This window comes from Mustelus asterias, chromosome 30 (assembly GCF_964213995.1).
Source record: "Mustelus asterias chromosome 30, sMusAst1.hap1.1, whole genome shotgun sequence".
NCBI lineage: Eukaryota > Metazoa > Chordata > Chondrichthyes > Carcharhiniformes > Triakidae > Mustelus > Mustelus asterias.
The window spans coordinates 7,112,675-7,256,853 of record NC_135830.1 but is presented as its reverse complement, the minus strand read 5'-3'; the positions used below and the strand labels follow the sequence as shown (position 1 = coordinate 7,256,853).

General features: G+C 44.5%; 4 protein-coding genes, 1 non-coding gene and 3 pseudogenes across 8 annotated transcripts; 3 read left to right on the top strand and 5 right to left on the bottom strand.

The window, feature by feature from the left end:
* Positions 1 to 50,482: 50,482 nt before the first annotated feature.
* Positions 50,483 to 50,591, bottom strand: LOC144481072 (5S ribosomal RNA; annotated as a pseudogene).
* A 1,175-nt stretch (positions 50,592 to 51,766) lies between these two features.
* LOC144480649 (uncharacterized) lies at positions 51,767 to 57,219 on the top strand. 2 transcript variants are annotated; one of them, XM_078200248.1, is made up of 2 exons: positions 51,767 to 51,853; positions 53,791 to 57,219. In XM_078200248.1, the coding sequence occupies exon 2, from the start codon at positions 54,141 to 54,143 to the stop codon at positions 54,885 to 54,887; it is 747 nt and encodes a 248-aa protein (XP_078056374.1). In that variant the 5' UTR covers positions 51,767 to 51,853; positions 53,791 to 54,140; the 3' UTR covers positions 54,888 to 57,219. The 2 variants fall into 2 exon arrangements, 1 of the variants encoding a protein (XP_078056374.1); XR_013495708.1 differs by lacking the exon at positions 53,791 to 57,219 and adding an exon at positions 53,017 to 53,103 and having other exon boundaries at positions 51,774 to 51,853.
* Positions 57,220 to 58,700: 1,481 nt separating this feature from the next.
* LOC144480650 (uncharacterized) lies at positions 58,701 to 74,135 on the bottom strand. Of its 2 annotated transcripts, XR_013495709.1 has the most exons (3): positions 74,072 to 74,135; positions 61,625 to 62,806; positions 58,701 to 59,037 (listed from the first exon to the last, which is right to left on the bottom strand). XR_013495709.1 is itself a non-coding variant. In XM_078200249.1 (2 exons), exon 2 carries the CDS (start codon positions 62,576 to 62,578, stop codon positions 61,970 to 61,972), a length of 609 nt encoding a protein of 202 aa, XP_078056375.1. In that variant the 5' UTR covers positions 62,579 to 62,806; positions 74,072 to 74,135; the 3' UTR covers positions 61,478 to 61,969. The 2 variants fall into 2 exon arrangements, 1 of the variants encoding a protein (XP_078056375.1); XM_078200249.1 differs by lacking the exon at positions 58,701 to 59,037 and having other exon boundaries at positions 61,478 to 62,806.
* Positions 63,664 to 70,088, top strand: LOC144480648 (uncharacterized). The gene is made up of 2 exons (XM_078200247.1): positions 63,664 to 64,232; positions 67,610 to 70,088. Exon 2 carries the CDS (start codon positions 67,760 to 67,762, stop codon positions 68,669 to 68,671), a length of 912 nt encoding a protein of 303 aa, XP_078056373.1. The 5' UTR covers positions 63,664 to 64,232; positions 67,610 to 67,759; the 3' UTR covers positions 68,672 to 70,088.
* LOC144480651 (ER membrane protein complex subunit 4-like) lies at positions 74,122 to 79,734 on the bottom strand (annotated as a pseudogene). The gene is made up of 5 exons (XR_013495710.1): positions 79,582 to 79,734; positions 78,817 to 78,929; positions 78,458 to 78,610; positions 74,956 to 75,116; positions 74,122 to 74,208 (listed from the first exon to the last, which is right to left on the bottom strand). The product of XR_013495710.1 is annotated as an ER membrane protein complex subunit 4-like (transcript).
* A 446-nt stretch (positions 79,735 to 80,180) lies between these two features.
* On the bottom strand, positions 80,181 to 80,757 carry LOC144481059 (small ribosomal subunit protein uS15 pseudogene; annotated as a pseudogene).
* Positions 80,758 to 82,060: 1,303 nt separating this feature from the next.
* trnav-cac (transfer RNA valine (anticodon CAC)) lies at positions 82,061 to 82,133 on the top strand. The gene has a single exon. It is a non-coding gene; the product is annotated as a tRNA-Val (tRNA).
* Positions 82,134 to 113,421: 31,288 nt separating this feature from the next.
* LOC144480652 (uncharacterized) lies at positions 113,422 to 127,088 on the bottom strand. Its single transcript, XM_078200250.1, has 5 exons — positions 127,051 to 127,088; positions 118,440 to 118,754; positions 115,658 to 115,720; positions 115,109 to 115,219; positions 113,422 to 114,520 (listed from the first exon to the last, which is right to left on the bottom strand). Exons 2-4 carry the CDS (start codon positions 118,633 to 118,635, stop codon positions 115,110 to 115,112), a joined length of 369 nt encoding a protein of 122 aa, XP_078056376.1. The 5' UTR covers positions 118,636 to 118,754; positions 127,051 to 127,088; the 3' UTR covers positions 113,422 to 114,520; position 115,109.
* Between the last annotated feature and the right edge of the window lie 17,091 nt (positions 127,089 to 144,179).

Sequence of the window (144,179 nt, the reverse complement as noted above, 5' to 3'; positions counted from 1 at the left end):
TAAGAAATTTACTGATGACCATGAAAACATTGTCGGTTGTCGGGAAAATCCAACTTGACCACGAATATCCTTTAGGGATGGAAGTCTGCCTTCTTTACCTGGTCTTGCCTGCATGCGACTCAGGAACCATGGCAATGTGATTGACACTCAATTGCCCTCTGTCAAGGGTCATTAGGGATAGGCAACAAATGCTGGCCAGCCAGCGACGCCCATGTCCCATGAACTGAATGAAAAATATCATCGACAGTGATGGGAAGTAATGTGTGTAGCCACATGAATTCGGTGAGATCTTTCATAAGTACTTTGTGTCTGTATTCAACACTGAGAAGGCCATGATAGATGTTGAGGTCAGGGAGAGATGTGCGAACACTCTCGAGAATGCCAATATATCGAAGGAGGAAATGTTGAGAATCCTAAACTGCATTACGTTAGACAAGTCCGCTGGGCCGGATGGGATTTATCACGGTTTAAAGTAAAGTTTGAAGTTCATTTATTATTCACAAGTCGGCTTGCATTAGCAATGGAGTTTCTCTGAAAATCCCTTAGTCACCACACTCAGGTGCCTGTTTGGGTACATTGATGAAGAATTTCGCATGACCAGTGCACCTAACCAGCACATCGTTCGGACTATGAGAGGAAACCGGAGCACGCGGAGGAAACCCCGACAGATGTGGGGAGAACTTGCAAACTCCACACATGGCATACAACTTTGCCATAACGTTGAGAAAAACATATTTTATTCATTCCATTGGACGGACAATAAAACGAGAAAATAATGGCAATAATTATTGAAATAGATTATTTTATTGCCTTTGGATCGAGCTCAATGTCTTCATAAATGTAACTAATATTGATGATGATGTAATTATATCAATTTGTTTAATGACTGTAAATATCAAAAGTGGTGATGTAACCGAATGAAATTGTTCAATTAGTGCAGTTAACGTCAACGATGAGATAATCTAAGTGTGTCTCTGGGGGATTGGCAACACATATGAAAATGGGTGCATTGAATTTTGCACAGAACGCTTTCAGAATTCTCAAACGGACATCTCGACTGCTCACATAAAATGCATACCCCACCAAGAGGTCCTGCATATGCTGTTTTCTACACTGCACTTGCAGTCATCGCTGTTCCAGGTAAAGTGTTGACAATGTTTTTTGTTATCTCACTGAAAACTAAGCAATATGCAGAGGAATCATTTATTGTAGAAGGATTGACGTTGTACTATAGTCTGAGAAACAGTGGTTGAAGCCGTATGGGAAGCTATACTAAGATCTGAGCATTCATCCTCAGAAGCATATCTATTGCTGGAAGACGTGAATTGCATAGAAGCCAGTGGCTACCAGAGCTTAAATGATGAAATTCTGATGAATGCTTTCTTTAAACTGTTTAAAATTGTTGAAGATAACAACATATATAGTCATCAAGTTCGCTGCTGCGAAATTATTCAAGGGATTAGTTATGGTAGAGAGGGGCTGGCTATCAGAACACTGAGGATATAAGCAAGGTTAAAACAAAAACGCTCTGGAATTTTGACAGAATGAATAACTATTCCCAGGAATTGTCATCGATTTATGTGAATTAAAAATATCAACTTGAATCCAGGTTGATTTTGCGAGATGACATTCAAATGTACATAGTAATGAGGTTTCGATTGAAGCACTGGGAATAATAGTTATCAGAGAAGCGAATAAACAGCTTTCATTGGTTCAAGGTAATCGGCAGACTTTAGCGTGCGTGTGGTGGAGAAACATTTTATTTCGATTCTGACTGCAGGATTTGATAACATCCTTGCTGATCGGCAGTGGATCCTGAAAAGTCGGTTGCATTTAAAATAAGATGCGTATATGCCCTTGAATGGATATAAAGTAGAAAGCATTCAGACAATGACTCAGTAAGTCGTCTTCCCTCCTCACCACAATTCATTTCGGGCTCTATACAATGCTCAAATTTTCTTCGGTTACCTCCCTTTCCATTCTCAATTCCTTGGGCAGGAGCCCTTAGCCGGTTCGACTGATATTTTCACGTGCCGTCATTTTTTCTCCCACAACTTGCGCCCCACATTCTGATCTCCTACCTGCTGTTCATCCTTTCATTGAAAACTGTCAGCACGGCACTGGCCAGCTCAATTTTCCTGTCCCCTTCACCCACACTAAAATGTCTCCTTCTAGACTTCCTGCACTCGTCCTCGTAGATTCAAATTTGCCCTTGGGGTCGCAACTGCTGACAAGGCTGGCGGCGTTGTCCTCTTGTCTTCTGGCCTTTAACTGTTTTCGGCTGAGCACCCATGATTCAGTGAAGCCCAGTGCAAACTGGAGGAACAGCACCTCATCTTCCCTTTTGGCCGATCACAGATATTCTCTTTACCCCTCTCTGAATTCCAAAGGACGGCTACCTCCGTAACACTTTAATCCAGTTCTCCATGATGCCTAACTCCCGGAAGCTTTCCCACGCAACTTAATTTGCAAGACATTTTGTCTCACTAGCTTGTTCTCATGCTCACATGCCCTGCCTGGGCCTGCTGCCATGATCTAGTGAAGCCGAGTGCAAGCTGGAAGGACAGCACCGCATCATCCATTTACGCTTATTACATGCCTGAGGACTCGACATTGACTTTAACAAATTTAAACTGTCACTTTTCTCCTCCATCTTAAACCTCTCTTTTTGTTCAATGTCCCATACTTTTGTTGTCTCAGTACAAAAACCCTTAATTTCCCCATCCCTCTGCCACAGGCTGTCTGTCTTTTGTTTTCAATGTTCCTACAATGTGTTGCAATTTCTCCCATTTACAGTTTAATATCCAGCTCATTCGCCCTCTCTTTCATTCTGAGGAAAAGTCAAATGTTTTGGAAATATTAAATCAATGTTCTAGTCCTTCAGAGGCTGTCGGACCTATTGAGCTTTTCCAGAATTCTCTGCACTGTTTCAGATTCCCGCATCCGCATTTTATGTTTATTTCATTTTAATCGTCGTTATCCAGTGACACCTTCGAATGTCTCTCCATAATATATGGTTACTAACTGTTTCTATGGAATGACGTTTTTCTCTCTTTCTTACAGTTAATTTGGTGGCGATTGTGGTCATCTCACGAGGAGAGTGTGGTCTCTCCAGATGTATCTCACGATACCTAGTCTTCATGGCAGTGACAGATCTCCTGGTCATCATCACTGCTGTGATAATGAACCGTATTCCTGCAATTTATTTCCCAGGCAGTTTATTGTCTATTACTCCTGTCTGCAGTCTCAGCATTGCTCTAATATATTCAGCAAGGGACAGTTCTATATGGTTAACAGTCGCTTTCACTTTTGATCGATTTGTAGCAATATGTTGCCAGAAACTTAAAACAAGGTATTGCACCCAGAAAACAGCAGCGGTGGTTATTGGATCAGTTTGCACGTTGGGTGTTTTAATCAACATCCCCTGGTACTTTATGCATGAACCTATTTACGTAATTGGCAATATCCCCTGGTATTGCAAACAGAAGGGTATTCGTTATACTTCACAGTTATGGACAGCATTTGATTGGTTTGACCGCATTATAACTCCATGTCTCCCATTCTTTCTGATTCTTCTGTTCAATTTCCTCACTGTCAGACACATTCTAGCTGCAAGCAGATCACGGAAAAGACTCCATACCCAAGGCAGTGGAGAAAATAGGAATGACAAGGAGATGGAGAGCAGGAGAAAATCCATCATTTTACTATTTGCTATCTCGGGTAGTTTCATCCTATTGTGGATGACGTATGTTGTGGAGTTCTTTTGTCACCGATTTATGAAGACTTATAAAATAAATGGATTTAGTGACCCTAAGTTTATTTTTAAAGAAAGTGGAAACATGCTTCAGATGTTGAGCTGCTGCACAAACACGTTTATTTATGCAATAACGCAGAACAAATTTAGAGAGCAGTTGAAAAATATGCTGACAATTCGCTGAGTTATAATCGGGAATTTGTTTTAATAATGAAAACAATATATACTAAATCATTTCTGCATTATATATACAACGCTGAGTTGCTTTATTATTGGGGAATAAAGATTGTTTGCACAATGTCTTGTTTTTTAAAATCTGCTTTGTGGCAAGTTTATACCTTCCTGTACCAGACACACAAATACACATTCTTAAACCAAAGTCACAAACATCCCAATTTATTGACAGATAATCCTACACTGGTAGAGAGAGACATATCACAATTTGTTGACAGGTAATCCTATCGGTGTCAGGGATCCAAAAACCCCACCTTAATGACGAATGATATTCCTGCACCAGAATGACTACTGGACTAATTTCATACCGTTTGGAATTCCTACGTCACTGAGAAATATATCACAACCTACTGACAGTTGTTCATCCTGTACCTGAGGAAACAAGCGTTCCAATGTATTCCCAGTCGCCTTGCTGGACCAGAAAGAAAACCATTTAAATTTACTAACAGCTGAGCCTCTTGCCCAGGTGAACAGCCATTCCAATGTGCAGACAGGTAATCTCCTTGTGCCAGTCACCTAAATCTTCCAAGTTACTGTCAAACAAACTCACTGTGCCAATGAAGCAACCAAGTGACAGCTCCACTTGCTCTGCCAAGGACGACCACAACCATATTTTAATGGTAATCGCCTGTGGCAATCACAGAAACATGCAAATTTAATCGACAGATCAGCATCATAATCTCTGCAGTCATGTCCCATTCAATTATAAATGGCCGTGGAAATTAAAGAAAGACTTATCGGCAGCATAGTCTCAAAAACAGTTCCCGCTTCTCAATGATGGGTGAACCCAGCGCAACAGCGTAAATTTGTAGCTCTGAAGAAATTGACGCCATTTTAAGCCATTCGTGCTAAGATAATGGTCCAACTCTGCATTAGAGCACAGAACAGGCCCTTCGGCCCACTATGTTGTGCCGAGCTTTGTCTGAAACCCAGATCAAGCTATTTCCTCCCTATCATCCCGAAGAACTCCATGTGCCTATCCAATAGCTTCTTAAATGTTCCTAAAGTTTCTGACTCCACTATCCCTGCAGGCAGTCCATTCCACACCCCAACCACTCTCTGCGTAAAGAACCTATCTCGGACATCCTTCCTATATCTCCCACCATGAACCCTATAGTTATGCCCCCTAGTTACCGCTCCATTCACCCGAGGAAATAGTCTTTGAACGTTCACTCTATCTATCCCCCTCATCATCTTATAAAGCTCTATCAAGTCTCCTCTCAACCTCCTCCGCTCCAAAGAGAAAAGCCCAAGTTCCCTCAACCTTTCCTCATAAGACCTACCCTCCAAACCAGGCAGCATCCTGGTAAATCTCCCTTGCACTCTTTCCAGTGTCTCCACATCCTTCTTGTAGTGAGGTGACCAGAACTGCACACAATATTCCAAATGTGGTCTCACCAAGGTCCTGTACAGTTGCAGCATAACCCTACGGCTCTTAAACTCAAACCCCCTGTTAATGAACGCCAACAGACTATAGGCCTTCTTCACGGCTGTATCCACTTGAGTGGCAACCTTCAGAGATCTATGGATATGAACCCCAAGATCTCTCTGTTCCTCCACATTCTACAGAACCCTAACTTTGAACCTGTAATCCACATTTAAATTTGTCCTACCAAAATGAATCACCTCGCATTTGTCAGGGTTAAACTCCACTTTCCATTTTTCAGCCCAGCTCTGCATCCTATCTATATCTCTTTGCAGCCTACAACAGCCCTCCACCTCATCCACTACTCCACCAATCTTGGTGTCATCAGTAAATTTACTGATCCACCCTTCAGTCCCCTCCTCCAAGTCATTTATAAAAACTACAAATAGCAGAGGACCAAGCACTGATCCCTGTGGCACTCCAGTGGTAACTGGTTTCCAGTCCGAAATTTTTCCATCCACAACCACCCTCTGTCTTCTTTTAGATAGCCAGTTACCTATCCAATCGGCCAAACTTCCCTCTATCCCACACATCCTTACTTTCTTCATAAGCCGACCGTGGGGGACTTTATCAAACGCCTTACTAAAATCCATGTATATGACATCAACTGCACTACCTTCATCTACACACTTAGTTACCTCCTCAAAAAATTCTATCAAATTTGTGAGGCAAGACTTGCCCTTCACAAATCCGTGCTGACTATCCCGGATTAAGCTGCATCTTTCTAAATGATCGTAAATCCTATCCCTCAGGACCTTTTCCATCAACTTAACGACCACCGAAGTAAGACTAAGCGGCCTATAATTACCAGGGTCATTTCTATTCCCTTTCTTAAACAGAGGAACCACATTCGCCACTCTCCAGTCCTCTGGCACCACCCCCGTGGACAGTGAGGACGCAAAGATCAATGCCAAAGGCTCTGCTATCTCATCCCTTGCCTCCCAAAGAATCCTAGGATATTTTTCATCAGGCCCAGGGGACTTATTAACTTTCAGTTTATTCAAAATTGCTAGTACATCTTCCCTCCGAACATCTACTTCCTCCAGCCTATCAGCCTGTGACACCTTCTCTTCCTCAAAAACATGGCCCCTCTCCTTGGTGAACACCGAAGAAATGTATTCATTCATCACCTCTCCTATCTCTTCTGACTCCATGCACAAATTCCCACTGCCGTCCCTGACCGGCCCCAGCCTCACCCTGGTCATTCTTTTATTCCTCACATAAGAGTAAAAAGCCTTGGGGTTTTCCTTGATCCGACCCGCCAAGGACTTCTCATGCCCCCTCCTAGCTCTCCTAAGTCCCTTTTTCAGCTCATTTCTTGCTAACTTGTCACCCTCCATCGAGCCAACTGAACCTTATTTTCTCAACCTAACATACGTTTCCTTCTTCCTCTTGACAAGACATTCCACCTCTTTTGTGAACCATGGTTCCCTCACTCGGCCATTTCCTCCTATTGTATTGATCATTGGCTGAAAGTCTTTGGCACAAATAATCAGCTCGATGCACAATGTCGTTCAAGTCTTTTGTATATGGACAAGCATTGTTTCAGTATCTGAGTATACATTCCAAGCAAACTAGCCATGTCTCGACCTTGAACGTTCTAAAACCAATTTACTATTTTGCACCCACCCAATTGCAGCCCTCTTTAAAGAGACAGTAATAGGATTTCCATTGTTATGAATGCACATACAACTTCTGAAGTATTGTATGATTTCAATGTAAGCGTTTATGATATTTGCAAAATGAATCAATGAATGTTTGACAATGTCCAGTTAATTGTGTAATTTCATGCATTATTTGGGCGGCACGGTAGCACAGTGGTTAGCACTGCTGCTTCCCAGCTCCTGGGTTCGATTCCCAGCTTGGGTCACTGTCTGTGTGGAGTTTGCACATTCTCCTCGTGTCTGCGTGGGTTTCCTCCGGGTGCTCCGGTTTCTTCCCACAGTCCAAAGATGTGCAGGTTAGGTTGATTGGCCATGCTAAAAATTGCCCTTAGTGTCGTGGGATGTGTAGGTTAGAGGGATTAGTGGGTGGATATGGGGGTAGGGTCTGGGTGGGTTTGTGGTCGGTGCAGACTCGATGGGCCGAATGGCCTCTTTCTGTACTGTAGGGTTTCTATGATTTCTATTGATTAACTTTCTTTACCTTAAAAGGTATCTGCACTTCATACAGCCTTTATTTTTATATATTGACATGTGTTTTCCTCATTGCTGGAAATACGTGAACTTGAAGGCTTAGCCCCACGTTTTGCTCAATGAAATAATAGATGATGCAGTGAGATAAGTCGTGAAATGTACTAAAATACGTGCCGAGATAACCAACCATGCTTATTGATAATAATGAACATAATCCAGTAAATTATGACAAGAGAAGAGAATGCCACTATACATGGTGGTTTCAACTAATAAATAAATTATTCGTCTAAGTATGAAAACCTGATCCAGTGAAGCCATGAGAATTGTTGCGAGACAAGGTGCAATTGCGCATAATGCATATTTTCGTTTCATATTCTGACAAAGTGGGAACAGTTATAAACTTAAGATCTGGAACTGAGATTCCAGCGAGTTTCAGTCGAAAGTTTTCATTGCGTTACCAACATCACGTTTGTGAAACGATTGTACAAATCCAATTGAATCAATCCTTGGGCCAGATATAATCCAAGGATCTTCTTGGAAACACGCTGGGTCTCTTTCATAAATCTATGAGAAACAATATATTCTGCAGAGGCTCCAGACAGGTAGGAAAATTAAAATGTGTTTATTGATTCTTTTTCTTGAAGTATCTTTCAAAAGTATGTCAGGAAACTACAGTCTGCGAGTTACTGTAGAGTTCAGGGTATTGTTGTGGAAAGACATCGTGGTGGAAAAATTGTAGAGCATCTGGACAGAAGGAGATCTATAAATGTTAACCAAAATATGTCGGTGGAGCCAAGGTCTTTCTTACTTCATTCACTGGTCACTTTTGAGCATGAGACAAACGAAATCCATGGGAGCAGGACGTGATAGAGTTAGATTCAGAGAAGATAATTTCCTTGGTAGGAGAATGAAGAACCAGGGGACAGGCTCAGAAAAGTGTCCACGTTATTTAGGATTGAAATAAGGAAACATTTCTTACTAAAGGTAGCTAACGTGTGGAAATTGCGGTCAAAGAGGCTGTGGAGGTCAAGTTGCTGAGTTAAATCAAGAAATACGTAAACAATGCCTTAGATTTTAATGGCATCAATGGTATGGTGAGAAAGAAGGAACATGGCATTGAGATAGATAATCATCTGCAATGATATTGAATGGCAGACTAGGATCAGTGTGACAAATGGCTTTCTGGTGCTGCTAGTTTATTTGGTTCTATTAATGTGAATTCAATGGACTCACCCTCTCATCATAAGACAGCACCCTCATCCGATGGATCGAATGATCATTCACTCTGCTGTAAATATATTATTTCCTAAATCTGGAGATCCAAACTGCACACTGTATACCAGCTGCAGTCTTACGGAAACCCAGCACAATCACAGAAAGACTTATTTATTCCTTTAATGAGTTCAATCCAATCATTTTGCTATAAGGATAAACATGATGTTTGCTTTCCTCATTGCTTGCTGTATCTGCGAACTTGTAGATTTCTTTGGAAAGGAAAAAAATGCCTCTGGTTGTCATTTTCTTTTCCAAACTTAACACTATTTAAAATATTCTGTTTTTCATTTATTCTAACAAAATTTAGTTTTGTATTTTTTTCCATTTCGGAGACCATTCTTACAATGGAATTTAAAGAGATTTGTTGATGAAGAATACATAGTTGTTGCAGTATTTGAGAATAATTTTAGTGCCCTCTGCACATTTTGCTCTACCACTCATCTTAGTGTCATCTGCGAACATTGACACCCTACATTTGTTCCCCAAATCCAAATCATTCTATGTAAGTTGTAAATAATAGCAGTCCCAACACTGATCCGTTAGGCACATCACGATTCACTGATCGTCATCCAGAAAAACATCCATTTACCCCCACTATTTTCTTCCTTTTAATTAACCAATTCTCTATCCATGCTAATACATTCTCCATATCGTCATGGACCTTTATCTCAAGCATCACTTTGATACTATATCGAATGCCTTCTGGAAATTAAAACACACCACATCCACCGGTTCCCCATTGCAACCCACTCTCGCAATGTCCTCAAAAGATTCCAGTAACTTAGTTATACATGACCTGCCTTTCCTGAACCCATGCTATTTCTTCCCAATGGAGCAATTTATATTCAGACGACTCGCTATTTCTTCCCTGATGATAGATTCAAATATTTTCCCCACGACAGGAGTTAAGTTAACTGGCCTATTCTTACCCACCATTTGTCTACCTCATTTTCCAAACAGCGGTGTCAAATTTGCTGTTTTCCAATCTGCAGGAACCGCCCCAGTTTCCACCGAATTTGGTAAATTAACATCAGTGCATTTCTTCGTTGCCCCGCCATTTCTTCTATTACCCTGTGATGCATTTCATCAGGGTCAGGAGACTTGTGTGCCTGTAGTTAGCTTGCCCAACACTAGTTATTCAGCGATGATGATCGTTCCTAGGTCCTCACCTGACATTGCCTTCATGTCATCAATTTTTGGCATGTTAATTGTGTCTTCCACTGTGAGGACCGACACAAAATGCCTGATTAATGCCGCGGCCATTTCCTAATTTCTCATTATTAAATCTCCCTTCTCATCCTCTAAAGGACCAGTGTTTACCCGAGCCACTCTTTTTTGTTTTTTTATCTTTCGAAAACATTTGCTATCTGTTTTATATATATATATTCGTTCGCTCTCATGATGTATCTTCGTTTGATCTGTAGTTTTTTTTCGTGGCATAAGGAAGGACTGCAGAAAAAAGGTATAATCAGCTATGGATGTCTCAGGAAGTAAAGGAGCGGAACAAATTGAAAGGAAATGCATACGAAGTGGCAAAGATTAGTGGGAAACTAGAGGATTGGGACCTTTAAACAGTTCCAAATCTTCTAGTTTCCCACTAATCTTTGCCACTTTGTATACATTTATTTCCTTTATTTCCTGAGAGATCCACAGCTCATTATACCTTTTTTCTGCTTTCCTTCCTTATACTACTATATACTTTTGCTGAGCACTGTTAAAAAAATCACTTTGAAAGCCCTCCACTGTCCTTCAATTGTACCTATACAAAGTTTTTGCTCCCAGTCTACCATAACCAACTCGTCCCTCATCCTATTGTAGTATCCTTTGCTAAGCACAAGGTACGAGTATTGGATTTAGACTCTCATGCTCCACCTGTATTTTAATTTCAACCATACTGTCATCCCTTCTCCCGAGAGGATCCCTCACTGTAAGCTCATTAATTATTGGATAAAAACAATTTACCGTGGATGCTGGAATGTGAAACCAAATGCGAAAATGCTTGAAAATCTCAGCAGGTCTGGCTAGCGTCCATAAGGAGAGAAAAGATCTGACGTATCTAGTCCAGATAAACCTTTGTAAAAGTCAAGAGGCGTGGAAAGTAGGAGATATTTATACTGTAGGGTGAAGGAATGTAAGATGAGCCATTGCCACAAAAACAAGGGGGAAGGCTCCTTATGGCAGTCCATAAAGAGAATCGAATGTGTGAGTGGCCAAACAACAGAGAAGCTGAAATCAGGGAATAAGCTGTGGTAGATGAAGATGTGGACGGAGGGGGAAAATGGGTGGGAGAGAGATAAAATTGAGAACAAGGAGTGAAGGGGAACCAAAGGGGGAGAAGGGGTAGTGAAAGTGAGGATCATTGATAAATTAATTATTCCTCCCTCATTACACAGGACCAGATCTAGGATAGCTTGCTCCCACATAGGTTTCAGTACTTACTGTTCGCGGAAACTATCATGGATACATCCTATAAACTCCTCCTCAAGGAGGAGTTGATCGACCTGATTTGGCCAATCTACATGTAGATTAAATGACCCAACAAAAATGGCATGCCATTATTACATGGGTTATATGGATATAACTGAATTGACAGCCTGTTTATGGATCTCAAAGAAAGTGTGCATACTTCTATGAGGGGAGGTTCTACATGATATAGTCAATAAGAGCAAATGGTCGATTCTAATGTACTATTCGTAGCAGATTGTACGGTTTTTAACGGCTAATTAACATTAATATTTGATTCATTGGATATTTTGCTGCATTCACTAACTCCTCTCTGAATTTATTCTGAGTTCCAGCATAAATAAAGGGGTTGATGCAGGAGCTCGGTAACTGAAGCATGAATCCGCTTTCGTCAAGAACAGAATTTGATTCACTGAAGTTTGTACCTGAGCAGCAACTAACGTTTGCAATCCGCACATAGAGGAATGTTATAAGAACTAAAAAATATAACAGGATGAAACTACCCGATACGGCAAAGAGTAAAACAATGGATTTTCTCCGCTTCTCCATCTCTGGATCACTCTGATTCTCTCCATTGCTCTGGGTCCGGAGTCTCCTGCGCGATTTGTTGGCCGCTACTCTGTGCCTGACAGTCAGAGCATTGAGCAGTAAAATCAAAATGAATGGGAGACAAGGGGTTAAAATGTGGTGAATCCTGTCACATGCGGCCCATGCAGGTGACGTATAAAATATTAATTTGATGCTACAGAACCAGGGTGTGTTGTTAATTGTGTACAATGGTTCATAAATAAAATATAGAGAGGTATTTCTCAAACAGCTCAGGGTACAAACAATGCCTATCACACGGCCTGCTGCCTTCACGTTGCAATATGTTGGTTTCAGCTTCTGGCAACAAATTGCCACAAATCGATCGAAGGTGAAGGTTAACCAAACTGAACTGTCTATGACTGCATAGTTTATGACAGACCTGAAACTGCACACTGGCGTAATGATCAAGAAACTAACTGGGAAATACATTCCAGCAATCCGGTTTAATATCACAGTGGTAACCATGAGGAGCAAATCCGTCACCGCCATGGATAGCAGGTAGTAAGTGATACATCTGGAAAGTCCGCATTTCTCTCGGGACAGGATCACAATCACTGACAAGTTCGCTGTAACAAGGACACAGGTAGAGAAGCAATGAGAGAAAGTGGGAGGGTGAACTAACCGTTGACGGCTAGAACGAGAAATTCTCAAATAATTATCTATATCTGCAAACTTCTTGTAAATTTTATACATTTGCGCACGATAACAAGATAACAAGTGTTGCTGGCATTTGTTTCTGTTTTTAATGAAATAATTCGCATTTAAAATATGGCAAATAACATCGGCCAGTACCATAATACAATATAACATAGAACCATAGAACCATAGAAAATTACAGATCAGAAACAGGTCTTTTGGCCCTTCTTGTCTGTGCCGAACCATTTTATGCCTAGTCCCACTGACCTGCACTTGGACCATATCCCTCCACACCCCTCTCATCCATGAACCCGTCCAAGTTTTTCTTAAATGTTAAAAGTGACCCCGCATTTACCACTTTATCCGGCAGCTCATTCCACACTCCCACCACTCTCTGCGTGAAGAAGCCCCCCCTAATATCCCCTTTAAACTTTTCTCCTTTCACCCTTAACCCATGCCCTCTGGTTTTTTTCTCCCCGAGCCTCAGCGGAAAAAGCCTGCTTGCATTCATTCTATCTATACCCATCAAAATCTTATACACCTCTATCAAATCTCCCCTCAATCTTCTACGCTCCAGGGAATAAAGTCGCAACCTATTCAATCTCTCTCTGTAACTCAGCTTCTCAAGTTCCGGCAACATCCTTGTGAACCTTCTCTGCACTCTTTCAATCTTATTTACATCATTCCTGTAACTAGGTGACCAAAACTGTACACAATACTCCAAATTCGGCCTCACCAATGCCTTATATAACCTTACCATAACACTCCAACTTTTATACTCGATACTCCGATTTATAAAGGCCAATGTACCAAAGGCACTCTTTACGACCCTATCCACCTGTGACGTCACTTTTCGGGAACTCTGAACCTGTATTCTCAGATTCCTCTGTTCAACTGCACTCTTCAGAGTCCTACCATTTACCCTGTACGTTCTTCTTTGGTTTGTCCTTCCAAAGTGCAATATCTCACACTTGTCTGCGTTAAATTCCATTTGCCATTTTTCAGCCCATTTTTCTAGTTGGTCCAAATCCCTCTGCAAGCTTTGAAAACCTTCCTCACTGTCCACTACACCTCCAATCTTTGTATCATCAGCAAACTTGCTGATCCAATTTACCACATTATCATCCAGATCATTGATATAGATGACAAACAACAATGGACGCAACACCGATCCCTGCAGCACACCACTAGTCACAGGCCTCCACTCAGAGAAGCAATCCTCCACAACCACTCTCTGGCTTCTTCCATTGAGCCAGTGTCTTATCCAATTTACTACCTCCCCATGTATACCCAGCGACTGAACCTTCCTAACTAATCTCACATGAGGGACCTTGTCAAAGGCCTTGCTGAAATCCAGGTAAACAACATCCACCGCCTTCCCTTCATCCACTTTCCTGGTAACCTCCTCGAAAAACTCTAATAGATTGGTCAAACATGACCTACCACGCACAAAGCCATGTTGACTCTCCCTAATAAGTCCCTGTCTATCCAAATATTTGTGGATCCTATCCCTTATCACACCTTCCAATAACTTGCCCACCACCGACGTCAAACTTACTGGCCGATAATTTCCCGGTTTTCTTTTGGAACCTTTTTTAAACAACGGAACAACATGAGCCACACTCCAATCATCCGGCACCTCCCCCATGAATACTGACATTTTAAATATGTCTGCCAGGGCCCCTGCAAGTTCAACACTAGCTTCCCTCAAGGTCCGTGGGAATACCCTGTCCGGTCCTGGGGATTTATCCACTCTGATTTGCCTCAAGACAGCAAGCACCTCCTCCCCTTTAATCTGTAACGGTTCAATGGCCTCCCTACCAGTTTGCCCTATTTCCGTAGACTCCAATGCCCGTTTCCTCAGTAAATACGGATGCAAAAAACCCATTTAGTATCTCCATAAAAAACCCATTTAGTATCTCCATAAAACAGACCAGGAAAGCAAAATAAAACGATTGAACCAAATGTGGGAGAACTGGACATGAGAAAAAACAAACAACTTAAGCAATCGTAAGATGTACGCAAGGCAGTAGAAAAAGTGAAAAAAGTAAAGTATACTTATTAGTCACAAGCAGGCTTACATTCACACTGCGATGAAGGCACTGTGAAAATCCCCGTGTCGCCGTACTCCGGCGCCTCTACGGGTTCACTGAGGGAGAATTTAACATGGCCAATTCACGAAGCCTGCACACCTTTGGACTGGGGAAGGAACCCGGAGCACCCAAACGAAATCCACATAGAAACAGAGAGAAGGGGCAAATTCCGCACAAACAGTGAGCCAAGCCAGGAATCGAACCCGGGTTCCTGGCCCTGTGAGGAAGCAGTGCTAACCGATGTGCCACTATGCTAACAATAAGTATTGCAACCACTAATAATAAGAGTGTAAGCTAAGAAGAACGCAGGACAAAAATCACTTGGGAACTAAATTTATAATTCTGAAGTTTTTATCAAATTAATTACTTCAAAAAGCTACTTTTACTGTTGGACAATCTGGCAGCGAAAATGGTTGAAAATAGAAGAAATGAATGCAGAGAATGATTTCTGCCTGTGCAGAGGGTGCGTTGAGGACACAGAGATAACTTCTAGCTCTTCTTCAGAAGTCACCTCGGATTTCAGGTGTGGATGTGAACCAAGAAACCTCAAAGCAACAAATGTCTCATCTTTTGGAAAGAAGTGCCTCCTGCAACGCAACCCTCCTCAGTATTGTGCTCTGTCACAGGATAAATTATCAATTAGTTTAATATTGAAAGTTGAATTCATATACAATGAACTGGTACGGGAGATACCAAAGAAAAGGCAGCTAAACACATAAGGTTTTTACTTGGAATGTGGATTTTATTGCAAAACCATGATTTATTAAAGATCATTAATTTACCTTGAACCGGTAGCATTGAACCACCATCTTGTTCAATTAATTGGTATTTTAAGTGGCTTCAAAGGTTAATGTTCAGGACGATTACGCCTTCATCATTTAATTCTCTGTTGCTGATGATTAGAGTAATATACAAGTGATACTTCTTGAGGGAAGTTGGTGGTGGAGTGCTATTTTAACGGGACTAATAATCCACATGTGGCAAGTAATGCACGAGGGACATGGGTGTTAATCTCAACAAAACAAATGCGTCAAATCCGAAATGGTGTTAAACAGAATGTCCACCCAGCATCGCTAAGCACAGAAACGACAACCCAGATTTGCAAAATCCTCCGAAGTAACTCGTCAGGACTTATGACAAATTTGTTAATGCTACATTAGCCTGGCATGGTGATACTCGCGGAATAACGTGTTACAGATCAAGTCTCAGCCACCACCATTGCCCTTCCTGGATATATCCACTCCCACCATCATGATAGAGCCAAAAAATCATCAGCATCAACATGGCATCAAGTCAAGCATGAGGACGAAAACACCATACTAATTACGACGTACCATCCCCACTCTCCCGTCAGCTGGGTCAGGACTGTTTCATGACGAAGACTCTTGCCGGAAGCATTGAGGGTGGCAAAGGCTTGGAATGCACGCCGGAATGGGCACTTCAGAATCCGTCAGTAAGAATGGCTTGGTAGTACAATCACAGACCGAGATGGCCGGGTCCAAAATGACATAGCTTTAACAGTGACTGTGTCATGTGGTGAGGGAAGCAAAAGAGAGAAAAGCATGCCCGACCTCATCATCACCAACCTGCTGCCGCAGATATAAATGCTCATGACAACATAGGTAGGAGTCACCTCCACACAGTCCTGATGAAGAAGAAGACCTGTCTTCAGACTGACTATACACTGATTTTTTTTAATTGTTTGGCGCTACCACCGTGATAAATAGGACAGACTTCGACCAGATCGAGCAATTCAAGTCTGGGCACCCAGAAGATGCTGAGCGCCATCGGCATCAGAACTGCATCTAAACATAATCCAGAACTTCATGGCCAGCCAGTGAAAATGGGACCCTTCACCTATAAAAGGAAATTATTTGTATTTGCATTTCATTTCTTGCTATTTATTTCAAGTCGCTGACACTAATGATATTGGTTCACTCAAACTGCATTTTTAAAAAGTTATTTTAATCGTTGAAAATGAGTATTATTTAAGATGTATAAACAGACAAAAGTTTTATTTGTTTCAAATTTGTGAAAGTACCATTTAGAGTCATAGAGTCAGAGGGTTGAACTTTCCCTTTCAACCCACCACGGGAATCCAAGCGGATGAGGGGCGGACAATGGAAAGATCCGTTGACCTCAGGCGGGATTTATCAATTTTGCGATGAACGCGGCCAGAACATCCCACTCAAAGAACCCCTGCAGTGCAGGAGGACGCCGTTCGGCCTCTGGAGCCTGCACTGAATAAAGTTCCATGCATGTCCTATTCCCATAACCCCGTGAATTTACGTTGCGAACCCTCCTCAATTTAAGGGCAATTTAGCATGGCCAATCAACCTAACATACACATCATTGGACGATGGAAGAAAACCGCAGCACCCTGGAGGAAACCCATGTAGACACGGGGAGAACGTGCAAACTCCACACAAACAATGACCCAAGACAAGAATTGAACTTGGGCCTGTGAGGCAGCAGTGCTAAACATTGTGCTACCGTATCGCCCTACATCTGCTCTGTTTTATGACGTAACCTTTCAATATGTGTGTCATGCTTATAAGCGTTTGTGTGTTTTACTTTAGAATATGGTCAGAACTTCTTGAACCATAAGAACATAAGAACTAGGAAGAGGAGTAGGCCATCTGACCTCTCGAACCTGCTCCGCCATTCAATAAGATCAAGGCTGATCTTTTTCTGGACTCAGTTCCACTTACCCGCCCGCTCATCATAACCCTTAATTCCTTTAATGTTCAAAAATGTATCTATCCTTGCCTTAATAACATTCAATGAGGTAGCCTCAACTGCTTCACTGGGCAGGGAATTCCACAGATTCACAACCCTTTGTGTGAAGAAGTTCCTCCTCAACCCAGCCCTAAATCTGCTTCCCCTTATTTTGAGGCTATGCCCCCTAGTTCTAGCTTCACCCGCCAGTGGAAACAACTTCCCTGCTTCTATCTTATCTATTCCCTTCATAATCTTATATGTTTCCATAAGATCTCCCCTCATTCTTCTGAATTCCAATGAGTATAGCCCCAGTCTACTCAATGTCTCCTCATGAGCGAACCCTCTCAACTTCGGAATCAACCTGGTGAATCTCCTCTTCACCCCCTCCAGTGTCAATATATCCGTTCTCAAGTAAGGAGACCAAAACCGTACACAGTACTCCAGGTGTGGCCTCACCAGCACCTTATACAGCTGCAACATAAACTCACTGTTTTTAAACTCCATCCCTCTAGCAATGAAGGACACAATTCCGTTTGCCTTCTTAATTACCTGCTGCACCTGCAAACCAACTCCTTGAGATTCCTGCAGAAGGACACCCCTGTCCCTCTGCATAGCAACATGCTGCAATGTTTTGCAATTTAAATAATAATCCATTTTGCTGTTATTCCTACCAAATTGCATGACCTCACATTTACCAACATTGTACTTAATCTGCCAGACCCTTGCCCACTCACTGAGACTAACTATATCCCTTTGCAGACATTCAGCGTCCTCTGCACGCTTTGCTCTTCCACCCATCTTAGTGTCATCTGCGAATTTTGACCCTCTAGACTTGGTCCCCAACTCCAAATCATCTATGTAAATCGTAAACAATTTCGGCCCCAACACTGATCCCTGAGGCACATCACTAGTCACTGATCGCCAACCAGAAAAACACCCATTTACCCCCACTCTTTGCTTTCTGTTAGTAAACCAATCCTCTATCCGTGCTAATACATTACCTGTAGCATTATGCATCTTTATCTTATGTAGCAGCCTTTGGTGTGGCGCCTTGTCAAATGCCTTCTGGAAATCCAGGTGCACCACATCCACAGGTTCCCCATTGTCCACTGCACATGTAATGTTCTCAAAGAATTCCACCAAATTAGTCAAACATGACCTGCCCTTCATGAACCCAGGCTACGTCTTGGCAATGGGACAATTTATACCCAGATGTTTCGATATTTCTTCCTTGATGATAGATTCAGGCATTTTCCCTACTACAGAAGTTAAGCTAACCGGCCTATAGTTACCTGCCTTTTGTCTACGTCATTTTAAACAGTGGTGTCGCATTTGCTGCTTTCCAGTCTGCGGGAACCACCCCAGGGATGGTACCCTGGGATGCATTCCATCAGGACCAGGAGACTTGTCTACCTTTAGCCTCATTAACTTGCCCAACACTACTTCATTCGTGATAATGATAGTTTCTACGTTCTCACCTGCCATAGGCTTTCTGTCATCAATTTTTGGCATGTTATTTGTGTCTTCCACTGTGAAGACCGACACAAAATACCTGTCCAATGCCTCAGCCATTTTCTCATTTCCAGTAATTACATCCCCCTTCTCGTCCTCTGAAGGACCAATGTTTCCTTTCGCCACTCTTTTTCGTTTTATATATTTGTAGAAACTTTTGCTATCTGTTTTTATATTCTGAGCAAGTTTACTCTCTTTATCCAGCTTACTGTTCTTTATCGCTTTTTTCGTGGCTTTCTGCTGACCTTTAAAGATTTCCCAATCCTCTAGGTTCCCACTAATCTTTGCCACTTTGTATACATTTTCTTTCAATTTGATACCCTCCTTTATTTCCATAGATATCCATGGCTGATTTTCTCTTTTTCTACAGTCCTTCCTTATCACTGGTATATAGTTTTGCTGAGCACTGTGAAAGATCGTGTTTAAAGTCCTCCACTGTTCCTCAATTATCCCACCATAAAGTTTTTGCTCCCAGTCTACCTTACCCCTTTATAGTCTCCTTTGTTTAAGCACAAGACACTGGTATTGAATTTTACCTTCTCACGCTCCATCTGTATTTTAAATTCAACCATACTGTGATCGCTTCTTCCAAGAGGATCCCTAACTGCAAGATCATTAATTATTCCCGTCTGATTGCACAAGACGAGATCTAGGATAGCTTGCTACATACTGTTCAAGGAAGCTATTGCAGATACATTCTGTGAACTCCTCCTCAAGGCTGCCTTGACCAACCTGGTTTGACCAATTAATGTGGAGATTAAAATCCCCCATGATAATTGCTGCACCAGTTTTACATGCATCAGTTATTTCTTTCTTTATTTCTCGCCCCACCATGATGTCATTATTTGGTGGCCTAGAGATTGCGCCAATCAGTGACTTTTTCTCGTTACTATTTCTAATTTCCACCCAAATAGATTCAATCTTTTTTTCCATAGAACCTATATCATCTCTCACTACCGCCCTGATATCATCGTTAAATATCAGAGCTACACCACCTCCATTACCTTCCTGTTGGTCCCTCTGAACAGTTTGATACCCCTGGATATTCAACTCCCATCCTGCAACCTTGTCTCTGTAATGGCCACCAAATCATACTCGTTGCAATGATTTGTGCTGTTAACTCATTTACCTTGTTTCGAATGGTACGAGCATTCAGATAAACTGTCCTTATGCTAGTTTTTGTACCTTCTTTTTGAATTCTAACATTTTCATTAACAACATCTCCTGAGTTTTCCTTCCTTTTAACTTATTTCCTGATTTTTGTGGAGTTGGAACCTTCTCCCCACATTTTGTCCTTGTTCCCGCCTTCTCGGACTCCTTACAAAGGTTCCCATTCCCATGATTTGGATACCTGGATGAAATCGATCAAAGGAGAGTTCCGTTTTGGGACGTGGGAAATCACAATGTGTTTATCATTAGTATTCTTCTGCCTTGCTTACTTTAATTATAATTCTCATGTTTAACTGTTCAGTATGTTTCAATAAAGCTTTTGTATCAATTCATATCGAAATGTTTGTTTTGTTTCAATAAAGCATTACTAGAATTTTGTAGTTTAAAAGAGAATAATTATTAACAAATATAATGTTATAATTATAAAACATTGGTACCATGTTAACATCAAAGTGAACTTTTTACTTTAGTCACTGCACTGACATGCTTAATTGCCTCGTAACTTCAAGATTTTTTTCAAAATATATTTCTGCAGCAACAATCAATAAAATATCTGTACATTAACAAAACAAACCTGTTGACGCTAAACAAAGAGTTGAGGGATGGATAGGACGAAGGATAAGGAGGGGAGAGGTAAGAGAGGGGCAAGCGAGAAGAGGGATGTGGAAAAGCAGTGTGGGAAAGAGGAGGGGTGGGGGAAAAGGAGGGAAAAACAGGGAGAGGGAAAAGTTCGGAAGGGAAAAAGGATGGGAGAAAGAGAGGGAGAGGAAAAATGGGAGAGGGAAGGGTTTAGATTTCACACGTAGCGTGGCTCTTCCATCCCTGCATCAAAGTCTCAAAAAGAAAATCAGTTCAGAATCAAGTGAAAAGTCCGATACTCCAGCGGTGGGAGATCAGGACTCCAGATTTTCAAGCTGCACTGGATACTGAGTTCACATCAGCCCACAGGAGACTTGCATCTGTCACCTTAATGGATACGCTTTCCTGAAGCATTTGAACTCGCCGAGTTACACAAGGATCAACTTTGCATCAGGGAGACTCTTAAAATACACTTAAAATTGCTTAAAACACGTTGCAAATTCCAAACGCTGAAATTCATTCCAGAAGCTGACAACCACTTTGTTATCCAAGAACGAAAATTTTAATGGTATAAGTCAGTGCTTCCCAAACATTTTTCACTGGGCCGCACTTTCGGAATAAAGATTTGCTCACGCCACACCGAATTTTTTATTGATAAGAAATACATTCAAAAACAAAACAAAAACAACTCCTAGCAGTGCTTGATTCATAACATAGAACACAACTACTTTATAATATGATCATGGGACATCCAGAAAGTATAAAACAATGCAGCTGCATAAAAACATGATTCATTCCCAAAATATACTTATAGACGAGCCTCTTACATATATAAGCTTAAGTAAGTATATAAACTCAATGAGAGGTGTGGGCTTGTTTTTGTCGGCTAATCTCATTTATATTAGGTCTAATTTGAGACAAACAAATTCTCATCTCCTCATCAACACAAAGAAGCCTTTCTCTTTTCTGGTCTTTGATATTTGTCAGAGCTAAAAATCCCTGTTCACAACAATACGTCGTGGGGAACTGTAGAAGAATAGCTAATGCTCTTGAAGAGATGCGTGGATACTGTTACTGGTTGTATAACCAAAAAGAGTCCAGTGGCATACTCCCGTGTTTCATTTTCAAGGTGCGATCACTCGAAATGCAGGCCATTTCCTCCTCCTCATCCAATGTCAGACCTGAACAGCTGGAATTCGCAAAGCGGTCTCTAACAGAGTCGAATTTTTCTATAGACAACGATGGGAATCTTTTCTACCAGTGTTGCAAGATGTTCCTGCCTGAGGCCGTACAATTCATTGCTCGTTTTAAAAATTTTTACCAGTGGGAGCATTTCGAGGTTATGTTGCATTGATCTTCCGAGCCAGAGCTGAAGCTTTTTTCTGAATGCAGTTAGTTTGTCTGTAGTTGTGAGGATATTGTCATCGTGGCCTTGCATACTGGCATTGAGCACATTCAACCGGGAAGAGATATCGGCCAAATATGCCAGCTTTGCACACCAGTCATTGTCATCCAGTTGGTGGTACAATGGGTTCCCTTGTTGTTCCAAAAATTCTCTTAATTCGTTCTTCAGTTCCAACACCCGATTTAAAACTTTTCCGCGGGACATCCAGCAAACCTCTGAGTGCTGAATTAGGCATTGATGTTTTGATTCTATGTCTTTACAGAGTTGAGCAAATAACCGCGCCTTTAGTGGTTTTGCTTTGATGAAGTTCACAATGCGCACAGTCTGATCGAGAACCAACTTCAAATCAGCTACAAGGGTCTTGGTGATTAATGCCTCTCTGTGTAAAAAACAGTGAGTTGATATTACATCTGAATTTTTCTGTTTGATGAGTGCTGCCAAGCCTCTCACATTCCCTATCACACATGGTGCTCCATCCGTACAAATTCCAATACAAGAATCCCATGAAATCTCAACTTTTTCCAAATACTCAAGCAAGGTTTGGAAAATATCTTGTCCTCTGGTATGTTTTTCAACTTCCTTGCAAAATAGAAACTGTGTGATTATTTCGTCATTGTGAATGAATCTGATATAGGCAATCAACTGTGCTTTTCCACTAATGTCGGTCGATTCATCAACTTGAATGGCAAATTTAGAATTCTTCATACTTTCAGAAACACGCTTCTCAATATTAGCTGACATATCAACTATTCTTCTGCGAATTGTATTATCAGACAAAGGAATTTCCATAACTTCTCGCTCAGCATCATCACCAAACAAAGTTTTCACAATCAAGCTGCAGGCAGGCTGAATCAATTTTTCAGCGATTGTATGTGGTTTTGTCTATTGAGCAATCAATTCAGCCACTTGGTAAGATACAATCTGCATCTTATCTGAGACTGTCATTCATTTATCGAAATACTATTGTTGGCATTTCTGCTGTTCCAAAAGCCTTTCAAAATATTGAACATCCTTGTTTGCCAGATTTCCATGTTTTCACAACAGATGTCTTTTCATCTTGCTTGGGACCATATTGGAATTGGAAAGCTTCTCACCACCGATCAAACACATAGGCCGAGGTACGTTTTCAGCTCCAGTCCATGTGAAACCGAGACTCAGAAAGCTATCCATATATTGTTGACAAACTTTCTTTTTTGGAGGTTTGCTTGGGCCTGCTACTGGTGTAGAATTAAACGACTCTTCTTCAGCAATCTTTTCGAACGGCGATTCTGGATCACAACGTGGACTCGGATCGTCCTCAGCATCACTTGATGATCTTGCTCTCACTTTGGAAAAATATCTATCCATGTTTAAATGTATCCTTGATTGTCCTTGAATCTTCCCGCCACACTTGCCATCCTCTCTCGCCGCACCAGTGTGGCATGCCACACCTTTTGGGAACCACTTCTTTACAGTGACAGAGAATGAACAAACTCTCCGGAGGTCAATGAACATTGTGAGAGCTCGATTCAGGCTCGTTTTCAAGGTCACTGTCACAAACATATAAAACCCGTTCGTTGTCTGTTAAGTTTTTCTGGCCCAAATAATGTCTGATCAATAAACTCCGTTGCTGTGGTTAGGGGCTCCAGGAAATGACAGAACGAATGGGAAAGTTCGGCTCAAAATTGTAGGCAGGGATGAAAACTGGAATAAAGAACAAAAGGGGCTTCGGAACCCCAATACTTCAAACAACCATGGTTGATTGTGCTGCACACAAGCATGATCGACTGTAAGTCAGACAAGACTGGCCGGCTCCATTTCACAGACACAAGCCCGATCTTCTTCACGACCTCCCAGTGTAACAGGTATCCTTACTGTCCTATTTTCCACCTGTAAACATTAATCTCTCTATAATGTCAGCTCCTTACAATCGCACCCTCCCCCCCCCCCCCCCCCCCACCCCGCCCTCCGGAATCATTGTATCTACCAGCTTCGTTCCACGTTGGTCATTGTTTCAACACAAGGTAAAAGAACTGATAATCTCACGTTTTTAGCAATTTTGTTTCCTGCCAAACGATTTAAAGTTCAGCAAAAAATTTACCAGAAAATTTAACTATTTACCGCCACTATTTTATCAGAAGGCAAATCGTGCGCTGAACCTGACAATGAAGTTTGAACCTCTGTTAGTATTTCACCAACGCTCGAGTTGTCATTGTGCGCTCGCCTCCTTGGTTATAACACTGAGCTCTGCGTATATCAGTGTTTGACCAAACTCGGATTATTATTTCATTAGTCCCTGTATCTGTGAACATCACAATAATTTCAGCCTCTCTTCCATTCCTTAATTATTATTCCACTGGTCTGTGACCGTTGATTATTATACGAGACTCTGTCTCACTGCTTATTTTCCTGTTCCTGCTCCTCTCTCTGTTTACACTATGTGGGTCCTTTCTCAGTTGTCACTACATCAATCTATGTCTTTCTTTCAATTATGCCAACAGTATTCACTTCGTATTAAAAAGCGTCACTGGCTCCCCAGCATTTGAGGCACATCCCTCGTCGCCCTTGAACTTAGAGACTCGGTCCACCATTTCAGAGACCAGTTGAGAGTTATCCTACGGCTTTGGCTCTGGATTCAAATGCAGGCAAGGCCAGATAAGGACGGCAGATTTCCTTCCTTAAAGGACATTAGAGAACCAGATGTTTTTTTTCTTCCCGACAATCCCTTCATGGTAATCAATAGATTCTTAATTCCAGAAATGTTCTTATTGAATTCAAATTCTACCATCTGCCGTGGAGGGAGGGGAACCCGGTTCCGCAGAACGTTAGCCGAGTTTCTGGCTTAATATTCCAGCGATAATACCACTAGGTATCATCGCATCGCCGGAGCGCGTCATCCTTTCGAATTCGACTTGATTTTGCGACTGTTTATATTACCCTGGATACTGCCTTTCTTTATATTACACCAGATCGTGCCTCAGGTTGCATAAGCTAGACATGGTTTCTGTGCATATTACGCTAACTGAGCCCTTTCTCATTTATTGCATCATTAGAGAACATATCATTGAACATCGCATTGACCTTGTCTCTATTGCCACTATGCTGTTCAAAACCATGCGCAGGGATCAATTTTAGTGATCTTGTCATTCTTTATTTTGTACTAGGCCCGGCCTCAGTTTCGTTGCACCAGGGCATGACTATGTTTCGATTAAAATAGACGCTAAGTATTGCTTTCAACATGTGTTTGGGTTTATTGATGTAGGCCCCATTAAATGTTATTGTACGAGATTATATCTCTTTTTATGTTATATTACCCCAGACGCTGTTCACATCACACTTGATTTTGTCTCAGTTATTACTGCTCCCAAGCATGTATCTTTCAGCATTGTACTGACAGTGTCTCAGCTGCCACTGTGCATCGTATTATTTTTCCATGTCATTCCTCAGTTCCTATTTCACCTGACGATGGCTCTGTTTATCTTACACCAAACCATTCGTCAACTGTATCTGCATCAGAGTCTCTGATCTCTTGCATCTGGAGGCCCTTCCTGCATTTGTGGTTTGGCGGGACAAACAAACGGTTCTACAGTTTCCATCTGGGCAAGTATGGGATGTGATAGTCTGCAGCTCAGATATTCTGCCATATGTGTTAATATTCTTTCCAAATAATTCAGACTTACATTATTAAAATATTCAGGTAACATTGAAGAACTGAAAACTGAAACGCTTACCAATGAACATGAAATAATCTGGCACCGAAAATAAATAAGTAATTGAGAAGGTGGCAGAGTTATATGAGAATATCTACCATCAGCAGGGACATCTGAGAGAAATAAAAGGTATGGTTTATGGAGGGTGCTCGGCTGGATGGCTCGATCGTAGAATCCTAATAGTGCAGAAGGAGGCCTTTCGGACTATAATGTCTCCACAGACTCATACTCAGGCTTAAACCATAACCGCATTTACCCTGCCAATGCCCCATAAACTGGCCTACTGAGGGATAATTTAACATGGTCAAACAATCTAGCCTGCACATCCCTGGCCTGTGGGAGGAAACCGGGGCACCTGGAGGAAACCCAGAAAGACACCAGGAGAATGTGAAAACTCCACACAGACAGTCATTCAGGGCCGGAATGGAACATGGGTGCCTGGCACTGTTGAAGAGGCCGAGCCACTGTGTAGTAGTGCCACTGTGCCACCATGCCGTTCATCACAATTCTCAGCCAACGGTTCACCCACAAAAATAATGTAATCATCAATCTTATGGATGTTACAAATGAAAGACATGAAACATTGAGTTAATTTGTTTGTTTAGCGAAGTGTAACACAGGTGTATGTTGCAACGTTATTGTCCCCATGGAGTCTTCCAGTTAGAATAAATGAGGGAGGCTTTGAATGTGTCGCAGATCTAAGGAATAAGGCTTTTAGAAGTCCATTAGCACCTGATAGACAATGCATGCGCCAGCGAATGGGCCCTTCTTTGCTATTTTCTATCCCATTCTCGCTGTTATTGGTGGCCCTGGTAAGTAATAAATCCCAATAATGTTATTTAGTTTTGTGAATTTGAAGAATGTTCTTTTTTTCAGAATCAGGACTATCTTTCCAATATTCAGTGCTGAATATGTGTGAGGGACTTCAGCTGGATTCCTCTGTGCATCGTTGCCTTATATGATATAATAAAGTAAGTGGTCTCACAACACCAGCTTAAAGTCCAACAGGTTTATTTGGTAGCACGAGCTACCGGAGCGCTGCTCCTTCATCAGGTGACTCATCTCCACAACATTATATGATATTATACCGTGCTGTGGTGAATTACCGTGCATGCATTGAACTTCCTTTATGGGACATTTTGAGATAGTATTTTATTTATTATGCTGCACAATCATTGAAATACTGTTTATGAGATTGCTGACAAATGGACTGTAATATAATCAAGGTTGTATGAGCATTACTATGTTATATTGTTGAAAATTGTTTTTCATACAATTTTTTAAAATACAATCTAAATGCTTTTAGTGTTTTGTGGATTATTAGCATATCATAGTGTTGTAACTTACATTTTCGTGCACTCATTACAATATCGGAAAATGAGATATCACAGAGCAATCAGATTAATGAATTGTGATATAAAAATACATTCAGTGATACACGCATTAACAGTGCTAGTGCGATGGCTGGAAGGATGTAATAGTTAGAGTATCGTGAGTTCCCACCGTGCAGACATTTTTTAATGTGGTAATTCAATTAAATGCAGACATGTTCATAACACGTTACCACCATTGATATCACAGGATTCACAAGTTGACATTATTGGAGGTCTGCTGCGATCTCAAACTGTCGGATGTCACAGCGCCGGGATGGCGAGGCAGTGGACGTGTTTGAAAATTGAACAATGGGATTATTGAAAGACCATGAAAATCAGCATGAATTTGATTGATGGATGAATGGATCATACTGCGGTTAAGGCCATTAGCAGCAAATATTCTAACATGGAAACATGGAAAATATAAGCAGGAACTATTCGGCCCCGCGAGACTGATCCGTCATTCATTATGGTCATGGCTGATCGTCAAATTCAATATCCTGATCCCACCTACTCCCATATCGCTTAAGCCTTTTAGCCCCGAAAGCTATACCTAATTTCTTCTTGATCTGCATGAGTTTAAATGGGATTGCTAGCTCTGGGGATTGACTCAGTGGCCGGAAAACAGAGATTGGAGTGGAATTGATAGCAAAAACTCCTTGGTTGGTAATTCTTAATCCAGTGTTAAACGTTGAACTATTGCGAAAGGTTTCAGAAAAACTCGGAGTCTGGAGGTAACAAGGAAACGGATCAGAAAGAATACAGTATACATTATTTGAGTAAATTGCTGATGTCTGGGACACGCTCGGTAATATCCCTCTCTCTCATGATCTCTAACAGCGAATTTTTTGGCGATCATAACTTTATGCCGAGGACAGTGTGGACTCTCGCGGTGTATCACCTACTACCTGGTGGCGATATCGGTGACCGATTTCCTCGTCATCATCACAGCCATCATCCTCAACAGGATTGGGCGCATCTATTTTGGCGACAGTGTGCTTTTCACCAACCCCACGTGCGCGCTCACCATGATTCTAGCTTTTGCCACCATGGATGGCTCAGTCTGGCTGACAGTGGCCTTTACCTTCGACCGTTTCGTGGCCATCAGCTGTCAGAGCCTGAAGACTAGGTACTGCACAGAGAAAACTGCTTTGCTGGTTATAGGAATAGTGTGTGCCCTGAGCTGCGTCAAGAATATTCCTTTCTACTTTACCTTTCAGCCCTTGTTCATCCGGGACGGGGTGGCCTGGTTCTGCGACCTCAAGGCCAATTTCATTACCTCGCCCTTCTGGCAGGCATTTGACTGGCTGGATCACATCGTAACCCCTTTCCTCCCTTTCATTCTCATCCTGCTGCTCAACGCCCTCACAGTAAAACACATCTTAGCGGCCAGTAGAGCCCGCAGGAGTCTCCGGGGCTCCGAGAGTCAGGAAGACCCAGAGATGGCCAAACGCAAGCGGTCGATTGTCCTGCTCTTCACCGTCTCTTTCAGCTTCCTCCTCCTGTGGGCTCCTTATGTCGGATATTTCCTCTATGTGCAGTTTGTAGAAGAGAGCTACTTCAACAGCCTGGATTTCAGTGACCCAGAGTACATCATTCAGGAAACAACCAACATGCTCCAATTACTCAGTTCCTGCAACAATGTCTTCATCTATGCTATGGCCCAGACCAAGTTTCGGCAGGAGCTGATGAAGGTGCTGCAGTGGCCGGTCACTATGATCACTGTTTGCTTAAAACAGCAACAGAAGGAGTAAAACGACCACTCTTAATTTTGGTTCCAACAGAGTGGCACGCTCTCTCTCTCTCTCAACACCCCAATCTCTCTCTCTCTCACCTCCCCCCCCCTCCTCCGTCCCTCTCCTGTCGATCTATCTCTCATCAGCCTCGCCCTGTGTTGCTGCAGAATCAGAAATTCCTGTTTCCCATCTGCCACAACAGAGAAACTTAAAATCGAGCGCCGACAGTTTCTCCTTGCAATGCTGAACTATCAGAGGAACAGTCTTTCAGGCTGAGCTTCTAAAGCACTCCCTCTGTTCTCCCTCTGAGATATAATGTAAAATATTCCACTGTCGCTGTTTCCAAAAAAACGACTTTCTTTCCTTTCTTTTTTTCTTCCTTTCTTTTTTTCGTCCTTTCTTTTTTTCTTCCTTTTTTCTTCCTTTTTTCTTTCTTTTTTCTTTCTTCCTTTTTTCTTTCTTCCTTTCTTTCCTTCTTTCCATTTTCCTTTATTTTTCTCTCTGTCTCTTTCTTCCTTTCTCAGCACTCCTACTCGAGTCGGATGCCTACACCAGTGAAATGGTATCTGCACGAAGTTCCATCATGATGGTTAAAAGGACGTGTATAATCAAATGGGAAGTCTGTTTTGAATTGTGAGCTGTGACCTTTGTTAAGTTACCTGAGAGGAAGCTGGACAAAGTTGAATGCTAATTTTCAAGCGAGAATTGAATAAATACTGAAATAGGGCAGCATTCTGAAAAGAACAAGGGATCGTAACTGACTGGATAATTCTGCAAGAGACCCAGCACACACACCGTGACCAACCAATATCCTATATCTTTATGGCCAAAGTCAGTGGTATTCCGGACATCGGAACACCTCATCCATCTGGTGGATGAACTGTTCTTTTCTGAACAAATGCTGCAGCCAGTTCGTTCTGCGGATGATCCCCAACCTCATTCACATCGAAATAAAATATCGACCTGCTTACCAGTTGAATGTGGATGGGTGTGGGAGGTTTGGCACAAAGAAAAATAATTACATGGTCTAGTGTAAATTAAACAGTAACATGGAATGTTTAGTGTAATAGACACAATGCAATTTCTAGTGTGACATGAGCAGAACCAAAACGTGTCTTGACGTAATCACGGAACAGATTCTAATCCGCTGATATGAAATGTGGTTTTATGCAAGAGACAATCAATTAATACCAGACATATGAGCTAATATAATGGAGCATGTTCTCCTTCATTGATATCTGCGACAGAGTCCCACATTGTGTGAAGTGAGACACAATAAGTCAAATTATAACTGAATCTCGAGCTTGTGTAATCGAAACAAAGGGAAGGGCCCGGAATAATACTAGGTCATGAAGAAGCAGATGGTGCTTATTTGCTCACATTAAGAATTGTTTTTGATTTTGTTTTGTAAGAAGCTTCAATCTTTTTATGACACATGCATGCATGGGGTAGCACGGTGGCACAGTGTTCAGCACTGTTGCCACACAGCTTCAGGGCCCTGGGTCACTGTCAGTGGGGAGTTTGTACGTTCTCCCCGTGTCTGCGTGGGTTTCTTCCGGGGGCTCCGATTTCCTCCCACAGTCCAAAGATGAGCGGGTTAGGTGCATTGGCCATGCCAAATTGCCTGTTAGTTTCCCAGATGCATGGTTTAGAGGGATTGATGGTGTTACGGATATAAGCCTAGATGGGATTGTTTGTCGGTAAAGACTTTATGAGCCATATGGCCTTCTTGTGCACCATAGACTTTCTACGATTCTATGTATAATTTAGTGCACGAATGGGTATTTTTTAATATATAGACTTCAACATAAATATAATTTTCTCAGGATGTCCGAGAGAGCTTCTCATCCACTGAACTACTTTTCCTGTGTAGTCGACATTGTGATCCAAGAATTATTATTTCAGCGGATGGAGACTGGAATGACCATTTCTTTGTCAGAATGTTTTGTCCTTCTGACACTAAACCAAATAAGGAAATGTGGATGGTTTCAAATAATTGCAACTGGAATCCAATAATAACACTGAGTACCCAGTGTAGATAATGAATAAAGTTCAATCTGCAATGTTCCAATACACAACTCCAGGGCAGATATCGAAAGGAAACAGCGATAGCGTCAATCTCCCTCTCTGTGTTACCATCAAACACTTTCCACTGCTGCTATGGCACGGGTCAAAATACAGACCGCTCCTGGTTCTAGCAGGGCCATTTGTGTTCTATATTCTGAATAAATAAGCTTGCACATTCAAGTGTCAGAAATTGCGTACCGGCAAGATGGGCAGAATGGCCTTTCCTGCACTTCAGGATTCTATGAAACAAACACCGAGTAGAATTGGCTGAAATTATTCGAAGGAAGATGAGAATTATGCATTAATTAATGAGCAGAAATCATTGCCCTCTTAAATATTTGCCGGACGATCGGTTTTATAATTTTGAAGTCCAAGAAAAGTTGAGAAATGAGATTGAAAGTAAAGGTCTCCTCTTGTGTTGAGTGACATGCGCACTCAGCCTAACCATTCGACCCTGCAACAATACAGCGAAGTTGAACATTGCAGACAGACCGATTGGTTGACCTATGGTCTCAGCTGTTTCATATAGTGCAATGATTGTCACGTTCGTCTGCCGCGCGGATAGTCCACGGTTCGAAATTAGGCAGAAACATTCATCAAACTTTCCTATTTAGGATGAGGGAAGTTTTCATGATTTAAATTTGTTGCTGACATTATCCGAATCTCGATGTTACAACCATGTTATCTTTGCTCTGACTTTGTCCTCAAATGTTTTCAGCAAAATCAAAAAAGCGGTATTTTATAACGCAATGACAGGAAGGGAATGTTTATATTTTGAAATCGTGCACATATTAGCAATTCGTTCAGTCCACAACAGAATCTAATGGTTTTATAGATAAAGACTAACATAGTTAATCACCATCTGGAACATGAAGACAGAAACAAGTGAAACTGTAACTGAACAAGAGGGAATGACACATATTGCTCACAAGCATCTTTTTAAAATTGTTCATCATAATAAAGAACTAGGAAAAACCACACCGACAGATGAGGAAATCGAGACTGAGTGCGGATTTGCTGGATTTCCCAACAGATGAACGGGATTTAGGCACCAGAATGTTTCACACCCAGAATAAAGAGGGATCAAGTATAACGAACGGACAATTCTTAAATCTCTTCCCTTTAAAATATTTGACTTCGTTTAAAAGCTGACTGGCCAATCTGAAATAAGTACCATGGAATGTGTATTACCCCATGACTCGATTTATTTTGTTGGTCAGTCATGTTTGCAATTTCAACTTGCATATTCCAGAGATATTCAATTCAGAATGAGGACATATGTATCAAATAAATGTATTGACATTTTATATCGAACAACTAAACAAATATTGAGTAATCTGGATTGGTATTATTCGAAGGAAGGTGAAAATTATGCATCAATGATTGCGCAGAAATCATTGCTCCCTTAAATATTTGCCGGACCATCGCTTTTTAATTTTGAAGTTCAAGTTCTGTTGAGAAATCACGTTTAAAATAATAGTTTTCTTCTTGAATTAAGTGACATCGGCTCTCAATTTAACCATTAGAATATGCATCAACACAGTGCAGTTGAAAATTGCAGACAGGCCTTTTGGTTGTGCTGCGCAGTTTTCTGTTTCTATCGTGTGGTGTTTTTCACCATCGCCAAACACGCGAAAGATCTCCGGTTCGAAATTGGGCAGAAGCATCAAATATTTCTTGTTCAGTTTGAGGGACGTTTACAGGACTTAACTTTCTTTCTCAACCTTACCGGAATCTGGCATGTCCCAGAGATATATATTTACTCTGAGCTGGGCCTCAAAATCCATACATCGAATTCAGAAGTACTGAATTCACATGACGCAGTAAGAAGAGAAAGATGTTCCTATTTTGACACCGTGCACATATTAGCAACTCCTTCAGTCCACAACAGAGTTTATTGGATTTACAGACGTAGATAACAGAATTAATCACCGTCTGAAACATGTCTAATAGTAGTTTGTGCTCATAAAGCCAAACGCAAGTGATACTGTAACTGATATAGAGGGAATTATGAGAGATTTAACAGAGCCGTTTTTTAAAAAATCTGCATCCATATTAGAGAAATAGGAGAATACATTCAGGGAGACGAGGAAATCGCGACTCAGTGCGGATCTGCTGGCACTGCTCTTTTCTCAGATATTCCTTTGACTTCTGATCAAATTTGCAACTCATCAAAGATTCTATCACTTCGATAGTCGCTGTCCAGCTTTTGTTTTCATTAAAACTGGACCGAATACAACGCAGAATACTGCGGAAAACGGAAATCTGAAATGAAACCACAAAATTCTCAGTCATTTCAGTGGATCTGGCAGCATCTGTGGAAAGAAAAAAAGAGTTAATGTTTCGAGTTCTATGCACTGGTGGCCGGCGCGGGCACGATGGCCAGTGCGGGCACGACGGCCAAAGGGCCAAAGGGCCTCTTTCCGTGCTGTAAAACTCCGTGCCTCTATGAATCTTTTTGGAGTTGGCTAGCAGAAAGTAATCACGCCGGATGCACCAGAAACAAATCGCAATACTTGCCTTGATTCAAAGGAAACAACCAATGGCACGTCTTGGATTTGAACCCACAACAGTTACAGTGCCCTAAGCAAAAAACCTACCCCTGGACCAACGAGCCTGCACGTGGGGCGTTTTAAGCAAAATATAACTCAATGAGAATGAGAGAATAATTGACATGAGTTATAGGGAACTAGTTACACCGGGGCATCGGGAGGAAGACACGTGGGTCACAGTTAGGAGGAGTAAAGGTCAGAAGGGTAAAGTACCAGAGAGTATTCCAGTGGCTGTCTCTCATAATAGGAAGGGCTCGGCGACAGGTGTGAGAGGGGAGGGGAGTGAACAATTAGTGGAGGGGTCACCTGTGGTTGTCCCACTCCAAAACAAGTATATTGTTTTGGATAGTGTGGAGGAGGATGACTCTCCAGGGATAAGCCACAGTGACCAGGTCACTGGCACAGAGTCAGGCTCTGTGGCCCGGAAAGGAAAGAGAGGGGTTAGGAGAGCAATAGTGGTGGGGGATGCGTCGGTTAGAGGCACGGACAGGCGATTCTGTGGGTGCGAACGGGACTCCAGGATGGTAGTCTGCCTACCTGGTGCTGGGGGAATGGATGTCTCCAAGCGGATAGGAGGCATCTTAAAAGGGGAAGATAAATAAACGGATGTCATTGTACACACATTGGTGCAAATGACGTAGATAGGAAGAGCAGGGGGATCCTACGAGAGCAATTCAGGGAGTTGCGAAATAGACTAAAAAGTAGGGCCTCCAGGTTGGCCATCTCTGGGCTGCTCCCAATGCCTCGTGCCAGTGAGGCTAAGAATAGGGAGTTAGTACAATTGAATGCTTGGCGAAAGGACTGGTCCAGGAGGGGGGGCTTCATTTTCCTAGATCAATGGGAAGTTTTCAAGAGAGGATGGCACCTGTACAAGAAGGACGGGTCACAACTAAGTTGGAAGGGCACGAATATCCTGGCTGGAAGTTTTGCTAGTGCAGTTCGGGGGGGGGGGGGGGGGGTTTAAACTAGTATGGCAGGGGGGTGGGGATCAAAATATTAGGTCTACAAGTGTAGAGGCTGGGGACGGGCTTGGGGCTGGGACAAGGCTGGCAAAGAAGAAGAGCACTCTGGGGGAGGATGACCTCACTGGGCCTGGAGGTCTGGAGTGCTTATACTTCAATGCAAGGAGCGTAGCAGGTAAGACAGACGAACTTAGGGCCTTAATGCTCACGAGGAATTTGGATGTGGTTGCGGTGACAGAGACTTGGTTGAAAGAGGGACAGGACTGGCAGCTGAATATTCTGGGGTACAAGTGTTTTAGGCGAGACAGAGGAGGGGCCAAAAGAGGTGGGGGAGTAGCAGTATTAGTTGGAGAGCATATTACAGCGGTGCAGAGGGAGGACAATTCAGAGGGGTCGTGTAACGAGTCACTCTGGGTGGAGCTTAGAAACAGGAAGGGCGCAGTCACTATGTTAGGGGTATACTACAGGCCCCCCAACAGCCCGACGGAAGTGGAAGAATGGATATGTCAGGAGATACTGGATAGGTGCAGGAAAAATAGGGTTGTTGTCGTGGGAGACTTCAATTTCCCTGGTATAGACTGGAAATCGCTGAGAGCTGGGACTCTGAATGGGGAGGAATTTGTAAAATGCGTACAGGAGGGTTCTTTGGAACAACATGTAGATAGCCCGACTAGAGAGGGGGCTATACTGGACCTAGTACTGGGGAATGAGCCCGGTCAGGTCTTCAAAGTTTCGGAAGGGGAACATGTGGCAAATAGTGACCACAATTCTGTTAGCTTTAGGATAGTGATGGAAAAGGATGAGTGGTGTCCCAAGGGTAAGGTGTTGGATTGGGGGAAGGCTAACTTGAGTGAGATTAGGCAGAAATTGGCAGCTCTTGATTGGGAGAGGCTGTTTGAGGGTAAATCCACATCTGGCATGTGGGAGTCTTTTAAGGACCAGTTGTTAGGGCTACAGGACAGGCATGTGCCTGTAAAAAAGAAGGATAGGAAGGGTAGGATTCGAGAACCGTGGATAACCAGGGAAATTGAGGGACTGGTCAAAAAGAAAAGAGAGGCGTATGTTAGGTCCAGGCAGCAAAAATCGGAGGGAGCTCTGGAGGAGTACAAAGAAAGTAGGAAAGAACTCAAACGGGGAATTAGAAGGGCAAAATGGGGTCACGAAATGTCCTTGGCAGACAGGATTAAGGAGAATCCCAAGGCATTTTATTCATACGTTAGGAACAAAAGGGTTGTCAGGGAAAAAATCGGACCTCTCAGGGACAAAAGTGGGGAATTATGTTTGGAGCCCAAAGAAGTAGGGGAGATCCAAAATGAATACTTTGCGTCGGTATTCACAAAGGAGAGTGATGTGTTGACTGGGAGTGCCTCGGAGGGGAGTGTTGAACCGTTGGAGAAATCCTCCATTACAAGGGAGGAAGTGTTAGGTTTGTTAGAGAATATAAAGACTGACAAATCCCCAGGGCCTGATGGAATCTATCCAAGGCTGCTCAGGGAGACGAGAGATGAAATCACTGGGCCTCTGACGCAAATCTTTGTCTCGTCACTGGACGCAGGTGAGGTCCCAGAGGATTGGCGGATAGCTAATATGGTCCCGTTATTTAAGAAGGATAACCCAGGTAATTATAGGCCGGTGAGCTTGACGTCCGTGGTAGGGAAGTTGTTGGAGAAGATTCTTAGAGATAGGATGTATGCGCATTTAGAAAGGAATAAACTCATTAACGATAGTCAGCATGGTTTTGTGAGAGAGAGGTCATGCCTCACTAACCTGGTGGAGTTTTTTGAAGAAGTGACTAGAATGGTTGACGAGGGAAGGGCCGTGGATGTCGTCTATATGGACTTTAGTAAAGCGTTTGACAAAGTCCCTCATGGTAGGCTGGTGAAAAAGGTTGGATCTCATGGGATAAAGGGGGAGGTGGCTAGATGGGTGGAGAACTGGCTTGGTCGCAGAAGACAGAGGGTGGTAGTGGAAGGGTCTTTTTCCGGCTGGAGGCCTGTGACTAGTGATGTTCCGCAGGGCTCTGTATTGGGACCTCTGCTGTTTGTGATTTATATAAACGATCTGGAAGAAGGTGTAACTGGGGTGATCAGTAAGTTTGCGGACGACACAAAATTGGTAGGACTTGCAGATAGTGAGGAGCATTGTCAGAAGCTACAGAAGGATATAGATAGGCTGGAAATTTGGGCAAAGAAATGGCAGATGGAGTTCAATCCTGATAAATGGGAAGAGATGCATTTTGGTAGAAATAATGTCAGGAGGAGCTATACGATAAATGGCAGAACCATAAAGGGTGTAGATACGCAGAGGGACCTGGGTGTGCAAGTCCACAGATCCTTGAAGGTGACGTCACAGGTGGAGAAGGTGGTGAAGAAGGCATATGGCATGCTTGCCTTTTTAGGACGGGGCATAGAGTATAAAAGTTGGAGTCTGATGTTGCAGATGTATAGAACGTTGGTTCGGCCGCATTTGGAATACTGCGTCCAGTTCTGGTCGCCACACAAACAGAAGGACGTGGAGGCTTTGGAGAGAGTACAGAGGAGGTTTACCAGGATGTTGCCTGGTATGGAGTGGCTTAGTTTTGAGGAGAGATTGGGTAAACTGGGGTTGTTCTCCCTGGAAAGACGGAGGATGAGGGGAGACTTAATAGAGGTGTATAAAATTATGAAAGGCATAGATGGGGTGAACGGTGGGAAGCTTTTCCCCAGGCCGGTGGTGACGTTCACAAGGGGTCATAGGTTCAAGGTGAAGGGCGGGGGGGGGGGGGGTTTAACACAGATATCAGAAGGACATATTTTACACAGAGTTTGGTGGGGGCCTGGAATGCGCTGCCAGGCAAGGTGGTGGAGGCGGACACACTGGGAACGTTTAAGACTTATCTAGACAGCCATATGAACGGAGTGAGAATGGAGGGATACAAAAGAATGGTCTAGTTTGAACCAGGGAGGGGCACGGGCTTGGAGGGCCGAAGGGCCTGTTCCTGTGCTGTATTGTTCTTTGTTCTTTGTTCTTTTTTCAACTGATTTCATCCACGTAGCTCAGACATCTCTGGCCAAGCCGAAATTGTTGACAAAAACTCAGCACACAACATTTGTGGAATTAATACTGCATTAAAATGTCTGCCCAGTATTGCTATCTTGACTGTTTGGAGCCGGGCACTTTTGTGTATATGTCACCCACTACACTATAGGAAGAATGCCGATCGTGAAGCTGAACGAACGGTAATATCAAACTTTGGGGCGACGGAGGTTGAGGGGAGACCTGATAGAAGTCTACAAGATTATGAGAGGCATGGACAGAGTGGATAGTCAGAAGCTTTTTCCCAGGGTGGAAGAGTCAATTACTCGGGGCCATACGTTTAAGCTGCAAGGGGCAAGGTTTAAAGGAGATGTACAAGGCAGATTTTTTACACAGAGAGTGGTGGGTACCTGGAACTCGTTGCCGGGGGAAGGAGTGGAAGCGGGTATGATAGTGACTTTTAAGGGGCGTCTTGACTTTTACATGAATCGGATGGGAAGAGATTGGACTCCAATACTGACTCTCTGCAGAACAACCCATTCAGTCCCATTCCCTTTCTATACTCCCTTTCCCCTGCAGGTTTATTTCCTTCATGTGCCCATCTAATTTCTGAAATATATTAAAAGGAACAGTAAAGTAATATAGGACGGAGACGTGTCTGATGTTGTTTTTTCTTCATCCTTGGGACACGGGCATTGCAGGCTGGGCCAGCATTTATTGCCCATCCCTAATTGCCCTTGAACTGAATGGCTCGCTGGGCCATTTCAGAAGCTGGCTGAGAGTCAACCACATTGCTGTGGCTCTGGAGTCACATGTAGGCCAGACTGGGTAAGGACAGCAGATTTCCTTCCCTAAAGCACATCAATGAACCAGATGGGTTTTTTGGTCAATCGACAATGGTTTCATGGTCATCAGTAGATTCTTAATTCTAGATTTTTGTTTTTAAATTCAAATTCCACCATCTGCCGTGGCAGGATTCGAACCCGGGTCCCCAGAACATTAGCTAAGTTTCTGGATTAATAGTCCAGCGATAATACCACGAGGCTATCAGCTCCCCTGTTGTTATATGGTACAGATTAGATATATTATTTATAGCTCTGTAATAAAATACACTTATTATATCTGGCTGTGTAATTTTGGACTGCAGCTATATTACATATTTCCAACAATCTCTTCCCTCAGAGAATTGTTAGTATCTAGATTTCTCTTCCATAGGCACCAATGGAGGCATTGAATGGTTGACTTTAGCTTTCCCATGGGTGACTTTATCTTTCCAAATATTGATTGGAACCTTTATAGGTTGATTACTTCGGATGGGGCAGTTTTTGTCCAGTGTGTGCAGGAGGGTTTCCTGACACAATATGTGGATAGGCCGACAAGAGGTGGGGCCACATTGGATTTGGTACTGGGAAATGAACCAGGCCAAGTGTTAGATTTGGTTGTGGGAGAGCACTTTGGAGATAGTGACCACAATTCGGTGTCTTTCATTGTTACAATGGAGAGGGTTAGGGCCAAACGGCAGGGCAAGGTTTATAATTGGGGGAGGGGTAATTATGATGCGATTAGGCAACAATTGGGGAGCATAAAATGGGAACAGAAACTGTCAGGGAAAGGCACAAATGAAAAGTGGGGCTTGTTCAAGGAACAAATACAGCGTGTCCTTGATAGTTATGTCCCTGTCAGGCAGGGAGGAAATGGCCGAGTGGGGGAACCATGGTTCACAAAATAGGTTGAATGTCTCGTCAACAGGAAGAAGGAAGCGTATGTAAGGATGAGAAACATGGTTCAGTTGGATCGATTGAGGGTTAGAAGTTAGCAAGGAATGAGCTGAAAAACGGAGAGAAATTCTAAGCGGGTCGGATCAAGGAAAACCCTCAGGCTTTTTACTCTTACGTGAGGAATAAAAGAATGACCAGGGTGAGGTTAGGGCTGGTCAAGGACAGAAGTGGGAACTTGTGCATGGAGTCAGAAGAGATAGGAGAGGTGATGAATGAATACTTTTCTTCAGTGTTCACCAAGGAGAGGGGCCATGTTTTTGAGGATGAGAGTGTGATACAGGCTGATAGGCTGGAGGAGGTAGATGTTCTGAGGGAAAATGTATCAGCAATTTTGGAAAAAACTGAAGGTCGATAAGTCCCCTGGGCCAGATGAAATATCTCCTCGGATTCTTTGGGAGGCAAGGGATGAAATTGCAGAGCCTTTGGCTTTGATCTTTGGGTCCTCACTGTCCACAGGGATAGTGCCAGAGGACTGGAGAGTGGTGAATGTTGTTCCTCTGTTCAAGAAAGGAAATAAGAATGACCCTGGTAATTATAGGCCGGTTAGTCTTACTTCGGTGGTCGGTAAGATGATGGAAAAGGTCCTGAGGGATAGGATTTACGACCATTTAGAAAGATGCAGCTTAATCCGGGATAGTCAACTCGGATTCGTGAAGGGTAAGTCTTGCCTCACAAATTTGATTGAATTTTTTGAGGAGGTAACTAAGTGTGTCGATGAAGGTAGGGCAGTTGATGTCGTATATATCGATTTTAGTAAAGTGTTTGATAAGGTCCCCCATGGTCGGCTCATGAAGAAAGTGAGGAGGTGTGGGTTAGAGGGAAATTTGGCCGATTGGATAAGTAACTGGCTGTCTCATAGAAGAGAGAGGGTGGTGGTGGATGGTAAATTTTCAGACTGGAGACCAGTTACCAGCGATGTACCACAGGGATCAGTGCTGGGTCCTCTGTTATTTGTGATTTTTATAAATGACTTGGAGGAGGGGACTGAAGGTGGATCAGTAAATTTGCTGATGACACCAAGATTGGTGGAGTAGTGGATGAGGTGGAGGGCTGTTGTAGGCTGCAAAGAGACATTGATAAGTTGCAGAGCTGGGCCGAAAAATGGCAGATGGAGTTTAACACTGATAAGTGCGAGGTGATTCATTTTGGTAGGACAAATTTGAATGCGGATTACAGGTTCAACGGCAGGGTTCTGAGGAATGTGGAGGAACAGAGAGATCTTGGGGTTCATATCCACAGATCTCTGAAGGTTGCCACTCAAGTGGATAGAGCCGGGAAGAAGGCCTATAGTGTGTTAGCGTTTATTAACAGGGGGTTTGAGTTTAAGAGCCGTGGGGTTATGCTGCAACTGTACAGGACCTTGGTGAGAACACATTTGGAAAATTGTGTGCAGTTCTGGTCACCTCACTATAAGAAGGATGTGGAAGCACTGGAAAGAGTGCAAAGGAGATTTACCAGGATGCTCCCTGGGTTGGAGGGTCGGTCTTATGAGGAAAGGTTGAGGGAGCTAGGGCTTTTCTCTTTAGAGCGGAGGAGGTTGAGAGGCGTCATTATAGAGATATATAAGATGATGAGGGGGGGAGATAGGGTGGACGTTCAGAGACTATTTCCTCGGGTGGATGCAGCTGTTACGAGGGGGCATAACTATAAGGTTCATGGTGGGAGATATAGGAGGGATGTCCGAGGTAGGCTCTTTACTTAGAGAGTGGTTGGGGTGTGGAATGGACTGCATGCTGTGGTAGTGGAGTCAGACACTTTAGGATCATTCAAGCAGTTATTGGATATGCACATGGAGCACACCAGAATGATAGGGAGTGGGATAGCTTGATCTTGGTTTCGGACAAAGCTCGGCACAACATCTAGGGCCAAAGGGCCTGTACTGTGCTGTACTGTTCTATTTTCTATGTTCTATGAATATATTCAAGGATGAATTAGACAGTTTTTGAATGAAAAGGGAGTCAAGAATTATTGGGAACAGGCTGGAAAATGGAGAGAAAGCTCAGATGTAGAGGGATTTCTTCACTCAAGGATGTGGTGATGTTTTGGATTCTCTACCCCAGAGGACTATGGAACCTCAGTCATCAAGAATTTTCAAGCGAGGGATTGATAGGTTTCTAGATATTGAAGATATCGATGGATATGGGGGACAGTGTGGGGAAAATATTGCAGAGGTAGATCAACCAATAATCTCAATGAATGGTTGAGCAGACTCGATGGGCCGAATGCTGACTGCAGCTCCTATTTGTTATGATTTCTGTGCTGGACAGGAAGCAGTGAGCATGGATCTGTCAATCAGCCTCAATCAGCACCTTCAGGAGAATTGGGAGGGTGAATATTAGATACAGCAGAGTGAGAATGGAGGAGAGTGTGTGGGATGGAGATTCACAGCTTTTGGGGAATGAGAGAGGAAAGAATGTTTATTAGAATCATAGAATTGCTCCATCTTATCAACCGTCCCTGAGCTTTCGCAATGAATCCCACTTCTGAGGACACCCTTATCTCTGACTTGTCCGTACTGCTGGCAGTCTCACAAAGCAGCTGCCTGTGTGCTGATACGGGAGGCCCTGCTGGGCAAGTTTAATGCTCCATGACTGTGTCTTTAATGAATTTTCCATGAACTAGAAATGTAGATTTGAATTTCGATCATATTCTGAATTGCAATGTTTTTTTCTAAATTGACTTACAGGATATTAGACAAGGAGAAATCAGACAGAAATCTCCAACATCACATCGAGATCTGACAGAGTGACTCGACTTCTTGGGACCTGAATATCATCGGCCTTTGAATCTAGCAGGAGAAATGTTTGTTTGGCCGCTTAGCTTCAAAAGATTGTAAACATCGCTGTGACTAGAAATGCACTGAGATACACACACCCGAGTGAGAGTGTTCCAGTGCACTGAGTGTGGAAAGAGCTTTAACCAGTTACACAGCCTGAAAATACATCGCAGCATTCACAGCGGGGAGAGATTGTACCCGTGTTCTGTGTGAGATTTAACTGATTGTTTAACCTGGAGAGTCACAAGGACACCCGCACCATGGAGAAAACGTGCAAATGTGGGGACTGTGGGAAGGGATTCATATCCCCATCTCGGCGGGAAATTCATCAACGCAGTCACACTGGGGAGAGGCCGTTCACCTGCTCTGTGTGTGGGAAGGGATTCACTCAGTTATCCAGCCTGCAGACACACAGTCTCGCTCACACCAATGAGAGACCGTTTAAATGCTCTGACTGTGGGAGCGGATTCAAAAGCTCTCAGGTACTGATGATTCACCAGCGCATTCACACTGAGGAGAGACCGTTCAGCTGCTCTCACTGCACAAAGAGGTTTAGAACATCATACAACCTGCGGAAACACCAGCGAGTTCACACCGGGGAGAGACGATTCATCTGCTCAGTGTGTGGGAAGGGATTCACTCAGTTATCCAGCCTGCGGGAACACAATCTCACTCATACCAATGAGAGACCCTTTAAGTGCTGTGACTGTGGAAATGGTTTTAAAAGCTCTCAGGATCTGGTGTCCCACCAGCGCACTCACACTGAGGACAGACCGTTCAGCTGCTCTCACTGCTCAAAGTGGTTTAGAAAAGCATACAACCTGCGGATACACCAGCGAGTTCACAACGGGGAAAGGCCGTTCACCTGCTTGGTGTGTGGGAAGGGATTCACTCATTCATCCCACGTGCGCAGACACAATTTCACTCACACCAATGAGAGACCGTTTAAATGTTCTGACTGTGGGAGCGGATTCAAAAGCTCTGCAGAACTGGTGACTCATCAGCGAGTTCACACTGGGGAGAGACCATTCCCCTGCTCTGTGTGTGGGAAAGGATTAACTCATCATCCAGCCTTCAGAAACACAAAGCCACTCACTCCAAGGAGAGCCCCTTTAAATGCTCTGCCCGAGAGGCGGCTTCAAAAGCTGTCAGGAACTGATGATCCCCGAGCACATTCACACCGGGGAGAGGCCGTTCAGCTGCTCTCACTGTTCAAGGAGGTTTAGAATATCATCAACACTGCTGAAACACCAGCGAGTTCACACCGGGAGAAACCATTCACCTGCTCGGTGTGTGCGAAAGGATTTACTCAGTTATCCAGCCTGCCCAGACACAACATCATCACACCCAGGAGAGACCCTTTAAATGTGGGCGTGGCTTCAAAAGCTCTCGGGGACTCGTGTCCCACCAGTGAGTTCACACCAGGCAGAGGCTGGTCACCTGCTCTGACTGGGAAGGGATTCACTCAGTCAGCAAACTTGGTGAAACACCAGTGAGTTCACAAGTGATTACAGTTCTGGGATTATTCTTGTGAATCTTTCTTGCCCCTTCTCCAGTGCCTCTATTTCCTTTTTCTAAATGGAGATCACAAATAGAACATAGAACGGTACAGCACAGGAACAGACCCTTCAGCCCACGATGTTGTGTCGAACATGATGCCAAATTAAACTATTCCTTTCTGCCTGCCCTTGGTCCATATTCCTCTATTCCTTGCATATTCATGTGCTTATTTAAAACCCCCTTAAACGCCGCTATCGTATCTGCCTCCACCACCACTCCGAGCAGCGCATTCCAGACACCTACCACTCACTGTGTAAAAAAACTTACCTCTCGCGTCTCCTTTGAACTTTCCCCGTCTCACCTTAAGTGCAGGCTCCCTCGTGTTAGACATATCAACTCTGGGGGAAAAGATTCTATGTCTCTCATTTTATAGACTGCTATCAGGTCTCCCATCACCCTCCACCGCTATCGAGAAAACAACCCTCGTTTGTCAGTCGCTCACACCCTCCAATCCAGGCAGCATCCTGGGAAACCTCTTCTGCATCTTCATCAAAACCTCTCCATCCTTTCTGTAATGTGGTGACCAGAATTGAACTCAATATTCTAAGTGCGGCCCAAACAAAGTTTTATAAAGCTGCAACATGACATGCTGACTCTTGTACTCAATAAAGGCAAGCATGCCATATGCCTTCTTTACCGATAAATATTTGTGTGGCTAATTTCAGGAAGCTATGGACTTGAACCCCAACATCCCTCTGTACATTAACTGTATACTTATCCTTAATATTTGATCTCCCAAAGTGCAGCACCTCACACTTGCCCGGATTAAAATCCATCTGCCATTTCTCCGCTCATATCTGCAGCTTTTCCACATCCCACTGTATCCTTTGACAACCTTCTACACTATCTACAACTCCATCTAGTTTTGTGACGTCTGCAAGCTTACTCACCCACCCATCCACGTTTTCATCCAAGTCATTTCTATATATCACAAATAGCGCAGGTCCCAGTACGGATCCCTGCTAGTCTGACTTAACTGTCCCTCTGAAATGGCCGAGCAAGTCACTCCGTTCAAGGGCAATTAGGAGCTGAGCAACGTGTGCTGGGGCTTTGCCAGCAGTGTCCACATCCCAGGAAAGAATAAAGAATATTCTTTAGTCATGGACCTCCAGTCTGAAAAACACCCTCCACCTCTACTCTCTGACTTCTATGGGCAAGTCAATTCTGAATCCAAGCGGCCAAGTCACCGCGAATCCCATGCATCTTAATCTTCTGGATGCGCCGACCATGAGGGACCTTGTCGAAAGCCTCACTAAAATCCATGTACACAACATCCACTGCTCTACCCTCATCGATCACCTTCGTCACCCCCTCGATAAAATCAATCAAGTCAGTAAGATGTTGACGGTGCTCCCACTGCAGTCCCGTGATGAAAATATAGACTGGTTGGTGAAATGTAGATAACAGGTAGAATTGATATCTAATGAGGACTTTATACTTTAGAATTGAATGCAGGGCTCATTGTTACTAACGGGGAAAGAAGGGTTAAAACCCTTACCCAGAACCCTTTTCACACACACGTGGACATCTCTGAATCTGACGCACACCAAATGGAACGTTACACAAGGGGCTGGAATTCACTGGAATTTCTTAACAACCTTTCAATAGAAATGTCCTGGTACCGACTGTGACAAAGGACACAACAGACAGCAAGAACCAGGAGGAACCTTTAACCCAGAGAATGTTAATAACCTTGTTCAGGACACCGGTGCCAGGCACAGGAGGATCCCAGGAAAAACGGAACATTTCATTTCTGTCTGTTTCACAATTCTAAGTGACTGATTCTTTAACAAAGGAATGTTTAAAAACAGCATTGTGATATTCCAAGGTCAACTGTGTCTGGGAAAGGGGCACACTGATGTGTTTTTATTTTAAACAGGAGGATCCATTGAAAAGCAGTTCTGGACGGTACGAACACCTCCTGACCTACTTTCAATTCATTTCAAATCACCCATCACGTTCCGTGGAATATTCTTTATTCTTTCCTGGGATGTGGACACTGCTGGCAAAGCCCCAGCACACGTTGCTCATCTCCTAATTGCCCTTGAATGGATTGACTTGCTCGGCCAATTCAGAGAGGCAGTTAAGAGTCACCCACATCGCTGTGTGGGTCTGGATTCACATGTAGGCCAGACTGGGTAAGGATGGCAGATTTCCTTCCCGAATAGGGAGCATTAATAGGGTGAACTGGACAGGTTTTTACAACAATCAATGATAGTCTCGTAACGGTGACCATGAAACTAACTTTATATAATTCCAGATTGATTCACTGAATTCAAATCCTACCAGCTGCCTGTCCCCAGATCCTTTGCTGGGTCTCTGCATTACTCGGCGAGAGACATTCCCACTATCCCACCACCTTCCCCTGAATGGAATATTTCACACAACCCTTAGTTAAATGGGAAGGAGAAACGAGAGAGGTTTTGACCTTTCACAGAAATCAGGCAGTCTGCAGTTAGCCTGGAAGCCGTCAGCTGTGGGACCAGGAGCTGTGAACCAGCTGTGGGATGAGGAGCTGTGAACCAGCTGTGGGACTAGAAGCCCAGAGGGCCATGAGGAACCAGGGCTGTTCCTAATGTTTAAATCCCTCCACAAGAAGGCAGTGAAGCTCAGGCTTGGTCTGAGGAGTCCACAGTTTTGAGATCTTAGAGGAAAGTTAGAAGGTTGTTTAGTGGGAAACTAATGGAAGGACCTCATAAAATCTTGGAGAATAGCTGGAACACGGAGAATTAAAAGTGAATTCTGGGGAGCTTTGACGCACCTTCCATATGTTCACAGGAACAGAAGTGAATGAACCTTCAAGATATCATGAAGTATTAGGGAAACCTAGGGGAAGAAGTTAAAATGTAGAACTGAGTTTATAACATAAGTCTTTCTAAACTACAGTGTTAAGTTTGTAGTGTTGATTTTTAATTTTCTTTTGTTTCATATATCCAATAAAGTTTGTTTTCGGTTAAATGCATACAATCTTGTGGTATAATTCTTACAGTAAATTACCAGCTTTTTGAATTTCTCTTTAAACATTAACGGTCCCAACCAGGATCATAAAAATACACAGAAAATGTGTCAAACAAATCAAAGATCAAACAATATAATTTCCCTTACTTTGTATGGCTTTGCCAGCTCTGCCTTCAGTCCCTTTATTTTGGTTTAAAACACTGGTCTTAGACCCACACTTCTCCCCTTCAATTCTATCCTGTTGTCAGATATGGGTTTGGCTCCAATCTCAATTGTAATCCTGAAGTCAGTAACCCATTGGAATAAGTTGTGAAAGGAATCTGCAGCTCCTGACTAGTTACAGACCATTCCAGGTACAAGAATGTTGTCACAGAATTTATTAATTGTAATAAGTATAAAATCACAATATTTAAACACAGTGGATCAGTCCACTCACTCTGGAACACCAGCTCTCGGCTTCTGATTGACTGTAGCTGTCGGCTGTTCTGTTGACCAAAGTCTATCTTCTTACTTCATGTTGTGTTGTGTTGCGCACCGAGCTCCGGAAAATTGTCACTCATTAACCCTCGCTCACAACTATCTCTGTGCGGTATTCGCTCATTCAGCTTTGTCGCTCGTCTGCTGTGGTTCTGATTGGCCTCAGCAGCACATGATCAATCCCTGATTGATAAAATGGTGCATGATCAATGTTTGATTGGTCCCTGAAGGATATTGGTCATCTTGCTGATGTCACTTCTCATTAACTCATAGAAATCATCGAATCCCTACAGTGCAGAAGGAGGCCATTTGGCCCATCGAGTCTGCTCTGACCACAATCCCACCCAGGACCTATCCCCGTAACCCCACTTATTTACCCAACTAATTCCCCTGACACTAAGAGGCAATTTAACACAGCCATTCAATCTAGCCTGCACATCTTTGGAGTGTGGGAGGAAACCGGAGCACCTGAAGAAAACCCACGCAGACACGGGGAGAATGTGCAAACTCCACACAGTTGCTCAAGGCCGGAATTGAACCCGGGTTCCTGGTGTTGTGAGGCAGCAGTGCTAATCACTGTGTCACCGTGCTGCCCGGGTCACCTTGCTGATATCACTTCCCATTAACTCCTAACTGAGTTAATCCAGGATCTCAGTCACTTGCAGCAACATCCTTTTCTTTATTGCTTTTCTCTGCTGCTGTAGTAAGTTCAAAGCTTTTCCACTGAGATAACAAGGCAGCACAAGGTAATTTGTGTGTCTGCTTCCCTGTAATAAAAGGACGTGTGGTGTCACTTCCTAAAGATTGATGTTCGTCAGGCTCATCGACCTAACTGATACATCTGAGGTGTGATGTTTCATTTCTTAGTGACTGCCGACGCCTGAAGCAAGTTACTTAAAGACAAATAACTAAAAGTACAAGAGATACACAAACTTAAACTAATACAGCAATTACTACAGAACATAGAAAATCTACACAGAAAGGTGACAGGTGTGCTAAAGCTCAGGAAGCAACATACACATTATAAAATACCATTTTCTATTCATACATTAACATGTTCATAAGAAATAAAAGTTGCAGAAAATACATCACAACATCACCATGACTGAAGCCAATAATCAAACCCACACTAATCTGTGTGTATGTTGAAGGAAAGTGACTATTTCTCTTTAAGTTAAAAAGCGAATACAATTTAAGACAGCATTTCTCCAGAATTGACTTCCACAATTAAATTACAAGAAGCTTCACGTGTACCCTCTAATCCTGCCATCAAATGTGGATCATTTCAGTGGAAATGTGCTCTCCCAGGCTCAAAGATCATCAGCCACTGGAAGCAAAGTTGTGGGACCGGCCAGTCCAGCAGAAAGAAACTCTCCGACACTCCCACTTCACCTACTGTCAGAATGAACATGGTTCAGTCCTGGATGTGATTAACAGCGGCAATAACAGCAGAATCCAACCACTGTTATCATTTGTGAACTCGCTGGTGTCTCTGCAGGTTGCATAACAATGTGAATCCCTTCCCACACATGGAGCAGGTGAACGGTCTCTCCCCGGTGTGAACTCGCTGGTGTTTCATCACGGTTGCTGAATGTTTGAATCCCCTTCCACACACACAGCAGTTGAATGGCTTCTTCTCAGTGTGAACTCGCTGGTGTGTCAGCAGGTTTGATGAATCACTGAATCCTCTCCCACACTCAGAGCAGGTGAATGGCTTTTCCCCTATGTGGACCCGCTGGTGTGTCAGCAAGTGGGATGACTGAATGAATCCCTTTCCACAGTCAGAGCAATTGAACGGTCTGTCTCCAGTGTGAACTCGCTGGTGTGTCAGTAGTGTGGATGAATTACTGAATACTTTTCCGCAAACAGGGCAGGTGAATGGCTTCTCCCCAGTGTGAACTCGCTGGTGTGCCAGCAAATGGGATGATTGAATGAATCCCTTCCCACAGTCAGAGCAGGTGAATGGTCTCTCCCCACTGTGAATTCGCTGGTGTCTCCGCAGTGTGGCTAAATCACTAAATCCCTTCCCACACTCAGAACAGGCGAATGGCCTCTCCCCGGTGTGAACTCTCTGGTGTGTAAGCAGAAGGGAGAATTGACTAAATCCCTTCCCACAAAGAGAGCAGGTGAATGGTCTCTCCCCAGTGTGACTGCGTCGATGAGTTTCCAGCTTTGATGGGTAATTGAATCCCTTCCCACAGTCCCCACATTTCCACCGTTTCTCCATGGTGCGGGTGTCCTTGTGACTCTGCTGGTTTCACGATCTGCTGAAGCCTCGTCCACACACAGAACACAATTAATTTCTCTCCCTGATGTGAATGGTGCAATGTTTTTTCAGACTGTGTTAAAGCTCTTTCCACAGTCCGTGCACTGGAACACGCTCACTCAGGTGTGTGTGTGTTTCAGTGCTTTTCCAGGCACACTGATATTTAAGATCTCCTGAAAAAGACAGAACAGACAAAAATTTATCCTTCTAAATTGAAAGACTGATGATATTCAGGTTCCGATAAATAGAGTGAATTTGTGAGATCTGAGTGTGACATTTGGTTTGATATTTCTGCCTGCAAATCTTCACCTTCAGATATCCTGTAAAAGGAGTTTACAAAATGCATCACTGTCAGTACAGGATAGAAATTCAGAACAGACAATTCTAGTTTCTATGGAACATTCTTTCCTCTCTCATTCCTGTAAATCTCCATCCCACACACTCTCCCTCCATTCTCACTCTGCTGTATCTAATATTCACCCTCCCAATTCTCCTGAAGGTGCTGATTGAGGCTGATTGACAGATCCATGTTCACTGCTTCCAGAACTAAGAGACTTTTACCAAGAGTCAGGATGGACGTGTGTGGCTGAAAGGACCCCTTTGCTGTAATGACTCTATAACTGGAAGTATATAACATAGGTACAGAACAATATTACAAGAATAGAAATAAGAATAAATTACTTCATTGCAGAACCATAAATAATTTATCTAATCTGTGACAAAAAAATCACGAGATATATCTCTGTCCTATACTAATTTACTGTCCCCTTAAATGTCAGCCATCTCCTGGGGAAAGCAGCCCTTTAATTCTGAACATTAGGAAAGAGAACATCCTCTTAACCAAGCAAATCAATGTGTCAAGCTGAGGGAGCAAAGAACGTCAATGTCTTTAAGAGAGGGAGAGAGACCTGGGCCAACCTTTCCAGAGTCTGCACCCTCTCTGGATTCACTTCATAGAATCATACAATCCTATAGTGTAGAAGGAGGCCATTCGTCCCATCGAGTCTGCACCAACCACAATCCCACTCGGGCCCTATCCCCGTACCTCTGTGCATTTACCCTAACTTGTCCCCCTGGCACTAAGGGGCAATTTAACATGGCCAATCCACCTGACCCGCACATCTTTTGGACCGTGGGAGGAAACCGGAGCACCCGGGAGAAACCCACATGGGGAGAGAACATGCAAAGTCTACACAGACAGTGATTCAAAACAGGAATTGAACCCGAGTCCCTGACGTTGTGAGGCAGCAGTGCTAACCACTGTGCCACCATGCCACCCTAAAGTCTACTACACCTGGTATTCCCAGGAGGTCTCCCATTCAAGTACTAACCAGGCCTGAGTCTGCTTAGCTCTCGAGATCAGGCGTTTTCAGACGAGTATGGTCGTAGACATTGGCTGATTCTTTTCACTTCCTTGAGTCTGTCTGAAGCTCAATCTTCATTCAGAGAGACCTCTTTTTAGGTCAAACCAAGTAAACAAACTCAAATTAAATCAGGACAAAGTAAAAGGGGCAGCTCCCCAAAAAGGAGGGGGAACAGCCCGAACAGAAATCAAAATGCAAAGGAAACTTAAAAACATCAAATTAAAATGTGATTATTAGGGTCAATAATGCACCCCAACCCCTGCGGTGCCCAGCGGGCGCGGAAAGCGTCAACCTCGCCCGTGGACACCGCATGCTCCCTCTCCAGGGACACCTGGCCGCGAACGTAGCCGCGGTAGAGGGGAAGACAGTCAGGATGGACGGCCCCCTCGATCGCCCGCTGCCTGGACCGGTAAATGGCTTCATTCAGAGAGACCTCTTTTTCGGTCAAACCAAGTCAACAAACTCAAATTAAATCAGGACAAAGTAAAAGGGGCAGCTCCCCAAAAAGGAAAGGGAACAGCCCGAACAGAAATCAAAATGCAAAGGAAACTTAAAAACATCAAATTAAAATGTGATTATTAGGGTCAATAATGCACCCCAACCCCTGCGGTGCCCAGCGGGCGCGGAAAGCGTCAACCTCGCCCGTGGACACCGCATGCTCCCTCTCCAGGGACACCTGGCCGCGAACGTAGCCGCAGTAGAGGGGAAGACAGTCAGGATGGACGGCCCCCTCGATCGCCCGCTGCCTGGACCGGTAAATGGCTTCATTCAGAGAGAGATCAGCAGCAGCTTTGCTGGGCAGGAATTAGCAGCTGAACAAGCTCATTGTCCACTTCCGCATTCAGGCAATGTGGGAGCTCTGATTGGCTGGAGAACCAGAGAACCTCCGGTCCTCCGGAGTTTCCATTGGTCAAACCCCGTTGACAGACAATGAGGGGCGGAGCCCCACGTGGGGGTGGGCGGGACTTTGCCCTCCAGCCGCCCTGAGCTGTTGTCCAATGGGAAAGGCTGGAAGAGCCGGACAGACAATGGTCAGTGCGCCGGCTTTGTCCCGGGCCCCGCCCCACACCCGCACATGCGCATTCCCCCAAAACCCGCACATGCGCACCTTTGATTCACGGCCCCTTACTCGCTCTGGCCAATAAGAAGAGTTGGAGGACCGGAAGGACTCTGGTCCTCCCGCCATTGAGAGCGCGGGCCTTGTGTGACTGAAGATGGAGTTTCAGACAGAGTCAAAGTTCCTCCTGTCGTTCACATCTGTGAGTTTGACCTAAAGGAGGCCAACATCTGTGAGTTTCTTTTCTCATTCTGCGGGAAATTGGGGACTTGCAGCAACTGAAGGGAAAGGAAGTGAATCCAGGGAGGGTGCAGACTCTGGGAAGGTTGGCCCAGGTCTCTCTCTCTCTCTTAAAGACATTGATATAGAAACATAGAAGATAGGAGCAGGAGGAGGCCATTTGGCCCTTCGAGCCTGCTCCACCATTCATCACAATCATGGCTGATCATCCAACTCAGTAGCCCAATCCTGCTTTTTCCCCGTAACCTGTGATCCCATTCGCCCCAAGTGCTATATCCAGACACCTCTTGAATACATTCAATGTTTTGGCACTAACTACGTCCTGTGGTAATAAATTCGACAGGCTCACCACTCTTTGGGTGAAGAAATGTCTACTCACCTCCGTCCTAAATGGTCTGCCCTGAATCCTCAGACTGTGACCCCCAGTTCTGGACTCCATCAGGAACATCCTCCCTGCATCTATCCTGTCTCGACCTGTTAGAATTTTATCAGTCTCTTTGAGATTCCCCCCTCATTCATCTGAACTCCAACGAAAACAATCCTAACCGAGTCAATCTCTCCTCATACATCAGTCCCGCGATTCCCTGAATCAGCCTGGTAAACATCCTTTGCTCCCTCAGCTTGACACATTTATTTGTCTGTCGAAAAGGATGGTCTTTTTCCTCATGTTCACATTAAAGGGCAGCTTTCCCCAGGAGATGGCTGACATTTAAGGGTACAGTAAATTAATATAGGACAGAGATATGTCGAGTGTTATTATATGGTACTCAGATTAGATACATTCTTTATGCTTCTGTAATAAAATACATTTATTATTATTTCTTGCATTGTAATATAATGCTGCAGCGATGTTATACACTTCCAGTCATAAAGTCGTTACAGCACAGAAGGAATCCATTTGGTAACTCGAGTCCAGGTTGACTCTCTGTATAACATTCCAGTCCCATTCCCACTCTATATCCCCATTCTCCTGCAAGTTTATTTCCTTCAAGTGCTCAGCCACTTTCATTTGTAAATAGAATCCATAGATATGGATGGAGATTTACAACTTTTTGGGAATGAAATAGGAAAGAATGTTCCAGAGAAACTAGAATTGTCTGCTCTGAATTTCTATCCTATACTGACTGTGATGACTTTTATAAACTCATTTCACAGGATTTTGAACGAGGAATCACAGGCAAAAATCTCAACCGTCACATCTAGAAAGAGTCATATTCCTTGGGATCTGAATATCTTGTAATATGGAACTGTAGCTACGTTATATATTTCCAGACGTCTCTTCCCTCAGAGGGTTGTTAGTCTTTTGGATTTCTCTTCCACAGGGACCAGTGAAGGCTGAGGATCATTGAATATATTCCAGTTAGACAGATCTTTGACTGACAAGGGTGTCAAGGGTTATGGGGAACAGACAAGAAGATGGAGCAGAAGCTAATACGTGGGGGGATTTCTTCACCCAAGGATGTGGTAAAGATTTGGAATTCTCAACCCCTGAGGACAGTGAAGCCTCAGTCATCAACTATTTTCAAGAGAGAGATTGATTGGTTTCTAGATATTGAGGATATCAAGGGATATGGGTTGAGTGTGGGGAGAATGATGCTGAGGTAGATGAACGAATTATCTCATTGAATAGTTCAAAAGGCTCGATGGGCCAAATGGCCGACTGCTGCTCCTATTTGTTATGGTCTCTGTGTCCAGGACAGGAAGCAGTGAGCATGGATCTGTCAATCAGCCTCAATCAGCACCTTCAGGAGAATTGGGAGGGTGAATATTAGATACAGCAGAGTGAGAATGGAGGGAGAGTGTGTGGGATGGAGATTCACAATGTTTTGGGACTGAAATAGGAAAGAATGTTCCATAGAAACTAGAATTGTCTGTTCTGAATTTCTATCCTGTACTGACACTGATGACTTTTGTAAACTCGTTTTACAGGATATTGAAAGAGGAATCACAGGCCGAAATCTCAGATGTCACGTCAGATCTGACAGAGTCATATTCCATGGGAGCTGAATATCATCGGCCATTGAATCTAGAAGAAGAAATTATTGTCCGGTCTGTTGATTTGAAATGATTCCAAACATTAGTGTGACTGCAAAAGCCCCAACACACGGCCACACTCGAGTGAGAGTGTTCCAATGCACTGACTAAAGAGCTTTAACTAGTTACACAGCCTGAATAAATATCACACCATTCACAGCGGGGAGAGACTGTAATCTTGTTGTGAGTGAGGACGAGGCTTCAACTGATTGTCCACCCAAGAGAGCGGCAAGGACACCTGCACCATGGAGAAACCATGGAAATGTGGGGACTGTGGAAAGAGATACAGAGTCCCATCTCAGCTGGAAGCTCATCGGCGCAGCCACACTGGGGAGAGACCATTCACCTGCTCTCAGTGTGGGGAGGGATTCACTCAGTCATCCGACCTGCAGAGACACCAGCGAGTTCACACTGGGGAGAGACCGTTCACCTGCTCTCAGTGCGGGGAGGGATTCACTCTGTCATCCAGCCTGCAGAGACATCAGCGAGTTCACACTGGGAAGAGACCATTCACCTGCTCTCAGTGTGGGAAGGGATTCACTCGATCATCCTACCTGCAGTCACACCAGCGAGTTCACACTGGGGAGAGACCATTCAGCTGCTCTCAATGTGGGAAGAGATTCACTTGTTCATCCAGCCTGCGGATGCATCAGCGAGTTCACACTGGGGAGAGGCCATTCACCTGCTCTCAGTGTGGGGAGGGATTCATTCAGTCATCCAGCCTGCAGACACACCAGCGAATTCACACTGGGGAGAGGCCATTCACCTGTTCTCAGTGTGGGAAGGGATTCACTTGTTCATCCCACCTGCGGAGGCACCAGCGAGTTCACACAGGGGAGAGACCATTCACCTGTTCTCAGTGTGGGAAGGGATTCACTTGTTCATCCAACCTGCAGGTACACGAGCGAGTTCACACTGGGGAGAGACCATTCACCTGCTCTCAGTGTGGGAAGGGATTCACTTGGGTATCCAACCTGCGGGCACACCAGTGAGTTCACACTGGGGAGAGACCATTCACCTGATCTCAGTGTGGGAAGGGATTCACTCAGTTATCCAACCTGCAAAGGCACCAGTGAGTTCACACCGGGGAGAGACCATTCACTTGCTCTCAGTGTGGAAGGGATTCACTCAGTTATCCAGTCTGCAGACACATGAGCGAGTTCACACTGGGGAGAAACCATTTACGTGCTCTGTTTGGGAAGAGATTCACTGACCTCTCGAACTTGTGCACACACCAGCGAGTTCACACTGGGGAGAGACCGTTCACCTGCTCTCACTGCGGGAAGGGATTCAGTGTGAAAGATTGCTTTGAAAATCCTCCACTGTTCCTCAATTGTTCCACCAGAAAGTTTTTGTCCCAGTCTACCTGAGCCAACTCCTCCTTCATCCCTTTATAGTCTCCTTAGTTTAAGTACAAGACACTGGTTTTGGATTTTACCTTCTCACGCCCCATCTGTATTTTAAATTCAACCAAGGAAGGAATTCAATTACCCATCCCTGCTGGAAACTCATCGACGCAGTCACACTGGGGAGAGGCCATTCATCTGTCCCCAGTGTGGGAAGGGATTTGCTCACTCACCTACTCTGCTGAGACACCAGCAAATTCACACTGGGACGAGGCCATTCAACTGCTCTTGTGTAGGAAGGGATTCAGTTGGTCATCCAGTCTCCTGACACACCAGCGATTTCACACCGTGGAGAAGCCATTCACCTGCACCCAGTGTGAGAAGAGATTCGCTGACTCATCCAACCCAGCAATACACTGGCGAACTCACAAAGAGGAGGCCATTCACCTGCTCCCAGTGTGGAAAGGGATTTAATCGTCATCCAAACTAGCAGTACACCAGCGAGTTCACACTCGAGAGAGGCCTTTTACCTACTGTGTGTGTGGCAAGAGATTCATTGACTCATCCAGCCTAGCAATATACCAGCGAATTCACACAGGGGAGAGGCCATTCACTTGCTCCCGGTGTGGGAAGGGATATGTTACCTCATCCACTCTTCTGAGACACCAGCGAATTCACAAGGAACTATTGTGATTGTATTTTCCTGTTGAGCATATTCAAACTAAACCATGTTCCTTTGGGTCTGTTTCTGCTGAATTGAAAAATAACTTCAGCTCTGTTTCAGTGTTAATATAGTTGGTTTGAGAAGAGGAGGATTTGGGGTCAGGAAACTTGTACAAAGTATCAGATTATCTGAACAGCAGAGAATTTTGTACATGGAAGGAAACAACTCCGTTCTCAATCACATTATGGAGAAACCGTGCAAATATGGAGACTGAAGTGATTGGCGGACCATTTTTTTTTGGTTTTCTAATTCAGCACATTTTTATTTTTATTCGTTTACTATCATATTATGGTGAGCACTCGGGTTTGATTCCTGGCTTGGGTCACTGTCTGTGTGGAGTTTGCACGTTCTCCCCGTGTCTGCATGGGTTTCCTCCGGTGCTCCGGTTTCCTCCCAGTCGGAAAGACATGCTGGTTCGGTGCATCGGCTATGCTAAATTCTCCCTCTGTGTATCCAAATAGGAGCCGGAGTGTGGCAACTCGGGGATTTTCAGTAACTTCATTGCTGTGTTAATGTAAGCCTACTTGTGACACTAATCAATAAACTTAAACTATATTACATGTAGCTCCGCTGTATCTTTCCAGTCAGACTCATTACAGCTCAGAAGGAATGCATTGGGTTTCTCAAACCTATTTGACTCTTTGTAGACGAGTTACACGGCCTGAAAAAAACATCACAACATGCAGCGTGGGGAGAAACTGTAGACATGTTCTGTGTGTGGACGAAGCTTCAACCTGGAGAGATACGAGGACTCTGGCACCATGGAGAAACTGTGGAAATGGGAGGATTGTGGGAAGGGATTCAATTACCCATCTGCACTGAAAACCCATCAATGCAGTCACACTGGGGTAGAGGCTGTTCAGTCGTGCTGACTGTGGGAAGAGATTCACTCAGTCATCTGCTCTGCAGAAACAGCAAGTTCACACTGGAGAGAGACCATTCACCTGCTCTGAGTTTGGGAAAGGATTCACTGAGTTATCATCTGTGGAGAAACCAGAGAGTTCATCTTGGTGAGAGGCCATTTACTGGCACTCAGTGTGGGAGCAAAAGAATGATTCAACCCCTGTTGAGACATTATGGCAATCACTCAGATTAGACCCATTATCTGCTCTGGGTGTTAACTAAATTATTTGAGATTAAATATATACAAATGGAGGGCATTGATTGGATGAGTGCAAATAAAGAGACACTGTCACAGAGTGGAGTTAGGAGGTATGTACTTGTAATGTTTTACTCTGCAAATAAATCTATTCCAAATAAAGGTTAGCTTCAGTTTCTTCCTTCACCATAACGCTGTCAGGATTATAACATGGTAACAGGGAATGTTTGTCTCATGGTGAATTTTAAAAACTAAAGGAAAATATATTTCAGGCAGGAGCTTACAATCCCAGTAGCTTTTGTGAGAAATGGTTGAAAGGCAGTGGGAATTGTCAGGGTCTGATTACCCGCTGATGTTCTTGAAGTCTGAACCATATGATCAATGTAAGAATGAAGTGGAGATGTGGACACGGGTTACATCCCGACCAAGGAGAAAACAAGGTCTGGCCTTGGTACTGTCACTTCTTGACAAAAAGATCAGAAGCAAAGTATTTTGTGAGCTGGATGTCCATCAGTTGGATACTGATGAAAGTTTGAATCTTTTATAAAGATTCATTGAGATTTACAAGATAGATGATCTATTGGTTGGCTGTGAAGCATAATTGGACTTTGACAGGTTTTGTGTGAGGGTGAAAGCATCTTTAGTGCGTCTGGATATTGCAACAAAAGACAGGATTGGAACAGCGCTAATAGGTGATTGAACCCCAGCAATGACTGGGGAACTATTAATAGGTGTTTCATGTCTGAATGAAAACATCATCGTGTGATAAACTTTCACAGTGAGACACAACACAGAGAATTCTGAGGCTGAACACAATGATGATGGTTATCACTCTGAAGGAATTGGAATATCATAAGGAATTTGGTCCAGTGATGAGTGTGTTAGTCACAGAGTCAGTCACCTGTTCTGTGTTTGATACATACAAGTATATGAGTTAGGAGCAAGCACTGGCCACTCAGCCCCTCGTGTCTGCTCTGTCGTTCAGTAAGATAATGGCTGATCTGATTGTAACCTCAACCCCAAATTCCCACTTACCCCGTTAATCTTTCACCCCCTTGATAATCAAGAATCTATCTCGCTCTGCCTTCAAAATATTCAAAGGGATTCTGACAGCAACTTTTGAGGAAGAGTTCCAGGAACTCTCAACCCTGTGGAAAAAAAACTTTCCTCATCTCTGCTTTAAATGAACTTATTTTAAACAGTAAGCCCTCATTCTCGATTCTCCCACTAGAGGAAACATGCCCTCCACATCCACCCTGTCAAAATGCCTCAGGATCTTATATGTTTCAGTCAAGTTGCCTCTTACTCATCTAAACTCCAGGGGACAAAACCCTCACCTGTCTAACCTTGCCTCATAATCCCATTCCACAGTGGCTGCGCCTCGACAGTGTGTGGAACAGATTGAAGATGTTACCCAGATTCACCTCATGGTGAAGAGTGACACAAGGTTAAGGAGCATGAAAGGTTTCCAGTTGGTGATATCAATAGATTGAAGCCATTAAAGAGAGTGTTGATTCCATGTAAAGTAGCTGGAGTCAGCACTCCAGGACTGGTGTAGTCTGGTGTGTCTGACAGTGAACCTGCTCAGTTTAATGTTGAGTGAACCTTCCATGAAAAAGGCACAAATGCAACTGGACATGGAACAAGGTATGATTGTTTTATTTGGAAAGTCAGTGATCTGCAATTTACTCAAATCAGGACATTATTGTGTCCTCTTAACAAAACCTGATGTTTCTAATCATAGGGTTTGAGAAGGATTCATGGCATCAGGTGAAGAGAAACAGAAAAAAATTACAAATTGTCTTAAAGCTGCACAAACAATTTGTTCGTCCTATCGAACAAAGATTAAAAATCCTGCTACAAGATGCAGGGCTGGTTGGTGAAGAGTATATGAGACTCAGAACAGATTAGTACAAAGTATCGGACAAAGCCGTTACATCCTTCCCTTGGCTCATGAAGACGTTGCTGCGCATCTAAAGGTATGAGACAAAGACAGAAATATTTTAATTCTACACTTTATCGATATGGTAACCCAACTTAGTCTTTCTCCAATAATACATGGTAAGGACAAAAGGGTGATTCTAGAACAAGTCATTGAGAAGTGGACAGGGACTATACCTGGGACACCAGCTAAGGTTCTGGCTGATAATGGAGGGGAATTTGTTAATGATGAGTTTGGAGACGTGTGTGAAAACATGAACATTCTGGTCATGAACACGGCAGCTGAAAGTCCTTTCAGTGATGGACTCTGTGAAAGGAATCACACGGTGATCGATGAAATGCTGCAGAAAATCTTAGCTGATCAGCCAAACTGCAAGTTGATAACTGCACTGGCCTGGACGGTTCATGTAAAGAATTCACTTCAGATGGTTGGAGGGTATAATCCTTGTCAATTGGTTTGGGAGAAATCCCAAATTACCCTCTGTGCTGGGTGATAAACCTGCTTTCGAAGGGATGACAATTAGCACAATTTTTATTCATTTATTATCGAATTGTTTCACTAAAATAATTGCTCGAGCTAAGAAATTGTGGATCCTAGAAGAGCGGTGTCTTATAATGTAATACTTTGTACAAAATAAAGAACATCATATTTTTCTTCTACGATTTGTTTTGAAATATTGTTGTGTGAGTTGTTACAATTCGGGTTGGAAACATCGTTTCAAGAGAAATTTAAACACCCAGCGATTAACTGAAAAGATTACATCAGAAGATTGCAGGTTTTTAAACAAAAACAAACTTTATATATAAAACAAAAGAAATATTAAAAATCAGCATGATCAATTATATTTTATGAAGATTTATGCTGTAAACTCAGTTCTACTTTTCGACCCCTCTTTAGTTCTGAAGAGTCACGTGGACTCAAAACATGAACTCTATTTTCACTCACCACAGATGCTGTCAGTCCTGAGTGTTTGCAGTATTTTTCAGCTTTTGTTTGTACTTTTTACACCCCACCCCAACAAAAGAGTTCCCTTATATTTAACAATATAGAAACATCGAAACGAGAGGCAGGAATAGGTCATTTGGCCCTTTGAACCTGCTCCACCATTTATTGTGACCATGGCTGATCATCAACTTCAATATCCTGATCCCTCCCTGCCTCCCTATCCCTTGACCCTTTTCGACCCAAGAGCTAGATCTAATTTCTTCTTGAAGGTTCATTCACTTCTGTTCCAGGAACCATCCCAAAGGAATGTCAAAGCTCTCCAAGATTCACTTCAATTCTCCTCACTTTTCCAGCTATTCTCCAAGCTCCAAGATTTTATGGGGGTCCGACCATTAGCTTTTGATGAAACAACTCTCCAACTTTCCATTAAGACCTCAAAACTGTGGCCTTCTAAGTTCAAGCATGGGCTTCACTGTGTTCTTCCTGAGGGATTTAAACATTGGGAACACCTCTGATTCCTAATGACCTTCTCGGCTCCATGTCCCATAGCTGGTTCACAGCTCCTGGTCCCACAGCTGACGGTTTCCAAGCTAACTGCAGACTGCCTGCTTTCTGTGAGAAACACCCAAAATTCCAACCAAGCTCCACCCTGAATCACTTATCCCCATGGTAACAGAGACCAATTGGGATGTCCAATAGATGTTTAAATTAATTAACTTGTAATTTCAAAACCAAACATGTGACCCTGAGGTCTGCCTGATGAGTTCCCCTCTGTAACAAAGGCAGGACAATAAGTGTCAGACCCAATGGCCCTCATTTTACCGGCACGCTCGCCAAGGCTCACAGAACGGCATTCTCCGTTGCCCTCGGGCACGATCTTACGAACCTCGGGCAGGCGGGCGTGCCGGAAAAATTCCGGCAATGTCTCCAGGTCTCCTGCTAAAAGAGGCTGAGCCCAGCCCCCTTTTTACAGCATTAGCTGCTGTACTCTGCTCAATAAGAGTTTAAATGTCCCAAATCTTGCGTTAATTATGCTACTCTGTGTATTTAATTAGAAATGTCTCACTGTGACTCAAAGAGGAAGAGTCCAGCTGTCCTTTTACAGTTCTTATCCTTCCAGCTTTGACTCCTTAAATCAACATGGGCCACACCTTGTGATTGCAAAGTCCCTTAGGGTGTTTTTACCAGATTCTCAACCCAGATTTTTCATTTTTTAAAAACTAATTCTCAAGCTCAAAGTTAATTTGTAAAACAGGAATGATTAGACAGACACAAACCTCTTCCTCAGGAAGAAATGAAAATGTATCACCATCTAAATATCCTATTTAGAATATTACAATTTTCTGTACATATTAATAACAGCCATGATCATATTGAATGGCGGAGCAGCTCAAAGAGCATCAGCCCACTGGAAGCAAAGTCATGAGATTGGTCAGTCCCGCAGAAAGAAACCCTCCGACCGTCCCACTTTGGGGAGGCGATGGCCTAGTGGTATTATCGCTGGACTATTAATCCAGAAACGCAGCTAATGTTCTGGGGACATGGGTTCGAATCCCACCACGGCAGATGGTGGAATTTGACTAAAAAATATCTGGAATTAAGAATCTACTGATGACCATGAAACCGTTGTCGATGGTCAGCGTTCTTTAGGGAAGGAAATTTGTCGTCCTTACCTGGTCTGGCCGACATGTGATTCCAGAGCCACAGCAATGTGACTGACACTCAACTGCCCTCTCGAGAGAAACTAGGGATGGGCAATAAATGCTGACCAGCGACACCCATGTCCCACGAATGAATAATAAAACTGTCAGAGTGAACATGGTTCAGTTCTGGATGTGAATAACAGCAGCAATAACAGCAGAATCCAGTCCCTGTAATCACTTGTGAACTCGCTGGTATCTGAACAGATTGGATAACTGAGTGAATGCCATCCTGCACAGACCCAGTGAATGGCCTCTCCCCAGCATGAAGACACTGGTGTGTCAGAAGGTTGGATGAATCAATGATTGCTTTCTCACTCAGCTGAACAGCCTCTCCCTACTGTGAACTCGCTGGTGTGTCTGCAAGTGAGATAATCGATTAAATCTCTTCTCACACTCTGGACAGCTGAATGGCCTCTCCCCTGTGTGAACTCGTTCATGTCTCAGCAGGTCAGATGAAGTAGTGAATGCTTTCCCACACTCAGAGCAGGTGAACGGTCTCTCCCTGGTGTGAACTCGCTGGTGTATCTGTAGGTTGTAGGAGAGAGAGAATCCCTTTCCACATTCAGAGCAGGTGAATGGCCTCTCCCCAGTGTGAACTCGCTGGTGTGTCTGCAACTGAGATAACCGACTGAAACTCATCACACACTTGGAGCAGGTAAATGGCCTCTCCCCACTGTGAATTCGCTGGTGTATCCGGAGGTTGGAGGAGCGAGAGAATCCCTTTCCACACTGTGAATAGATGAACGGCCTCTCCCCTGTGTGAACCCGCTGGTGTGTCATTAAGTCGGATGAATTAGTAAATCCCTTTGCACACTTAGTGCAGGTGAATGGTCTCTCCCCAGTGTGACTGCGCCGATGAATTTCCAGCTCTGAGGGGAATCTGAATCCCTTCCCACAATGTCCACATTTCCACAGTTTCTCCATGGTGCCAGTGTCCTTGTATCTCTCTAGGTTTGCTGATTAGTTGCGGTTGGTGTGTGTGTATGTGTTACACCAATGTTTAAAATCTTTTCAAGCAGATAAAAGAGAGAAATATTTCTCCTGGACTCAAATGCCGATAATATTCTGGTACCAATAATCAAACAATTCTGTTAATTCTTCACTTGATGTTTCCTTTGAGATTTCAATCTGTAAATCCTTCCCTCCATTATCCTGTAAAAGGAGTTGACAAAAGTCATCACCGTCAGTACTGGATAGAAATTCAGAACAGATAATTCTGAATATAACTGGACTAAAAACATGTGGTATACAATGCTGCATTTCTTAATTAGATAGGTGATGGGAAGGAGATTTGAGAAAACTATATTTACTCCAGATTTTAAAAGCAATCTTTCTGAATTGTAATGTCTCTTTGACTGGAATTATATAACATAACTACATGCTACAATTACAAGAATAAAACAATGAATCTTATTACCGAAACATAAATATACCAAATATATGAACACAAGTTATATCTCTGTTGTGACTAATCTAAAAAGTAAACAAATTTCCAGAAAGTTCCAATGGAATACTGAAGGACAAGGTTTCACATTTTAAAAAATACTTTACAAATCAATCTAAAACCAGCATCACTAAATCATGCAAAGAGAGAAACACTATTTGAATGCACAAGATAAATTACACTTTAAAAAGCTCAGACAATAAAAACAGGTTTCACAAAATCACAAACATTTCCCCCTCAGTATATTTGGCTCTAATTCCAGTTCCAGAGTCCCACAACTCTCTGTAATTCCCAGGGGGAGAAAGAAAGTGTTTTACTCACAGCTGTTGTCCAGAGGATGAAGTTTGAGTCTGTGTGTGAAGTTTGAGTCTGTGGTGAAGCTACAAACAGAAGCTGTTCTGTTTCAAATCAAACTGCGGGACTTGGAAGAAAATGATGGGAAGAGATTTTGCAAAGTCCCCTCCCCCACTCCCTCAGCTGGCAGCCCAGCACGCAGGCGCAGAGAGCGCTGCTGAGCCGAGCTGTCCGGAGCAGGCGCAGAGAGCGCTGCTGAGCCGAGCTGTCCGGAGCAGGCGCAGAGAGCGCTGCTCAGCCGAGCTGTCCGGAGCAGGCGCAGTGCGGCTGCCGCCAGCGGTCGCTCTCGATCTCTTTTTGGAGCAGCAGCCGCCGTAGAGAGAGGGGGGAGGGGGCGATCACCGAGCGGCTTCTCGCTCTGGCCGGAGCCGCCAGCCGGTTGCCCGGAGCCGCCAGCCGGTTGCCCGGAAACCTTGGCTCGACGAGGTGCAGAGGGAGGGGAACAATGGGTGGGGGCGGGGCTCCCGTGTCCGCTCGCCCGGGCCTGCGCACTGGAACCCGAGGATGTCACTGCGGTGCAGACTGATTCCTATTGGCTGATATAGGCAGGCCTCCATTGACATCACAATGCGGAAGTTGTCCAATGAGCTTCAGAGTGAAACTTCCTCCTCTGGACAACATCAGGGAGGAAATCAATGTTTCCCCCTTTCCATTTCTTTTCTCATTCTGGGGGAAATTGGGGACTCGCAGCAACTGAAGGGAGAGGAAGTGAATTCAGGGAGGCTGCAGACTGGAACTATTACAGACGAACATCGGAATTAGGAGCAGGACGAGACCCAGGTATCTTTTTCTTTCTCTCTCTCAAAGATATTGACATCTTTTGGCTCCCTCAGGTTGTCACATTTATTTGTCTGACAAGATAACCTCTTACCTAATGTTCACAATTAAAGGGGGAGTTTTCCCAGGAGAAGACTGTTTAAATGAACAGTAAATTCGCTTGGGACAAAGATATGTTTAATGTAGTTATATGGTACGTGCTATGTTATTTATGATTCCCTATTTCTTGTCTTGACATATAAAAGGCACTGTGTCAACATTACCTATTTCCACTGATGGAGACATTCCAACACAGAAGGAATCCATTTGGCAATTCAAATCCATGCCAACCCTCTGTGGAGCAATTCAGTCAGTCCCATTCCCTCTCTGTACTCCCATTCCCCTGAGTTTCACATCACAATGGAATGGATGAGAATTCCAGATGAGCTGAGACTGGGGTGGAGTCGGGTGATGTTACTGAGGTGGAAATAGTGATAATGATGTGGATGTGTGGCTGGAAGCTCATCTTGGGGTGAAATATTTCACCAGGGTTGTGAACAGCCTGTTTCAGGTCAGACATGTTTGTGATTTATATAAACGATCTGGAAGAAGGTGCAACTGGGGTGATCAGTAAGTTTGCGGACGACACAAAATTGGCAGGACTTGCAGATAGTGAGGAATCATAGAAACCCTACAGTGCAGAAGGAGGCCATTCGGCCCATCAAGTCTGCACCGACCACAATCCCACCCAGGCCCTACCCCCACATATTTACCCGCTAGCCTATGCATCTCAGGACTCTAAGGGGCAATTTTTAACCTGGCCAATCAACCTAACCCGCACACCGTTGGACTGTGGGAGGAAACCGGAGCTCCCGGAGGAAACCCACGCAGACACGAGGAGAATGTGCAAACTCCACACAGACAGTGACCCGAGCCACGAATCGAACCCAGGACCCTGGAGCTGTGAAGCAGCAGTGCTAACCACTGTGCTACCATGCCGCTCCTTAGAGGAGCATTGTCAGAAGCTACAGAAGGATATAGATAGGCTGGAAATTTGGGCAAAGAAATGGCAGATGGAGTTCAATCCTGATAAATGCGAAGTGATGCATTTTGGTAGAAATAATGTAGGGAGAAGCTATACGATAAATGGCAGAACCATAAAGGGTGTAGATACGCAGAGGGACCTGGGTGTGCAAGTCCACAGATCCTTGAAGGTGACGTCACAGGTGGAGAAGGTGGTGAAGAAGGCATATGGCATGCTTGCCTTTATAGGACGGGGCATAGAGTATAAAAGTTGGGGTCTGATGTTGCAGATGTATAGAACGTTGCTTCGGGCACATTTGGAATACTGCATCTAGTTCTGGTCGCCACACTATCAGAAGGATGTGGAGGCTTTGGAGAGAGTACAGAGGAGGTTTACCAGGATGTTGCCTGGTATGGAGGGGCTTAGTTATGTGGAGAGATTGGGTAAACTGGGGTTGTTCTCACTGGAAAGACGGAGGATGAGGGGAGACTTAATAGAGGTGTATAAAATTATGAAAGGCATAGATAGGGTGAACGGTGAGAAGCTTTTCCCCAGGTCGGTGGTGACGTTCACGAGGGGTCATAGGTTCAAGGTGAAGGGGGGGTGGTTCAACACAGATATCAGAAGGACATATTTTACACAGAGGGTGGTGGGGGCCTGGAATACGCTGCCAGGCAAGGTGGTGGAGGCAGACACACTGGGAACGTTTAAGACTTATCTAGATAGCCATATGAACGGAGTGGGAATGGAGGGATACAAAAGAATGGTCTAGTTTGGACCAGGGAGCGGCGCGGGCTTGGAGGGCCGAAGGGCCTGTTCCTGTGCTGTATTGTTCTTTGTTAGAACCATAGAAAATTACAGCTGAGAAACATGCCTTTTGGCTCTTCTTGTCTGTGCCGAACCATTTTTTGCCTCGTCCCACTGACCTGCACTTGGACCATATCCCTCCACACCCTTCTCATCCATGAACCCGTCCAAGTTTTTCTTAAATGTTAAAAGTGACCCCGCATTTACCACTTTATCCGGCAGCTCATTCCACACTCCCACCACTCTCTGCATGAAGAAGCCCCCCCTAATATTCCCTTTAAACTTTTCTCCTTTCATCCTTAACCCATGCCCTCTGGTTTTTTTCTCCCCTAGCCTCAGTGGAAAAAGCCTGCTTGCGTTCACTCTATCTATACCCATCAAAATCTTATACACCTCTATCAAATCTCCCCTCAATCTTCTACGCTCCAGGGAATAAAGTCCCAACCTATTCAATCTCTCTCTGTAACTCAGCTTCTCAAGTCCCGGCAACATCCTTGTGAACCTTCTCTGCACTCTTTCAACCTTATTTATATCCTTCCTGTAACTCGGTGACCAAAACTGTACACAATACTCCAAATTCGGCCTCACCAATGCCTTATATAACCTTACCATAACACTCCAACTTTTATACTCGATACTCCGATTTATAAAGGCCAATGTACCAAAGGCACTCTTTACGACCCTATCCACCTGTGATGTCACTTTTAGGGAATTCTGTACCTGTCTTCCCAGATCCCTCTATTCAACTGCACTCTTCAGAGTCCTACCATTTACCCTGTACGTTCTACTTTGGTTTGTCCTTCCAAAATGCAATATCTCACACTTGTCTGCGTTAAATTCCATTTGCCATTTTTCAGCCCATTTTTCTAGTTGGTCCAAATCCCTCTGCAAGCTTTGAAAACCTTCCTCACTGTCCACGACACCTCCAATCTTTGTATCATCAGCAAACTTGCTGATCTAATTTACCACATTATCATCCAGATCATTGATATAGATGACAAACAACATGTTCTTTGACATGTTGCCAGGAAGAGGGATAGAGTTGTTGGCAAGCGAGTGGAGTTTGGAGAGGGGACTGAAGACAGTGGGTTCAGTCTTCCCAGTATTTATACGAAAGAAATTTCTGTTTGTTTAGTACTGGAAGTCAGATAAGTCAGGATGGTGTGTGAGTTGGGGGAACTCGGAGGTGATGGTGTTTATACCCATCTGCTATCTCGGTCCTTCTTGTTGGTGAAGTTGAGGGTTTGTGAGATTCTGTCAAAGTTCTTGTCAAGTTGTAGATGTATAAAATCCCTTGCCTTCACCTCAGCCACTCCTACTTCTCTCTATCTCCTCCCAAAGTGCCAAAAGAGTCTTATGTAGACCCAGGCTGTGTGGCAGGTTTCATTCCCTGAAGGATATCAGTGAACCAGTTGGGTTTGTATGACAATCCAGCAGCTTTCTTGGTTACCCTTTCCTCACGGCAGCTCCACAAATGAGCAGATTCATTCAGCTCAATTTCACAACCCACCGTTGTGTTTTTGTGGGTTCTTTCTCACTCACTTTTTTCTGTTTTAAATCAATTTCACAGGGGTTTACAAGAAGAAGATTTGCAGTTGAGAAACTGAAACAAAATATGATATCAGAATCTGATGAGTCGGCCAATTTATTGTAACCTGAATATCATTGTATTTTGAAATTGGAAGAAAAAAGCACCGTTCACAGTGGAGAGAAACTGTACATGTGTTCTGTTTGTGGACAAGACTTCAACCAATCATCTGGCCTTTGGGAACATAATTGCAGTCACAACAGGGAAATGGCATGGAAGTGTGAGGATTGTGGGAAGGAATTCAATTACCCATCCCTGCTGGAAACTCATCGACGCAGTCACACTGGGGAGAGGCCATTCATCTGCTCTCAGTGTGGGAAGAGATTCACTCAGTTATCCAGCTTAAATATACATCAGAGGACTCATGCTGAGGAGAGGCCGTTTACCTGCTCCCAATGTGGGAAGGGATTCAATCAGTCATCCAACCTAGCAATACACCAGCGTGTTCACACTGGGGAGAAACCGTTCACCTGCTCTGAATGTGGGAAGGGATTTTCTCACTCATCCACTCTGCTGATACACCAGCGAACTCACACTCAGGAGAGGTCATTCACTTGCTCCCAGTGTGGGAAGGGATTTGCTGACTCATCTACTTTGTTGAAATACCAGCGAGTTCACACTGGGGAGAGGCCATTCACCTGTTCCCAGTGTGGAAAGGGATTTGCTCAGTCAGCCACCTTGTTCACACACCAGCGAATTCACACTGGGGAGAGGCCATTCACCTGCTCTGTGTGTGGGAAAGGATTCAGTCGGTCATCAACTCTGCTGACACACCAGCGAGTTCACACTGGGGAGAAACCATTCATCTGCTCTGTGTGTGGGAAAGGATTCAATCACTCATCCAACCTAGCAATACACCAGCGAATCCACACAGAGGAGAGGCCATTCACCTGCTCTGTGTGTGAGAAGGGATTCAATCAGTCGTCTAAACTAGCAATACATCAGCGGGTTCACACTGGGGAGAGGCCGTTCACCTGCTTGCAGTGTGGGAAGGGATACGTTACCTCGTCGAATCTTCTGACGCACCAGCGAATTCACAACTAACTATTGTAATTGGATTTAAAATTAGGGAGAAACCATGAAAATGTGCAGACTGTGAGGAGAGTTTCAGTTACCTGTCAGAGCTGGAAGCACCGGGGACTGTTTGAAGATGGAGGGTTTCTACAAGCTGCTCTAAGACTTGTCTTCTCTCTGAAAGCTTCAGGACAGTCTAGACTCATTATAGCAAGTATATTTATGGTTTCTAACTGTAATTGAAGTGGCATCTACATCTTTGAGGAATGTTGCATATTTGGAACTGAAATTGTGCTAAATTAGAAATTAAAGTTGTTTCCTTTCACTTTTAAATATTGTTCAACTGTTAATAGTTAAGCTGCTTCATTTTATGGAATTATATTTAAGCTGTTATTAAATAAAGTTTGTTTTACCATGAAAGATTCCTAATTTGTCAGTGGAATTACTCCTGGAGTGAAGCATCCTATCCTCACATTTATGCCAAAATAGAAAACTTTGTTTGGATCTAATCTGGCTTCCGAACATAATTTATGGGTTCTGGTCCAGGACACTTTTGGAAGGGATTCACTCAATAATCTACCCTCCAACCACCCCCGCTTCACACTGAGGAGAGACCTTTTAAATGCCCAGACTGTGAGAACTGCTATAAAAGCTGTGGAAAAGTGATGTCTCATCAATGTGTTCACGCTGATGAGAGACCATTCAGCTGCTTTTACTGTGAGACAGGGTTCAGGGAATCATTCCAACTCACTGTCCACCAGCGAGTTCACACTGGGGAGAGGCTATTCACCTGCTCTGAGTTTGGGAAGAGATTCACTCAGTTTTGAGGTTCGATTTCCAGTATCTACATTACCTTATTTTGATCTGATTTTTTGTTTGATTTATTATTGTTGCATGCATTGGGATCCAGTGAACAGTATTGTTTCTTGCGCGCCATACAGACAAAGCCTACCGTTCCAGCATTTTCTGTTTTAGTTCCTTTTGAAGGGTTCTCCCTCTCTCCTCCATCCTCACCGACAACAAGAAGTCTGAGGAGCTCATGGAGCTCCTTTGTCACTAAAATGGAGACAACCTGATCAGCTGCCTCTGTTGTTTCCCTCCCTTCCACTGGGTCAAACTGTGTCTAACAATTTTCCCAAGCTTAAACTCATCTTTCTTTAGTTTCTCTCTGTCAAGCAGTAGATTTAGTAATCTATATTTGTATTATTGGATATTAGAAATAAGGTATAGATTTAAGTGAGTTTAATTCGGTGTTTCTGTGTACAGAAGGGTTAAAACTTTCATAGATTAATGTTAAATAAAGGTGTTTGCATGTATGAGGTTTTGGTTTCATTTCAAACTGTGCCCGTATTCTGTTTAGAGAATTTACAATGTGAAAACACACAAGTGTAAAAAAAGATTAGGTTGTTACTTGGCAACCAGTGGCCATTTTGGGTTCGAAAGAATTTCTGAGTTAGCTGAAGAGGAAACTGCCAGAAACACTGGGCAGAACAATGGAGTAAGGACAAGAAAGAAAGTCCCAGAAGTTTAAGAACAGATAGTTCTAGAAACCAGGGCATGAAAAAAGTCTGAGGAAAACTGAAGTCAAAGGGAATCTGAACAAGATACTGTTCCCTGAAGTTAAAGAAAGGGGCAAAGAGTGGTTTCCAGTTAAAGGCAACACACATGGTGACGTTAGCTGGTGAAAAGCCAGACTCTGAAGTAATCCTAAGGTTGAGGACTTTGGTACCACCTGTGAAACAGTAGTGTTCTGTTGGCATGGCTGGGTACCTGAGAGATTACGTGGAAGCTTGAATGCATGTGATAATCTAAGGCAGAAGAATAGTGAAAGGAGAGATTGAAATCCTGGAAGTGGATCCTTGCTGAAAAGATCTGAGAGAGCGCATTGTTTGGGAGAACATTTTCGAGAGTGGATCTGGTTGATGAAAATTTCTGTGCACCAATTTCAATGACAATGTTACAATTCGTGACGTTACACATGACAGAATCTCAGTGTGATTACTCAGCATCAGGTTATACTCTGAACCGGTGCAGTGCAAATGTTGGAACTTACTGATCAGGAACCGGTCAGAGATTACATTGAATCACAGAGAATTCTCTAATTCTTGGGCGACACGGTGACACAGTGGTGAGCACTGCTGACTCACATGGCCAGGGTCCTGGGTTCGAATCCCGGCTCGGGTCACTGTCTGTGTGGAGTTTGCACATTCTCCCCGTGTCTGCGTGGGTTTCCTCCGGTTTCCTTCTCCAGTCCAAATATGTGTGGGTTAGGTGGATTGGCCATGCTAAATTGCCCTGAGTGTCAGGGGGGCTAGCTAGGGTAAATGCATGAGGTTATGGGGAGAGGGCCTGGGTGGGATTGTGGTGGGTGCAGACTCAATGGGCCGAATGGATTCCTTCTACACTGTCGGGATTCTATGAATATCCAGACCAGAAAGACATTGTTCGGTTTAACTAGTCTGTGCTGGTGTTTATATTTCATACAAGACACCTCCCATTCCATCTCCCTCATTTCAGCCTTCCAGCTCATCTTTCTAATCTCCTTTCCCTCATGTACTCATCACGTTTTCTTTTTAAATGATGAGTTGTCCAGCTAGTTCCTGTGGCAGTGAATTTCACATTGTAATCAATCTCTGAGTATAGATGGTGAGTGACTTGGAGGGGAACGTGCAGGTGATGATGTTCCCATGCATTTGCTGCCCTTCTCCAAGGTGCTGGAGGTTGCGGGTTTGCAAGATGCTGTCAAAGAAGCCTTGGTGAGTGCTTGCAGTGAATCTTGTAGGTGGTACACACAGCTGCCACGTGAGTCAGTGTTGGAGGGAGTAGATGTTTGTAGAAGGATTGCCAATCAAGCTGCTTTGTCTTGGATGGTGTTGAGCTTCCTGAGTTGTTGGAGCTGCACTAATTCAGAAAATTGGAGCTTATTCAATTAGACAGAAGAGTTGTCCCTTGTAGATGCTGGACTTTGGGGAGAAAGATTAAACAGACCTTTTAATGGAAAATTTACCTGATCTGGCCCAGACACCACGAGGAGATGGAAATGGGATGTGTTCTGATTCTCAATTGAAACCCTACCCAACTGAAAAGGTGAACATTGAAGACTCGAACACGGAGGGAGGTATGTCTGTTAGTGTTCTTCAGCAGTGGAAGTGGGGATCAGGATTGTGCTGGAAGAACAGGAGTGATGGTGAAATGAGTCAGCAAATAGGGAATGGTTATTTAACCACCAGCTCGGGTTACTGAAGCCTGAATATTGTGGGAGAGAAAAGGCGAGAGTGTTGCAGAGTTTAAAGTGGAACAAGAGAGTCTTAAGCTGGTGAAGTCAGTGAAATCTGAGTCTCGTCTTTGTCTGCTGTCATTTTACAGAGGCCCCGTTTTGCTGAAAGCAATAGAGAAAACGTGGAAAATCTCAGCAGGTTTAGCAGCATCTGTCAAGAGAGAAAAGAGCTGATGTTTCGAGTCTGGATGACCCTTTGACAAAGCTTTTTCTCTTTTGGTTTCAGATTCCAGCATCCGCAGTAATTTGCTTTTATCCCATTTTGCTGAAACTCTTTATTTCCACAGTTACAGAATCAGTGAAAAGACATGACACATTCTTCACAGCAGCATCAAACTCGCACTGACTGTTTCCTCACTCACCTCGAGGTTATCGATTCGCCTCCGGCCTCTTCAGTTCACTCCTGCTTCGGGTGTAGTCTCAGAATGGGGAGTGGGAGGATTAGTGACCACCTCCCCTCACCCCCCTCCCCCCACAAACACACACAGAGGAACGACTCAAACACAATCATTAAATAAAGCGAAAGCAGACATACATGTTTTGTGTGTGTGTGTATGTGCTCGCACACAGGTACACACACACACATGAACTGAAATGCGTGTACACCCACACAGACACACACTCAGACACAAGCGTGCATGCTCACAGACAAAATCGTAGGATTGCTACAGTGCAGAAGAGACCATTCAGCCCTTTGAGTCTGCACTGACTCTCTGACAGAGCATCTTACCCGGGCCCTATTCCCGTTACCCCATATATTTACCCCACTAATCACCCTGATCGACATATTTTGTGACATAAAGCAGCAATTTAGCATGGTCAATCCACCTAACCAGCACATTTTGAAGTTTGGGAGGAAACCACAGCCCCCGGAGGAAACCCATGCAGACACGGGGAGAACGTGCAAACTCCACACAGACACAGGGGCGGCACAATGGGGAGCACTGCTGCCTCACAGCACCAGGGAGCTGGGTTCAAATCAAGCCTCAGGTTGTGTGAAGTGTGTGTGAAGTTTGTGCATTCTCCCCGTGTCTGTGAGGGTTTCCTCCAGTTGCTCCGGTTTCCACCCACACTCCAAAGACGTGTGATTGAGGTGGATTGGCCGTGCTAAATTGCCCCTTAGTGTTGGGGATATGATCAGTGTAAATACGTGGGGTTATGGGGATAGGGCCTGGGTGGGGTTGTTGTTGGTGCAGGCTCGGTGGGCCGATTGGTCTCTTTCTGCACTGTCGGGATTCTATGATTTATCCAAGGCTGGAATCGAACCCAGGTCCCTGGCGCTGTGAGGCTAACCACTGTGCCACCATGCCGCCCAGGTGGGCACACAGACAGCTGCACACATTACACTGTCAATCACCTGCCTCCAGCTGTCAGTGCTGAGGAAGTGAAACCAAGCTCCCCCCCCGCCCCCCTCCTCACTCACTGCTGTGTCAGGTGGATAGTGAAATCCCACGGCCATTACTGGATGGAGCGAAGGAGAGCTCCCGCTGGTTTCCGAGGGTCGATCTTTATCCTTCAAACAGCCTAACATTTGGTGGTTATCCGACAGTTTGTGGGATGTGCTGTGTGCAGTGCCTGCCGGGTTTCCCAGGTGAACAGCAGTGACTGTGTTTGGGAAACAGGAAGCTGCTGTGTTGATTCAGAGTGCTCTGGAACAGCCCAGAACAAGCACGGGAGCTAAATCATTCCCTCTTTTCGATGGGTCACTCCCTCAGCGCAGTCCCTGCCGTTCTGTGGGAAGAGATGGTGACTGCACAGCAAGATCCCACAAGGCACGATGCAACACACAGCCAGGGAACTTAATTTCAGAGACGGTTTGAGGGACCCCTGGGAGAACCTGTTACAGCAGCTTGAATCTCAGGAACAGGTTACACAAACCTGTGACCTTCTGACCTGGGTGAGAGAGAATGAGAGGCACCAGGATAAGCCTGGAATGACTGATCCAGGAACCTCCAGTCCCATCGTCAACCCCAACAGGTCCCTTATCCGAGGCTCAGCAAAAGGGGTCAACATGACAAACAACTGAATACCCAGTGAAAAAATACACAGTCCCTGCTGTCAATATCTCCGGCCATTCCACATCGGTCACAGGTACACGGGCCAGTGTCTCTCTGTGTGTGTAGGGGGCAGTGATGGGAGGGCATGTTACCTACAGAAAGCCTGGTCCCAGGCTAGCCAGACGGCAGCAGGTTATGTCGGGTGTCCATCGTCCTCGGACCGTGTCTCAGTGAGCGATAGGAGGAGAGTGGGACCATCACAGGACCAGGCCCCCGCCTGTGTTCTCCACTCTCTGTGTGAAAGGAGAAGGTGGTAAGAATCAGAGTGGGAATAGCTTCTGTCGAGCCTGCTCCACTATTCATCATCAACCTCATCTCCACTTTCCGCACACTCCTCCCCATCCCTCAATTCCCAAAGATATCTCCACTTCCCCCGCACTCCTCCCCATCCCTCAATTCCCAAAGATATCTCCACTTTCCCCGGTCTTCCCTCATCCCATAATTCCCAAAGATATCCCCACTTTCCCCGCACTCCTTCCCATCCCTCAATTCCCAAAGGTATCCCCACTTTCCCCGCAGTCTTCCCTCATCCCATAATTCCCAAAGATATCTCCACTTTCCCTGCACTCCTCCCCATTCTTCAATTCCCAAAGATATCCCCACTTTCCCTGCACTCCTCCCCCATCCCTCATTTGTTTTTGTTCATTCGTGGGATATGGACGTCTCTGACTGGCCAGCATTTATTGCCCATCCCTAGTTGCCCGAGGGCTGTTGAGAGTCAACCACATTGCTGTGGCTCTGGAGTCACATGTCAGCCAGAACAGGTAAGGGTGGCAGATTTCCCGTGGTTGACTCTCAACTGCCCTCCAAGAGCAACTAGGGATGGGCAATAAATGCTGACCAGCCAGTGATGCCCATGTTCCACAAATGAATAAAAATAATTGGGCCCAATCTACTCAACCTCTCAGGCTCCACAGCCCTGAATGGTTTCCTCTTCCTATTTTCCTGGCTCCCCCTCACATACAGAGTGCGGGTCTCACCTGGGGCGGCTGGATGAATGCCAGCCAGTCAGAGGCATGTGTGGGCAGCAGCCCCATCGCCTGGCACTTGTAGGTGGCCAGGGCCAACCCCAGCAGGTTGCCGATGAAGTAGATGAGACGCTGCAGCCAGTGCTGATTCGAATTCCCCAGGACCCTAAAGACTGAGAGCGAGAATGGAAAAGCAGGAAGTTCAGGAACGTGTGACAACCTTTCCTCATAACATTTTAGCCTATCCATTTTAGGTATTAGTCTGGTAAACCGTCTCTGAACTGTCTCCAGCATACTTGCACACTTCCTTAAATAAGGTGACCAATACTGCACACACTACTCCAGATGTGGTCTCACTAGTGACCTGTACAACTGAAGCATAACCTCCCTAGTTCTGTATTTAATTCCCATCACAATGAATGATAACATTCTATTAGTTTTCCTAATTACTTGCTGTACCTGCATATTAGCCTTTTGTGATTTATGCACTCAGTCACCCAGATCTTGATCAATTGGGCCAGTGGGCTGACGAATGGCAGACGGAGTTTAATTTAGACAAATGCGAGGTGATGCATTTTGGTAGATTGAACGAGGGCAGGACTTACTCAGTTAATGGTAGGGCGTTAGGGAGAGTTACAGAACAAAGAGATCTAGGGGTGCAGGAACATAGCTCCTTGAAAGTGGAGTCACAGGTGGACAGAGTGGTGAAGAAGGCATTCGGCATGCTTGGTTTCATCGGTCAGAACATTGAATACAGGAGTTGGGATGTCTTGTTTAAGTTGTACAAGACATTGGTAAGGCCACACTTGGAATACTGTGTGCAATTCTGGTCACCCTATTATAGAAAGGATATTATTAAACTAGAAAGAGTGCAGAAAAGATTTACTAGGATGCTACTGGGACTTGATGGATTGAGTTATAAGGAGAGGCTGGATAGACTGGGACTTTTTTCTCTGGAGCAGAGGAGGCTGAGGGGTGATCTTATCGAAGTCTATAAAATAACGAGGGGCACAGATCAGCTCGATAGTCAATATCTTTTCCCAAAGGTAGGGGAGTCTAAAACTAGAGGGCATAGGTTTGTGAGAGGGGAGAGATACAAAAGTGTCCAGAGGAGCAATGTTTTCACACAGAGGGTGGTGAGTGTCTGGAACAAGCTGCCAGAGGTAGTAGGAGAGGCGGGTACAATTTTGTCTTTTAAACAGCATTTAGATAGTTACATGGGTACGATGGGTTTAGAGGGATATGGGCCAAACGCGGGCAATTGGGATTAGCTTAGGGGTTTTAAAAAAGGGCGGCATGGACAAGTTGGGCCGAAGGGCCTGTTTCCATGCTGTAAACCTCTATGACTCTATCCCTCTGAATCTCTGAGCTCTGCAATCTCTCACCATTTAGACAAAATGCTTCTTTTTCATTCTTCCTGCCGAAATGGACAATTTCACATTTGCCCACATTCTACTCCATTTGAGATATTTCCCCACTCACTTAACCTTTCTATCTTTCTGTACCCTCTGTATGTCCTCTTCACAACTTACTTTCCCACCTATCTGTGCGTTATCGGCAAATTTGCCAAACATCCCTTCATCCAGTCATTCATATAAATTTCATTCCTTGCCCCAAATTTGATTCCTTTTCCACTATTTAATTTAAAACCGTCTCTATTTTCCCACTTATGCGGTTGCAAGAACACCGGCCCCAGCACAGTTCAGGTGTTGACTGTCCCAATGGTACAGATCTCACTTTACCCAGTACTGATGTCAGTGTCCCATCAACCAGAACCCACCTCCCACACCAGTTAGGGCGGCACAGTGGTTAGTACTGCTGCCTCACAACACCAGGGATTTGGGTTCTATACAGGCTTAGAATCCCTACAGTTCTGAAGTAGGCCATTCAGCCCATTGCTTCTGCACCGACCATAATCCCACCCAGGCCCTATCCCTGTAACACCACGTATTTACTCTGTCAGTCCCCCTGACACTATGGGACAACTTACCATAACCAATCAATTTAACCCGCACATCTTTTGGAGTGTGGGAGGAAACCGGAGGACCCGGAGGAAATCCACGCAGATAGACAGAGAACATGCAAACTCCACACACACTCGAGGCCGGAATTGAACCTGGGTCCCTGGCGCTGTGAGGCAGCAGTGCTAACCACTGTGCCACCATGGTCACCCTTGGGTCACTATCTGTGCAGAGTTTGCACTTTCACCCTATATCTGTGTGGGTTTTCTCCGGGTGCTCCGGTTTTCTCCCAGTCTGAAAGACGTGCTGGTTAGGTGCACTGGCCACGCTAAATTCTCCCTCAGTGTACCCGAACACGTACTGGAGTGTGGCGACTCGGGCCTTCTCACACTAACTTCATTGCAGTGTTAATGTAAGCCTACTTGTGACACTAATAAACAAACTTTAACGCAGCCTTTCAGTCACGCATTCATCCCTCCGATCTGATCTGTCCTATACCTATTAGCATGTGGCTCAGGTAATAATTCAGAGATTATAACCATTGAGGTTCTGCTTCTTAATTTAGTGCTCAGGTCCTCATATTGACACTGAAAACCTCCTTCTTTGTCCCTGTTGTTTATACCTACATTGATGACGACGAATGGAACCTTCCCCTCCCCACTGAAAGTTCCTCTCCAGCCCTGATCAGATGCCCAGACAGACACCACAGCCGCCTGGATTCACATTCTTTGCTGCAGAGAATGAGCCAATCCCTCTGACTATACTGTCCCCCATTATCACTGCATTCCTTTTTGCTCCCCTCACTAGAATGGCTTCCTGTACCACAGTGCCATGGGTAATTGGCTCATCCATCCTGGAGCTCCCATTCATCCAAACAAGCTGAAAATACCTCAAACTGACTGGACAATGGTAAAGGCTCTTGTCTGTGAGTTCCCTTATCTGCCTCTCTCACAGTCACTCCCCTGTTCCTGACCACTGACCAAATCAGCAGACCCTGTGCCAAGAGGTGTGACTGCTCCCTGATACAAAGAATCCAGGTAACTTTCCCCCTCCCTGATGCATTGTAGTGTCTGTAGTTCAGCCTCCAGCTCATAAACTCTGAACCAGAGCTGCTTGAACTTCACTTACTGCAGACATGTTTGCCCTGGATCAAACTGACAGCCAGGAGCTCCCACATGCTGCAGCTGTGACACATCTTTAATGTGTCACAATAAGCTCTTTAATTATTTTATCCAATTACATATTTTATTTTTGTTTTAAATATTTTAGTTTTTAAGTATTTTATTAATCTTACCACCAGTTGCTATTTTAATCCTTAAGCATAGAATAAACCGTAGTCACTCAGCCGATACTCACCAAAAATCTAGCTTCTTCTCCTGTAGAAGTGTAAGATCACTTCCTGAAAGCTGAGAAAATTAGAAAGCAAAAGGGCACCTCTTTCCCTTCCTTCCCTAACTCCCTTAATTACCCAACTCTCAGCACTCTATTCTAAGCTGCTCAAGTGATGCCGGTTCAGAGCAGTTTCTGAGCTGTAGATTCAATACAATACTCACTTGCAGACATGGACATCAAGGCCTGTATGGGTCTCCAGGCCATCATGCTCACATCATGATAGGAAGGATGGAGATGGTGTTGCCAGCCATGTACATGATGAACAGATTCATGGGCAGCTGTTTCAATGGGCCCAAGGCGATGTCCCAGCAGCACTGAAAACAGAAAGTGAGCAGTGTATCAGTCAAGGGGGCCGGTTAGGGGAGGCCATATACTGATCTTATACCCAGGTCTGGAAGTTAGGATGACGATTAACCCTTTATCACACAGGCTGCTGTGGTTCACCAAGGTACTTCACCACCGTGGACAAACCAGGGGCGTTGTCAGCCACACACTAAAGACACATTCAAATCCAACTTACTTTCTCAACCAGGATCCGGTCTGTTTCTTGGACGCAGATGTCCGGGTAGCTGTTTGTCTGAATATGCGACTGGGCACATGGAGTCTCTCTGGCCACACTGTTGATCACGGCTCCTATGAGAAACAGAGAACACAAATTGGTCACTCTTTCAAGACCTTCTTTAAAGAGGGAGTCTCTCTGTTGAGGACCCCAACATGGTGGCAATAGTGCCAGCACGAACTAAAGCTTGGGCAAACCTCAGACACACACTGCCATTGCATGTACCAAACTGCCAGGGGAATGGAGGATGGCAGAAGTGGATTAGTGCCAATTGATAATCAGGGTGCCAATCCACTTGCCCTCCATTTAGGGACAAAGCGACAAATCACCACATGTACCAAATTGTGTCTTGAAAACAAACACTGCGGGACATTGAGAGAGATCCAGTTCAGCACCGGGTCCTGGAAACGAGCAATCGTTCCTCCAACCACCACCGCAGTTGGCACCTGATCAGGTGGAGGGGCTGAAACCAAAAGGACATCTCAGGGTCATGACCTGGGGAAAAGATGCCAAGTGGGGTCTGAGTGATTTCTGGGGGATTTGAGGGGCTGCTTTGTGATGAGGAGCTCCGTGAGGGGTAAAAGAGGCGTGAAAAACCCGGGGTTGGGAAGTTTTGCGTTGGTGCCACATCCCCGGGTCAGTGTGCGGTGGCCTCCCCTCGGGAGAGGCGGGCTGGCCCGGCTTGCCACCTACTCGAGCCCCCGGTTTCCTGCGCGGCCTCCGCACCTGCTGCCGCTCAGGTTGAGCTCGAGGGTCCACTTGTGCCAGCGCGCGCGGTTGACAAGCCACGCCCCTGCAGCCATGGCAACGCCGTCGACCGTTAACCGTCCCCCGCTTTCAAATCTGATTCCGAGCAAGAGAAGAAGCCGCGCGCTTCCGTCAACAAAACACTCCCGCTGCAATGCGCATGTGCAAACCCAACAGCCTCAGCGTTCTGCGTGCACCGCCCAAAGCCCCGCCCCCACATCGACGTCATCTTTGTTAGGAGCACATCTGTTTTTTTTTAACAACATGAAGTATTTTATTTTTCAGGTCCAATACAGAAACTTGTAATAAAATAGTGCTGGAAAAATACAACAGGCCCGGTAGCGTCTGTGCAGAGAGAATCAATTACATTGTTGACAACTGACAAAGTTGTGCGGGTTAGGTTGATTGGCCAGGTTAAAAATTGCCCCTTAGAGTCCTGGGATGTGTAGGTTAGAGGGATTAGCGGGTAAATATGTGGGGGTAGGGCCTGGGTGGGATTGTGGTCGGTGCAGACTCGATGGGCCGAATGGCCTCCTTCTGCACTGTAGGGTTTCTATGATTCTATGATTCTATGACTCAAAACATTAACTATTCCACCCTCTACACAGATGCTACCACACCAGCTGACTTTTTCCAGTGTTTGTTCTTGTTTCCCCCCAGATTCTCAGCATGTTGCTTTTATTTCATTGAAGAAACTTCTTAGGCTACCAGTGCTGAAGCTGTGGAGGATTCATACTTCCAGTTGGGTGGAAGGACCCTCTTGGACTTGTAATAACGAGCCAGCCTGAGGATTCTGCTTTCAATAAGAATCAAACGGAATTTGGCATCTTTATCCTTCCTGTTCCTCTCCAAGTGTTTGCGGACAGCCACAGCAGTCTTGATCAAGTGATACAAATCCTCTGGAAGGTCTGGAGCAAGTCCCTTAGACTTCAGGATCCTGAGAATTTTGTTCCCAGTAACAAAACGCACCTGGGCAACACCATGGGAATCCCTAAGGATCACACCAATCTGCGATGGGGTCAGGCCTTTCTTTGCCAGTTTGTAAATCTGTTCTTTCACATCATCCGATGTTAGTTTGAGCCATGTGGGCACACTGCGTCTGTAGGGTAAAGCTGACTGGGACAAGCCCTTGCCAGGAGCGTGCATGCGACCCATGGCAGCATCGAAAAGGCTCCGACTCTTCACCTTCTGTCCAAATGGAGCACGTTTGCCCCGCACAAAGATGGACATCACTTAATGTCAGAGATATTTGCAATATTGAGTCCAGATGACCCTTTGTCAAAGCAAAAATAAATAGAAAGTGGGAGATATTTATACTGCAGGGTGAGGAAATGAAAAATGAGCCATAGCCACAGAAACCAGGGGAAAAGACTGCTAATGGCTGTCCACATTCTCTCTGTGGACAACCGTTATAGCACCAGGGACTCAGGTTCGTTTCTCGGCTTGGGTGACTGTCTGTGCGGAGTCTGCACGTTCTCCAGGTGCTCCTGGAGAACATGCTCCTCTTTTTCTTCTCATGAAAATCCAGTATTTCCGATCGCCCTGAATGAAATTTGAGGGCCAGGTCAGAGCGAATAAATAAAAGCAAAAAACTGTGAATGCTGGAATCTGAAACAAAAACTGAAAATGAACCACTGTGGCAAATGCATCATTCTCAATCTATTTTACTAGGTACTTGTTTCATTATTCAACATTTAACATCGATACATTTATTTATTCTGCATCTCCTGATTCTGAATTGAATATCTCTGACATATGCAGCATTGAATTGCAAATACGTTTGACCAACAAAACAGATCGAGTCACTGGTTAATGCACATCCCATTATGCTTATTTGAGATTGACGACAGTCAGTTTATGAACAAAATCAAATATCTTTAATGGGAAGAGATTTAAGAATGATCAATTAGTTTATTCTGGGTGTGAAACATCCTGGCGCCTAAATCCCATTCATCTATCAGAAAGTCCAATAGATCTGTTCTGAGCTTCGATTTCCTCATCAGCGTGAATGGTTTTCCCGATAGCTTTATTATGAAAACCGATTTTAAAAAGATGTTTCTGAGCAATGTGCACCAATTCCTCTAGTTCAGTTACAGTATCACTTGTGTCTGTCTTTATGAGCAAACACTCCTATTAGACATGTTTCAGATGGTGATTAACTATGTTAGTCTACATCTATAAACCCATGGATTGAACAAGTTGCTTATATATGCACGGTGTCAAAATACAAACATTTCTTTCCTGCAACTGCATCTTAAAATCATTGCTCCTTAGATATTTGCCGGACGACCACTTATAAATGTTGAAGTTCAAGATGAGTTGAGAAATCAGGTTGAAAGAAACGGTTTTTGTCTTGTATTGAGTGACATGGGCTCTCAGTATAACCATTCGAACCTGCAGCAACACAGTCGAGTTGAACATTGTGGTCAGGCCAATTGGCGGCGCTATGCTGTCAGTTGTTTCTGTAGTGTCGTGATTATCACGTTCGCCTCACACGCGAAAGGTCCCCGGTTCGAAACCGGGCAGAAACATTTATTGCAATTATTCATTTCGTATGAGGGAAGTTTTGCATGGTTTCAGTTGTTGCTGGACATTATCCGAATCTCGATGTTACAGCCATGTTATCTTTGCTCTGACCTCGGCCACAAATGCTTTCAGCAAAATCAGAAATGCTGTATTTTAAGACGCAATGAGGAAATAAATGTTTGTACTTTGACACCGCGCGCATATTAGCAACTTGTTCAGTCCATAACAGAATTTAATGGTTTTATAAATGCAGACGAACATAGCTAATCACCATCTGAAACAGGTGTAATAGTAGAGTGTGCTCATAAAGACAGAGACAAGTGAAACTGTAACTGAACTAGAGGAAATGGCGCACATTTCCCGGAAGCATATTTTTAAAATTGTTCTTCATAATAAAGAAATGGGAAAAAATCACTCAGGCAACCATTGATGAGGAATAGATTTCTGGCTGTCCTCGTTGTTAAAATGGACAGTTCCATCGCAATGAATATCTAACACGATATTGCCGCACTGACACGACCCCAGGGAATTCCAGTTCAGAAAGTTACTCTGGAACTAGTACGCTTTTGAGATTGTCAATGAGTGAACTTCTCTTGAGTGTGTCAGTGGCTGTGTTAATCTGTTTGTTTATCTTCCTCAGTGATTGTCTGTGTGTCTATGTTTGAGTCGATCAGTTTGAGAATCGATCACTGTGTTTACTTGTCCCTGTGTCTATGCTTTTGTTGATTCTGTGCGGTATACGAGGCTTCTAGTGAACACGGAGTTGGAGTTATTCATGTATTTTCATAGTTAGCAACTCAGACTAATGTGTCAGAAATCTACAGAATAATTCTGTATTTATAACGATGGACGTTAGAATTGATGTCAGTGTCTGGGCATATATCTATATGGTTATATATCCTTACACGTGTTGGTCTTTGCACGTGGCCGTGTGTGTATCTGCTTTCCCCGTGTCTGCGTGGGTTTCCTCGGATGCTCCGGTTTCCTCCCACGGTCCAAAGATGTGCAGGTTAGTTTGATTGGCCATGCGAAATTGACCCGAGTGTCAGGGGGATTAGCGGAGTAAATGTATGAGGTTACGGGAATAGGGCCTGGGAGGCTTGTGATCGGTACAGACTCGGTGGGCCGAATGGCATTTTTCTGTACTGTACAAATTCTATGATTCTATGATTCTATTGTCTGGATATGTGTCAGTCTTTGCAGGTTGCCGTGTGTGTATCTGTTTCCAAATGCGGCAATGTAGTCCACGGGAGGGCGCTCTCTGATCACTTATAAAAAAAATCACGATTCCCTTCTGGAGGAAGCGACTGTTTGAAGATGTAAAAATGGGCGGAGAGACGGAGTTACATTCGACCTCATAACAGTCCACTGACTGTTTCAACTTTTACAGTTCCAGGTGTTATGCAGACAGTGATCACTGCCTCTGTTTCTGGTGTTCAGACTGGAACCATGGGGGTGAAGCTCTGTCTGTCCCTGGTTATTGTCCTGATCACAGGTCGGTCATTTTGAACCTTTGACTGAAATCCGCCAACCACCATATTCATTGCCCATTTCCATTTCTAGGCGATTATTCCGTTGTTGTTACTCCTTCTAACCCGCTGCGTGTCTGTTGTCTATTTTCAGAGATGAGTAACGGTGACTCAGTATCCCAGTCAGAACCAGGAGTTGAAGCAGCAGAGGGTGAAGATTCAGCAATACCCTGCAGTTACTCTGTATCGAGTTCAGCTACAGTCTATGTCCTGTTCTGGTATCGCCACTATCCACACCGAGCTCCTCAGTATCTGCTCAGAGCGATGGCTATGGATTTACCGATACGGCTCCCGGCTTTAAACATTTCAGCAGGAATCTCAGCCAGACATAAAACACTTTTCACTTGTCCATGAAAGATTTGAAGATGTTAGACAACACCGTGTATTACTGTGCACTCAGACCCACAGTAAATGAGGCTCCCGCGGACCTCGTACAAAAACTGGCGCAGGTCCACAATCAATGGTTCCTTGTCCGCAAAACACATTGCGTTGAATTTCAGAGAAAATGAACGTGACAATGCAGCCTCATCTGAGTGGCTTTCCCTCCCTAACGTCAGTGATTGTCACAGTTGGGAAAATGTGACATTTGGCGCTCAGATTACTCCTGGATAAATCCAATCACAAAACACAGATGTCTCGGGTGAATAACTTAATAAATCAGTATTTTTAATCTTTCTGTGTCAGATGTTTATCTGTCAGGGAACACCTGTTAAATGTGATCTAATATCAAAGGCACACTGAGAGTTGTCACATTTTGAAGTTTCTGGACAGAAATAATGACTGATTGAATCAGTACTTTCCCAGTATAAGAGTAATCCCAGTGGAAACGCAAGTCAATGTGGACTTGGGTGATTACTTATCCCCGGTATAAATAAAGCAGTAACTACTATTATGTTTATGCAGTGGATGCACTCATTAATACCCGCAGAGTAAATGAGTGTAAATTATTTATTTCACTTTTAACTTTATTTATAAAGAAAGATTTATCTATAAAAAGGGGGACATTGAGTTCGATCGAAAGAGGGTGAACCGAGAAAGAGACAGTGTAACTGATAACGTTATTCACCTTTCATGGAAAGAGAAAGAGAGTGAGAAAAACACACACAGCCCGGGATGGAATGTGTTTGGAGGGAGCCAGCTGTGTTTAGTCCTCCACTAACAGTGTTTGGTCCACAGCTGACGTCATCTCAAGGGGACCAGCAAATTGCAACACTGGGAAAACCCCCCAATTTGCCAATGATTGAAGCTGCCTCTGATCTGAGTTTACTCCGTGATATAAGACTAGAAGCAACAACATATTTTAAACAGTGTCGCTGTTTACTGTCCATTCAGGAACCACATGTTCCCTGCGTGTTCTACTGATAATAATGGACATGCTGCCCCGTGAGTCTGAGCTCAAATCCTCAGTGTGTGTTCAATGGGTTATATTCACTCACAGATTTCTCACACAGTCTATATGTTGTTACAGGAACCAATGGCCAAACTTCAGTTTCCCAGGAGCCGCCTGAATTAACGGTTCAGGAAGGACAGACGGTAATTTTGAACTGCAGTTATAAAGGTAAATACGCTGACCAAACTCTATTCTGGTACATCCTGTATCCCGGAGAAGCTCCGAGATATTTATTGAAAAGTTACGGCAAGGGGAAGGGGGATAAGTCTCCTGATTTTTCGGACCAGTTTTCTGCTAATTTGGACAGAGACAAGAAAACAGCTCCATTAAATATCACCGGGGTCCGTGTCTCTGTCTCTGCCGTGTATCTGTAACAGTGTGCGCTGAACCGCAGTTACAGAGACGCAGTTAGTCCGTACAAAAACCAGCAAAGGCATTCTCACCTCCTCACACTGAATCCGATCTCTGAGCTGGATTGTGAACAGTTAATAGAAACAAAATCATCTCATTAAAACCAATTAAACCGAATGATCAGGTTCTTTGTGCTGAATGTCTGTCAGTGTATGTAAAATCCCTCTTTATAGTAGTTTCTGTCGTTTACGAGCAACTCTGAATAGGAGACTCTGGTGCTGTTATTACAACATGAAATAAAACTCATCAGAGTCATATCTCAAAAATCATCTCAGTCAAAAACCATACATTCGCTTTAATGCACTCTATGTGTCAAAGAGAGCAATGATTGTACAGTCGTTTGATTTCTTGAAGGCAGTTGATAGATTTGTGGATATTCAGGGAAATAACGGATATGGAAATAGTCACAGAGTCATAGAGGTTTACAGCATGGAAACAGACCCTTCTGCCCAACTTGTCCATGCTACCCTTTTCTAACCACTATGCAAGTCCCAATTGCCCGCGTTTGGCCCATATCCCAACAAAATATTTGCCTGAGCATGAAGACTTATCCCGCGGTTTCGATTTCCCAAAGCACTTCTGGTGATTACAGCAGACTTTTAAAGAAAGACTTTCGGGCATGTGGGCATCGCGGGCTCGGCCGCTATTTATTGCCCATCCCTAGTTGTCCTTCAGGAACTTTCTGACGCTCTTCTCAATTAGGTTTCTGCATTCAGTCGATTTTCTTACCAAATGTTCCAGTGTCTAGAGTACACCAAACCTGTTCTTAGAGATTATTAATAGAGATATTAATCATTGTTCATTGGATTCTAAGCATGTATTGAAATAAACTTTTGTACCTTTACTGTTAAGGATTCTTAGTTTTAATATGTGTCAAGTGTTCATTGTGTTAATATGAGTCACATTCTTCCGAACTCTTTCCAATGAAGTTTCTCTTCGATTCTCAGTTGATATTTTATTTCATTACTGTAACATTGAGAGATGTTTAATCAGGCTGTTGTGATTATGAGGATTTGCCTCAGCAGGCGGGCATCAGTTTACACTATTGACTGACATATCAAACCAAACTGTATTCGTTTCTTTGCCCCGAGTTTCTTTGAAACATCAGAACAAGGGTACAACTAGTTCAAGGCTACCTGCAGCATTTTGAATTCTCAATATTAGTGCCGATTTCCCGGTGATTCCAAATAAACAACAGCTAATTCTTCCCTCGCACAGTGAATGTAATAATCAGACGGATTCTGTGAACGATTTTAGATGGTGTTTGTGTGAATTGTGGGCTGGTTTGCGTTCACAGGAATGTATTGACGTGTTAGTGTATAACCCGCTGTTAGAAACAACACTCGACAGACAGCAGCTGTGACTCAGAAACTTGCGGCAGTTTTTGTACGAGGATTTCACTCGTTCTCATCACTGTGAGACTCTGTGCACAGTAATAGACCGCGGTGTCAGACAGCCGCAGCTCCGAAATAGTCACTCGGTACAAATTGTCTGACTGCTGGACTGAATCAGAAAACCGAGTCCGAGCGAAATCCGCCTTTAATTCAAAACCGCCCTTCTTGTCTCTCCGGACTGCAAACTCAGGCTGTTTTCCTGGGTATTGACGATACCAAAATAAATAATAAGCATCGTCGGTAAAGGTGCAGTTTAAAGTGACATCTTCTCCCTCTGTCCGTGTGAGTGAGGATTCCCGCTGAGGAACAGAATCTCCATCGCTCAGATCTGAAACACACGGTTAAAGAAAGGAAAAACATTGATTAAAAGTTCAATTGAACTAAGGGAGAAAATTCATTGACAGTGCAACATAAAAATATGTATTGAATGTATTGAATCATACCACATTCTCTCCAACTGATCTATGTTCCCGTTTACAGTCCCCTGGAGATTCCTCCCTCTCGCCTCTTCTCAATGCAGTTGTCCCTTTCTTCCTCAGCTGTTTAGTTTAGTTTACCTTTAAATAAGTATTTGCTCCTCTCCTCAAGTGTTCATTGTGTTAATATGAGTCACATTCTACCCAACTCTTTCTAAAGATGTTTCTCTCCGATTCCCAGTTGATCTATTTGTTTCATTAGAATTTTGGGACATATATTTGGATTCCTCCTACAAGTGGAATCATCCTCTCCCCGTCCACCACACCAATCCTCGTTATCATTATAAATAGATCAGTCAGGTTTGCGTTAGTTTCTTTGGTCAGTCGAGAAAGTAATCATAATCTTGCATTCTGATAGCTCTCATCTCCCAATCCGAGTACCATTTCTCGAAATCGCCTTTTCAGTGTGCTTTTCGAATCTATTTTCAAAAGACTAAAACCACTCGCAAGAATTCATTTGTCCAATACCTGTATAACATGAATGTCCTGCTTTTCAACTTTATTCCTCCAGAAAATAACTCATTTTTAAAGTATTAAACTCATCAACAATGAATGTCACCCAGATCAGAGTGAAAACGGGGAGCCGCATTGCTGCTGCTCCTGGATTCCAGGGACTTGTTTCTCCAAAAGCTGCAGAAGCTTGAACAAGATAAAGCTGAGAGCATTGGCTGTGGCTGATCTGACGTCACACCCTACAGAACCTATGGTCGGAAGAGTGGAGAGCACTGATTAGAGAATAACGAGCAGATTGGATACCACAATCTACAAATTGGTTTATTCCTGGCAGCGTCATCAGCTGATATCCAATAAGCTCCTGGGCTCTTTGCTCTGGATTCATCCAATTAGCTGAGAGCTCCTTTCTGCGCTAATTCATGACAGTAAGAACTCTCACAACACCAGGTTAAAGTCCAACAGGTTTATTTGGTAGCACAAGCTTCCGGAGCGCTGCTCCTAGAATCAGACAAACTGGGAGCACCAGCTCAGTACAATAAATTTTCAGCATTCTTAATATCGCAATCCGTCAACAGTATAAAATTTTAGAAAATGCTCATTAGAATGCATGCCTCTATTTCAGGTTTTATTTCTCTCATTGTTTTTCTGAATGAAATAACTGAATATTGTTTCAAAAGATGTATAGGAGGAATTGTCTTGGGTTTGGATAAACTTGATTTGATTTGATTTAGCATTTTCACAAACACTGGTCTACAGTGGAAAGTATTGTTTCTTGCATGCTATACAGACAAAGTTTACCATACATAGAGAACATAGGGGAGAAGGACAGGAGAGGGTGCAGGATGCAGTGTTACAATTAAAACCAGGGTGTAGAGAAATAACAGCTTAATGTATGGTAGATCCATTTAAAAGTCCGATGGCAGCAGGGGAGAAGCCGTCCTTCAGTCGGTTGGTACGTGACCTCAGACATCCGTTTCTTTTTCCCAACGGAATAAGGTGGAGAAGCGTATGCCCGGTGTGCATGGGGTCCTTGATTATGCCGGGCGCTTTTCTGAGGCAGCGGGAAGTGTAGACAGAGTCAGTGGATGGGAGGCTGGTTTGCGTGATGGACCAAGTTTCCTTCAGGACTCTTTGTAAAGAGCAGCGATGTGGACTTATTTGGATAGCCCATGCGAAGTCCTGGCACAGGCACAATAGGTCAACAGACTCCTCCTTGTCTGTACGGTGCACAGATCTCCGTCTGCAACTGAAGTGACTGAACAAATAACTGCTGTCGGTGCAGACCTGGCTCAATATCGCGGTGATGATATTAATTTGGATTAACCTTTCCCGCACAACAGTCAAGAGCTCAACGTTAACAAAATACATAGAAATAAAGAGCAGTAAAATGCTAACATGCTTCAGCCGGCCCGAGTAACCATTTTCCTGAGGAATGGATAGCACCATAGAGTCATAGAGTCATATAAGTTTACAACATGGAAACAGGCCCTTTGACCCAACTTGTCCATGCTGCCCTTTTTTTCAAACCCTGAAGCTAGTCCCAATTGCCCGCATTTGGCTCATATCCCTCTATACCCATCAGACCCATGTAACTTTCTAAATGCTTTTCAAAAGACAAAATTGTACCCGCGTCTACTAATACCTCTGGCAGCTTGTTCCAGACACTCACCACCCTCTGTGTGAAAAAATTGCCCCTCTGGACACTTTTGTACGGTCTCCCTCTCACCTTAAACCTATGCCTCTAGCTTTAGACTCCCCCACCATTGGGAAAAGATATTGACTATCTAGCTGATCTACCCCTCATTATTTTATAGACCTATGTAAGATCACCCCTCAGCCTTCGACGCTCCAGAGAAAAAAAGTCCCAGTCTATCCAGCCTCTCCTTACAACTCAAACCATCAAGTCCCGGTAGCATCCTAGTAAATATTGTCTCCACTCTTTCTAGTTTAATAATATCCTTTCTATAATAGGGTGACCAGAAATGTACACAATATTCTAAGTGTGGCCTTACCAATGTCTTGTACAACTTCAAAAAGACGTCCTAACTACTGTATTCAATGCTCTAACCAATGAAAACAACCATTCTGAATGCCGTCTTCACCACTCTGTCCACCCGTGACTGTACTTTCAAGGAGCGATGAACATGTACCCCTAGATGTCTTTGTTCTGTAACTCTCCCCAACGCCCTACCATTAACTGAGTAAGTCCTGCCTTGGTTCAATCTACCAAAATGCATCACCTCGCATTTATCTAAACTAAATTCCATCTGCATTCGTCAGCCCACTGGTCAATTGATCAAGATCCCGTTGCAGTCCGAGAAAACCTTCTTCAATGTGTACTATGCCACCAATCTTGGTGTCATCTGGAAACTTACTAACCATGCCTCCTATATTCTCATCCAAATCATTAATATAAATGACAAATAACTGCGGACCCAGTACTGATCCCTCAGGCAAACCTCTGGTCACAGGCCTCCAGTTTGAAAAACAACCCTCGGCAATTACCCTCTGGCTTGTGTCATCAACCCAATTTTGTATCCATTTAGCTACGTCGCCCTGGATCCCATGATATTTAACCTTATGCAACAACCTGCCATGCGGTACCTTGTGAAAAGCCTTGCTAAAGTCCATGTAGACAACATCACCTGCACTGCCCTCATCTACCTTCTTGGTTACCCCTTCAAAAAGCTCCATCAAGTTTGTGAGACATGATTTTCCACTCACAAAGCCATGCTGAATGTCCCTAATCAGTTCCTGCGTCTCTAAATTCCTGCAGATCTTGCCTCTCAAAATACCTTACAACTTACCCACCACAGGTATGAGGCTCACTGGCCTGTAGTTCCCAGGCTTTTCCCTGCAGCCCTTTTAAAACAAAGGCACAACATTTGCCTCCCTCAAATCTTCAGGCACCTCACCTGTGACTGTCGATGATTCAAATATCTCTGCTGGGGGACTCGCAATTTCCTCCCTAGCCTCCTACAATGTCCTGGGATACATTTCATCAGATCCCGGGGATTTATCCACCTTGATGCGCTTTAAGACTTCCAACACCTCCTTCTCAGTAATATGTACACTCCTCAAGACATCACTATTTATTTCCCCAAGGCCCCGAACATCTATGCTTTTCTCAACAATAAATACTTATAAGAAATATTCATTTAGGATCTGACCCAGCTGTTGTGGATCCGCACATCGATGACCTAGTTGATCCTTAACAGACCCTACTCTCTTCCTTGTTACTCTTTTGCCTTTTATGTATTTGTAGAAGCTCTTTGTATTCACCAGTAGTTCACAATGTAGTCAACTTACTGAAGGGAGCAGTGACAGCTGTGAGGATTGTGAACTCGCAAACTGGGACGTTGTGCTTTTTTCCAAAAGAAAACTTATTCATAAAGTATCTGAAAGAACATTACAAAATACTTCAAAATGGCCATAACAGCAAGTGCAATAACATTCAAGGTTTCGACAATGAAGCTGTTGCACTCTGTGTATAATTAAAGGAACATTACAGAATTTTTCAGAACGGTTTTTACAGAAAGTGCAATAACGTTTAGGTTTCGGACACAGATAATTTTGCACGCTGACGCGCTTCAACGCATTCAATGAAACATTACAGAACGTTGCAAAATGGTCATTTCAGAAAGTGCAGTGATACTGAAGTTTTCTGCAAAGATAATGTTGCACATTGAAGAGCTTCAGTGCAATCAATGGAACATAATACATATTTCAAGATCGTCAATACAGGAAGGGCGATGTTATTTAGGTTGTCGACATTGAACAAGTTACACTCTCAGGTGCTTCAGTAGAATTGCGAGAGGTGTAATATTCACTGCATTCATTCAATGTGAGTCCAACAGCACGGGGCGTTCATATAGAGTTCTGCTCCCCTCAGATCACAATGGCCGAAAGGTCGCAGTTTTCCCGATTGCGCCTTTGCAGCAACTGCCCCAAGGTTTAGTGCGTCCCTCAATCGGTAGCCCTGTGGCCTGGAATGTGTTGTCTGCAACACTCGATCGAGGACAATTCTTTGCACATGAAGATCAACTGGTTTCGGGAAGGCAAATGGTGTATTTTACCCAGTTGAAAATTCTCCAACAGCAATTGGTGCTTGTCTCGGTTTGTCCCTGGGAACAGCCCGTAGAGCACAGAGTCCTTCGTCACGGAGTTGCTCAGGATGAACCACGACCAATAAAAAAAGCTTCTCATCACCTCGGGATATAACTGGATAGTTTATCTGCGACGTGCGGGTTTTGTGTCTCAGTGACTCACTGACACAGTAACACACCCCAGCGCCTGATACCGATGTGCTGTCTCCATTAGGACTGGTCAAACGTCTTGTTGAGTGAATGAAGAGTTTGAAGAGTCTGTGGTGTTTCTGCTAACAGATGAAATGACAAATTTCAGGCCACGGTTCTGTTGCAGGCTGAACGAGCGGATGCTCTCAGGGCATCAGGTGATTGTATTTCATTGGATTTCAATCGATTGTCTCTTTTGTGTTAATATCTGCTGTGATTGAGAGATCGCAGACACTCCACCGATAATTGTCCATGCAAAAGAAAGTTGTTTTTTATGGTCAACACTCTCCTTCAAAAATTGCTCACTTAAAATCAAAACGGGAAGCTGCAATTCCACTAATTGCCGTTTCCTGGTTTCGGCATTCTCTCGATCCAGAATATTAAAGGGGAATGACGTCAATGGAGGTTTAATGGAATACGTAATCATATATATTACTTCCATGGTAAATATCTTTCATATCGTCACCGAGGACAAAGTAGAAATGCAACACTGATGTATGGTTTTCGATTAGTTGCCTTGGGACAGAATTTTCATATATCCTTTACAGTAAAAGGCAGAATTATCTCCTTTGCTCAGCCAACTCGGAGTTTCAAAGTCGCAAATGTTTAGCTCAGTTTCTCTCTCCACAGAGTCTTTCCAGCAATTTTCTGTTTTTATTTCAGATCTCCCCTATCATATGTACACATAGACATGCATTATTTCATATTGGCACCGAGAACATTCCTGTCGGTTGCAATTCCTCCTGTGTTTCATTATATCCAAGGAAATGACTAATAACGGCATTTGGTGTGGAAATTAATATTTGATATTAATGCGGGAGTGTTTGATATGTCTGTCGATATGTTGGGCGTTGGATATACATGATTTGTACTATGTGCATTGGCTGCAAGTTGTTGATTAATCTCACTCCTAACAACAGCAACATGCATCACATTCTGGAGTACTTCCATGGAGTGGAATGTAAAATGACTACTGGAATTTTTTCAAAGTATCAAAATATTACGATGGACCTGAGCACCAGCTGATGGTCCATTATGCGGGATATCTGTTATTGAAACCTGTAAGGGAGAGACAAGGGAGAAATGTAGGTGGAGATATGGGAAGAAAACAAGAGGGATTGAATAATTGGAATTGGAGTCGAGACCTGGAGTTAAGCAGAGCAAGAACCGGTGATATAAATGAATGAATGAGGAATAGATTTAGAGGAAGATACAATCAGAGAAACAGCTGCAGCAAAACAGACATATACGAACTAAAAAATGGGGAATATTTGTTCCAAGTGTTATTTTCACTCGCAGATATTTGATACATTCTGTGTTTTGTTGCAGAAATAGTGATGATTCTGTGTCCAATGATCAATCTGAATTAAGCGTTCTCCAAGCACAGAGCATAATGCTGGATTGTAAATACTCGACAGCTACTCTCCCTACTCTGTTCCTGTATCCCAGCGAAACTCCGAGATATTTAATGAGGATTTATAGCCCGGAGGATGTGGAAAAATATTGCCTACTTTGTACAAAGGAACACTGTTCCTCAAATGTCACCAGGACGCTTCTCTCCGATACCGCCTTGTGTTTCTGCTGCAGAGATAGAGCGGATCCCGGACAAAAGCACCGCACTGATAGTTCCAGTTCGTGATCAGCAGAGGGCGCGCTCACCCGAAAAACAGTGAGAGTAACAGAAATGTATTATAATTCCGAGCGAAGGCACTCACCAAAGTGAGTTCGTGGTGCGTCAGCTGACAATTTGTCTTTGGTGTTATTTCCTAGTCTGTATCAATTATTGGCCAGCCCTTTCCCATCTCCCCTTTCCGTTTCTCGGTCCATTTGATCACAGTCGGTACACAGCGTGCTTTGTGAATGCTTTTTTGCGAATATTACTGAATTTCCCCACAATGCCACTGTCATTTCGAGCGTAATTTTCGAGCTTTGTTGTTTCCTGACACCTTTTACGGACCAGAATCTCTGCCTTACCATAACTAGATCAGGATTTTCTTCTGATGTGAATAACACCAAAGGACACCTTGCCCCGATAAGGACATTAATTATATCCCAGTTCAGTGTTCTTCCATTTACTCGCAGTCACCTCACCAGACTGGGAATTGTGGACAAAACATGTCGCACATTTTCTCTCTGTTCGCAAGCATGGTTTGAATCACAAATTTAAACCCACTACCGTCTTATTTCTTTTTTTCGGGTTTGAACCTTGGAGAGTCTGTCATTCAGCCACTGTCCTTTGATGTTATCAGTGATCGGTGGATATGTACGTCGAGATCTCTCTGCTTATCAATACTCCGACGGGTTCTATCTTTCCTATATAATCCCGACATGCATTGGACCTTCCAAAATGCATTATCTCACACTTGTCCAGAATAAACTCCATCTGCCATTTTTCCGCCCCAGTCTCCAACCGGTTTATCTTTTGCTGTAGCTGTATCCTCTGACAATCCTCTTCACTCTCCGCAACTCCACAAATTTTTGTGTCGTCTGTGAACTTACAATTATACCAGCTACATTTTCCTCCAAATCATTTACATATACTACGAACAGCAAAGGTTCCGGAACTGATCCCTGTGGATCATGGCTAGTCACAGCCTTCCAGTCAGAAAATCACCCCTCTACCGCTACCCTCTGTCCTCTTTTTTTTAGGTCAAACCAAACCAAATAAACAAACTCAGATTAAATCAGGACAAAGTAAAAGGGGCAGCTCCCCAAAAAGGAGGGGGAACAGCCCGAACAGAAATCAAAGTACAAAGGAAACTTAAAAACATCAAATTAAAATGTGATTATTGGGGTCAATAATGCACCCAACCCCTGCCGTGCCCAGCGGGCGCGGAAAGCGTCAACCTCGCCCGTGGACACCGCATGCTCCCTCTCCAGGGACACCTGGCCGCGAACGTAGCCGCGGTAGAGGGGAAGACAGTCAGGATGGACGGCCCCCTCGATCGCCCGCTGCCTGGACCGGTAAATGGCGCGTTTCGCCAGGCCCAGGAGCAGGTTCACGAGGAGGTCGCCATCCCGACCCTCCCCTCTCCGCACCGGGTGTCCGTAGATCAGGAGCGTGGGACTGAAGTGCAGACAGAACATCAATAAAAGGTTCTTCAGGAAAACATAAAGGGAGTGCAGCCTAAGACACTCAACATAGACATGGTCCACGGACTCCACAAGGCCGCAGAAAGGGCAGTCTTCGGAGCCCGTGAACCAGTGAACCCTACGGTTGTGCGGAACTGCTGCATGCATCACCCTCCACCCCAGGTCCCCGACGTAATTGGGGGAGATCCCTCCGTAGAGGGACCTCCAGCGGGGACCTCCGCCGCCCGGCGGCAACAAGGCCCGCCAAGGTGTATCCGGGCGACAGGCGAGGAGGCAGTAGTGGAAGGTGTGCAGCAGCAGCCCGCACAGGAAACGCCTCCGCGCGGTAGAAAAAGGCACGGAGGGCATTTCCGCGAGGCGGCTCAGGCTGTGGGGCACCTCACCCAGGGAGGGGGGCTGAGGCTTTGGGCCAATGTGGAATTCCGCCCGACCTCTTTTTAGGTCAAACCAAACCAAGTAAACAAACTCAGATTAAATCGGGACAAAGTAAAAGGGGCAGCTCCCCAAAAAGGAGGGGGAACAGCCCGAACAAAAATCAAAATACAAAGGAAACTTAAAAACATCAAATTAAAATGTGATTATTAGGGTCAATAATGCACCCCAACCCCTGCGGTGCCCAGCGGGCGCGGAAAGCGTCAACCTCGCCCGTGGACACCGCATGCTCCCTCTCCAGGGACACCTGGCCGCGAACGTAGCCGCGGTAGAGGGGAAGACAGTCAGGATGGACGGCCCCCTCGATCACCCGCTGCCTGGACCGGTAAATGGCGCGTTTCGCCAGGCCCAGGAGCAGGTTCACGAGGAGGTCGCCATCCCGACCCTCCCCTCTCCGCACCGGGTGTCCGTAGATCAGGAGCGTGGGACTGAAGTGCAAACAGAACATCAATAAAAGGTTCTTCAGGAAAACATAAAGGGAGTGCAGCCTAAGACACTCAACATAGACATGGTCCACGGACTCCACAAGGCCGCAGAAAGGGCAGTCTTCGGAGCCCGTGAACCAGTGAATCCTACGGTTGTGCGGAACTGCTGCATGCATCACCCTCCACCCCAGGTCCCCGACGTAATTGGGGGAGATCCCTCCGTAGAGGGACCTCCAGCGGGGACCTCCGCCACCCGGCGGCAACAAGGCCCGCCAAGGTGTATCCGGGCGACAGGCGAGGAGGCGGTAGTGGAGGGTGTGCAGCAGCAGCCCGCACAGGAAACGCCTCCGCGCGGTAGAAAAAGGCACGGAGGGCATTTCCGCGAGGCGGCTCAGGCTGTGGGGCACCTCACCCAGGGAGGGGGGTTGAGGTTTTGGGCCAATGTGGAATTCCGCCCGAACAGGGGACCTCTTTTTAGGTCAAACCAAACCAAGTAAACAAACTCAGATTAAATCGGGACAAAGTAAAAGGGGCAGCTCCCCAAAAAGGAGGGGGAACAGCCCGAACAAAAATCAAAATACAAAGGAAACTTAAAAACATCAAATTAAAATGTGATTATTAGGGTCAATAATGCACCCCAACCCCTGCGGTGCCCAGCGGGCGCGGAAAGCGTCAACCTCGCCCGTGGACACCGCATGCTCCCTCTCCAGGGACACCTGGCCGCGAACGTAGCCGCGGTAGAGGGGAAGACAGTCAGGATGGACGGCCCCCTCGATCACCCGCTGCCTGGACCGGTAAATGGCGCGTTTCGCCAGGCCCAGGAGCAGGTTCACGAGGAGGTCGCCATCCCGACCCTCCCCTCTCCGCACCGGGTGTCCGTAGATCAGGAGCGTGGGACTGAAGTGCAAACAGAACATCAATAAAAGGTTCTTCAGGAAAACATAAAGGGAGTGCAGCCTAAGACACTCAACATAGACATGGTCCACGGACTCCACAAGGCCGCAGAAAGGGCAGTCTTCGGAGCCCGTGAACCAGTGAATCCTACGGTTGTGCGGAACTGCTGCATGCATCACCCTCCACCCCAGGTCCCCGACGTAATTGGGGGAGATCCCTCCGTAGAGGGAGCTCCAGCGGGGACCTCCGCCGCCCGGCAGCAACAAGGCCCGCCAAGGTGTATCCGGGCGACAGGCGAGGAGGCGGTAGTGGAGGGTGTGCAGCAGCAGCCCGCACAGGAAACGCCTCCGCGCGGTAGAAAAAGGCACGGAGGGCATTTCCGCGAGGCGGCTCAGGCTGTGGGGCACCTCACCCAGGGGAGGGGGCTGAGGCTTTGGGCCAATGTGGAATTCCGCCCGAACAGGGGAACGCTCGGGCGGGATCCCACCGCACGCCTGCGCCGTCTCAAGTTTGCGTGCAGTTTCGGGGCCGAGCACGACCGTCCTAAGGTCTAGGATGGCTTTGGTCGCGGCATCTTTCATATTAAATTAATAATTGTATTTTTATTTACATATAAATCACCTCCCGGTGGCCAGTCTGGTTCAGAATTTCAGTCACTTTCTCCATTTCTGAATAGTCGTTTTTTTTCTTAAAATAAACGGCGGGTGTCGGGGCTGGTGGTGACGTCACTGGAGTAGGACGGCCAGTCCTTCCCCACCACTGGCTCCTGATGTTCCGCCAAAGAGCTGCAGCTGGTCCAGGGTACGGCCAAGATGTGACATTGTGAGGAGCAGCAGCAGGAGCTGCAGGGAGTGTCCCAGTGACCCCTGGCGCCAGGAGGGGAAACAGCAGCAAGCACAGTCTCTGCCCAATGACTTCCCCCAGGTCACCCCCATCCATCCCTCCATCCATTGCTCCCTCCCTCGATCGGTCCCTCGATCCGTCCATCCCTTCCTCCCTCCATCCGTCCCTACATGTGTCCCTCCATTCACACAACAAGAACTATTCAGTCTGCACAGCAGCTTCAGTCTCATTCCCCAGTTTGTTTTCCACCCTTTATCACACCAATTCTTCTCCCACATATTTCACATCATTACATTATAATACAAACTTGATAACCTCTCCAATTTGACATTTGTTCAGGAGTACAGACAGCAGATAAATGATCAACTACAACCCCACCCTGGGCTATGGTGATACATTTATACATTATCTCATCACACAATAAAACCCACACACCGGTTTTAAGTTTGCTTCCGTTACCCAGCAGGTTGAGTAAACTGAAATTGACATCAACACTTTATGGTCTCTGTCTGTCTCTGTGTTTGTGAGACTGTCCGTAATAGTGTGTATGTCTGTGTGTGTGTGTCTCTGTGTGTTCTTCTGAGAGTATATGTTTTTGATTTTGTTGTATTTGATTTATTATTGTCATGTGTATTAGTATACAGTGAAAAGTATTGTTTCTGTACTTAAAACGCGCTATACAAAAAACCCATACCGCACATAGAGAACAGTAGGAAGGCTCAAAACGCCAGGTTAAGGTTTATTTGGAATCACGAGCTTTCGGAGCGCTGCTCCTTCATTACGTGAGTGGAAAAGTAGGTTTCAAAAACACGGCATTACACGCACATAGAGAAGGAAAGGAGAGATTGCAGAATGTAATGTTACAGTCATAGCTAGGGGGTAGAGAAAGGTCAATTTAATTAAAACATTGTTATCGATTTCAAAAGAATTAGAATAGAGTTTTAGAAGCAAAGACCGAGAGTAAAAGATAGCATTAGAGAGATGCGGGGCACAGCATGCAATAAGTCGCTATGGTCCGACGCCATCTTGATTTTTTTTGGTTTGTCTCTGTGTTTATCTGAGAGTGTGTGTGTGTTTGCTTTTGTCTGAGTATTTATTAGTATGTGTCCGTATGTGCGACTTTGCTTGTGTCTATTTCTCTGAGATCGTGACTGTTGTTTCCTGAGTCTGTGTGTGCGTGTGCTTGTGTCTGTTTGCTTGTCTGTTCATGTGTGTGTATGTGTGTGTATTATGCTGAAAGTGTGGGTCTGTGAGTTTACAACCTTGCCTATGTTGCTTGACTGAGATCATATGTGTGCCTATGTTGGACTGTGTGCGTGTGTTTCTGTGTACGTGACTGTGTTTGCCTGGGTGTTTGTGTGTGTGTGTGTGTTGGTGCCTATGTGCTTTTCTGTGATTGTATGTATGCCTGAGTGCTGACTGAGTGCTTATGTGTTTGTCTCTAAGTGTGTGTGTTTTGTGTGAGAGATTGTGTGTATCTGTGTGTTTGCATCAGAGTGAATTTGTATGTGTGTGCCTGTGTGTTCGTTTGATAGTACAGCTGTGTGTGGGTCTGTGTGTGTATATTTGCCAGCGAGTGTGTCTGTGTGTGTGCATGCATGTCTGAGAGTGTATGTTTTCTTTGTCTGTTTGTCTGAGTTTTTCTCTATATATTTCTGTGTGCAAGCGTTTGCTTGTGTGTGTTTGTCTGAGTGTGTTCTTGTGATTGTATCTTTGTCTGTGACTGTGTGCCTGTGTTTTTCTGAGAGTGTCTCTGTGTTTGCGAGTTGTCCTGTGTCTGTCCGTCTAAGAAATACGTGTGCCTGCATTTGCCTGTGTGTTTGCGTGTATGTTTTCTGTACTTGTCTAAATGCGTGTGTGTGTTTGTGTCTGTGTGGTTGTCTGTGTGTGTGTGCATGTATTTGTCTGACAGCGTGTCTGCGTGTCTGAAAGAGAGAGAAAGTATGTGTGTGCGTGTGTGTGTTTGTCTGAGCGAGTATATCCGTGTATGGGCCTGTGTGTGCGAGTTTGCCTGTATCGGTTTTTGTGAGATCATGTGTGTGCGTGCTCGTGACTGTTTCATAGAAATCATAGAAACCCTTCAGTACAGAAAGAGGCCATTCGGCCCATCGAGTCTGCACCGATCACAATCCCACCCAGGCCCTACCCCCACATCCCTACATATTTACCCACTAATCCCTCTAACCGACGCATCTCAGGACACTAAGGGGCAATTTTTAGCATGGCCAATTAACCTAACCCGCATATCTTTGGACTGTGGGAGGAAACCGGAGCACCCGGAGGAAACCCACGCAGACACGTGGAGAATGTGCAAACTCCACACAGACAGTGACCCAAGCCGGGAATCGAACCCAGGTCCCTGGAGCTGTGAAGCAGCAGTGCTAACCACTGCGCTACCGTGCCGCCCATTTGTCTGTTTGTGTGTGTGTGTGTGTTTTTCAGAGGTGCGTGTGTCTGTATGTGTGTATGTGTGTATGCGTTTGCGAGTTTGCTTGTGTCTGCTTTTCTCAGATCTTGTGTGTTTTTCTGAATGTGTATGTGCTGTGTATGTATATGTGTGTTGGTCTCGGATTGTGTGTGTGTGTGTGTGTGTGTGAACATTTGAAATATATCAAAATGTATGATATACTTGGCATTATGGTGACATGGCTCCAAGGTTAGCAAGGATGGGAACTAAACATTGAGGGCCATTCGATGTTTAGGAAGGACAGACAGAAAACAAAAAAAATGGAGTACATTGTTTCTTAAAGCGGGGCAGCACGGTGGCAGAGTGGTTAGCACTGCTGCCTCAGTGACAGGGTCCCGGGTCCAATTCCGACCTCGGATCACTGCCTGTGTGGAGTTGGCACATTCTCCCGGTGTCTGCGTGGGTTTCCTCCGGGTGCCTCAGTTTCCTCCCACAGTCCAAAGATGTGTGGGTTAGCTTGATTGGCCATGCGAAATTGACCCTCGTGTCAGGGGATTGACAGGGTAAATAATTTGGGTTACGGAAATAGGGTCTGGGATTGTGGTCGGTGCAGACTCAATAATCCGAATGGCCTCCTTCTGCACTGTAGGGATCCTATGTGATATTGAAGAAAGACATTAGCACAGAGGATGTGGAAGACTGGTAAGGGAACTGTGGCCAAGCCATCGCGTACAAGGGAAGAAGAAACATGCAAATTGGCAAATAAATCCATAGACCTGAGAATTTGGAGCAGTTTCAATTCAGCACAAAAGGAATTGATTCGGAAGGGAAAAAATAGAGTATGAAAGTAAGAAGGCGGGAAACATAACAAATAGTTGATCCATTTGTGGGCATTTTCGAAAATATATTTAGACTCTAAACTGGTCGCTACAGATTGGAGCGTAGCTAATATACGCCCGCCATTCAAAAAGGGAGGTAGAGAGAAATAGGGTGAACCATAAGGCAAAGAGCCGAACATTAGAACTGGGAAATTGCTCGAATCAATTATTAAGGATTTCATAACTCAGCATTTGGAAGGCAGTGGTAAAATCAGACGAAGTAAACATGGATTAGCAAAGGGGAAATCATGCTTGGTAAATTGTGTGAGAATGTAACTAATAGTGGTGACCAAGGAAAACTGGTGGGTATGGGTTATTGAGACTTTAAAAGGCTTTCGGCAAGGTCTCATATAGCGTACGACCATAAAAGTGGCCTGGATAGTGTCTTGAGCTGGATAGAAAGCTGCTTAGCAGATAGGAAGCAAAGAGTTGGCAGAAATGAGTGTTTTTCCAATTGGCTGGTAGTGACCAGTGGGGTACCGCAGGGATCCATGCTAGGAGTCCAACTGTTCATATTATGTATAATTGATTTCAAAGAGGGAACTAAATGTGTTTTCTCCAATTTGCAGATGACGCAAAGTTAGGTGAGAGGGTGAGCTCTGAGAAGGATGCAGCGATGCTTCAGCGTGATTTAAACAGGCAGAGTGATTGGGCATATGCATAGAAGATGCAGTATAATGTGGGCAAATGCGAGATCATCCACTTCGGTGGCAACAATAGGACGGCAGATTATTATTTGAATAAATTGAGAGGTGAATATTCAGCGACAGCTTGGCATCCACGTGTATTGGCGCTGAAAGAAAGCACCACAGGTTCAGCAGGCGGTAAAGAAGGCAAGTGGTATGCTGGCCTTCATAACGATAGCATTTGAGTATAAGGATAGGGATATTTTACTGCAATTTTATAGGGCGTTGGTGAGCCCACAACTGGAGTATTGTGTGCAGTGTTGGTGTCCTTATCTGAGGAAGGATGTCCTTACTGCAGAGCGAGGGCAGTGAAGATTTACCAGACTGATTCCTGGTCTGTCGTGTGAGGAGAGACGAAGTCAGTTAGGATTATATTATTTGGAGTTTAGAAGAGTGAGAAGGAATCTCATAGCGACTGATAAAATTCTAAATGTATTAGACAGGGTAAATTCAGAAAGAATATACCAGACGGCTGGGGAGTCGAGAACTAGGGGGGTCATAGTTTGAGGATAAGGGGTAAAACCTTTCGAACTGAGGTGAAGGAGAAACTTCATCACCCAGACAGTGGTGAATCTGTGGAATTCACTACCACAGGAAGTGATTATGACCAAAACGTTGCAGGATTTCAAGAAGAAATTAGACATAACTCTTGGGGCTAAAGGGATCAAGGGATTTGGAGGGAAGGCACGATCAGGATATTGAATTTGATGATCATCCATGATCATAATGAGTGGCGAAGAAGACTCGAAAGGCCTTTCCGGTTTCTATTTTTTCTGTTTCTGTGTGTGTGGGTCTGTGTATGTTTTTTGTTTTCCCTGAGCAACAGTGTATATCTTTCTCTGCATGTTCTTTTGATACTGCATGTGTGTGTCTGTCTGGGGTCTGTGTGGGTGTATCCGTGCGTATGATTTCTGAAATTCTGTTTGTGTGTGTCTGTGTTTGTGATTGTCTGAGTGTGTGTATTTAGCTGAGAGGCAGCGTGTGTGTATGTGTGTCTGAGTTTGTCTGAGCATTTGTGTCTGCTCTATGAGAGTGTGTGTGTTTCTATGTTCTTGTTTGAGTGTGTGTATATTTGTATTGTCTGAGAGTGTGTGTTTGTGTTTGCTTGTCAATGTGTGTGTGTGCCTGTGTGTGTGTTTATCTGACAGTGTGTGTATCTATGCGTGTGCTTGTGTGCATGTATGTATCTGTGTGTGTGCGTGTGTATATTTGTGTGTGTTATTTTGCCTGAGGTAATCTGTGTGTCTTTGTCGACGTCTGTGTTTGTGTGTGTCAGCTTTTGTCTAAGAGAGTTTGCATTTCTGTCTGAGTGTGTGTGTATGCCTATGGGTGTGTGTTTGTGTGCGTGTATTTGTCTGTGCGTTTGGGTGCGTGTTTGTATGTGTGTTTGTTTCTGATTGTCTGAGTGTGTGCGCGCGTTTACCTGAGTGTGTGTGCATGTCTGAGTGTGCGTTTTCCTGTGTGCGTGTTTATTTGAGTGTGTGTATGTGCGTGTGTGAGAGTATGTGTGCGTGAGAGAGAGTGAGAGAGAGAGAGAGAGTGAGATTCCTCACTATACTCCATGACTGCAAGGCTTACTGATGGGGCTCCCTTGCACTGAAGCACTTACAGTAGCTCCTGCTCATCGCATGCTCACTTTTCGATTTACTCTTTCAGCGCTGAGCCGTTAGGTTCAAATCTACAGCACACATAAGAACAGATTAATTTCTATGCCCTGAAACCGTCGAAACAGCCCAGAATGTGCCTTTCTTTCTGCTTTTGGACTCTGCAGTTGTACTTTTGGTTCTTGCCGTTTGCAGCCTAATGTTTGAGTTGTATTATTTTCTGCACCTCTGGTCATCCAGAGGAAAGACAGAGAGAATCGTGGCATCCGCCTGTTCCCGCTGTGCAATGGGCAGTCAGCAGGGGGCGGACGTAGGGCGCATCTGGACACTGAAACAGAAATGTTCATGCATTCATATGGGTTGCTCAATAATTAATTCAAATCTGAATAACATATTTGGAAGGTGGAGATCGTAGGGCAATGACCATGTCACTGAAGAGTCCGAGACTAATATTCTGGGCACAGGGGTTCAATCCAATTCCCCACCCAGCACCCTCAGTGCACCGAATGCAATTTGAATTTTTGCATTCAGCAATAACTTTTAAGTTTATTTATTTGTGTCACAAGTAGGCTTACATTAATGCTGCAATAATGTCACTGTGAAAATCCTCTAGTCGTCACACTCCGGCGCCTGTTCCAGTACATTGATTTAGAATTTAGCTTGGTCAATGCACCTAACCAGTACATCTTTCAGACTGTCGGAGGAAACCGGAGCACCCGGAGAAAACCTAAGCAGACACGGGGACAACATGCACACTTCGCACAGATAGTGACCCAAGCCAGGAATCGAACCCGGGTCCCTGGTGCTATGATACAGCAGTGCTAACCACTATGTCAATGTCCCGCCAATCTGGGTTTAGATAGGAAGGCGAGAAAGAACATACTTCTTATAGATGGGGTGCACCACAAGTTCACCAGACTGATACTTGGGATGTAAGCATTGTCCTTTGAGGAGAGATTGAGGTGTGCATTCAATTAAATTCTGAAGAATGGGAGATCTCATTGAAAGATATACATTTCTGACAATTCCAGGATTATGACCCAGCAGTACTGAAGGAACTGCCGATATATTCCCAAGTCGGGATGGTGAGTGACTTGGAGGGTGAATCTCCTTTTGATGGTGTCCTCAGGTATCTACTGCCCTTGTGATTTTATCGCGGTAATGGCTGTGGCTCGTGGAAGTATTGTCTGGTGCTCTGGAAACACGAGTTCAAATCCCACCAACGGTGACAGGTGGAATTTAAATGTAATTAATACAAATGCAGATTTGAAAATTCGGCTGAATAATAGAGAACTTAAGAAAACTGTCATCCGTTGTTGCAAAAGCACATTCTGCGCACCAATGCTGTACCAATGCTCAATGGAGTTTGGAAGAAAATGGGGGTTCTTATAGAAACGCATACAATTATGAAAGGAATAGATAAGATAGAAGCAAGGAGGTTGTTTCCATGGCAGATGAAATTAGAACTAAGGGACAAGGCCTCAAAATAAAGATGAGGAGATTTTGGGCTGTGTTGAGGAGGAACCTCTTCACCTAAATGGCTGTGAATCTGTATAAATCTCTGTCCAGTGAAGCAGTTGAGGCTACATCGTTAAACGTTTTTACGGCAAAGATAGATTTTTGAGCAGTTAAGGAATTCAGGGTTATGGTGAGTGGGCGGGTAAGCGGAGCTGAGCCCATGAAAAAATCAGCCATGATCTTATTGAATGGCGGATCAGGCTCGGAGGGCCAGATGGCCTATTCCTGCTTCTAGTTTTTATGTTCTTTCAGAAAGGAAATCTGCCTACGACCTGGACTATGTGTGAGACAAGACCTAGAGAAATGTGGCCGACATTTAGCTATCTTCTGAAATGTTTAGTGAGACAAGAGGCGAGAGGCTGCAGCAACCACATAGGGCGGAAGAATAAAAATAACTCTTCATCTCTTACATCTTCCAGCCCTCATGCAAAGACATGAACCAGAAACCTTAACTCGGTTTCTCACTTGCAGTTACGGCTGGCATGATGCAAGCAGCGTTTCCTGTTTTTGTCAGAAATGCTGCACTTTGAACTCTTACGTTCACGCTGGTTTCTTCCCTGAAAAGAAATGCGTGGCTCATTTCGAGAATTCCAACGCACAACCTGTTTTCATCTTCACTCTTCCTGCCTACGAGTCCCTCCTTAGCCTGCTGCAATGCTCCACTGAAGCCCCAAGGGCACTCTTTACAAATAAGGGGTCGCACGTTTAGGAGAGGAAGAGTGGGGAGGTTTTCCTCTCAGAGGGTCATGTGTCCCTGGAAGTCCCTTCCTCAGAAGGCAGTGGAAGCAGTCTTTCAATATTTTTAAAGGCAGAAGGAGCTAGATTCTTAGTGAACAAGGAGGGTGAAAGGTGATCAGTGTTGGCAGAAGCTTATAATGAGATCGGCCATAATCTTATTTACTGGCAGAGCAGGCCGGAAGTGACCAACTCCTACTTCTCAGTAGCCTGTATGTTACTGTATACATATTAAAATTTCACGGCGGCTTGGTAAGGCGCACGTGTAAGAGACGGAGCAAGAACTGTTCCTGGAATCGAAGATGAGCAAGTCGGGTTTACATTGCCAATTGTTAGGGTTTGGGACTCATTGTCTCAAAGACCAGAGTAAACATTTCCGTGGTGACTTTCAAAAGAGAATGATTACAAAATCGAAAGTATAACATGCAGAGGGACATGTGCCAACGGCAAATGCAGTGGGTTTTTTTGAGCTCATTGAGATAGCAAGCATGCGCTCGTTAGGCCGAATTGCCTCGTTCCTTAATGTATGAACCGGATGAGTGACAGGATTGACTGGAGTGCAACACTTTCATTTGATTCACTAATAGTTGCTTCCTGAAGAATCGGTTAAACAGATACTTGTTAATTCTTGGATTCTTTCTCAATAATTTTCATTCATTGGGCTATCAGTATTATTCGCAAGGCCAAAAATTGTTGCTTGTCCGAAACGCAAATTACTGCGGATTCTATAATCCAAAACAAAAACAAAACATTCTGGAATATCTCAGTGGGTCTGACAGCATCTGTGGAGAGAGAATAGAGCCAAAGTTTCGAGTCTCGATGACGATTCGTCAGGGCCATCCGGACTCGAAACGCTAACACTATTCTCTCTTCACAGATGATGTCAGAGCTGCAGAGCTTTTCCAGTATTTTCTGGTTTTGTGTTGCTCTTGCTAATTTCCCTTGAACAGTATAGTTTGCTAATGGCCATCTCCCCAGGGGAGGGAATGGCGTAGTGATATTATCGCTCGAGTATCAATCCAAAAACTCAGCTAATGTTCTGGGGTCCCGTGTTTGAAACACAATTCAATAAAAATATCTGAAATTTCGAATCTACTGATGACAGTAAAATCATTGCCAATTGTCAGAAAAAAAACAGTTGGGTCACGATGTCCTTTGGGGAAGGAAATCTGCCGTGCTTACCTGGTTTGGCCAACACGTGAGTCTAGAGCCACATCAATGTGGTTGACTGTCAACTGCCCTCCAAGGGCAACTGGAGATGGGCAATAAACGCCCATGTTCCATGAATGAATAAACAATACTGCGTGTCAGGAGTCATGAAAGCCAGACGGCGTAAAGACCGCAGATTTTCTTTCTTAAGGCGGGGAAGCTCGACTGAATTGGGGAGTTGGAATGGGGTTATACAGGAAAGATCGGACAGAGTCCATTGGAGTGCAGAAGATTGAGTGATGATTTTTTGAAACATATATGATCTTTTTTGGGCGGGGGGGGGGGGGGGCGGTTGTTGTGGGGAGGTGGGGGTTCGGAGGGGTAATGGGGCCAGCGGTGTGAGGGTGGAAGCTGACGGAATGTTTAACCTTTGCGGGACAGATAGGAAAGAGGGCGAAGAAAATAATTGTTTATTCTCTCAGATGCCTGTGTGCCTTTGGAACTGTCGTCTGCAGAAATCTACTGCAGCTTCAGTCGCTGGGAAAGTCTCTGAAAAGATTCATGCTTGTCGACAGTTGGCAACATCTGGCCTCTCACCCCTCCCCCCGCACTGCCTAACTGCCACCTCGCTGCTGGAGTTTCCAGTCCCGGGTGATTAAACCACACGTTCTGGTCTTTGAGTAAACTGAGAGGCTCAGCGACCTCTTGACTGAAACCGCACACTCGGCCCACATCCTGCTGCCGTTGGTCGCCTTGGCAACCAGACCCTGGTTCCCCCAATCAGCAGTGAACGCATGTATCATTTTATCTCAACAGTTTCTATCAAAATAAGCAAGCCAAAGTCGATTAACCCCCCTACTGCCGAGAAGCAAAAGAAAATCAACACCTGATAGGAAATTCAGAGCATGGACTTCGAGACTGAGAAGTGTAATTTGTGCCATTCCTGTTAGAGAGCTGGATCATTCCTCTTAAAATATCAAGTACAGGTTGAGAAGTCACACGAAAGTTTTATGGGTTTGTTGCTCGGGGGAGCGGTCTCTGGGCAAGTCATCCAGAGTCCTCGGCACAGTGGTTAGCTCTGCAGTGCCAGAGGTACGGGTTCGATTCCAGCCTTGGGTGGCTGCCTGTGTTGAGTTTGCACGTTCTCGCCGTGTCTGCGTGGGTTTCATCCGGGTGCTCTGGTCTCCCTCAGTCCAAGGATGTGCAGATTGGGTAGATTGGCCATGGCAAAATGCACCTTTGTGCCCACAGATGAGCAGGTTAGGTGGATTGACCGTGGGCAGAGGGGAGGGTCTGGGTTGATTTCTCTTTCGGAGAATCAGTGCAGACTCGATGGGCCGAACGGCCACTTTCTGCAGTGTATGGTTTTTACGATTCTATTATTATATTCTATGGTGAACACGGGCACAAAACCCACCATGATCAATTGTTCCTCCCTCCCCCTTCAGGGGTGCTGTAACGGCATGACGATTAATCCAGAAAGCCAGGGCTAAAGCTTTGGACACACATGAGGATTGAATTCCTGCCATGGCAACTGGAGAAATCTGAATTCAATAAAAGCAACCTGGAATTCAACAATCGAACCATGAGTCAATTGTTGTTAAAACCCATCTGGTTCACTACATGAGACTTCAAGTACAACACCATGGTCAATGCAAGCCACGCGGTTCAATGGTGATTCGGGATGGGAAATACATTCTGGCACTGCCGGAAATGCACGTACCGCTGGGTGAAGCAACAAATACATTGTGTGTGGGAGTCGCTGGCCTGGCTAACGTTTATAGCCCATTCCAAATGGCCCTAATCACTGCTGCAGCCAATGTAGTCAAACCAGGCACAGGAGCAGCGTTTCGCTTTGGGTATTGGGAACGTTTTTGGGTTCTTCTCGCTTCCAGGTGACCAGTTAGCTCTTCAATTCGTTATTCCTATCAGGAATTACCTTAACTTCCATTGTTTTTCGTTGTCATATTTTTCGGCGGGTTGGGGAGGGGGGTGGGGCGGGGGGGGGGGTGGGGGTGGGGGAGGATGTGAGTGGGGGGACGGCATTATAATGGTTAGACCACTAAAATAAAAGTGTTTCTGAATGGAGGGCTGTGACAAGTGGCGTTCCTCAGGGATCAGTGCTGGGACTTTGCTGTTTGTAATATATATAAATGATTTGGAAGAAAATGTAACCGGATTGATTAGTAAGTTTGCAGACGAAACAAAGGTTGGTAGATTTGCGGATTGGTAGACCTGCAGATAGCGATGAGGACCATCTGAGGATGCAGCAGGATATAGTTCGGTTACAGGCTTGAGCGGAGAGATGGCAGATGGAGCTCAATCCGGACAAATGTGAGGTAATGCATTTTGGAAGGTATAATGCAGATAGGAAATATACAGTAAAGGGCAGAACCCTGAAGAGTATTGATAGCAGAGGGATCAGGTGTAAAGGTCATTGAAAGTGGCAACCCAGGTGGAAAAGGTAGTCAAGAAGGCATACGGCATGCTTGCCTTCATCAGCCGGGGCATTGAATTTAAAAATTGGCAAGTCATGTTGCAGCTTATAGAACCTTAGTTAGGCCGCACTTGGAATATAGTGTTCAATTCTGGTCGCTACACTACCAGAAAGATGTGGAGGCTTTGGAGAGGGTACATAAAAGATTTACCGGGATGGTGCCTGGTATGGAGGGCATTAGTTATGAGGGGAGGTTGGAGAAACTTGCGTTGTTCTCACTGGAACGACGGAGGTTGAGGGGTGACCTGATAAAAATGTGCAAGATTATGAGGGGCATGGACAGAGTGGGTAGTCAGAAGCTTTTTTCAACAAAGAACAAAGAACAATACGGTACAGGAAGAGGCCCTTCGGCCCTCCAAGCCCCCGCCGCTCCCTGGTCCAAACTAGACCATTCTTTTGTATCCCTCCATACCCACTCCGTTCATGTGGCTATCGAGATAAGTCTTAAACGTTCCCAGTGTGCCCACCTCCACCACCTTGCCTGGCAGCGCATTCCAGGCCCCCACCACCCTCTGTGTAAAATATGTCCTTCTGATATCCATGTTAAACCTCCCCCCCGCCTCTCACCTTGAACCTATGACCCCTCGTGAACGTCACCACCAGCCTGGGAAAAAGCTTCCCACCGTTCACCCTATCTATGTCTTTCATAATTTTATACACCTCTATTAGGTCTCCCCTCATCCTCCGTCTTTCCAGTGAAAACAACCCCAGTTTACTCAATCTCTCCTCATAACTAAGCCCCTCCAAACCAGGCAACATCCTGGTAAACCTCCTCTGCACTCTCTCTAAAGCCTCCAAGTCCTTCTGGTAGTGTGGCGACCAGAACTGGATGCAGTATTCCAAATGCGGCCGAACCAACGTTCTATGCATCTGCAACATCAGATCCCAACCTTTATACTCTATACCCCGTCCTATAAAGGCTAGCATGCCATATGCCTTTTTCACCACCTTCTCCACCTGTGACGTCACCTTCAAGGATCTGTGGAATTGCACACCCAGGTCCCTCTGCGTATCTACACCCTTTATGATTCTGCCATTTATCGCATTGCTCCCCCCTACATTAGCTCTACCAAAATGCATCACTTCGCATTGATCTGGTTTGAACTCCATCTGCCATTTCTTTGCCCAAATTTCCAGCCGATCTATATCCATCTGTAGTCTCTGACAATGTTCCTCACTATCGCCAATTCCAGCCAATTTCGTGTCGTCCGCAAACTTACTGATCACCCCAGTTACATCTTCTTCCAGATCGTTTATGTAAATCACAAACAGCAGAGGTCCCAATACAGAGCCCTGCGGAACACCACTCGTCACAGGCCTCCAGCCGGTAAAAGACCCTTCCACTCCCACCCTCTGTCTTCTGTGACAAGCCAGTTCTCCACCCATCTAGCCACCTCCCCCTTTATCCCATGAGATCCAACCTTTTGCACCAGCCTACCGTGAGGGACTTTGTCAAACGCTTTACTAAAGTCCATAGAGACGACATCCACGGCCCTTCCCTCGTCAACCATTCTAGTCACTTCTTCAAAAAACTCCACCAGGTTAGTGAGGCATGACCTCCTTCTCACAAAACCATGCTGACTATCGTTAATGAGTTTATTCCTTTCTAAATGTGCATACATCCTATCTCTAAGAATTCTCTCCAACAACTTCCCTACCATGGACGTCAAGCTCACCGGCCTATAATTACCCGGGTTATCCTTCCTACCCTTCTTAAATAACGGGACCACATTAGCTATCCTCCAATCCTCTGGGACCTCACCTGTGTCCAGTGATGAGATAAAGATTTGCGTCAGAGGCCCAGCGATTTTATCTCTCGTCTCCCTGAGCAGCCTTGGATAGATTCCATCAGGCCCTGGGGACTTGTCAGTCTTTATATTCTCTAAAAAACCTAACACTTCCTCCCTTGTAGTGGAGATTTTCTCTAATGGTTCAACACTCCCCTCCGAGACACTCCCAGTCAACACATCCCTCTCCTTTGTGAATACCAACGCAAAGTATTCATTTAGGATCTCCCCTACTTCTTTGGGCTCTGAGCATAATTCCCCACTTTTGTCCCTGAGAGGTCTGATTTTTTCCCTGACACCCCTTTTGTTCCTAACGTATGAATAAAATGCCTTGGGATTCTCCTTAATCCTGTCTGCCAAGAACATTTCGTGACCCCTTTTTGCCCTTCTAATTCCTCTTTTGAGTTCTTTCCGACTTTCTTTGTATTCCTCCAGAGCTCCCTCCGTTTTTAACTGCCTGGACCTAACGTACGCCTCCCTTTTCTTTTTGACCAGTCCCTCAATTTCCCTGTTTATCCACGGTTCTCGAATCCTACCCTTCCTATCCTTCTTTTTTACAGGCACATGCCTGTCCTGCAGCCCTAACAACTGTTCCTTAAAAGACTCCCACATGCCAGTTGTGGATTTACCCTCAAACAGTCTCTCCCAATCAACAACTGCCAATTTCTGCCTAATCCCACTAAAGTTAGCCTTCCCCCAATTCAACACCTTACCCTTGGGACACCACTCATCCTTTTCCATCGCTATCCTAAAGCTAACAGAATTGTGGTCACTATTTGCCACATGTTCTCCTACTGAAACTTTGAAGACCTGACCGGGCTCATTCCCCAGTACTAGGTCCAGTATAGCCCCCTCTCTAGTCGGGCTATCTACATATTGTTCCAAAGAACCTTCCTGTACGCATTTTACAAATTCCTCCCCATTGAGAGTCCCAGCTCTAAGCGATTTCCATTCTATACCAGGGAAATTGAAGTCTCCCACTGCAACAACCCTATTTTTTCCTGCACCTATCCAGTATCTCCTGACATATCCGTTCTTCCACTTCCCTTGGGCTGTTGGAGGGCCTGTAGTATATCCCCAACATAGTGACTGCGCCCTTCCTGTTTCTGAGCTCCACCCACAGTGACTCGTTACACGACCCCTCTGAATTGTCCTCCCTCTGCACCGCTGTAATATGTTCTCTAACGAATACTGCTACTCCCCCACCTCTTTTGGCCCCTCCTCTGTCTCGCCTAAAACACTTGTACCCCGGAATATTCAGCTGCCAGTCCTGTCTCTCTTTCAACCAAGTCTCTGTCACCGCAACTACATCCAAATTCTTCGTAAGCATTAAGGCCCTAAGTTCGTCTGTCTTACCTGCTACGCTCCTTGCTTTGAAGTAGAGGCACTCCAGACCTCCAGGCCCAGTGAGTTCATCCTCCCCCAGAGTGCTCTTCTTCTTTGCCAGCCTTGTCCTGGCCCCAAGCTCGTCCCCAGCCTCTACACTTGTAGACCTAATTTTTTGATCCCCACCCCCCTGCCATATTAGTTTAAACCCACCCGAACTGCACGAGCAAAACTCCCAGCCAGGATATTCGTGCCCTTCCAATTTAGTTGTGACCCATCCTTCTTGTACAGGTGCCATCCTCTCTTGAAAACTTCCCAATGATCCAGGAAAATGAAGCCCTCCCTCCTGGACCAGTCCTTTAGCCAAGCGTTCAATTGTATTAACTCCCTATTCCTAGCCTCACTGGCACGAGACATTGGGAGCAGCCCAGCTATTGCTACCCTGGAGGCCCTACCTTTTCGCCTATTTCCCAACTCCCTGAATTGCTCTCGTACGATCCCCCTGCTCTTCCTATCTACGTCATTTGCACCAATGTGTACAACGACATCCGTTTCTTTATCTTCCCCTTTTAATATGCCTCCTATCCGCTCGGAGACATCCAGTACCCCAACACCAGGTAGGCAGACTACCATCCTGGAGTCCCGTTCGCACCCACAGAATCGCCTATCCGTGCCTCGAACCGACGCATCCCCCACCACTATTGCTCTCCGAATTCCTCTCTTTCCTTTCCGGGCCACAGAACCTGATTCTGTGCCAGTGACCTGGTCACTGTGGCTTACCCCTGGAGAGTCATCCTCCTCCACACTATCCAAAGCAATATACTTGTTTTGGAGGGGGACAACCACAGGTGACCCCTCCATTAATTGCTCACTAAGAGCCAAGCCCTTCCTGCTATGAGAGACTTTAAAAAATAAATTGGCTCCAATTGGCGGGATCTGCCATGGGGAGCTGGTATCCTCATGATGGGCTCAGTGGCCTCCATTTGTGCTGCGCGACTACAAGAGCTCTCTGTCAACCAAACCAAATGCATGTCTTGCCATCGCGTTAACAAAGAAGCAGAAGACACCCTTCATTAAAGACTGCAAATTTATTCAATATTATAAGCGATGCATATGAAAAAATAACAAGGTGACAGATATGCACAAAGGTGTGATTAACGAACCAGAAGAGCATAAGACGGAGGAGTAGAAGTAGACCATTCGGCCCACAGGAGCTGCTTCGCCTTTCAATGAAATCATGGTTGGTTTGATATTATCCTCAACTCCACTTTACCACCTTAGCCCCATAACTCTCGCTTCCCCTGACTAACCGGATGGTCTTAAATGTGTACGAATGTCCCATCTGTAAAATAACTTGAGAGCAATAACCTGATTTTAGGCTAAGCTCATGGCGAGATGTTCAAAAACTCTTGTTCATCTTACTTGTGAAATGCCGTGTCATGATAAAGCTCTGCACGGCGGCAAGTGGTGGCTCGATTATCTCTAAGGGCCCAGATGCACAGGCTGGGGATTGGTGCCTCCGTGGCACTGGGAGGAAAATCTGGAGTCCAAGATTAAGTACGGGAGAGAGAATATCACCTTGGCAACAATCTAAAAGTTTGATGAAAATCCGATCAGACCCTTGCTGATTTAACGTATCTTACGCTCTTAAATTGCATGCATTAAAATACAATGTTTAAAATAACTACCAGAGTAAAACAACCAAAAGGAACATGTGAGGTGCCATTACCTAGATTGCCCTGTAAAGGGCTGCCATTGTCACTATGGGCTGAGTGGCTGCTTTCTCCGGAATAGGATTCTACTATTCTAAGCAAAGAATATAAAAATCGAAGTTCTATACGTCCTAAAATTGAAAATGCTGTTTTCAAAAATGTCTCCGACACTAATGCAGGCAGACACCATGTCAATGCTAGCTCCACGCTGTTGCTGAAATGCATAATTGAAATGTTTATGTAGCATAAGCAGTAGAATTTTCGCAGAACCACGAATTTCAAATCAAAATAACAGTGGAAAAAAGTGACCGAAAAGAGGATCTTTTAAAGTTAAGTCGCCATTTAAAACAAGCGAGATTGAATTGCTTGAAGCGGAACTTCTGATCAGGAAGCCTCTGGATTTTGATACCCCAGTCAATGAGTTCACACCTGAATGCATTTCATCGTCCAATGCAGTTCTGTTTGGAATGGAAGGAGCAACAGTAGTAGCACATCAAAGAGTCAGCAAGCAAAGAACACCTTGTATCTTTAGGGTCTCCATTAACATTCTCCAATAATATTCTCAGAAGCCACTGCAATTGCACAAGAACCCCGACAGTGCAGAAGGATGCGATTTGGCCCATAGAGTCTGCACCGACTCTCCGAAAGAGCCACGCAGCTCAAGACCAAGGGATGGGCGGAAAAGGTTAGGCTAGTCAGTGACACCCATAATTAAACAAAAATCTGGAGAGGTTTAAGAAGTCAAGGCTGCGATTGGGAACGGGGGTTGGCGGGCGGGGGCGGGGGGGGGGGCGGCGGGGGCGGGGGCGGGGGGGGGGCGGCGGGGGCGGGGGGGGGGCGGTGGTGCGGTGGCAAGGGAGGGATGAAAAGCGATGAGGATGGGGCACTGGAGTAAGAGTTCGTTTGTCTAAATGCATCCAAGTTAATGCTCACTCCACGGGTTAGTTTCAGCGTCTGCCTTAACAGTGGCCTCGCGAGATCCCGTCAATGGTCATTGTTCATCACAGTTTGTCTTTCTTGGCATGCATTCAGGTGACCGACCTTACCTCAAAATAGCCACACCCTGGCCGTCATCATGACATTGAAGACAATGCTCTTGAAAAACAAAATTCTTAGCCCCATCACCGTCAAAGACAGAAAGTTCACCCTCAGTCGATCTGCCAAATAAGAGAAACAAATGATAGATCTGGTTAATGGATATATCATTTTGAATTGAAAAACAACTGTATACCACTAATGTGATATTTTTTCCATTATCTAACAGCTTGGCTTTCGTCCGTCTGTCCATCCCTGTCCTTCCGTCCGTCTGTCCATCTCTGTCTGTCCGTCCGCCCGTCTGCCTGCCTGTCTATCTATCTTCACCTCTCTTTCACTCTGAATTTCTCTCTCTCTCTCCCCGCCTCTCCTCCTCTCTCGCTTTCCCCCTCGATTTATATATCTCTCTCCCTCACTCTGTGTGACAATCTATATTTCTCCCCATCTCACTATATGTCTATCATTCGATCTCCGGGTCTGTATCCGTGCCTATTTGTCCACTTATCAATCTGTCTATTTGCAAGTATTTTACTTTGATAAATGTTGAATAAAGCACATACCGTTTTCCGTGTCAGTTGATTCTGTCAAGGGATCATTTCGACCTGTAGGGCATTTAGGTTTACCTGGAAGGGCAAAAAAGACATTTGACTTATTAAGCAAGCAAGTGACATTACTGTAACCATGTTTGTTCTCAATGTCATTTTGAATAATGTTGTTGTCATAACCAAAAGCCACGAAGAAAGTAAGAATCAAACAGCACGATTGGACTTGTTCACTTGATTATTCACAACGGAGAAACATTGGTAGCTCTGCCGTTTAGTTCGGCCCAGATCTGAGTTCAAAGAGTGCAGGATCGATTCCCCATCAGGGATTAAAACCCAGGATCCAGGGCCGTTCCATCAGTGCAGTATTTCACTGTCTTCCGAAAAAGTCGTGAAACGGAGGCCTGATTTGAGCTCTGCAGTGGATTAAATGATATCAGGGCATTTCTCCAGAGGAGCGGGGTTCTCCAGTACCCTGGTTAGTATTTAATACTTCCCTAAACTCGGTGATGCACCAGTAGCTGCGGCTCCTGGACACTGCCCTGAATTATAATAGTTAGCTCTTATTATTTTTATTCATTTACGGAATGTGGACATCGCTGGCAGGTCAGCATTTATTGCCAATCCCTAATTGCCCCATTCAGAAGGTGGTTGTGAGTCTCCTGCTTGAACCTCTGCAGTCTGTCAGGTGTACGTACACACACAGTGCTGTTAGGGAAGAAGTTCCACCATTTTGACGCAGCGACAGTGAAGGAAATGCCGAAACATTTCCAAGTCAGGATGCTGAGTGACATGGAGGGTAACGTCCAGATGATGGTGTTCCCAGGTATCTGCTGCCCTTGTCCTCCGAGATGATAACGGTCGTGAGTTTGGAAGATTCAGCGGAAGGAGACTTGGAGAGTTACTGCTGTGTATATTGTGGATGGCACACACTGCTGCCACTGTGCATCGGTGGTGGAAGAAGTGGATGTTTGTGAATGGAGTACTTAGTGCTAGAACGGCACAGTGGCACAGTGGTTAGTACTGCTGCAACCCCCCTCACCCCCTCCCCGCCCGCCGCCACTCCCCCACCCCCCCCCCCCCCCCCCACCTCCCCGCCCACAGCGTCAGGGACCTGTGTTCGATTCCCGGCTTGGGTGATTGTCTGTGCAGAGTCTGCACGTTTTCCCCGTGTCAGCGTGGGTTTGATCCGGGTGCTCCGGTTTCCTCCCACAGTCCGAAATACGTGCTGATTAGATGCATTGGCCGTGCTAAATTCCCCCTCAGTGTACCCGAACAGGCACAGAGTGTGGCGACTATGGGATTTTCACAATAACTTCATTGCAGTTTTAATGTAAGCCTACTTGTGACACTAATAAACAAACTGTTAATCAAGCGGAGCTGCTTTGTCCTGGGTCGTGTCAAATTTCTGAGTGTTGTTGGAGCTGCATTCATCGAGGCAAGTGGCGAATACACTACCACAGTCATGATTATGTCTTGTGGATGGTGCAGAGAATTTGGGGGATGAGGAGATACGTTACTCACCACAGGATTCCCAATCTCCGACATGCTCTTGCAGCCACAGCACTTATATGGATAGTCCACTCCAGTTTCTAAGCAACGTTAACCCTCAGGATATTGATAGTGGGGGTTGACCTGATAGAAGTCTACAGGATTATGAGAGGCATGGACAGAGTGGATAGTTAGAAGCTTTTTCCCAGGGTGGAAGAGTCAATTACTCGGGGGCATAGGTTTAAGGTGCGAGGGGCGAGGTTTAAAGGAGACGTACGAGGCAGATTTGTTACACAGAAGGTGGTGCGTGCCTGGAACTCGCTGCCGGGTGAGGTAGTGGAAGGAGATACGATAGTGAGTTTTAAGGGACACCTGGACAAATACATGAATAAGATGGGAATAGAGCGATATGGTCCCCGGAAGGGAAAGGGGTTTTAGTTAAGTCGGGCAGCATCGTCGGTGCAGGCTTGGAGGGCCGAAGGGCCTGTTCCTGTGCTGTAATTTTCTTTGTTCTTTGTTCATTGTTTCAGTCATGGTAATGCCATTAAATGTCAAGAGCCGGTTGTTAGCTTCTTTCCTGTTGGAGTTGGTCATTGCCTGGAACATGTGTGGCGCAAATGTTACTTGCAACTTGTCAGTCAAAGTATTGTCCAGCCATTGCTGCATTTGTAATGCACTACTTCAAGATCTGAGGTGTCATGAATGGTGCTGAAAATTATTCAGTCATCAGCGAACATCCCAACTTCTGACCTTACAATGGATTGAAGGTGATTGATGAAGCAACTGAAGCTGGTTAGGCCTGAGACACTGAGGAACTCCTGCAGTGAAATCCCCAGACTAGGATAATTGACAGTCAATCATTAGTCAGCTAACCTTTCAAAAAGACTACACTTTGAGTGACGATGACACCGAGAGTCCTTCGGTCGTTAAGAGGATGGATAATATTTAGTGCAAGTTCTTCCTGTCATAAAACATTCTCAGAGGACGCAGTGGCGCAGTGGCATTGTCACTGGACTGGTAATCCAACGACCCAGAATGCTGACCTGGGGATGGCAGCTGCGAAATTTGAACATTTTTTTAAAAATTGGAATTAAAAGTTTCATGATGACCCTGAAACCATTGTCGATTATCATTAAAACTCATCTGGTTCACTAACTTCCTTCAGCGAACGAAATCTGCCGTCCTTACATGGTCTGGCCGGCAAGTGACTCGTAAATGTCCTCTGCTGAAGGGCAATTTAGGATGGGCAATAAATGTTGGCCAAGCCAACGACACCCACATCACGTGAACGAAAATAAAATAAACTTACCAATTTCAGCTGTGGGCGGGATGTTTACTGAGTAATTTCGATTATCGTGAAATGCCTTGCACGTGATGTTTGGCGATTTCTCGGATTGGGGGAAAGAGAGAAAACCCGAGCTCCTGTAATTCCCGCTCTCCAATAGGACACTGGGTCTTGTCACATTGACCTCCTGGCCCGATCCTCCCGTGTACAGGGAGAGCATGATTGCGTTGGGCGAGAAGTCCGAGGCCAAGCAAACTGCAGCTGTGTCGATGCCGGTGGCTCCCCGTGGCACTGGCGGGTAAAAGACGCTCAATGTAGGCTCCACCGGGCCTTTCGCCTCTGAAAATTTAATAAATAAAAGGAAATAATCAGAATCCAACAGAGTGACCTCCTCCAACCTGCTGAGCCATTCGATTAGACCCGCATTTTTTCTATGTCTTAACCCTATGTGAGTTTCTCCATGAATTTACCGAATGCTGAGACTGGATAATTAGGGCTTTTTCGCTTGGCACAGAGAAGGCTGAGGAGTGACGCCTCTCTTTCTCTCTCCCTCTCTCTCTCTCACACACACACACACACACCTTCACACACTCACATGCACACGCACACATGCCCAGGCATATAAGCAGATAGACGGACATGCATAGACACATATGCACACAAACACACACACACACACACACACACGCACACATATACATACACACACACACGGGTGAACATAGAAACATAGAACAGTACAGCACAGAACAGGCCCTTCGGCCCACGATGTTGTGCCGAGCTTTATCTGAAACCAAGATCAAGCTATCCCACTCCCTATCATCCTGGTGTGCTCCATCTGCCTATCCATTAACCGCTTAAATGTTCCTAAAGTGTCTGACTCCACTATCACTGCAGGCAGTCCATTCCACACCCCAACTACTCTCTGCGTAAAGAACCTACCTCTGATATCCTTCCTATATCTCCCACCATGAACCCTATAGTTATGCCCCCTTGTAATAGCTCCATCCACCCGAGGAAATAGTCTTTGAACGTTCACTCTATCTATCCCCTTCATCATTTTATCAACCTCTATTAAGTCTCCCCTCAGCCTCCTCCGCTCCAGAGAGAACAGCCCCAGCTCCCTCAACCTTTCCTCATAAGACCTACCCTCCAAACCAGGCAGCATCCTGGTAAATCTCCTCTGCACTCTTTCCAGCGCTTCCACATCCTTCTTATAGTGAGGTGACCAGAACTGCACATAATATTCCAAATGTGGTCTCACCAAGGTCCTGTACAGTTGCAGCATAACCCCACGGCTCTTAAACTCCACACACTATAGGCCTTCTTCACAGCTCTATCCACTTGAGTGGCAACCTTTAGAGATCTGTGGATATGGACCCCAAGATCTCTCTGTTCCTCCACAGTCTTCAGAACCGTACCTTTGACCCCGTAATCCACATTTAAATTAGTCCTACCAAAATGAATCACCTCACATTTATCAGGTGAGATCCTAAATGAATATTTCTCATCAGTCTTTACTGTTGAGAAAAGCATGGATGTTAGGGAACTTGGGGAAATAAATAGTGATGTCTTAAGGAGTGTATATATAACAGAGAAAGAGGTGCTGGAAGTCTTAAAGCGCATTGAGGTAGATAAATCCCCGGGAACTGATGAAGTGTATCCCAGGATATTGTGGGAGGCTAGGGAGGAATTTGCGGGTTCCCGAGCAGAGATATTTAAATCATTGTTAGTCATAGGTGAGGTGCCTGAAGATTGGAGGGTGGCAAATGTTGTGCCTTTGTTTAAAAAGGGCTGCAGGGAAAAGCCTGGGAACTACAGGCCAGTGAGTCTCACATCTGTGGTGGGTAAGTTGTTGGAACGTATTTTGAGAGACAGGATCTACAGGCATTGAGAAATACAAGGACTGATTCGGGACAGTCAGCATGGCTTTGTGAGTTTGAGTTTTTGAAGGGATAGCCAAGAAGGCAGTTGATGTTGTCTACATGGAAGTTGGCAAGGCCTTTGACAAGTTTCCTCATGGTAGGTTGATTGTAAAGTTAAATCTCACAGGATCCAGCGTGAGGAAGCCAAATGGATACAAAATTGGCTTGATCACAGAAGCCAGAGGGTGGTTGTAGACGTTGTTTTTCAAACTGGAGGCCTGTGACCAGCGGAGTGCCTCAGGGATCAGTGTTGGGTCCAATGTTATTTGTCATCTATATTAATGATTTGGATGAAAATATAGGAGGCATGGTTGGTACGTTTGCAGGTGACACCAAGATTTGTGGCATAGTGGACAGTGCGGAAGGTTATTTCGGTTTGCAATGGGATCTTGATCAATTGGGCCAGTGGGCTGACGAGTGGCAGACAGAGTTTAATTTAGACAAATGCGAGGTGAGGCATTTTGGTAGATTGAACCAGGGCAGGACTCACTCAGTTAATGGTAGGGCGTTGGGGAGACATACAGAACAAAGAGATCTAGGGGTGCACGTTCATAGCTCCTTGAAAGTGGCGTCACAGGTGGACAGATTGGTGAAGACGGCATTCAGCATGCTTGGTTTCAATGGATATCGGAGTTGGGACGTCTTGTTGAAGTTGTACAAGACATTGTTAAGGCCACACTTTGAATACTGTGTACAGTTCTGATCACCCTATTATAGAAATGATATGATTAAACTAGAAAGAGTGCAGAAAAGATTTTCCAGGATGCTACTGGGACTTGATGGTTTGAGTTATAAGGAGAGGCTGGATAGACTGGGACTTTTTTCTCTGAGGGGGCTGAGAGGTGATCTCATAGAGGTCTATAAAATAATGAGGGGCATAGATCAGTCAGATAGTCAAAGGTAGGGGAGTCTGCAACTAGAGGGCATAGGTTTAAGGTGAGAGGGAGAGATACAAAAGTGTCCACAGGGGCATTTCTTTCACACAGAGGGTGGTGAGTGTCCGGAACAAGCTGCCAGAGGTAGTAGTAGAGGCAGGTACAATTTTGTCTTTAAAAAAGCATTTGGACAGTTACATGGGTACGATGGGTTTAGAGGGATATGGGCCAAATGCAGGCAATTGGGGCTAGCTTAGGGTTTATGAAAAAGGCGCCATGAAAAAGTTGGGCCAAAGGGCCTATTTCCAAGTTGTAAACCTCTATGATTCTATGACACTATGACACACACATGCATCTGGAAGCATGCATACCCCCGCCCCGCCCCCCCCTCCCCCCCTCCCCCCCCCCCCCCCCCCCCCCCCCCCCCCCCACACACACACACAGACACACACTGAGACATTGAGAGACACACACACCCAGCACCACACACAAACACAGAGAGACTGGATTTGGGGACCAAATAAAATATTTCCAATCTTGCTGATGAGCACAACTAATGGTGAGGAGGATACAAGGAGGACTTGAAGGGAGTTGGGACAGGCTGAGTAAATGGGCAAGAACATGGCAGATGAAATACAACTGAATATGTGTGAAGTTATCCATTCTGGCAGAAAGAAAAGACATCAGAAAGGCAGAGTATTTCCTAAGCAGTGCGAGATTGGACAGGGTTGTTGCCAGAGAGAGCTGGATGTCCTTGTTCACGGGTCAGTAAATATTAGCATGTAGGCACAGCAAGACATGTGGAAGGCAAGTGCTACATATTTGTGGAATCAAATAGGAGCGCGAGAGCGCGAGAGCGCGAGAGCGTGTGTGTGTGTGTGTGTGTGTGTGTGTGTGTGTGTGTGTACCATGATCTGTTTGAAAGTTGGAGCATTATTTTTGGGCCAAATGGCCTACTCCTGCTCTTATGTTCTTTTGAGACTGAAATACTTTTGCACGCCGCAGACACACACAGGCAAGCATGGACGTACAGGCACACAGGCGTACACACACCCACACACACACATACAAACACACACACGCACAGATCGAGAGACAATCAGACGGAGGTATTGAGAGACAGACATGCCCAGAAACAAACACAGTGACTGGAACACACCCAGAAACTTGATGTGGGGACCAAATAAAATAGGTAAAACCTTGCTGATGGCACAGACATAATGGAGAGGAGGATGCAATGGGGGCTTCAAGGACATTTGGACAGGCTGAGTGAATGCGCAAAGACATGGCAGATGGAATAAAAAGTAACTAAGTATGAAGTTATCCACTCTGGTTGGGGGAAAAAAAAACAGAAATACAGAATATGTCCCACATGGTGCAAGGTTGAAAAGAGTTGACTTCCAGAGAGACCTGTTCACTAAAAGCTAGCATTCAGGTACAGCAAACAATGAGGAAGGCAAATGCTACGTTTCTGTGTCACAAAATATTAATGTGAGTGTGCGTGTAGCTTGTGTGTGTGTTTGTGTGCATCTGTGTGAGTGTTTCTGTGTGTGCTTTTCTATGGGTGGGTGCGTGTGTGCACGTCTGTGAACGTGTGTGAATGTGCCATGATCGGTTTGAATGTTCGATCAGTATTGATGGGCCAAATGGCCTATACCTGCTTCTATGTTGATTCGAGATTTGAATACATACACACGCCGCAGACACTCACACAGACAGGTATGGACATACAGACGTACAAACACACTCACACATAAACACACACACACACACACGCACGCGCACACGCACGCACAAATACGCACGCACATATATATCTATACAGAATGATATGCAGTGTAGTCGTGTTTATTAAGACAATGTGATAAAATGTGATAGAATGCTGAATATGCAAATGACACAATAAACAGCATTGTAAGCAGCGTAGCTGGAAGCATCAAATTGCAAAGAAATATCAATATTTTGTGAATGGATAAAACTAATGGATGTTTTCAGTGCAGGGAAATGTAAGTTAACGCACCTTAGAATTAAAAATCAGTGAACCATGTTGTTTATAATTGTCCATATGCTCAGACTAAGCATTGATCAACGAATGTCTTTATTCAAATTCTTTAGACACGTAAAGAAGATAGAATGCATAAACACTGAGAGACCGAAAAATATATTCGGAGCTTAATATTCATGTTTGAATGTGAAGATCTGAGATCAGGATTGAAATAAAGAAGAGTCCGCAATCAGAACCGGCAACATTTTTGTTCTGGTTTTCATAAAATTAAAAATCAGCATTTAAGAATTCCTTGAACAGAGCAGGAGGAGAAGAAATTTTACTCTGTAAGCTGTATGTATGTTCAGAGTACCCAATTAACAGTGTAGATGATGTTTAACTCTAAAACGCTGGAATTTAGTTAAGGAGTGACTTAATCATTCCCAAACGGAGAGGGTTGATAAACAGGAACATTTGCTGCTGGTTGGGGAGTTCAAGATTCAAGCAAATTGGATTTTTGACGATGTTTAATGTTTAAGACTTTCAGGAGCGAAATCAGGAAACATTTTTCAACTTAATACCTCACTTTCCTCCATTAAGACATTTCCTAAATCCAATCCTTTTTTGATGAAATCTAATATCGTGTGCAGTTTTGGTCCCCTTTCGAAGAAAAAATACACTTGCAATAGAAAGAGTGCAGAAAAAGTACACCAGACTGATTATTAGGATGGCAGGATTGTCGTTTCAGGAGAGGCGACTGCATCTGTATTCACTTGGAGTTTAGAACATGAGAGGCGATGTCATTGAAATATACAGAATTTTAGCAGTGATGAGCAGACTGGGTGCAGGGATGTTGTTTCCTTTGGCGGGGTGGGGTCCAGAAAAAGGGAGCAAAGTTTCAGTGTTCAGGGTTGGACATTTAATTCTGAGATGAGGACATTTTGTCTTGACTCAGAGGCTGGTAAAACTGTAATTCTCTACCACAGAAGTTTGTGGATGCGAAATCAGTGAATATATTTTAAAATGATATATATTTCTATACTCTAAAGGTGTCAAGAATTATGAGGAGAGGGCTAGTATGGTGTTGAGTTACAGGGTCAGCCACGTTCGTATCGAATGGCAGAGCAGGGTCTAAGTGTCGACTGATCCACTCGTGCTCCTATTTTCTATCTTTCTCTATATTATATATGTCCATGAAGGAAAGTGCTGGGTGATAGCGCTGAATATTAATTCTTTCATAAAACTCACAAGACGAAATTAATCACAGTGATATCTGACTCTGTAACAAACTTTTGATTGAAACTATCACTAAACATTCTTCATGCAACATTGTGGGATGGTTGCAGCGAAATGGCAATGTCATTGGATTAGCAGCGCAGAGCCCCGGGCTAATTTCTCTGAAGGAATGGGTTCAATTCCCACCCCAGCACTCAGAGTAATTTCAAATAAATTGATCGAAGTGTAGCCTCCAGTAAAAACTCCGGCAACTATCGACGATTGCCGTAAAAAAACATTGCCGTTCAATGGTTGGCATCTTATCTTTGCAGAAAAAAGCTTTGAATAAGATCTCGGCCAGAGGGCTAATTCAGAGTTTATGCGTTTTGGGGTAATATATTCGCATGGAAAGAGGATTCGCCAATCGATAGGATACAGAGAGTTGGGATAAGAGGAGCATTTTCAGGATGACAATCTGTTACAAGTGGAGTGCCTCAGCGATCAATGCTCGGGCCACAATTATTTACAATATACATAATGACTTGGACGAGGGAAGTGAATTTATTATTGCCAAGTTTGCGAATGAAAACAGGACTTCTGCCATGGGTTGTAAATGCCCATTTAGATCAACAATGTCCTTTAGAGAAGGAAATATGTCGTCCAGTGGTTTGGATCCAAGAAGCGATGTCATGGAACCTGAAATTGCCCAGAGGGCAATTCGGATTTGATTTGATTTGATTTGATTTAATGCCCACATCCAAGAAGTAAAAGTAAAATTATGATATTTTTAGTCCAATATGACATTACTAAGGACTGGAGCTAAAAAAAGACTGGACACTGCAATTTAGGACGAGCTGAGGTGGATATTCAGCTGCGCAAATTCATTATATCAGTGCAATGTCCTCAATTACCTTCCCACATGATGCTGGCTCCCTGTCTATCACACAGCAGATAATGACATTAAGTAAGCTTATCCTTACTGGTCACATATTTCACTGCTGAATGTGGGTGTCTCACTGTGATTAATAAATATGCAGGAAGAATTTCCAAGACAGAAACTTCGCATTGCAGCAGCTGAGTCATATTTACCTCACAGAGGACAGAAGAAAGACATTTAATTTGCATTATTTCGAGAGCGCTGTATACAAATTTCACACAAAGTCAAGCCAAGGATGCACACATGTTTTTCGTGTGAGGTTAAGTGTCACTGACTTGCAAAGATTACAGGACGATATGGGTGAGCTGGTCAGACAGGTAGAGCAGTGCCAAACGGAATTTAAACCTGAAAAGTGTGAGGTGATGCATTTTGAAGGCACGGGAATACGCCATGAACTGCAGGACGCGAGAAAGTGCAGAGGACCAGAGGGACCTTGGCATGCAAGTCCAAAGATCATTTATGCCGTAGCATTCAAGGCTACAACCAAGTGCTGAAAAATGCGACTGGAATAGATATGGTTATAATGGCTGGAGCAGGCACAATGGGCCGCAGGACCTCTTCCTGTTCTGTAAAATTCAATGACGATGATTCTACTGTCCCCAAAGCAAGAGCGATGGGCTTAATGGTCTCCTCCATCGTTGCAGGAGTCTAATAATTTGCTGTTTGTAAATTCTAACACAGAGTTGTCAGAGGACGTTTTAATTTTTCACTCCACCCTCTCGCCTCCTGCTCCTCCTAATCAACTCAACAGCAGCAATTACAGGATAAAGATTCTTTACAGGTGTATGAGAATCGGACATTACTTTCGTAAACTATAACCAGACACAAAATGCAGAGAATAGTTTCACTTACTGGGTTCTACAGTGAGTTTGGTTCCACTGCCAAAGGTAAGCTTTCTGGTTGCATAGTTTGCACAGTGATTCCAGATGGTACAAAATCGACATAACCCACATGAATAGCAATGTAAGGATTGCTTTTCATGCTAAGGTTTTTGAGATTCGATTTGCTTCCACAGCTGGTTCATTATTTCATCCAGAAAAAAATGCAAAACAATATCCAAGAAAAGATGTTCTGGCTAAAGAGGGAGTGCACCGAAGGTTCACCGGACAGATTCTGGAGTGGCAGGACTGACATATGAGGAGAGATTGAGTTGGTTAGGATTTTATTGTCTGTGGTTCAGAAGAAGGGAGGCAGGAGCAGAAGATCTCATTAAAACCCATAATGCAGGATTCGACACGAGAAATGCAGGATGGCAGCAGGGTCCAGAACCGGCGTTCATAGTCAAAGAATATGGGACTGATATGAGGAGAATTTATTTTTCAACAACAAAATGAAAAGCCTGTGTAATTCACAATTACAAAGGTTTAAACAGAACAATGGTGCTTATTCGTCTCCCCTCTTTCTTTTTGATCAACACTCTGGGTGGAATCTTCCTATCCCGTTCACAGTACACAAATCTGCTTCTCAGTTCAATACCATATTACTGAGGCGTGCAGTCCCAACTCCTGTCCCATGTACCTCAATGACTGGGTAGGCTGAGCTAGATCAAAACTGACTCAAAACTGTGCAATCTCTTCGCCTGCATGCCACATATTATATTGGCACTCTGCCCAACTTGACTAGACTACTTACAACAGAAAACTAGATCACAGAGGAGATGTGGAGTGAAAGAATAGAAACACACTGACTTCACACTCACTTGGTACAACTGTCACCTGGGTGCCGCTGCCGAACGTTAGCTTAACTTAGCACAGTAACAATTTCTCAGACAGAAACCTTCTATTGAGATAGCTGTTTCAGATTTCAGACAATTCACGGCAAAGACAAAGCTGGAACAGTCACTGATTCACTGCAGGAAACAGATATTGCATATCTTCCCCCTCCCCACCATCACAGGCTAAATGGGCCGAATAGCCTCCTTGGATTCTCTAAGATTCTATCAACGTGAAGAATTTCTGAGCCAAGGCAGCCACTGGTCAAATATAGCCACCCACGTCCTCCCCCTGCAAGAAGTATATTTTGCCTCTGAAACTTTGTTAGGTAACATAGGAACAAGGTTCTGCCTGCACTGCCAATCTCTGAAATGGCTTAACATAAATTTGCAACATGGCTTTGCCAGTGACGCCTCAAAACCTGGCAGAAAAGAAATACAATTCAACGGATAGTCTTTAATTTGTTAGCTAAGCTTTCTCTCCTTACAGATGCTGCCTGATCTGCTGTGGTTTTTCCCAGCATTATCTGTTCTTATTGTCATAATCCTGTTATATTTCGAAGAGGTAAACAGACATGTTGAGTCTGAAAGATGCGTTTATGTTTACTTGAATCAACAGTTACTCGAGCTCATTTTCCAAAAGAGAGATATTTTTTGTCCATTCGTGGGACATGGGCACCGTTGGCTGGCCAGAGTTTATTATCCATTCCCAATATTGCCCTTGAGTGTCAATCAAATTGCACATGTTGGCCAGATCTAATAAGAATGGCAGATTTCTTTCTCTAAAGGACATTACTCAACGAGATGGGTTTTTCCAACAGTGGTTTGCATCGTCAACAGTAGATTCTTAATTCCAGATTATTGAATTCAAATTCCACCATCTGTCGTGGAGGGATTTGAATGCAGGGTCCCCAGAACACTAGTTGATTTCCTGGATTAATAATCTAGCGATAACGCCACTAGGCCATCGCCTCCCCCCAGTTTCACCACCTCACAATACTGCAAGGTCACCCAATGAAACTAATATGCCAGGTGGTTGGGAAATTATGTAAGGAGTCAGAGAAGGAGGGAACAAGGATAAAATCAAGAGGTGGAAAAGGGAATACGAAAAATGATATACAGAGAAACCAAGGACAAAATTAAAAAATGAGACAATTAATGTTAAAAAGACAAGCTGAAAGGCTCTGTGCCTTAATGCGCGGAGCATTGGCAATAGAGTGGATGAACTAATCTTGCAGATAGATATAAATGGGCATGCTATAATTGGAATTATGGAGACACGGCTGCAGGGTTCCCAAGAGTGGGAACTGAATGTCCCAGGGTATTCAATATTTAGGAAGGACAGGCATAAAGGAAAAGGTGGTGGAGCGGCACTGCTGGTTAAAGAGGAAATTAACAAACTGGTGAGAAACGATATTAGCTCTGATAATGTGGAGTCTATTTGGGTAGAGTTGAGAGATACCAAGGGGCAGAAAACATCAGTGGGTGTCATATACAGACCGCGAAACTGCAGTGGTGATGTTGGAAATGGCATTAAACACGAAATTATAAATACATGTGATCAAGGGTGATTTTAATCCGCACGTTGATTGAGTAAATCAAATTAGCCACAATGCTGTAGAGAAGGATTTCCTGGACCGGGTACGGGATAGTTTCCCTGACCAATATGTGAAGGAACCAACGAGGGAGCAGGTCACCTTAGACTGGGTACTGTGTCGTGAGAGGGTAATAATTGCCAATCTAGCTGTGCAAGACCCCTTGGCGATGAGTGAACATAACATGAGAGAATTTTTTATCAAGGTGGAGAGTGAAGTAGTTGACTCGGACACGACTGTGCTCAATCGTAATAAAGGAGACTATGAAGATATGAGGCGTGATTTGGCCTTCATAGATTCGGGAGACTTACTTAAAGGGATGACAATGGATCTCATCGAGACTTGTAAAATTCGAACAGGACAAGGCATAGTAGATGAAGAGAGGATATTCCCGATGGTGGGGGAGTCCAGAACCAGGGGTCTGAGGATTCCGGGTAGACCATTTAGGACGGAGGTGAGGAGACATTTCTTCACCCAAAGAGTGGTGAGCCTGTGAAATTTATTACCACAGGAAGTAGTTGTTGTCAAAAGATTGAATGTATTCAAGAAGCGGCTGGATATAGCACTTGGAGCGAATAGGATCAAAGGTTATGGGGAGAAAGCAGGATTAGGCTATTGAGTGGATGATCAACCATGATCATAATAAATGGCAGATCATGCTTGAAAGGCCAAACGCTCCTTCCTGCTCCCATCTTCAATGTTCCTATGTTTCCTTCCCGAGAGGAAATTAATGAACCAGATGGGTTTTTCCGACAATCGACAATGGTTTTCCTGGACACCAGTAGATTCTTAATTCCAGATTATTCAATTCAAATTCCACCATCTGCCGTGACGGGATTCGAACCCAGGTCCCTCACATATTCGCTGAGTTTCGGAGTTAATAATTTTGCGGTAATACGAGCAGGACATCGCTTCCCTCCAGTTACATAACTTCTCCATGATGCAAGGTCACCCAGTGAGTCGCACATCCATGTATGTCACATTGCTGAGGCCCAGAGATTGGTCTGCCACCTGCGGCATGTCTAACTAAGCATTGAGATCTGAGCTCGCTATCCATCTATCGAGGGTAATGACTAGGGAATGACAAGGGTAAGATTAGCGCCAGTCAAGGACAGTAATGGGAAGTTGTGCGTGGAGCCTGAAGAGATAGGAGAGGCGCTAAATGAATATTTATCGTCAGTATTCTCGCAGGAAAAAGACAATGTTGTCGAGGAGAATACTGAGATGCAGGCTATTGGACTAGACGGGATTGAGGTTAATAAGGAGGAGGCGTTAGCAATTCTGGACAGTGTGAAAATAGATAAGTCCCCTGGGCCGGATGGGATTTATCCCAGGATTCTCTGGGAGGCCAGGGAGGAGATGGCATAGCCTTTCGCTTTGACCTTTGTGTCGTCATTGACTGCAGGAATAGTGCCAGAAGACTGGAGGATAGCAAATATTGTCCCCATGTTCAAGAAGGGGAGTAGAGACAACCCTGGTAATTATAGACCAGTGAGCCTTACTTCTGTTGTGGGCAAAGTTTTGGAAAGGATTATAAGAGATAGGATTTATAATCATCTAGAAAGGAATAATTTGATTAGGGATAGCCAACACGGTTTTACGAAGGGTAGGTCGTGCCTCACAAACCTTACTGAGTTCTTTGAGAAGGTGACCAAAGAGGTGGATGAGGGTAAAGCAGTTGATGTGGTGTATATGGATTTCAGTAATGCGTTTGATAAGGTTCCCCGCGGTAAGCTATTGCAGAAGATACGGAGGCATGGGATTGAGGGCGATTTAGTGGTTTGGATCGGGAATTGGCTAGCTGTAAGAAGACAGAGGGTGGTGGTTGATGGGAAATGCTCATCCTGGAGTTCAGTTACTAGTGGTGTACCGCAAGGATCTGTTTTGGGGCCACTGCTGTTTGTCATTTTTATAAATGACCTGGATGAGGGCGTAGAAGGATGGGTTCGTAAATTTGCGGATTACACTAAAGTCGGTGGAGTTGTGGACAGTGCGGAAGGTTGTTGCAGGTTACAGAGGGACATAGATAAGCTGCAGTGCTGGGCTGAGAGGTGGCAAATGGAGTTTAATGCGGAAAAGTGTGAGGTGATTCACTTTGGAAGGAGTAACAGGTTTACAGAGTACTGGGCTAACGGTAAATACTTGGTAGTGTGGATGAACAGAGAGATCTCGGTGTCCATGTGCATAGATCCCTGAAAGTTGGCACCCAGGTTGATAGGGTTGTTAAGGAGGTGTACGGAGTGTTAGCTTTTATTGGTAGAGGGATTGAGTTTCGGAGCCAGGAGGTCATGTTGCAGCTGTACAAAACTCTGGTGCGGCCGCACTTGGAGTATTGCGTACAGTTCTGGTCGCCGCATTGTAGGAGGGATGTGGAAGCATTGGAAAGGGTGCAGAGGAGATTTACTAGGATGTTGCCTGGTATGGTGGGAAGGTCTTATGAGGAAAGGCTGAGGGACTTGAGGTTGTATTCGTTAGAGAGAAGAAGATTAAGAGGTGACTTAATAGAGGCATACAAGATGATCAGAGGATTGGATAGGGTGGATAGTGAGAGCCTTTTTCCTCGAATGGTGATAGCTAGCACGAGGGGACATAGCTTTAAATTGAGGGGTGATAGATTTAGGGCAGATGTCAGAGGTAGGTTCTTCACTCAGAGATTATTGAGGGCGTAGAATGCCCTGCCTGCAGCAGTAGTGGACTCGCCAACATTAAGGGCATTTAAATGGTTATTGGATAAACATATGGATGATTTTGGAATAGTGGAGGTTAGATGGGCTTTAGATTGGTTTCATTGGTCGGCGCAACATCGAGGGCCGAAGGGCCTGTACTGCGCTGTAATGTTCCATGTTCTATCTTTCTGAAGTTCATTTTACGGACAGAATGCCTTCACTTGTATTTCATGTAATACTTTGTATGGTTGCCCCGGTTGCTATTTGTCAGACACAATATAGCGAAAAAATAATCGACATGAAACATAATGAGAGTAACTTCCAATCGTACTCACTTGGCACAACTGTCAACTGGGTGCCGCAGCTTCACAGTGTAGTCATAATGTATAGTATAAAGGGCACAGACATAGACCTTCCATTGGAGTGAAGTTGCAGATGTCGTTTAGTAATGATGAAGCATACTCAATAATTCGGAGGCAGGGGAATATACAAAGTTCACATGAGGAAGAGCCCTTGAGAATCTTTAAGGAAAGGTCAATTACTTATGTTCCAACCAGATCCAAACTGACGTTTTCAAATGTCTTATTGGGTCGTAAAGTGAATCTTTTGCCTCTGCCAAAGACAAGTTACAAAGTTCTGGTGCCAGCACATCTGTTCACAATGGGACAAAAAACTAAACCCAACCACATGAGCAGAAGAATGATTTATTTATATTATATTTCTCCTAAGTTTGAGTTTGAATTCAATTTCAGATTTTGCTGACTTCAATAGCCAGGGCAGGTTATATCCAGGTAAAAATATAAATGTCTCCCCCCTCACTTCCCACCCATTTGAACGTAATAGGTCAATAAATTATTTACTTGCATCGTGTAAAAAGGAACTTTGAGGGAAAGAATGGTCAGAAACTTAATGCACTTGCTAACTTCAAGTAGCCATTGGCCACCACACTCCCCACAATCTCTGCACAGAATGGAAATGTTTTGTCGGCAGGAATGGAATAATACACACAACACATGGACCAGTGCAGCAGGTTCAAGCAGGCAGCTCACCACTGCCTTCCACATTTAGGGACGGGCTATGTAAGTGCTGGCCTAGCCAGCAATGCCCATTTCCTACGCAATAAAAAAACGAGGTAACTTCAGTTACTCATACTCTAACCAGGTCCAAACTGAAAATTTAAAACGACTTATTGGGTTGCGCAGTGAATTTGTTTCCTCTGCCAAAGATAAGATTCAAAGTTCTGGTGCTAGTACATGTGTACATAATGCGGCAAAAAGTACAAACACCTGAGCAGAAATATAAGATTTATTTATATTTTATTTATCCTGAGTTTGAGTTTTGAGTTCAATTTCAGATTCTGCTGACTTCAAAAGCCAGGGCAGGTTATATCCTGAAATAAATATGTTCGCCCCATCCACCAATTTACACTTAATTCCCACTCCTTGCCTGTTAGCTCCATATGTCATATATTTCTATCCACTTTACAATCTCAGCAAATATGGTTCAGATTTTCTGTAAATGCAGGGTGAGACCATTGCACGTTGTGAGGATGCATGCGAGGTTCCACAGTGAGTTTTGTTCAAGTTCCAAGGATCGGACTTTCAGTTGTGGGGATGACACAATCATAGAGTCATAGAGTCATAGAGGATTACAGCATGGAAACAGGCCCTACGGCCTAACTTGTCTATGAAGCCTTTTTTTAAACCCCTAAGCTAATCACAATTGCCTGCATTTGGCCCATATCCCTCTATACCCATCTTACCAATATAACTGTCTAAATGCTTTCTAAAAGACAAAATTGTACCCGCCTCTACTACTACCTCTGGCAGCTTGTTCCAGACATTCACCACCCTCTGCGTGAAATAATTGCCGCTCTGGACACATTTGTATCTCGCCCCTCTCACCATAAACCTATGCCCTCTAGTTTTAGACGTCCCTACCTTTGGGGAAAGATACTGACTATCGAGCTGATCTATACCCCTCATTATTTTATAAACCGCTAAAGATCACACCTCAATCTTCTACACTCCAGATAAAAAAGTCCCAGTCTATCCAGCCTCAAACCATCAAGTCCCGGTCGCATCCTAGTAAATCTTTTCTGCACTCTTTCTAGTTTAATAATATCCTTTCTATAATCGGGTGACCAGAATTGTACACAGTATTCCAAATGTGGCCTTACCAATGTCTTGTACAATTTCAACAAAACGTCCCAACTCCTGTATTCAATGTTCTGGCCAATCATGGAAGATGCTACACAAATCCGTAACTCCCGTGCTGACAGTATTGCAAGAGGTTGTTTTTGACCTGCTTGACCTGGTGATTTGACCATAGATTGGGATTCAAATTGTAATGCCAGGTGATCTCCAAAGCAAAAATGCAACTATTCCTCTCCCTGAAATCCATCCCCATTTAACCCTTTTGCTTTATTTGCTTTACTCTATTTCAAAAAGTACAAGACATAGCTAGCAGTTTAACTTTCCTTCCATGCAGTTTCAATTAACTTCTGTATATTCCCTGGCCCTGTTGTTCCTCCCAAAATACATCAGCTTACACTTTTTAGAGTTAAATTTCAATTTTCCACTGCTCTGCCCATTTGACCAGTCCTTCAATATCGACCTGTAATGTAAGGCTTTCCTCCTCGCTATTTACCACACCACCAATTTGTGTATCATCTACGAATTTACTGATTATATCCTCTGGATCTCTATCGTTCTAATTAATTATCTAATGATACATAAATCCATCTAACAGCTTGTTTTTAATTTTAAGCGTTACTTTCCCTCTTTGTCACCATTCGCCAGACATGGATTCTGCAGAAATATCCATCGAAGGGTAAAGAGAAATCACCTGGCACTTATTTGGCACAACATTCAGTTGTTTCCCGTAGCCAAAGATGAGTTTATAAGTACCGTCATAGTAATGAGCACCGTGAATAGTGGCCATCAGAAACCTACCAGTGCATCAGCTCATTCAGATTCCATCCAGTATACACAGCAACACTGGCATAATCACTGATGATGTGGAGATGCCGGCGTTGGACTGGGGTAAGCACAGTAAGAAGTCTCACAACACCAGGTTAAAGTCCAACAGGTTTATTTGGTAGCAAATACCATAAGCTTTCGGAGCAATGTTCCTTCGTCAGATGGAGTGGTCTCTGTTCTCAAACAGGGCACAGACACAGAAATCAAATTACAGAATACTGATTAGAATGCAAATCTCTACAGCCAGCCAGGTCTTAAATGCACAGACAATGTGGGTGGAGGGAGCATTGAATGCTCCCTCCACCCACATTGTCTGTGCATTTAAGACCTGGCTGGCTGTAGAGATTTGCATTCTAATCAGTATTCTGTAATTTGATTTCTGTGTCTGTGCCCTGTTTGAGAACAGAGACCACTCCATCTGACGAAGGAGCATTGCTCCGAAAGCTTATGGTATTTGCTACCAAATAAACCTGTTGGACTTTAACCTGGTGTTGTGAGACTTCTTACTATAATCACTGATGTCAGTGGGAGCCTCGACAACTGCCATGGTGTGCGAATGGTAAATCTTAAAAATTATCTATGGCCAAGAGATGAACAAGGCATCTGATAACATTCTACAAAGCTAAGCACATCCAAGGCCAAATTTAAAGCCAAGTTACCTCTCTGCACCGACTGGTGCATTTAGACAGAATTCTTCTGCCTTCAGTGATAGCAATTTCTGGAACACGTCGCTCGACTTTTGTGAAGGGCTTAGAGCTTGAGAGAGCCATGCTACATATCAAGCGTTGCTGAGCAGGAGTCTCCCTCTCACTCCCAATCTTTGGCAGCGTTGCTTTCTCACCTTCCTTGTTCATCAAGTCCAAGGGTAGGGACTCGGACCCGGCGTTTCTAGGTCAGAGGTAGGGATTCTAGCCCATTGCACCACAAGACCTCCCCAAGTTATGAATGGCCATTATATTGCATCTCCTCCCTTTAAGCCTGTACTGATTTTTTTTAAAAACACGACTTGGTGATATGTTTGGAACTGTAAATGTCATCCTACTGTTTGGAACTGTAAATGTCATCCTACTGTAAATAGATCATGGTGGAAGATAGTTGAGGACTTACTGGGCTCCACAGTGAGTTTGGTCCCTTTGCCAAAGGCAAGCTTCTCAGTTCAGTAGTAACAGCTACTACAAAATATGGACCCAGCCATATGAACACAGGGCTAGCTCACATTCAGTTTGTATCATGTCACTTCTTTTAATTAGCTTCTCTCCTCAACCAAATATAACCGTTCCCTCCCTCTCCCTCACACTTAGCTCCCACTGTTTTTTTGACTATATCAGGGAACAATATTTGGATAATGAATTGACTGTGTTTCACAATTTCCATCTTCACCGATACTTCTCCCTGAACACCCAGGAGACACAAATCCTGGGAAAATAGTTTGACATCAACACATACGAACATGCAAAGTGGGAGTCGGAGTAAGGCACTGGGCCACTCCAGCCTAACCGCTATTCAGTAAGATCATGACTGATCTGATTGTAACCTCACCCCCACATTCCTGCCTACTCCCGATCACCGTTTATCCCTTGTTAATCAAGAATCTATCTAGCTGTGTTTAAAATAATCAAAGGCCCTGTTCCCCTTGATGTTTGAAGAAGAGAGATGACGAGACTCACTACTCTTGAAGAGAGAAAAAAGTCTCCTCATATCTGTCTTTAAAGGAGTGACCCTTTAATTTGAACTCTAACACCTGGTTCAAAACATCAACCTGTTGTTGATAATCGTTGACCAACACTTCACTTTGAAGCCTTATTTCAAGCATGCATTCGTGTCAGCAGTTTAACAAAGACCGGAGACCATAGGACGACGGGGCAGAAGGATGCCATTTGGCCCATCGGTCATTCAATGAGATCATGAATTAGCTGATGTGATAATTCTGAATACCTCTTTCCCGTTGTATCCTCGTAACCCTCGATTGCCCTGTGGGTTAAAAATCTGAACATTCAACCTGTACAGCGCTCTGCGGTAAATGATTCCACAGATTCACTGCTGGCTTGAAAGAAGAAAATCTTCATTATATAAATGGGCAACCCCATACTTTGGGATTATGACCTCTGGTCCTACAAGAGGTAATAACGTCTCAGCATCTAACCTTGTCATGTCCCCTGAGAATCCAATAAGTCTCAATAAGGTCACATCTCATGCTTCTAAACTCCACTAAGTACAGGCCCAACATACTCAAACTCTCCGAAAAAACATATCCATACCTGGGATCAAAGTAGTGGCCTTCCCTGAACTGCCTCCAATGCCAGTATAGGTTTCCTAATGTAAGGGGACAGTGTTCCAGATGTGGTCTAAATCGTACCTTGTATAGTTTTAGCAAGATTATTAGTTTTAACAAAGACAAACTTGAAAATGAAATATATGTAGGTAATTACTCAAATCAGTGGGCATTTGACTCAACCTGCTAAATTGGCATTTTCTATCCTATTAGTAACCCAATTTCAGTTTGATGTCACATCACTGATGCCTAATGTTTCAACTGGTGTTGATGACACGGCTTAATAAACAGTGAGCTGAACTCGATACTCGGTGCCTAATAGCTTAATTGATTGGTGCAATGGCTTCTCCTTCATTCCAAGCACTGCCTTGGCTCTTTACCGGCCTTTCACCCGACACCATTCAGCAGAAATCTGTATCTAATGGGAGGAAATGAAGGTGGACTCGCACTTACTTGGCACAACCTGCAGTCGGGTGCCGCTGCCGAATATCAGTTTTTCAGTATCAGCATTATACACACAGTGACTATTGCCCAAGCAGAAAGCTTCCACTGGGGCAGGCCACAGAGACTTCAGCTATTTCAAAACCCTGGGGAGTACATGCTCTTAGCATAATTTTATGACCTATCTGCCCTCAAAACAGGTGCGACCGATTAAATAGCAAATTAGAAAGAGACAATTCTGGATAAACTGTGTACGTCTGGCAGCACGTGTAGAGAGAGAAACAAAGCTAATAATCCTGCTATCCCGGAATCAGTCTGGCATTAGGAAATATTGTTTTCTTTTTTAAAAAAAAGTTGGATCACTATTCTTTGAAGCATTGTGGCATCAATAGTTGACTGGTAACCCTTGGTACGTGTGAGATACTTAGTTGTGTGAGGAACGTCTTTATGTGCAAGTGGAAAAGGACACATTCCTTCATCATTGTATAATTCGTCAGGTTCGTTTGTCACAATGGCAAATTTTTTCCCCACTTTTGCAATGAGGCCAAAAACTTCTGAGTGCAAAATGAATCTTCTCAAATTCATAGATCATAGAATCCCTACAGTGTAGAAGGAGGCCATTCGGCCCATCGAGTCTGCACTGACAACAATCCCACCCCAGGACCTATCCCCACAAATTTATCCCACTAATCCCTCTAACCTACACAGTCCCTGACACTAATGGGCAATTCAGCATGACCAATAAACATAGCCCGCACATCTTTGGACTGTGAGAGGAACCAGAGAATCTGGCGGAAACCCACGCAGACACGGGGAGAACGTGCAACCTCCACACAGACAGTAACCCAAGCCTGGATTCGAACCTGGATTGCTGGAGCTGTGACGCAGCAGTGCTAACCACTGTGCCACCGTGCCACCCGTAATTGATGCCAATAGATTCTACTCACTTGGCTCCACGCTCAATTTGGTTCCACCACCGCATATTAATGGTCTGTAAGAAGCACGAGCGTACACTGCGATTACTCTCCATGTCAGAACCCAAAGACAGGGAGCATGCATGCCAAAATTCAAAAAGGGCTTTAGTCATTGCTCAGGGCAGTTAAGCAGGTCTCGCTACAGAATACTATTTCCTGCAGTTTGTTTGGATCAAAAGTTAATCAGAAACTTTTACAATCTTTCAAGTCATCCATCTCTTAATTTCCCAGGAAAATAAGTCAGAGCGTGACTGGCTGGGAGCTCTCAATGTACACATCCAAGCGAGGTAACACGTGTCGAGAATTCCATGGCTCACTTCCGAACGGAATTTTCAAATCCATACAAAAATGCTGCTTTTGGGATTTCGTTCAGAATTGGAACTAAAGGAAATCTACACCATTGAGCCCCAACCCACCCCCTCCCCCCAATCTCAACTCACCCCACCTTTATAAGTGTAACTTAGAACTGTGATTTTGATGCCAGAAGGCTGCATAGATGATTGTAGTCCTAATTCTGGGTTCCATTGAAATAGGTAACACAAACATGACTTTGCAGTTCAGACAGGTTCCCTACCACTAGAATTCATACACAATAATGGATTCATTTGCACACTGAAGTGACATTTGAAATATTCTTTATTCATAGTCTGAGGGCAAAGATTCATAAAGTCAGAGAAGTCCACTGCACAGAAAACGCCTTTCGGCCTATCATGTCTCCGCCAGTCAAAGACAAACCAAATAACTATTCTAATCCCATTTTCCAGCACTTGGCCCATTGCCGTGTATGATATGACATCACAAATGTATATCTAAATACTTCTTAAATGTTGAGAGGGTCTCGGCCTCCATCACCATTTCAGGCAGTGAGTCCCAGACGCTCATCACCCTTTGGGTCAAAATGTTTTCTTCACATCCCCTCTAAATCTCCTGCCCCTACCTTAAATCTATGCCCCTGGCTGCTCTCTGCTCTCTCAAGTAAAGGGAAAATTATCTTCCTGTCTTCTCTATCTATGCCCCTCATTATGCTGAAGGGCTTTTTCCAGTGCTGTCTCCTTCTATGACCCGATGACTCTATCGTGGTGAGTATCTTCCAGCTATCTATCGAGGTGTCACTTACTTGTACTACACACAGCCAGATCATTGACATATCTCCCTGTTGGCAGCACACTTGTGTTGTCATGATAGAGGCCAGTTAAATGTTTAAAGAAAATACTTCGGAAAATCTCAATGCCCAGTCAAGCTACGCTTCAAATTCCCAAAGATCCCTGCTCATCCATAAAACAACAATGATCATTAAAATAATTGTATGTCTCAATTAAGTCACAGGGGGCAAAATAACATGAAGAGAGAACATTATCCAGGATTAGTTACTTACTGGGTTCCACAATCAGCCTGGTCCCGTTGCCAAAGATGAGCTTAGCCTTTTCATATGTTGCACAGAGTTTGATCCCGGAACAAGATCCACTGGGGTCCCGTTCACCACTCTTTCTCTCTGTCCTGTGTCTGACTGATTTGATTAGGGCTGGGTCAGACCAGTAATAGGATAAACTCGGTCAACATCACGGTGGGGTTGGGAGTCAGCGGCGGGGAGTGGGCTGAGAGGGGTGCTATTGAGAGAGGTTGGTGAACTCCTGTGAGGCTGGGAGGTTATTGTACGGGCGTTGAGGGAGATTCAGCTACTGTGGTCCCACGTAGCCCACCACAGTGATACATGCCAGTACAAAAACTCGTCAGCAGCTGTTGCTGCTGCTACTGTCAGATGTATAACTTCAGCTGCTAGAGCAGAATCTCGCTGATAAATGCAGCTATCAATTCCACTCCGATAAAGCCCGAGTAAAACGGTCCATGGGATTTCACACGAGCGCTGGCGAAAAATATGTTTTGCACAGAAAAACTGTGGGGTTAGATGACCAGCAGGATGTGCTGAAGGTGAGGTAAGTTTTCAGGAACATTATTAAAGGAATGGAGGTAGGTAAACAGAGCGGGTGGACGGGGGCGGCGGTGAGTGGTTAACGTAGAGAATTCTCCAGCTCAGGAACAAGGCTCTTAAAGGCACGCTCGCGGATTGAGGGGCCCAAAGGAATTTGGGGCACTTTCAAAAGGCCAAAACTGGAGCAACAACAGACTGAAAGGCATACAGGTTGGAGAAGGTTACAAAGATGGAGAAAAGAGCAACTATGAGAATGACGGGAACTCTGATGTTTACCCAGAAGCCAATATAGTTTTGTTTTTACTTAGCATGACATCCCTAATTGCACTGAACTGAATGGATTCGAACTACAAAGGTCCGTGAACGAAGCCCAGTCGGACAAGCAAACCAGCCTCCCATCCATTGAAACACTTCCCGCTGCTTCGAAAAAGCAGCCAGCAAAAATCAAGAACCCCACACACCCCGGATGTACACTCTTCCAATTTCTTCCGTCGGGAAAAAAATTCAAAAGTTTGAGGACACATACCAACAGACTCAAGAACAGCTTCTTTCCTGCCACCATCAGACTTTTGAATGGACTTACCTCGCACTAAGTTGAACTTTCTTTCCACCCGAGCTATGACTGTACATTCTGCACTGTCTCCTTTCCTTCTCTATGAACTGTATGCTTTGTTTGCATATGATGCATGAAACAATACTTTTCACTGTGTACTAATATCTGTGACAATAATAAAGCAAATTAAATCAAATCGGATTGTTACGTCAATCCAGAGGTCTGTCCATTGCTGTCGATGTGCAGTCAGACCACGTAAGGTTGGTAGATAACGTTAAAAGGAATAATTGAACCAGATTCACAGTGAACATGACTGAGTACAAAACCTTCCCTTCCAAGTTTATGACTTGAGTTGCAATTCAAATAACTTGCCATGGTGAGATTTGAACCCACGTGCAGAGAGCCCGTGGCTCTGGCTAATCGCTAATACAGCAACCTGACCGTGACACTACGGCACCTCCTGCCCGAGATCAGCCAGACTTGGAGGGAGTGAAGTTCTGGATATTATAGTTTGGACCAACTGAAGTTAATGCAGTGAGGAATGTGGGATATAAAACTTGAAAGGCGAATCCAGAGGTAACAAAGGCATGGGGCTATCTCCACACACAAATGAAGTTGAATAGCGGACAAAATAGAGGATTGTTAAAAATCTCTTTTTACACGTAATGTGACAAACCGATGCAAAATTTATTTTTGCCATCCCCTTCGAGATACTGGGGATGCAGAAATTCTAAATGCAAGATGTGCTACTTCCTGCCCTACTTTCCATTGAAAATTCCCTTCGTCATAATTAAATGGATACTTGCGATATAAAAGCGTCACAGTAGAATTACACTTAACACCCGGCTGAGGAGCTACATAACCCACCAATAGATTTCACAATGACAGAGTCTGACTCCATGAATCTTTGCCGCCAGGTTACGACCAGAGAATATTTAAAGTATTACTTCAGTGTGCAAATGAATCCATTGCTGTGTTCTATTCGAATGTTAGGAACCTGTCTGAAATGCAAAGTCATGTTTGTGTTACCTATTTCAATGGAACCCAGAATCTGGACTACAAAAATCTACAAGTTACAAGTTCACTTAAATACATTGTACTTTCCAGACAATTGCATAAATTGTACATGACATTCGAACTAGCTGATCCATATCATTGTTAAAGGCCAACGGACATTTCTGAACCTCCTTCAGCCAACCGTCCAACACAACGTTATATTTGTCTCTTTCTTACTCATGCAGCTATTGAAACTCCTCTTAAAGAATGAAGGGGGAAAGGGAGGAAACAGGGAACTACTGTACAACTTTTTTCCTTCAGCTTCACGTCAGCCGGCGGGAAAGAGCTGCAATCTGTTATTGAGGCAGTCTTAATAAAGCACCTCGAAAATCATAGATTGGTCCATCAGGTTTTACGAAAAGCAATTCACTTTGAGGAACGCATTAATACCTTTGAGTTTGCAAGTCGCAAAATAGATCAAGTGGAGGCAGTAGAATTGAATTTCCAAAAATACATTCAATAAACAAGCAAACACGATGTCAATAGGCAAGTCAAGTGACTGTACAGTTGGCAGCCAAATATTAGCACGGCTAGGGTAATGGGCAGAATCAGAGCATGGATATTTTTAACTCATTAATGGAATGTGGACGTCGCTGTCTGGGCTAACATTTATTGCCCATCACCTGTTGCTCCCCCCCCCCTCCCTTTTAACAGGATGCCTTTCAAGACCCTGTCGGGCATTTTTTGGAGTACCATGTAGCCCAGGCGATGGAAGGATGTCAGATATTCTTCTCTAAAATGCAGATTGCTTTTTTTTAAAAAGGAAATCAACAATGCTTTCATGGTCATCATTAAACTTCTAATTCCAGATTTTTATTGAACTGAAATTTCGCCATCTGCTTCCATGTTGAGGTTCGAACCCAAGTCCCCTGAGAATGATCTGGGGTCCCAGGATTATTAAACCAGTAACTTTACCGCGACGTGTCCACCTCCCCTTGAACGGGAGATGTTAACATTGGTCATTGCTGCTAGTCAGTGTGCATTAAGGCTCATGGCTAAGGCTAGTTGCATTCTCCATCAATGAGCTACACGAAAAGCGAGATGATAATATATCTGGGTTTGTACATTTTACAAGGACAGATGGGAATACAAGCTGTGAGGGGGCACATAGAAGCTAGAAGGGGATGGACAGCGCTTTCTATTGTCCACCGCCAGGGAACTATGCCTGTTCAGTTGTTGAATGCATCTGAAACGTAAATCAATGTGTTTTAGGTGGATTCAGAGATATAGTAACGAACAGGGCGGTAGACTTGAAGTCACGGATCAACCACACTCATGTTAAATGGCGCAGCAGCCTCGACGCGCTGAAAGGGTAAGGGCAGGTACTAAATATTATGCTGCTGTCGATGCCAAGAGCCGCTTCTCGCCCGCCTTTCTCTCACACCTATATCATTCTAATCTTCACTTGCCCTTCTGTGCTTCTTACTTCCCCATGAATATATTCATGGAATTGGCCAAAATTACGTTTTGTGAGAGGAAGTTCCACGTTTTCAACACTCGTTGTGCAATATAGTTTCTCCTGAAAAACTCTCTGGATTTCTTACCTGTTACTCATCACTTCAAATAAATGTTTTGCGAGGCTATTCCAGAGTCAATCACTTGCTGTGGATATTGAGTCACGAGCAGGATAAACCAAGCAGAGAAAGCAGGTCTCCTTCCCCACAGGGTCATCAGTGAAAGTGGTGGGTTTTGGTAGCAATCAAATTGGGTCACCATTAGATTTAATTTTCTGATGTTTACACCCACAGTGCTGTTAGGGAGAGAATTCCAGGATTTTCGTCCCGCGACAGTTAAGAAACAGTGATATATTTAGAAGTTGGAATGGTGAGCGATTTGGAGGGGAACAAGTAACGATACTGTGCCTTTAAGAAATTAATTTCTATCATGTTTCTTGTAAGAGGTATGTTTAAAATTCAACTCTGTTTTACGGGGGCCGATTTGTCTGCACAAAGAACAAATAACAAACGACAGTACAGCACAGCAAACGGCCCTTCGGCCCTCTGAGCCTGTGCCGATCATGTTGTCTTATCTAGACCAACCGCTTATATCGTTCTGTTCCCCGTTTCTTCATATGCCTATCAAGATATGCCTCAAATGTTATTAAAGTGACTGCCTCAATCACCTCAGATGGCAATGCATTCCAGACCCCCACCGCCCTCTGTGTAAGAAACTTCCTCCACGCATCTGCACTGAACCTTTCCCCCCTTATCTTGCACTTGCTGCCCCCTTGTAATTGTCATTTCTGCCCTGGGAAAAAGCTTCCAACTGTTCACTCTATCTATAGCTTCCATAACTTTATAAACTTCGATCAGATCGCCCCTCAGCCTGCGTCTTTCCAGGGAGAACAATCCCAGTTTATTCAATCTCTCCTCATAGCTAATACCCTCCATACCAGGCAACATCCTGGTAAACCTTTTCTGCACTCCCTCCAAAGCCTCCACATCCTTCTGGTAGTGTGGTGACCAGAATTGGACACACTATTCAAAATGTGGCCGAACCAAAGTTTCATCCAACTGTAACATAATTTGCCAACTTTTATACTCGATGCCCCGTCCGATGAAGGCAAGCATGCCATATGCTTTCTTTACCACCTTTTCCACCTGTGCTCCCACTTCTAAGGATCTGTGGACCTTACTCTCAAATCTGTCT

Bases quoted from the DNA above. Each gene is read 5' to 3' on its own strand.
- LOC144480652 (XM_078200250.1), bottom strand. From the start codon at position 118,635: ATGCTCTCCCTGTACACGGGAGGATCGGGCCAGGAGGTCAATGTGACA. The intron at 115,721-118,439 runs GTAAGTTTATTT...TTGCCCTTCCAG, and splicing joins CCCGCCCACAGCTGAAATTG to GTAAACCTAAATGCCCTACA. The intron at 115,220-115,657 runs GTATGTGCTTTA...CTTATTTGGCAG, and splicing joins ATCAACTGACACGGAAAACG to ATCGACTGAGGGTGAACTTT.
- LOC144480649 (XM_078200248.1), top strand. From the start codon at position 54,141: ATGGAGAAACCATGGAAATGTGGGGACTGTGGAAAGAGATACAGAGTC.
- LOC144480648 (XM_078200247.1), top strand. From the start codon at position 67,760: ATGTGTTCTGTTTGTGGACAAGACTTCAACCAATCATCTGGCCTTTGG.
- LOC144480650 (XM_078200249.1), bottom strand. From the start codon at position 62,578: ATGGAGAAACTGTGGAAATGTGGACATTGTGGGAAGGGATTCAGATTC.